At 39.7% G+C, this 136892-nt stretch overlaps 1 protein-coding gene and 1 pseudogene across 2 annotated transcripts; both read right to left on the reverse strand.

The window, feature by feature from the left end:
- Positions 1-30660: 30660 nt before the first annotated feature.
- LOC122105717 lies at positions 30661-30756 on the reverse strand (annotated as a pseudogene).
- Positions 30757-48610: 17854 nt separating this feature from the next.
- Map3k7cl (MAP3K7 C-terminal like) lies at positions 48611-120717 on the reverse strand. 2 transcript variants are annotated; one of them, XM_042676949.1, is made up of 5 exons: positions 120610-120717; positions 87941-88049; positions 73245-73306; positions 60087-60202; positions 48611-49649 (listed from the first exon to the last, which is right to left on the reverse strand). In XM_042676949.1, exons 2-5 carry the CDS (start codon positions 88008-88010, stop codon positions 49469-49471), a joined length of 429 nt encoding a protein of 142 aa, XP_042532883.1. In that variant the 5' UTR covers positions 88011-88049; positions 120610-120717; the 3' UTR covers positions 48611-49468. The 2 variants fall into 2 exon arrangements, with proteins under 2 accessions (XP_042532883.1, XP_042532882.1); XM_042676948.1 differs by lacking the exon at positions 120610-120717 and adding an exon at positions 89988-90130.
- Positions 120718-136892: the final 16175 nt, after the last annotated feature.

Below are 136892 nucleotides of genomic sequence, written 5' to 3' on the forward strand. Positions count from 1 at the left end.
TAGGGTTTGAATTCTTCACTGTGTGGGAGACTTGTCTCTTTGTGTCTATGCTGCTCCCTTCCAAAACAAATAAGCTTCAGTAGAGTCTCACGTTCAAGTCAGCAGATACAGGAGATGTGACTCCAAGAAGAGCTTGAGATCTGAAACACTGACAACCCATCAACTTAACAGGGGTAGGAGAGACTGCTGTCTTGACATTATCCATATGTGAGAGAAGAATCAACCAGAGACCCCCGGAACAATAAAATCAGTCCAAGTTTATATTAGAAACTTTCATTGTCACAATGGAGGATCCTCCCTCAGAACAACCGTGAGTAAAATACATCACCCTCCTGATGGTGCTGAGGGGAGGGGAGGCAGAGGAGAGTGGGAGGGGCCAAAGAGGAAGGAAGATGAGGGAAGTACTGAGCAAGAACACTTGCTGGCAAATAATGAAAACGAAGAACTTGGGGGAAGTGGGAGCCTGGAAATTAAGTTTTCACAGGAGGAAGAGGCTAACAGCCTTAAAAAAAAAAAAAACTCAGTAGTAGGCTGACAGATGTTTTTTAAATACTGTATTGACATAAAGATCTTAGCAACGTATGGAAAATAGAAATATCTAAGGCTCTCCTGCATCTCCCTTGAGATGCTTTCATTTCCTCTCTTCTCTCTGGTGCGAAGTGTCCATTCAGCAGAATGCCGCACAGGGGCTCATAAACACACATCTCCACCCATCAGAAAAGCAACTTCACTTCATGATTACCAAATGAAGCTGCGGGCCTTCTCTCCTTCTCTGCTTGGTTGTTTTTCAGCTTCTTGAAAGGAATCCTTTAGGAGGGATTGGCTCCTTTGCACTGACTGGAGAAAGCATTTCTGCTGCCTGCCTGTCTTTGAGTACCTGTCCCTACTCCATGGGAAGGGGATAGTGAGTCTCTCTTTGGTTTGTTTGTTTACATTTAATTAATTAATTCTGTGAGTTTCTCCTTGTAACCACAGAATAACCATGACCTCAGAATAGTCTTCAAGGCTTACTGCCTGTGATGAGCACTGAGTGTGAGCTGAAGAGTTTCAAGCATCCAAACCCTTCTGAAAGCAGCCCAGGCCTCTGACCAGCTCAGGGAAAATAGAACAAATTTGAACATTAAGAGAAAAATATGTTAAGCAGAGTCAGCTGGACCTAGAAAAGCAAAAGGCCCATGTTTTCTCTCATGTGTAAATCTTAGACCCCAAAATACAGCTTTCCATGTAAAAATGTTCAGGGGTATATGCTTATATACATGATTAAGTTGACTAAAATAGAGTATAGGCAGAGAAAACTTCATGGAGTAACTCCTTTGAACAATTAGTAGACAGGATGACAAAATGAATATCAGGAAGCTGAAACAAGGGGCCATGGGTGGATGAATGGGACAAACACAGCCAGAACACTCAATATACATATGTGACAAAGGAAGTATGAGACTTGACTAAGTCTACAGTGAAGGGGTGAATAGGATAGGAGAGAATGATGGAAAGATGATTCTAATCAAGAAGCACCGGACACACGAATGGAGATGTTAAATTATAACTTGCTTGGACAACCACTTAAAGCTTAGAAAAAAATAGATGATATGCAGATCCTATAAAACCTTATACATATTCTCTCTCTATATCCTATATATGTAATAGGTTACATATATTGCACATATTCTACAATTCCTTTACATATATTTATATTATATAGAATATCAGAATAGATGTAGAACACATAGAGTATATATCTAGAGAGAATACATTCTTATATATGAGAGATGGGAGAGGAAAGGAGACTGGGCAATGTTTCTATGGACCTCTAGCTCTTCAGTAGCTCCAGACCAAGCAGACACAAGGAGAAACTTGACCTCATACTAACTTTAGAAGCAAATCTTTTTTTTTGTCGGTGGTAGGGCTTGAATTCTGGGCCTGGACACTGTCCCTCAGCTCTTTAGCTCAAGGTGAGCACTCTACCACTTGAGCCACAGCACCACTTCTGGTTTTCTGGTGGTTTATTGGAGATAAGAGTCTCACGGACTTTCCTGCCCAGGCAGGCTTTAAACCATTATCCTCAGATCTCAGCCTCCTGAGTAGCTAGGATTACAGGCGTGAGCCACTGGCACCTGGCTAGATGCAAATACTTTTTAAACTCTTTCCACTATCCCACTACTCATCATGAAGACCCCTCTCCACACTGAACATGACCCTCAAAGGAATGAAAACACTTCTACAAAACTGAAAATATTAAGCCAGTTGATTTAAAACTTCATACAAAATAGTGCACAACACTGATGTACAGGTTGATCTGAGAACAGAAGCACTTTTTTTTTTCGAGAATAGTGAAGTAGTAGTGATTTTTTTTTTGGGGGGGGGGTCAGTCGTGGGGCCTGAACTCTGGGCTTGGGCTGTCCCTCAGCTCTTCAGCTCAAGGCTAGTGCTCTACCACTTGATCCACAGCGCCACTTCCGGCTTTTTTTCTTTTTGCTTATGTGGTGCTGAAGAATTGAACCCAGGGCCTCATGTATGCAAGGCAAGTGCTCTACCAGTGTGCCACCTTCCCAGTCCCCTTATAACCAACTTTTGATCACATGCAAGAAAAGCATCACAAAAGGTCAGTACAGGTCCCCCAAGCCAAGAGTTCCTTCTATCATTCCAAATCTCCTTGGATGATCAGAGCTGGTATGAAAAAACAAAAAACAAAAAACAAAAAACAAAAAAACCTTTAGCCAGTTTGACTTTTAATTCCCTCAACGACGAATCGCTACAAACAGTGCTTTAGAGGATACTCAGATTCCCCCAGGTTCTTTTAGATTGCTTCATGGGAAATGAAAAGAACAGACAAAGGGAAAACTACTAGTTTGAGGATATATTTTAAAGACGTCTAGTCAGTCAGTATGTGTTATGGGCTGGACTCTATTCTCAGACACTTCCCCATGCCTATATATGGAAGCTCCAACCCTCCACAGTCTAGTACCGCAGAACTGCTTCACAGATAAGGCCTATAAGGACATAATTAAAACCAAATGAGGTCATTAGAGTGGGCTCGCATCCAATCTGACATGGCTTACGAAAAGTAGTTAGCATGTCAATAAATACTGAAAGAAAGCATCCATCCCCAAGCCAGGGAAGGCCTCCATCCATAAGCCAAGACACCTCAGGAAAAAAGAATCAATCTTGCTAACACCTGAACCTTAGGCTTCAATACTTTTCTTGGTACCACTGCTACATCAGTTCGCCCTCTGTAGACTGCAAGACTTCAGAGCTGGGAAGCCATCCAGTTTGTGACAGCCCTGCAGACTAATACTGCACATCACCTTCTCATAATTTAAGTACATCCTGCAGAGTATAATTAGTGAATTAATAGTTCACCACTGTTCATCGCTGACACTAAGTGTGTTTAAGAGTTTTATAACTCAGAAGTATAGCCTCACCTATCCAAGACCCTTGGTTCAAGTCCCAGGACTTGGAAAAGAAACTGGAGCATCATGAAAAACTAAGTATAATCTTTCTCTCACATTTAATTCTTTGTAACTGTCCAATTCCAACAAAAGCATCCTTCTAGTCAGCCTGGCTGTCATCAGAATGTAGTGTTGTAGCCAATTCTGTCATTTCCACTTCACAAATGTGAAAAAGGAGGCCTAGCCACGTGCTGGTGGCTCATGCCTGTAATCCTAGCTACTCAGGAGGCTGAGATATGAGGATCACAGTTCAAAGCCAGCCCAGGCAGGAAAGTCCATGAGACTCTTATCTCCAATAAAACACCAAAAAACTGGAAATGGCATTGTGGTTCAACTGGTAGAGCACTAGCCTTGAGCTGAAGAGCTCAGGGATAGACAAAAAAATAAATAAATAAAAGAGGCCTAAAGAGGCCCTGAATTCAAGGTGCACAACTGGGAAGGACTCAGATAATGGGACAGATTATGGGCAAAAGGTTGTATGAGTGTGGAAGTCCTTATCCTTTTAGAAAACACTTGTGTTAGAGGCAGACATAAAAGGGATCCAAATAGGGAAAGATGAAGTAAAACTCTCCCTCTTTGCAGATGACATGATCTTGTATTTAAAGAATACCATGGACTCCCCTCCCAAGTTACTCAAGCTGATTCAAAACTTTGGCAAAGTAGCAGGGTATAAAATTAACCCTCAAAAACCAACGGCTTTTCTGTATGCCAACAAAGAAGTGAAGGACCTCTATGGTGAAAACTTTAAAAACCTGAAAAAGGAAATCAAAACAGAACTTAGAAAGTGACAAAACCTCCCATGCTCCTGGATTGGAAGGATGAACACCGTGAAAATGGCAATACTTCCGAAGGCTATCTACAAATTCAATGCCTATCAATATTCTATCAACACCTATCAATATTCTAGCCTCATTCTTCAAGGAAATAGAAGAGGCAATCCAAAAATTCATGTGGAACAATATAAAAGACCCCAAATAGCAAAAACGATCCTTAACTAAAAGAACAGTGCTGGAGGAATATCAATACCAAATTTCAAACTCTACTACAAAGCTATAGTATCAAAACAGCTTGGTACTGGCACAAGAACGGACCTCAGGACCAATGGAATAGAATTGAAAACCCAGAAATGAACCCAAGACCTATAGTCATCTAATCTTCAATAAGGGAGCTAAAAAAATAGAATGTAAGAAAGACAGCCTCTTCAGTAAATGGTGCTGGCAAAATTGGTTAACTACTTGTAGAAAACTAAAGCTAGATCCTTATATATCACCCTGCACCAGGATCAACTCCAAATGGATCAAAGACCTCGGAGTCAAAGCAGACATTCTGAAAACATTACAGGATGGAATAGGAGAAACCCTAGGTCTCCTTGGCACAGGCTGAAAATTTCTAATAGAGACCCAGAAACACAACAAATCAAAGAAAGGTTGGACAAATGGGATTGCATGAAATTGCAGAGCTTCTGCATGGCAAAGGACATAGCTAGCAAGATCAATAGAAAGCCCATGGATTGGGAGAAGATCTTTACTAGCCATACAATGGACAAGGGTCTTATATCTAAAATATACCTGGAACTTAAAAAATTTAATCCCCCAATAACAAATCCTCAAAGAAACAACTGCCCAATAAATAAGTGGGCTAAAGACTTAAAGAGAAACTTCTCTGAAGCGGAAAGAAGGATTGCCAATAGACACATGAAGAAATGCTCAACCTCCCTAGCCATAAAAGAAATGCAAATCAAAACAACATTGAGATACCACCTCACCCCAGTTAGAATGGCTATAATCAAGAAATGTAATAACAACAGATGCTGGAGGAGATGTGGACAGAAGGGAACCTTACTGCATTGTTGGTGGGAATGTAAACTTGTTCAACCACTTTGGAAAGTAGTATGGAGGTTCCTCAAAAGACTCCACATAGAGCTCCCCTATGACCCAGCAACCTCACTTTTGGGCATTTACCCAAATGATCACAAACAAGACCATACTAAAGCTACCAGTACAAGTATGTTTATTGCAGCATTATTTACCATAGCTAAGCTATGGAACCAACCCAGATGCCCCTCAGTAGATGAATGGATCAAGAAAATGTGGTATATATACACAATGGAATTCTATGCCTCCATCATAAAGAATGACATTGCCCCATTTGTTAGGATATGGAAAGACTTGGAAAAAAAATTATATTAAGTGAAGTAAGCCAGGCCCAAAGAAACATAGGTCTATGGTTTCCCTTATTTGCAATAACTAGTATATGTCTGAATCAAGCAGAAAAGGTCAGATAAGTTGATGTTAGGCGAAATGAACTGCAAGATAAGGATTCAAATGTTTTTTTTTCTTTCATGCGATTGTTTCTAACACATTTATAAGACGATTTCTTTGTTGCTTTGTGTGTCCCTCCCCCACAGTATAACCCCTGCTTTCACTGTATTTGATGTTGGTATAATTTGTGGAGGGGAAGGGAAAAAACAAATCGTTTAAATAGGGATACAGGTGGACCCATTGCAACAATGAGATGTACAAGTCGTTATGGCGAAAAACGAACTTTACAACTTTGGTGGGAGAAGGGAGGGGGGTTCACGGGGGAGGGGAAGGGATGGGAAGGGGAAACAAAGGAGGAAGCAACAATGCTTGATAAGAAATGTACTCATTACCTTGCCCATGTAATTGTAACCCCTCTGAATGGTATTTTCACAATAAAAAAGTAAAAAAAAAAAATGTAAAAAGAAAACACTTGTGTTTCTAGGAAATGTGGTCCCACTTCCCTGGTAATTCTGTGGGATCATTTAGCATGTATGAGGCAAGCTGCCTTCCTAAGTCTCGGGATGGTCCACATATGTCATTGTTACAGAGGAAGATGACTCTTGCCTGGATTGTAGTAAGGGAAACTTTCATGGGATTTTACTAAGAGCTAATAATTTCTTTTTATAGAAAGTTTATGTCCTGGACTTGAACAGAGGTCCTAGGCCACTGTCTCTGAGCTTTTTCTGCTGAAGGCTTAGCTCTCTACCACTTGAGCCATAGCTTCCTACCAGGATCCTCAGATCTCAGCCTGCTGAGTAGCTAGGATTAAAGGTGTGAGCTATCAGCATTCAGTGAAGACCCACTTTTAATACCAGTACATGAATGGTTAGAATTTCAGCATATGTAATTTAGTTCATGAACGCAAATAGACAGTAGGTCTGACTTTGAGAGAGAAGAGAATAACACGTGAATTGGAAACGATACCAAAAATTTGCCAGAGATCACAAGTTCATTGAAAATTACGACAAAATTTTATTTACAGAACTTCACCAAAACAGGCAGCAGACCAAACTTCGCCTGTAAGGTGGTTAAGAAGTGTCAGAAAATAAAATCCATGGCTTCATTGGTACTTCTCAAACTATACTATATAAACTGAAAGTAATTGGGCTTTTGTCTGGTTTTATGAGATAAAAAATCTTTTTGCAGGGCTGGGAAGGTGGCTCAGTTGTAGAGTGTTTGCCTTGCATGCATGAGACCCTGGATTCGATTCCTTAGCACCTCATAAGCAGAAAAAGCCGGAAGTGCAGCTGTGGCTCAAGTGGTAGAGTGCTAGCCTTGAGCTGAAGAGCTGAGGGACAGCGCCCAGGCCCAGAGTTCAGGCCCCCACAACAGGAAAAACAAAAATAAAAACATCTTTTTACAGTTCAGGCTGACCTGGAACTAATAATCCTTGTAACTCCACTTCTCAGGCAATAGGAATTACAGGTGTGTGCTGCCATACTTGCAAAACTACATTATTTTTCAAAATACATAAAAGCCACTTTAAATTTTGCTTAATGTATTTTTCTTTAATATTAAAGAAGACTTTTTATTAAAAATTTTCTGGGATTTAAAATCTCTAGTCAGACAGTTATGTCTTCAGTTGTCTATAAGTTAAATTGTATATCAGTCATATTCAAATCACATTTGAAAAGGGGATTTTTCCCCCCAGGGTAAGTGGTATTGGAATTTGAACTCAGAACCTTGTGCTTATTAAGAGGGTGCCTCTAGTCCAAAAGTTGCTGAGCCATACCTCTGGTCCAAAAAGTTCTTTCACATAACAAAATTGCTGATAATTTTCTATACGTCTGTATGAAAACTATTCATAGTCATATTCACATAACCAAAAAAATGATAGTATTTCTGTTTTTGATTTTTTGTTTTTTTTTAGGTCAGCCATGGGGCTTAAACTCAAGGTCTGGGCACTACCCCTGAGCTTCTCTGCTCAAGGTTAGTGATCTACCACTTTGAGCCACAGCACCACTTGTGGTTTTCTGGTGATTATTTCCTGCCCAGGCTAGCTTTGAACTGAGAACCTCACATCTCAGCTTTCTAAGCAGCTAGGATTACAGGCGTGAGCCACGGTACCAGGCTGAAAAATGTTCTTATTCATTGAAATTCCATATGAAAGAGAAAAATGGGTATACACAGTCACTTAGGATCTGCCAGGCTACTCTCAACCTCCATATCTGATGCCATCCATACCTATCTCATTAGCTGCTTATTAAAATAAGCTGCTGTTTTTGTGTTCTCAGCTTAGGCTCTTGGTCTACTCAGGTTCCCTCTCAAGTCACCTGACCTACAAGATTTATCCCTTCAAGGTCAAAGAACAGGTTCTTCCTTCCAACTCATCTTGCTGGGTCTTCAGCTCAGTGACTAACCAGTATGGCCTAGAGAACAGCCGGATCCTGCTGTACGCTTCACCATTTCTGCTCTGTTTGTTCTCCCATAATTAGAGAAAGGATTGTCCATTCTCTGCAAGTGGACTCCTATGCACAGAACACATCCAAACTCAAAAGGGACTTCCCAGCTCGCCCAGAAACTCATCAACCTAGACCTATATAAGGAAGTACTAGTAACTCATAAATGACTCAGACGTCTTCCACGAGGAAGATTAATTTCTAAGATAATAAATCTGTTAGCTGACACTGGCTCAAACATGCTCTCCAACCTTCCAAGTCATTTCTCAAATGTGTTTAGCATACTTTCTTTTTAAAATATTTAATGTATTTTATTGGCTTTTTGTTTGTTTGTTTTTGTTGGTCGTGGAGCCTGAACTCTGAGCCTGGGCGCTGTCCCTCAGCTCTTCAGCTCAAGGCTAGTGCCATACCACTTGAGCCACAGCACCACTTCCAGCCTTTTCTGCTTAAGTAGTGCTGAGGAATCGAACCCAGGGCCTCATGCATGCAAGGCAAGCACTCTACCACTGAGCCACCTTCCCAGCCCTAATGTATTTTACTATAATCCTACAAACAAAACATAGTGAAGCTGTCAAATATCAACCAAATAATTTGATTATGATAAGATTGTTTTGTTGGGTTTTTTTTGGCCAGTCCTGGGGCTTGAACTCAAGGCCTGGGCAGTGTCCCTGAGTTCCTTATGCTCAAGGTTAGCACTCTACCACTTGTGCCACAGCACCACTTCTGTCTTTTTCTGTGTATGTGGTACTGAGGAATCAAACCCAGGGCTTCATAATGCAAGGCAAGCACTCTACCATTAAGCCATATTCATAGCCCAATTATGATAGTTTTAGTAATTTCTAACATGTATTTGAACATTGGTCTAAATAAATATAAGGACATAGATATAAAACATTAAAACCATCTTTTTCACTTGAATAATCTATATTAATTCCTCAAAAAAGTAAACTTATCTCAATAACCATCCACTTTCTGAAATGAACACAGCCAGTTTCTTATTTTTAAAAAAAGGAAAGGAAAAGAAAATTGAAATCCCTGGCATTCTACCAACTATATCCATTCCCTTTGGATGTCATGGCTCTTAGGCTGTCTTCTTGGTGTTGGATGAACTTTTTGTTTTTTAGTCATAGATTCATCTTACTCAAAATCCATGGAGATGTTTAAAAATAAATTTGTCTGGAAGAGAAAAGCCTATTGTGGTTTGGAGATTGGTGAACCCTGAAGCTCCGTTTAACTAGTAAGGTGTGCCATCAAACCCCACGTGCCAAGCACCCCAGGCCCCTCCTGAAATAGTCATTTTGTTTCTTCAGCTGCCCATAGCCCCACAGATCCCCCCCAACCCCCAACCCCCCCACTTGGTATACACCCCCCCACCCCCCCCACTTGGTATAGTTAGTAACTGCTCACGTTGCTTATCTTTCTTCAGCAGATTTTAAAATCATCCTAAGTACAGAACAGAACTTCCCTAAGTACAGAATAGCACTTCTGCACCTCAACAAGTGTATTCCATTTTGCTTCTCAGTCAATGAACCTTACTTGAGATTCTTTCACTCATGCACAAGGACACCATGAGAACGCCTCCCTTTTCTGCTGGAGAGTTTAGGTAAGAGCTGAGCTGAGCTTATACTAGTCATGCAGGAATCTCTGGGCATGGACGACCTCTACCAGAGCACCATTGACATTGGGGAACCAATCAAAGGACTGGAAAGGCATAACATGTTCCATCACTCCAGTGTCTCCCTTCTTACTTATCAGTGAATGAGGAGGAGGCAGAGAACCATGAGACATGGTGTCACATTGCCTAAAATCCTGATAGGTGCTTTCTGAATACCAAACAAAAGGGATGTACTAAGAAACACCTTCAACTCAAGCCTCAGTCTAGATTTCCAAGAAGACAAGGAGCAGGTCCTTGTATTTGTTCTTTTTCTTACTATGAAAGAGGAAGGAAAACAAAGCGTGGCAGGTGTTTAAACGGTGGCAACTGAAATTTAGACGCTGCAAAGATCTGATAGACGTATCAGTTAAATATGAAGATGTTTTACTGGATGAAATTGTTATTTTCCCACATGGCTAGTTTTGAAAAGGAGCTAGGATAAATCATTGGGAAAACAACACTTAACTTTGGCTTTTAAAAAGACTTGCTTTACAAACAAAAGTCATAGACTCAGAAAGAACCTTACCTTTGTTTCCTTTATTAGTACCGAGAGACTAGCTAATAGGATGACCATAAGTCAGGACTCAAAACCCAGCTCTGTTTTATATGAATTTGATCAAGCTAGTCAACCTTCTGTTGACCCAATTTCTTCATTTATAGAAGGGATATTCACGGTATCCACCTCAAAGATCCTTATAAAAATTAAATAGGTTGGTTTAATGTACCTGGCACACATGAGTGCTACAGTAGATTCCTGTTATTGTCCGTACAGAGCACACTTGACTAAGCAGAATGAAATAGGACAAATAGAGCGAGACGATTTGACTACCTTAATTCTTTATTGGTACATAATGTGATGGAAGCATGCCATAAAGACAGAGATGGTGGAACTAGGAAAAACTATTATTCCTTGATTGTTCTGCACTCTTGATGGGTTCATTGAGTAATTCATTCATTATTTGATATTTACTGGACACCTTTTATGGAACCTGAAAAGCAGACTCTCCAAGCACACGACAAAGCAGAAGCTCCAGGGAGAAACAGAGAGCCATAGACACAATATAAGCATGTCAAGGTGGCAGGTCTCTTGGATGAAGAATGAGAAGTATTCAGTGAAGGAATCAGGGAAAAATCAGAGACAAAAATTCTAATGGGGAAAAGTTAGGAAAAAGTCTACTGAGGAGGAGAGGCTTGAGCTGAGTCCTAAAAGGTCTCTAAGTCTCCCCTGAGACCCAGGCTGTTTTCAAAGGTGCTGCATCACATGTAAAAGAGGGCAGGATCGTGACTACAGCTAGTGGGTGGATTTTCTCATGGAAAATAAAACAGCATAAGGAAAGATGGTCTAGCTGGAAAGAACAGAAAGAAAACTGACACAGAAGTTCAAGAAATGAAGAGGATCCAAGCGCTGGTGCCTCACGCCTATAATCCTTGCTGCTCAGGCGGCTGGGATCTGGGGATCGTGGTTCGAAGCCAGCTCAGGCAGGAAAACATGAGACTTTTCCATTAACCACCAAAAAAATAAAATAAAAAATAAAAGCTGGAAGTGGAGCAGAGCTGTGGCTCAAGTGGTAGGCCACTAGCCTTGGACGAAAAAAAAGCTCAAGGACAGTGTGCAGTCCCTGAGTTCAAGCCCCAGGACCAGCACACACACACACACACACACACACACACACACACACACACACACACACACACACACACACACACACACACACACACCTAGCAGCAGCAGCAAGAAGGCAAGGTAGAGGGAAAATAAACACAGTGTAGTAGACACAACGAATCCAACAGCTTCCCAAGAGGTGGGAATGGGACTGAGTTCTCATCCAGGTTGGAAGAGGACCAGGAAACTGGTGCAGGGGGAGAAAGAGGGGAGCTATGATTACATCCATATTCGACCAGACCCATCTGGGAAAAGGGAACCAGAAATGCCCCACCCACCAGCCCCCAGAAGTAGCCGGGAAGTTTGCCTTGTGTCCGGGAATAGGATGAACAAGAAAAGTTAAAAACCCCAAACCCAGGGGCTGGGAAGGTGGCTCAGTGGTAGAGCGCTTGCCTTGCATGCATGAGGCCCTGGGTTCGATTCCTCAGCACCACATAAGCAGAAAAAAAAAAGCTGGAAGTGGCACTGTGGCTCAAGTGGTAGAGCGCTAGCCTTGAGCTGAAGAGCTGAGGGACAGCACCCAGGCCCAGAGTTCAGGCCCCACAACCGGACCCAAAAACCCCAAACCTAAAACACACATGCATTTAATTTCTATTATCCCCTGGTACTAAAATACCAAGGTAAGACATATTAACAGAAAGTTTGTCTTAAACCCATAAAGTCAGGAAGAAACCAGTGAAATTGGCACTTCCACAATTTAGGACATGATGCTCACAATAATTTTACAATAAAATAAGAACATAAAAATACAATTCAAGCTGGGCTCGGTGCCTCATACCTGTAACTTTAGTTACTCAGGAGGGTGAGATCTGAGGATTGAGGTTCAAAGCCAGCCCAGGCAGGAAAGTCTGTGAGACTCTTATCTCCAATAAACCACCAGAAAACGAGAAGTGACTCTTTGTCTCTCTGTGGCTCAAGTGGTAGAGCACTTGCCTTAAGCTGAAGGACATCACCCAGGCCCAGAGTTCAAGCCCCATGACCAACAAAAATTATAAAATAAAATAAAATTCACCTACGCACACTAGTAAACAGCCTACCACCCTGATAAAGAATCAGTAGATGTAATAAGTGAAGAACTGGATTCAGCCCAGCACTGGTGGCTCACACCTATAATCCTAGCTACTCAGGAGGCTGTGATCTGAAGATCCAGGTCAGAAAACAGCAGAGGTACAAAAGTCCATGAGACTCATCTCAAATTAATACCATAAAAAGAGCCAGAAGTGGAGGTGTGATTCTAGTGGTAGAGTGACAGCCTTGAGCAAAAGAAGCTAAGGAACAGCTCCCAGGTCCTAAGTTCAAACTCAGTACACATGCGTGCACACGTATGTGTGTGTGTGTATGCATGCATGCACACACATACACAGGAAGATGGTAGCCAATTTCTATAGTATACTATGTTTTTAGTACAAACATAAACTATCAAGCTTTCAAAACATGCAAGTAAATTCAGTAGAGTTCCGGACTTCGATTTTCCTGGGGCAACCTACTCTCAACTTTCCATGGAACATGAATGCTGTCATATATTACATGGAGACACATGAGCTCTGTGTTTTCTGTCCCTCGAGTGCCCATTATCTAGCAGGTGAGCCGGACAGGTACATATTCATTACATAGTGTGATATGTGTAAGAAGAAAGTTATGAGTAGAACACAGGGGAAAAGTGGGCAGTTGAGTTTTTAATAATGACGTTACACAAAAGAGAACATTTGAACTGAACCTTGGGCTGGGAAGGTGGCTCAGTGGTAGAGCGCTTGCCTTGCATGCATAAGGCCCTGGGTTCGATTCCTCAGCACCACATATGCAAAAAGAAAAAGCTGGAAGTGTCGCTGTGGCTCAAGTGGTAGAGCGCTAGCCTTGAGCTAACAAGCTGAGGGACAGTGCCCAGGCCCAGAGTTCAGGACCCACGACCGGAACCAAAAAAAAAAAAAAAAGAACTGAACCTTGAAGGAAGAGTGGGAGGAATTTTGTAAGTGCAAAGATGAATGGATGTGATGTCAGTGTGCTGTAATTTCAGGAAAGTCTCCCTATAAACTTCGTATCTTGATGATACTGTCATGAGTCATCAGATGATGTAAGAATAAAACTCAGTTCTCAGGGAGTTTTGGTTTTATGAGGTCTTTCTCTTTTCTTTCTTTCTTTCTTTCTTTCTTTCTTTCTTTCTTTCTTTCTTTCTTTCTTTCTTTCTTTCTTTCTTTCTTTCTTTCTTTCTTTCTTTCTTTCTTTCTTTCTTTCTTTCTCTGTCCTCTTTCTTTCAGCCCTTTTTCCCTCTTCGTCCCTCCTTCCCTCCCTCCCTCCCTCCCTCCCTCCCTTCCTTCCTTCCTTGCTTGCTTTCTTCCTTCCTTCTTTCCTTTTTTCCTTCCTTTTTTGTTCAAGTTCTAGAGTGTGAACTCCAGGCCTCCTGACTCTCACTAAGCCTTCTTTGCTCACATCTGGAGATCCACCATTTGAGTTGCACCTCTACTTTCAGCCTTTTGCCTGTTAATTGTCTCTTGGATTTGTCTGCATAGGCTGGCTTTGGACCACAGTCCTCAGATCTCAACCTCCTGAGTAGCTAAGATCACAGGCATGAGCTACCATTGCTTTAGTCATGAGGACATTTTTAGCATATTAATAACTCCTGATTTTGGTGAAGTTCATGATAATAATAATATATAAACATTATAAAATTTATATGCTTTCTGTTCTTTTATCCCTACAGTAATTCTGTAGGGTTTGTGATATTCTACCTATTTTGAGATAATGAAATTTATTAATAAAAAATAGTTTAAAACAAGAGTACCTCATGAATGATAACAAACTTTTGAGCCCAAGCAGGGTAGATAGTGGTTGGGGGTGGGAGGTGGGGAGGAGTGCCTGTGTCAGTTTTTCTGTCTCACAGAGAAAAATCTCAACTGCAGGCTGGGAAGGTGGCTCAGTGGTAGAGTGCTTGCCTCGCATGTATGAGGCGCTGGATTTGATTCCTCAGCACCAATAAACAGAAAAGGCCAGAACTGGCACTATGCTCAAGTAGTAGAGCGCTAGCCTTGAGCTGAAGAGCTGAGAGACAGCACCCAGGCCCTACTACTGACCAAAAAAGAAAAAGAAAAAAGAAAATCCAATTGCTAGACGAGGACACTGCTTTCCTTGTCTACCTCCTGTCATGACTAAGTAACCAGCAATCTCACCCGCTACTCAGAAGACAAGCAATGGTTCAGTACTCATGGCTGGTGATTGGTCCATACATAGGTAGGGAGCTCCTACGGGTGAGTTGATGCTGATCCTTTCTGCTTCTGCATAGAGAGCTCTGCTGCCTCCAAACCTTCCTCTCAGGTTCTAGTCACCCTCTGCCATCTCCTCCTGCTGGCCTCAGCCTTAGACTTACATAGTCTTTATAAGCCAGCATTTGAGAAGGCCTAGGCTGGTGCTGACTAGAGTCTAGGAGTCTCTCTGGGTTCCTGTAAAGGTGAGACACAGAAGGAAATGGAAACACACAGAAATCAGCTTCATATGAAGGTAATTCCATCCTATGCATTGTTGCCTCAAAGAACAATTGGAGGTCAGAGAAGGAACAGTGAATTCTAACCTACAAAAATGCTCCCAGGACAAACTGGGATGGGTGGGATGCAAGAGCTACACTGGGAAGGAGGGAAAAGCTTGTAAAATTGACATCTTGTGATCTTTCCTCCCGCCACCCCCACATCCTGGTGGAAAGAATCTCATACATAAAGAGCCAGGTTAGACTATAGGAGACTTATTCAGAGACTGGACTGCCAGAAAATTGCATTACTGTTAAGGAATGGCAGGAAAACAGGCACTGACTCAGGAGAACTCAGACAAATATGAATCTAGGAATAATGAGTATTTTCTTGACACTCAAGAACAGTGTTACAATTTTATTAAGCACATAATTTCTGTGCACTAAATGATGCATTCTCTTGTTGACCTACAAGGAGATGCAGGAGAAACAGATTGTTCATCCAAGAAAGTACTATTTCGTCATGTGTACTTTACGTGTGAAGTACGTGTGAAGTTCATGTGTAATCCCAGCATTCACAAGGTTGGGTAGAAGGATTGGGAGTTTGAGGTACTTTCTCTCACTAAGAAAGGTACTTCATGGTGGTAAATGACTTACCTTTGACTCAACAGAAAGTCTTTCGGCCACTAGGAAACAATAGAAACGATTCTGTTGCAGCATAATATATTATCATTCAAATACAGAAAACACTTTTGAGTTCTGCCACATACAAATAAAGCTAGGGGTGGAATTAGGTCAAGTCCATAAACCTCTCTCGGCTTTGCTTAGGAACTGGCAACCACAGTTCTAGGATCAAATCTGTATTCCATCTGTTTTTGTGAATGGTGTTTTATGAGAACACAACTGAGCACACCCAGTTATTTGCATATTGTCAGCGGCTGCCTTCCCATGGGGACAGCAGCATCCAGAGGTTGCTACAGACAGACAACAAAGCACAAAAGATGTACTCTCAAGCCCTTTACTGGCCATTCCTGGTTAGTTTTAGTTCTCTTATATGAAAAATGGGATTTGGTGATATATCTCCAGCTTACCAATTATTGACATTTACTGAGCACCTACCATGCGGCAGGCACTAACATAGGAGTTTTGGAGAGGGGTACATAGATGAATAAAATGTGATTCCTTCCAAGAATACTATAAGGGATGAGAAAGAGCTATCATGGATTAAGTGGTTATATATGTTATACATTGGATAAGACTATACTTGACTCTGTAAAGGCTAGACTTTTATTATGATTTTAATGTGTCTCCCCCAAATACCAGGATGTTAAAGATTTGATTGCCAGCTATAGTACTATTGCAAGCCAACAAAATCTTTGAAGGGTGGTGTCTAGCAGAAGAAAGTAAGGTCATTAGGGGCGTGTCCTTAAAGGAGATATTAGAGACCTTGGCCTCTTTTCCTGCTCTCCTCCAGCCTCTCCCTCTCCATCTCTCTTCTCTTCCCTCCCTTCCCTCTCGTTATTCTCCCCTCTTCTCTTCTCCCCTTTGCTCTCGTTCCCTTACCCTCTCCTCTCTTCTCTCTCCTTTGTTCCTCTTTCCTTCCCCTCTCTTTTTTCCTCCTTTCCCTTTCTCCCCTCCACTTCTTCTTCTCTCCCCATCCTCTCTACCATGAGGTAAACAGATCTCCTCCATGAAGTACTCCCTCCATGATACACTGTTCTACCACAGGCCCAAAGCAGCCACAAACCCCAGCAACTGTGGGCTGAAAGGTCTGAAGCCATGCTGCACAATCAACTCTTCATGCTCCAAGCTGACTCTCTTAGGCATTTTGTCATAACAGCAGAAAGTTAACTAGCACACTTTTCAAACCTGAAGATAGATGCTGAAAGACAAATGTAAACCACAGGCAAGAAAGGGAGATCTGACAGGCCTTTGAAAGGATAAGATAGTTTTCTATTTTGCAGCCTAATGAAGCTCATCCCATTCAAAAACGGGTACGACAACTAAAACAGTTGTTATCAGTGAAACTGGTTTCCTCGTGTGGTTTATAAACCAATCCTAAGAAAACATAACCTGAGGAAAAATGACTATGTTTTAGGAAACATCCTTGAGATGAGGAAAGAGCTCTTTGGAGGCTGCTGGAGAGATGAACTCATTGTCTCGAGGGTTTGCCTGTGGTGTGCTGGAAAGGAAAGCAATGCACACCTCAAAAAAAATGGATCACCTTTAGTTGTGTTTCAACTCCTAGACATTAATAAGATAAAGGTAAAGTATATAATCCTTCAATGAATTGCAGATCATTCAGAAGAAATATAAAGCACAGTAGAAGGAAACAGAAGATGGCAGACCTCTGGTGGCAACAATGACTTCATCTCCTTGCCTACGTTCATGCTTTTCCTCAATGCCAGTTAAAGCCTTCTCCGTAGATGACATGTATGAAGGTCCTTTGGACTTTGTATTAAGTATTTCCATGACTGACACACCACCATCAAATGGACCACATGTTTATAACTCCAAGAAAACATCTCTAAATAATAGCACTAAAAAGTAAATAAACAAAATTTGTTTTCATCTGGGGTATAAAAGATTTTTTTGCATGCATACACTAAAAGTAACAATGAAATAAAAATAGTATGTTGGCAATGGAACGTTATAACTAATGCTGCAATAAAAGTATGACAAAAGTTATTTTTATTCCAGGTGCTAGCGGCTCCTGTCTGTAATCCTAGCTGCTCAGGAGGCTGAGATCTGAGGTATGGGTTCAAGGCCATATATACCAAAATAGCTGAAGTGGAGCTGTAGCTCAAGTGGTAGAGTGCTAACCTAGAGTCAAAAAGCTCAGGGATAGGGCTGGGAAGGTGGCTCAGTGGTAGAGCGCTTGCCTTGCATGCCTGAGGCCCTGGGTTCAATTCCTCAGCACCACATAAGCAGATAGAAAAAAGCCAAAGTGGCGCTGTGGCTCAAGTAGTAGAGCACTAGCCTTGAGCTGAAGAGCTGAGGGACAGCACCCAGGCCCAGAGTTCAGGCCCCATGACTGAACCCCCCCCCTCAAAAAAAAAAACAGCTCAGGGATAGCACTCAGGCTCTGAGTTAAAGTTGTATCACAGACATGTGCCCCCACATACGCACTCCATTTCCCAACCCACAAATGATTCTTAGATATGAAAATAGAGCTTCTATATTTGTAGGGCAGGAAGGATAATACCATGGAAAGAAAACATTATTTATTTTTCATTGTACATCATTGTAACCACTGCCCACAGGTAGCTATTTACACTTAAAGCAAACTTTAAAAAATTACTCATTTAGAAGCGGCCATTGTATCATACAGTAGATTCACAGAACATTATAAGAGAAAGTTCTAGTGGACATCATTCTACTGTATCAGACAAAGCCAATTGTTTTCAAAGCTGAGAATGCAACTCCCATTTCTTTTGCATGAATAGTTCTTACTATTTTCTTCCTCAGAGTATTTGAGATTTTGTAGAATACAAATATACATAAGATCAGAGCCTTGGGAAAGCAGGATATTAGTCTTCATTTTAGAGATAGGCAGAGATTTATTTTACTTTTAAGGCTGAATTCCCTTGATACTTCAGTTTTAAGCAACTTTTCATGGCCAAATGCCAGTCAGAAATCCAGAGTTGCAAAACTGCTTCCTAGAAGCCTGAATGTGCTTCAGAATGCTGGAAACCCATAAAAATTCAGCATGGGGGAATTTAAAATGTTAAGTTTCGTGATCTCATGCTGTTATCTTTATCTCAGAAGTTTTCTTGGGTTCTCTCCTTGAACACATCATGTCCTTCTTTGTATCACATTGTCTTCCCCTGGTCTCGGTATTCACTTCCTTTTTGCCTGACTCATATCTTAATACACTACAGCTGCATTACTTCAGGGCATGGATTGATGCTAGTGTCAGTGTGAAAGGATTATCTTCTGGAATCTTAGAGCTTGATAAAGCTAGAGAGGGCCCATCCACCATCCACATGGAACAAGAAGAATTTGGAGTTTTGAATGTGTGAGATTTCATTAAGACAACCCTTCTCTCCCATCAAAGAACAATCTAAATATATCTCTACCACAATTTAGATTTGTCTCTATTTCTTCCAGAAAGATAATAGAGGGTTAGATAATCAAAAACTACTTGTAACATAGTCTCATAAAGATTTATTCAAGTCTCAGAAGTTTGAGTTAAAGTCTAGGCAGAATGTTGCTTGATACAGCGGGGGAAATCGGTATCTGACCCACAGATTCTCATAATGATTATAAAACCAAAACCAACTTGCAATGGATTATAAAGACAGTGGAAAGACAAAGTCCTTTACAGGGATGTGCTCATTAACACAAACCAAATAAAGCTTTATCCAATTCTAACCTCTGAACTTGATAAGAAAGGAAACCAGCTTGCCAGCAAATCCCGCTGCTTGAACTCAGGACTTGCACTGTCCCTGATATTCATTTTTTGCTCAAGTCTAGTGCTGTACCACTTGGGCTCCAGCTCCGCTTCTAGCTTTTGGTGATTAATTAAAATTAAGAGTCTCACAGACTTTCCTGCCTGGGCTGGCTTCAAAAAACTCAATCCCCAGATTTCAAGCCCCTGAGTAGCTGAGTGTGTGCTACTGGCACCCAGCAAAAAATATATATTTTTAACTCTTAGAAACATACCAGGGACAGGGAAGGTGTCTCAGTGGTAGAGTGCTTGCCTTGTAGGCATAAGGCCCTGAGTTCAATTCCTCAGTACCACATAAGCAGAAAAAGCCAGAAGTGGCACTTTGGCTCAAGTGATAGAGCACTCGCCTTGAGCTGAAGAACTGAGGGACAGCCCCCAGGCCCAGAGTTCAGACCCCATGACCTACAAAAAGAAAAAAAAAGAAACATTTACTAAATGGAAAAGTATCATTAGTAAAGCCCCTTCACACATGGAAGAAAGAGACACTGAATTTGGAAAACTAATGAGAGTGTTGAAGAAATTTAGAAAAAGATTTTAAGTTTCCTATGATCCTCCTAGGATTTTCCAGGCTCAATCATAATATTGATGTAAAATAAACCACATGTGCTATTCGAATTCAGAGAAAGGAAAGAGGAGGGAAGGTTTCGACTTGAAGTGAAGGTAAAGGTTTTGCATTTCTGGGAAAAGCAACACTGCAAGGAACTCCAGATGGAAGAGACAGTGAGAGAGAGAGGAGGTGACCAGAACATGACTAAGGTCTGTTGGGAAAAACAATATACCAAGTTGCATCAGTGCTCTGTGGAATTGGATGTGATAGGAATCTCACCTTGCTACAAAGCTGCCTTTGATTGAGAAAAAAAAAGTCTAGATCAGGACCTGGGACATTGCATTTCTAATAGGCTCCTAAGTAATATCACTTGTGCACTTGTGTACTTGTACACTTCCAGGAGCCGCATTTCCATTGTAATCATCAATTTCAATCATCACTGGACAACTCAGATTAATATTCAGCTCCATATCTCTGGCCCTCACATATTTTTACTTCAGCTGATCACTACATGAGTAAAACAGGATTCTGTAGAATGGCTGGTGTTATTTTATGAAGGCTACCTAATGGGTACATGCGATGTTCAGAATAGGGTTCCAAAGGCTCAGAATCATCCCACACTTGTGGTTTTCAAAGTAACTGACCTTTAATCCAAGCGCTGATGGCTCATGCCTAGCTATTCAGAAGGCTGAGATCTAGAGGATCTCAGTTCAAAGACAGCCCCAGCAGAAAAGTCCGTGAGACTACATCTCCAAACTAACTAGCCAAAACCTGCGATGGACAAATGGCTCAGAGCATTGCCACTGGGCAAGCATGAAACCTCAAGTTCAAACACTGGTACTGGCCTCCCCCACCAAATGAAATGCAATGTCTTCCTGTTTGTGAACAATGCTATGCAGAATGTTTAATATTTAAATTATTTAAGATTTAAGATACCAATTCCAGCACAAACAGCACTTCTCTGATCTTTCTTTGGACTTAGTATATTGAAATAAATACCAGATGGAAGATTTTTCCTACAGCAAACAGACACGGGGTGTGGATGGGTCATTCCCTATGATGAATTCTGACTTAGCAACTCAGGAATCCCTTCTCATACAAAAAAAGTGAGAAGACTTCTCAACACACTGATATTCCCCTTTTACACAAATGTTACACTTTCAAATTTCAGAAGGAAGTCACAAACATAACATGCTCCAACGGTAGCAGAGGGAGTCTCTCTCTAGCCAGGTTCTCTTTCCTAGGAAACAAATGATCAGAATCCTCTACAGACCTGGTTATACCACAGAGAGCTGACACCCACCCTGGAGCTCTGGTGATCATGTGGCCTCCAGCTTTTGCCTCACACGGGAGCATCTGCATCCCAGAGTATGATTTATGACTTGAGGTGCAGCGACCACGAGGCCTGGACATGATGATCTCTGTACTCTGCTCTGCCCAACTCTAGGGTTTGCAGCAAATATGGTGTCTCAAATGGTCATGTGGAGTGTTTCCCTACTTCCTCTTCCTCTCTGTTCCCTATCAAATAATTGTGAGACTCTGATAGGAGCAAGAGAGGTTACTGGGTACAAACTTTATCTTTCTAGGATAACTCTGCCTTTTATTGTCTTTGAGCTATTTTACAACTCTGTGAGCTGTTAGGATTGATAATAATGCAAATGGTTCTTATCTGAAGAAATGAAAGTGAATTGGGTGCCTGGAAATGACCATTGGACAGCAGGCATTACAAAATACCCATTTGTTTGTAAAATTCTGCCTAAGGGTGTGTATGTTTTTGTTCTTTCCCAATTTATAATTAAAGTTCTCAATTATATCATTTATAATTTAGTGAGCTCTACAATAATTAAATTATTAATACAATATGTTAAAATTTGAGGTGTGTTCATTTAATATTATACTTTTTGCATCACCATTACTTTACCTTTCTTTTTTTTAATCTAATTTCATTTTATTGTAAAAGTGATGTTTAGAGGGGTTATAGTTACATAAGAAAGATAATGAGTATATTTCTTGTTGAACAGTGTTACCACCTCCCTCATTTTCTCTCACTTTTCCTCCACCCCCACCCTTCCCACTCACATTGTAAAACTCATTTCCCTTTCCAAAAAACAACCAAAAAAAATCTTTTCTTTTTTCTTGGTGCCAGGTCCTGGGCTTGAACACAGGAACTGGACACTGTCCCTGAATTTTTGCCCTCAAGGCTAGCACCCTACCACTTGAGCCACAGCTCCATTTCTAACTGTTTTTGTGCCTAATTGGAGGTAAGAGTCTCATGGATTTTCTTGCCTACTCCGGCTTTGAACCATAATACTCAGATCTCAGCCTCCTGAGTAACTAGGATTATAGGCATAAATCACTGGCACTTGGCTAAAAAGTGATCTTTTAACATCTTAAAAGGGAGAATGTTTCTTGAATGGTAGAATAAGAATCTACAAAAATTGCTCCATGACAAAAAGAAATAGTCAAAATCTAAACCTGAACTCTAAAGAACTACAAAATTCCACGAGTGTTTTGTCAGGAAAAATGGCTGGGTGTGGTAAGAAGAGTGAGATACTTTATGGTATTTCACTTTAACATGATCTTATTCCCCTTCCCTAGCTCCATGGTGGTAGTGAAAGCCAGCTCCTGACATGTATTGTATCTGAGAGGCCTAGTGGTCTAGCAGTCACTGAAGAATAGGTTTGAATCTCCACAAAGCCCCATAATTGTTAAGATTTGGCCTATATGGCTACTTGTTGAAAAATCTGTTTCCAAGAGTTGTCTTTGTTTCAGATAACTCAATTTTTCGTGTGTGCCACTGGCCCTATACCTATATCATTTTCTCAAAAATCAGTGACAAGTAGGCACTGTGGCACATGCCTATAATCTCAGCTACTCTGGAAGTTGAGGTAAGAGGATCATTTGGGCCTACAATTCTGCACTAGCCTGAGCAAGGTACCAAGAGCCTGTCTCAAACAAACTATCAGCAGAATTTTTGCTTAACACCACAACAACCGGAGTCAGTGTTGCTGATTAAGGTGAATAGGAGACCAGCCAAAAGACAGTTGGAAAATGCATCTCTAAGGGGCTTTGGGAAGGAAAGCCCATCCTGGGAATCCAAAAGCCACTGGCATATACAAGGCTTTATGTATGCACAGAAAAGAACTGTAAAGGGCACTAATCATGCATCTCTCTGCTACCTTGCACAAGTAAGAAGAAAGGTTAAAGCAGAGCTATAAACTTACTGCGTGCTAGAATATTCAAGGTACACCCCAATGCACATGTATATCCCATCAAAAAATTCTGAGAAATTTACTGGTGTAAGGTGTTTAAAAGGAAATCTCTGTCTAATCACATGCTGGCTTTTGACACTTTAATAGCTGTACATCAAAAAATATACCGGGACATAATAAATTATTCAGGACTCTAGACATTCTCACAGTGAGACTATAGGATGATATTCTTAGGAGAGGATCACAAAGGCTCAATAGTTATGTACATATGAACATGTAAAATCATGTTTATTGAAATGAACTCCAAGAAATGGAAACAAGAGATTTTTTTGTTATTTTTCTTCTTGTTTTTTTCTTTTCTCCTTTGTTGCTATTTTTTTTTAAAATTTCTATACCTTTTTCTTGTATGTAAGTTTATCTGTTTGGGGGAGGGCTAGGGTAGGCGTAGAAATGGAGGGACAAAGAGTGAACAAATACAGCAGTGATATTATGGGTATAATGTTGAAAATGAGCTATCCAACCAAGTTTTCAGAAACAGAAACGCTTATCCTAAAACAGGTAAGGAAATATGTAGTAACCAAAATAAGAAAAAAAAATCTTGAAAAAATTAACAAAAAGAACAACTGTGCACCAGTGCTTCATGCCTGCAATCTTAGCTTCATGGGAAGTTGAGATCTGAGGATTGCAGGTTTGAATCCAGCCCAGGCAGGAAAGTCCATGAGCCTCTTATCTCCGCCAATTAGCTACCCAAAGGCCATAAGTATGGCTCAAGTAGTAGCGTGTCAGCCTTCAGCAACTCAGCTAAGGGACTGCGCTCAAGCCCTGATTTTAAGTCTCTATACCCTATAAAAAATGAGCAAAGTTGTAAGGGTTAGGCTTTTCAATTTTATTACAAAATTATAATTAAGACATATGGATCAATGAAAGATCTGAGTTTAAAAAGTCTTCCATTCCTGATCTATTAATTTTCAACAACTGTACCACAGCAATTTAGCGGGCAAACAATGGTCTTTGCAACAAATGAGGCTGGGACAGATGGAAATTTATATGCAAAAGCATACATTTGAATCTTGGTCTCATATCATATACAGAGACTAGCTCAACTTGGTCACACAATTAAATATAAGAAGTAAAGCCTGTCAGGCACTAGGGGCTCATGCCTGTGATCCCAGCTACTCAGGAGGCTGAGATCTGGGAATTGTGGTTCAAGTCAGGCCTGGCAGGAAAGTCCATGAGACTCTTATCTTCAATTAACCACCAGAAAAACATTGTAACTCAGTGATGGAGCATTAGTCTTGAACAAAGGAGCTCAGGGTTCAAGTCCCACAACTGACAAAAAGAAAAAAAAAAAGAGTAAAGTTAGGTACTAGTGGCTCACGCCTGTAATCATAGCTACTCAGATAGGTGAGATCTAAGGATCATGGTTCAAAATCAGCCCAGGTAGGAAAGTCTATGAAACTATTAAACTATCAAAAAAGCTGGAAGTGGAGCTGTGGCTCAAGTGGTAGAGCACTAGGCCTTGAGCAAAAGAAGCTCAGAGACAGTGTCTAGGCCCTGAGTACAAATGAATATTCTTTTATGCTACAGTATGTATGACTCTTAAAGAATATTTTCTAGGTGAAAAAAGCCAGATCTCAAGGGCCACATTTGTATGATTCTATTTATGTGAAATGTGTAAGAACAGGCAAAGTCATAGAAACTGAAAGGAGATTGGTGGCTGGCAGAGGCCAGGGTGGAAGGGGAGCAGGAAGTACACTTGGGTAATGGGTTTTCTTTGCAAGGTTCTGGGGGTGATAAAACTGTTCTAAAATTAAGTATTAATGGCATTCTATGTATTCTAACTATACTGAAAAAGACTGAATTGTATACTGTAAAGGGTGAATATTACAATCTAGGAAACTATATATCATAGTAGCATTTCTTTTTTAAATAATCTAAAATGATACAGCTTTCAAGTTCTTTCTATATTAAGTGAACTTGTCTTTCTGTGATGACCATTGAAAGGAAACAAAAATGCACACACACACACACACACACACACACACACACACACACACACACACATTTCACAGAATGTATTCGATAGATCTGATGTAGAATCTTGATATTGCATCAATCCAGTCACTGGGTAATTGAAAGAACCTCAACATCATTTGAATTTTGAAAGAAATTTCAAGGTCATAATCCAGATCACCACCATTATAAATTAGAAGGCTAATGAATTTCCAGGTAAAGCAAATCTCTCTCTCTCTCTCTGTCTCTCTCTGTCTCTCTGTCTCTCTGTCTCTCTCCCTCTGTCTCTCTCTTTATTTGCCAGTCCTGGGGCTTAAACTCAGGGCCTGGGCACTGTCTCTGAGCCTCTTTATGCTCAAGGCAAGAACTCCACCACTTGAGCCACAGGTCCACTGCTGGCTTTTTCTGAGTAGTGTATTGGAGATGAGTCTCATGGACTTTTTTGCCCAGGCTGGCTTTTAACCATGATCCTCAGATAGTAGCCTCCTGAGTAGCTAGGATTGCTGTGTGAGCCACCAGTGCCTAGCTCTGAATTTCTATTCAAGATTTCAGGGGTGAGCCACCAGCGCCTGGCTATGAAGAACTTTCTAAAGAAGTAAAGAAAGCCAGGCACCAATCTCAGCACCCAGAAGGCTGAGATTTGAGAACCTTGGCTCAGAGCTAGCCTTCCAAGACTCAAATTAAGTAGCAAAAAGCCACAATTGGAGGCATGACTCAAGTGATAGAGCATCAGCCATGAGAGAAAAAGTTGAAAGCATGAGGCCCCGAGTTCAAGCATAAGAACAGAAAAAATAAAATAAAATAAAATACCCATTTTCTATACTAAAGGCCCGATATAGAATTATCTCAGATCAATATTCCTTCCCCAAATCAGTCCTTACTTTCCTAGAAGATAGGACTTTAAAACATCTTCACTCATTCTTGTTCAACAAAACCCTCCTCCCCCTATTTTTACATTTCTATTTTCCCATGCCTTTTGTCCTATTTCTCCATCCCCAGTGACAGAACTGATCTTTGGGCCAAGTGTGGTCACTTCCAGGAGAAGTCCCTTGCTCACTGTCCAGCCATTTGGCTCTAGGAACATCAACCAACAGCTTTAGAACCTCAGCAACCAGTAGGAAAACATGTTCCTGAAAGCCATGCTGGACAGCTGAATTTATCTTCCCCACAGAAACAATATGCCCCCCACACTTCAGGTACCTAGGGGTAGGATAGGCCTGCTGAGGCTAGTCTCTGAGTTCTCCTAACAGCCATGAAAGATGCATAAACATGAAATGGAAATTATATTCCTACTTCCAAACAGCCAGCTTAGAAGCAGAGTCATTCTGTTATTCAAAGATGGTGTTGGTTTGTTTCTGGCCTTATTTTTCTTACTGCAGTTTTCAATCGAATGGATGCTACATTCCTACAGGAAACCTCGGAACCTATCGTTTGATTTTGGGGGACCCAAGGCCTTGGCCAGAAAGAGCCACCACAACACGAACAAGAGGAAGATGGAGCAGGGGTTTTCCTGAGGTGTGGCAATAGTGGTGACTCATGTTACTTCCTCGTTCAATCCTTTCCATTGCTGGGGCAGAGAAGGCTCAGAGATTGGAGGAAGCTGTTTGTATTTAGAGGGGGCAGTTGGGGTAGGCCTTGGTCTTTGTTTTCCTTTCATAACAATGCCAAAGAGAAATTAAAATGCATAGCTTTAGAACTGTACCTATGAGATGTTGGAGTTCACACACACACACACACACACACACACACACACACACTACTCCAAAGTATGGTATATGGCATACTAGGTCATTTGAAACAGGAGACATTGGGAGTCCCCAAGAGTTCTCTGTCCTCTTGTTCTTTCCTGAAGCAGATGGAGAAAGCATAATTCTTCTTCCTCGATTTCACTCATGGAAACCAACACCCCTTTCTTTCAAGCTAAGCCATAAAGCTTATTAACTAGTCCTCTAACCTTCCCTCACCTCTGACCATAAAGAAATTCTCTAACCTCCCTTGCCTGAGAGTAACTCATAAATTAGAAGAAGTCTTTCCTGACACCCAGAATGAAGGAATGCCACACACACGCGCTAAGAGGAATCCTAATGGAACAGCCTTGCTGAGTATCCCTACCTCTCTGTCACCCTTAGGCTCTATGTTTGTGTCCAACCCCTTTCCTGGGTAGTTGTCTGTTCTTCATCAAATCTAAGTATACAAGTAATACCTTTGCCTGGGTCTCCAGTCATAATACATCAAACCTGGATCAAGTAGTCATACTTTTTCTTTTATGAACCAGCTTATGAGTCTGTGAGTATCAGCTCTGGTTGTTACAATGCTAAGGAAGGTATCAAACATTTTAATGCCTCCAGAGACAATAGGAAAGAGTGATCTGTGAAGAAAATGCAGTACAAACTAAAATTAATTCCCTAGCTGGACACTCGTGGCTCATTCCTGTAATCTAAGCTACTCAGGAGGCTGAGATCTGAGGATCATGATTGGAAGCCAGCCAGCTTGAGCCAGGAAAGTCTGTGAGACTCATCTCTAAGTAACTGCCAAAAAATGCTGAAAGTAGAGCTTGAATGGTAGAGCAACTGTCCATGAACCAGCACACAGGTACAGGCACGGGCATAGGCACACACACACATACATACACACATATACACACACAAACGGTCTCTTTACTGAAAAGAGAGATGAGAGTGTGGAAGGAATGAATTGTTACACCGTAAAATAGGATGATTGCACCCACTCTGTAAGAGAAGTTCAGTTGTTAAAAATTTATATCAAACACGTCGCCAAGTCTCTGGCACATGTGAAGAGAAGAGTTCAGTGAAACTATCACCATCACTTTCCTAGCTGACACAAAGCTCTCATGACTAACAGATGAACTTCCTAAGCCAACAGGCCTCTGACCTCCACCAACCTAACGCACAGAATGCTATAATAGTTGAAGTCTACACCTGACATTCCACTTAGGATAGCCTAGCTCCCTGACACTCCCACCAATGTAACCCATAAATGTATTGGCTTACGTCTTGCTTTGTTTGTAACCATAGAAACCCAGATGACCTCATCCCCCAGGGAATATGTCATTCAGAGTAATGTAAAGCCCCTATCCTGGCTGTCATCACTCATTTCCATTCCAAATAAACTATCTCCTTTCCCTCCTTCCTTCCTTCCTTCCTTCCTTCCTTCCTTCCTTCCTTCCTTCCTTCTTTCCTTCCTTCCTTCCTTCCTTCCTTCCTTCCTTCCTTCCTTCCCTTCCTTTCCTTCCTTCCCTTTCTTCCTTTTTTCCTTCTTTCCTTCTTTCATTCTCTTTTTGTGTGTGTGTGTGTATGGGGGGGAGTGGGTTTTGTTTTTGTTTTTGTTTTTGTTTTTCTGCTGGTTAGGACTTGAACTCAGGACCAGGGTTTTGTCCCTGAGCCTTTTCTGCTGAAGGCTAGTACTCTACCACTTCAGCCACTGCTCTACTTCCAGCTTTTTGTGTTTAATTAGAGATAAGAGTTTCACAGATTTCCCTGCCAGGGCTGGCTTTAAACCACAATTCTCAGATCTCAGCCTCCTGAGTAATTCAGATTATAAGCATGAGCTACAAGCACCCAGCCCATTTTCTTTCTTTAAAAGCAAATGTATTTTAAGTTAGTACATTTAAAGATAATAGGATTGCTATTCCAGTTTTTTCATCAAATTGTAAGTGGTTAATACCATGCCCTAAAAGGCATATGCATAGTTATGTTATTGTTCAAAATGAATTTTTCCAATTTTTTGAATGTGTTTTTGCACGGTAGGAATTTTTTTTTTTTAACTTAGTCATGGGGATTGAAGTCAAGGCCTGAGTGTTGTCCCTCAGCTCTTCAGCTCAAGGCTGCAGAGCTCTCTCTTACGCACCACTTCCGGTTTTCTGGTGGTTAATTGGAGATAAGAGTCTCACAGACTTTCCTGCCTGGGCTGGCTTTGAACTATGATCCTCAGATCTCCTGAGTAGCTAGGATTAAAAGTCTGAGCCACCTGCACCTGGCTACAGAAATTCTTGAATGAAAATGTCTTTACCTATAGAAGAACCAAATATGCCACCTCCAGATATATCTGTTTGGAATAAATATTATTTTGAGAAATTATCAATATAAAAGTAAGTTATCCTTTTTCAAAGAAAATTAACATATCTAATGGAAACAAAATTTAAGTGCAGGGCCTGGTGCATGCTAGGTAAGTGTCTGTCTTCAGCACACTATTTTTTAAAATATATTTTTAAGAATGTCTCTATACCAGAGAGAGGACAAAATCACTAGAAAGACAGAGTAATGAGGAAGGTACCAATTTAAATCATATCCAACCTTCCCTACCTTCTATCTTTGTTTCAGTGAAGATAACATTGAAGCGTGAGTTCGGAGCCCCTCTGCTATTTTCCATCTCAAACCACCTCTTGGAGTATTTCTTATGTGTGCATAAATTATTAAATTTCTGTTTGCTTTCTCCTTGTTATTGGGATCTGTTCCAGGTAAGAACTATGAGAAGTAGGAAAAAGTAGGCTTTGAAAAAAATCTAATATACATAACAACTAATTTATTCACTAATTTTCTGTTTCTTGACTCATTTACCATTGCAAGGTTGTCAGATGCATGAAAAAATTCTATAAAGAATACCTAAAAGTGAGAAAGAATTTGAATATATTATTGGATACTCTGTCTAGCTTATTCATATGAGTTTACCTATGCTTGTGTTTGACTTTAGACTAGGCTATATTACCACCCTTTAAACAAAGAAATAAATGCAAATTGGCCACAATGGCTATTGACCAGTTTGGTAAATGCACTGTACATCTTGTCTCACTACAAATGTTTCTTCTCTTCTGAGATGGTTGTGATCCCCATCCTTAATTCCTGAACTAACTAAATTATATAATATACATTCATTTTATCTCGTATGAGAGCTATACTTTTGCTATTTTTATTAGAATAAATCATTTGTGCAAAAGAGTTTCATGGTGATAATTATAATATGCAGATCATATAATTTGATTGAATTCATTCCATCTATACTACTATTTCTTCCAGAAATATTTATTCATTTACTTTTGAGGCCGTGCTTGATTGGCTTCCTCGCTCATGGCTGTTGCTCTACCACTGCAGCCATACCTCCAGTTATGGATTTTGGGTATTTTGATTAGCAGTAATCATCTCACAGATTTTTCTGCCTGGACCAACTTTAAACTACAACCCTCAGATCTCAACCTCCTGAATAGTTAGTATTTCAGGTATGAGCCACCAGTGCTTAATGTATATTGCTCTTTCTTAATCCTTCTCCTTTCCTCCTTTTTAACAGTTCTTGGTGGGTTTCATGTTATTTTCATGCAGATATGTGCACACACATACAAGTATATTTAACATATTATAATATTCACCCACAGTGACGCTAAATTCTATCCTTACTTAAATTTTCTTAAGTTTTAGCATCTACTTTGGGATAACGGGATAGTAGAGATTTATGTAGGATTTACTTTTAGTATGACAGTATAGAGAGAAATAGAAAAAAAGGTAGGAAAATAGTGAGATTTCAAGAATTTGTGTGTCATACTTGCGTAAAGGTCCTGCTCATCTCTGTATCCTTCCAATATTAGTGCATGTGCTTCCCACAGGTATAAAGTGTATCCTTTAATGAGAATACTATCACCTCCTTCACATATATCTGGAGGACTGCCTTTGCTTTCTTTGGAGGCTTTCTCAGGTCCTTCTGTTTACTCACTGTGGGAAGAGCAGGCAGAGAGGACTGTCTACACTCACTGAGTAAGGAGATACACCTTGAGTAACTAGCTCTAGCTAAGAAAACCTGCAGGGCTTCTAAGGAAACAGACAGGTAAATTGCTGGGAGAAAAGCAGGGAAACATTAACCAAAAAAGAGAGGGGACTTCTACAAAGAGTTCTTGAAGCCAGTTTGATTTAAAACAGGACAATAATCAGTTCATCTTACAAGAGTTTATTCTTTGGGTGTTTTTAAAATTAAAATAGTGTTCATCATTTTGATGAAAAGATCACAAAAGATTTTGTGTTCACCTTTTATAATTGTGGTTGTAATTTTTAAATTATAGAACCATTTGGCAGCTTTGCTTTAGGGGATAGCATGGCTTAAGTTTCAGGTCTTTGTTTCTACTGACTCTAATTACAGATTTGAATATTTTATAGCAAACCCCACTCCAGTAATGTAAGTAACATTTTCTGCAATTGAAATAATTATATGGGAAGTATTTTATCAACCTAACCATGCATGTAGGTTACAGAATTATAAAGATATTTAAAAGATATTTTGGTATGAATGTATAGTATTTCTAACAAAATGGCACCAAAGTTTAATCTTACAAAGAGCTGAAAATTATAGATAATGATTATTAAGTGAATATGACTAATACTATCTGTGGGTGTTTAGTAAAAAGGGGAATTTGAGGATTTATTGCTTCAATGTGGAACATTTAACAAAAGATTACAGTATTTTTTTTTTTTTTTGTCAGTAGTGGGCTTGAACTGTGGGCCTGGGCACGGTCTCTCAGCTCTTCAGCTCAAGGCTAGCGCTCTACCACTTGAGCCACAGTGCCACTTCGGCTTTTTTTTTCTTTTTGCTTATGTGGTGCTGAGGAATCAAACCCAGGGCCTCAGGCATGTAAGGCAAGTGCTCTACCACTGAGCCACCTTCCCAGCCCCAATATTTGTACTTTTTTGTTCCCATAACCTATCTAACAAAGGCTTCAGTAATTGATTGTTACCTGTGAATACCTGTTTAGACATGGGGCACTACAATATAGATACTAGAGGCAAAGCAGATTTGCAATCTAAAATAAGAAATAGCTTGTTGAGTGATCAAAGATGGGAAAATAATAATTGTGAGAGTCAGCAAGAGGTGCACCAAAATTGTTAAAATATTATTATATGAACATACATATATGTTAGTATTAATATCAAATAATATCTAATTTCTAATAGTATCTAATCTCTAATATAATAATATATAATACATATATTATACTAGATGTCATATCATTACATATAATATATGATATAATATATAATATATTCTATATCATATTATATATTAAACATTTATTACTACTAATATATTATGCAATATATCTAATATGTATTAATACCCAATTATATACAACATATTATATAATACATTAACATATTAATAAAATGACATAATATACTAATGTATTATCATATAATATACATATAATAAAATATATCATATATGATATAACATCTCATATTATATTATATATAATTAATTATATATTTATACTATATATATATTAAAGTCAAGGAAAATAACGTATGTCGCTATCTGGCATATGGTAAAAGCTCAATAAAGATTATAGAAGAGTATCTCTACCTTTTTCTTAGGTCATCAATAAGCTCTTTGTTTCTGCTTTATTATCTATTTCTATATAACCAAATTCTGTAATTGAAAATAAAGATTAAAATTAAAATCCTTAGTCATTACTATTTTTCATATACCACTTCTTGTTTTGGTAAGTCTTCCCTAGTGTGCATTTTCCCCTTAGGTTTTCTGGAGATGCTGTTTTAAGAACAGTGTTGGAAATTTGAGTAATTTTTTTTTTTAAATCATGGAGCCTGAACTCTGGGCCTGGGCACTGTTCCTCAACTCTTTAGCTCAAGGCTAGCACTCTACCACTTGAGCCACAGCGCCACTCCTGGCTTTTTCTGCTTATGTGGTGCTGAGGAATCGAATGCAGGGCCTCATGCATGCAAGGCAAACAGTCTACCACTGAGCCACCTTTCCAGCCAATATTGAGTAATTTATGGTCATTTCATAATGTTCCTGGTCATTCTTCCTATTTACAAGGAGAGAATCATATCTAAGCTTAATAAGTGAGGTGAATGAAGTATTTGCAGGGAAGATAGCCACAGTTCTACCTGTTTGCACAGTGTTGTCCTAGTGCAGGGAGTACATGCCCAAAACACTGAGGCTTTGGGACATGGTCCATAACTGGGCCCTGCCCAAACACCTGGCTGGTTTTCCTGCTCTCTCACACTGACCACACCAGACCTCATCATCTCCAAATACATCACTATCTTATCGTGTCACCTAAAGCTTCTTTTTACCAGAACTACATTCCCTCACATTTTTGTCTTGCAAAACTCTATTGAAACATTTTATTATTATTATTATTATTATTTTGGTCGGTTTGTCAGTTGGTTGTGGAGCTTGAACTCAGAGCCTGGGCTCTATCCCTGAGCTTTTTTACTCAAGCTGAGTGCTCTATCATGTTGAGCCACAGCACCACCTCCAGTTTTCTGGTGATTAATTGGAGACAATAGTCGCATGGTCTTGCGTGCCCAGGCTGGCTTCAAACCAAGATCCTCAGATTTCAGTGTCTTGAGTAGCTAGGATTACAGGTGTGAGCCACGGGTTCCCTGGCTTCAATCACTTCTCTTACTTTCACTATCCTCATTCCATCCCTGAAATAAACAAATGCAGTCTCACACCCAAGTTCTTATCTTGAGGGCTGATAAATATAAACGATCCAGTCAAATTTGAATGTTTTGCATGAGTAATTCTCAAGTATTGCTCCCCTGAAACAAATTCAACTTAGCACCCTGTAATTTTATTTGTTAAATGTGGACATCTTACTCTTCTCTCATATGCTACCACTGCATTAGGTCACTGGCCTTCTATGCTGTCATCATTCACAAGTGTTACCAGATTCCAAATTCTTTGAGGTCAGGAGAGCATCCAATTCCTGTGTTTCATTGCTTCCTCTACCTGGCCCTTCCTGATGTTCCTCCACCAGACACAGAACAATGGCTTCAATGTCATCGAGACAACAGGATTGGAATCCTCCATTTGTTCTTTCCGTTGGCACATAGTTATTAAATTCCTGCCTGGTAACTGACACAGAAGTAGGTTCTAGAGACATGAAAGTATAAACAAGACCCAGCCATCATCCACAAGGAGTTTCTGTGAATATGGATGTGTCAGGATACAAGTTCCGTCACTATGAGGAATTCCAACATAGGATGAATTAGAGAACACAGAGGAAAGACACCAAACCTAGTCTTGCTGGAGGAAATAACTGTAAAGCTGAGACCCAGTCATGAAGGGGAATTCAGCATGTGGTGACAAAGAGAGTAATCTTCCACACGGGGAGCTTTATGAACAAAGACTCAAAGAGAGAATGTGATATTAATATTTAATTATTAATCCAGTCTTCCTGTAAACGCCATCTTTTTATGAACCACAGACACAACTGTCTTCATTGTCTTTTTCTTTAAATGTACTAAGGATTAAACTTGGCCTCAAGTTTGCTGAGCCATTGCTCTATCACATGAGTCATGGCCCCAGCTCTGTAAGCTGAAGTTTGTTTTGATAGGGTCTCACACTTTTGCCCAGTCTAAACTCAAGACATGCTGCCTCCTTAGTAGCTAGGATTACAGATGTATACCACCATGCCCAGCCCAAAACCTCTGTCTTTGACAACTCAAGACTTTCATTTTTTTTCCTCAAGGAGTTCAAATTCTAGTTATTTTTTCATCTTTACCATGTTTGCCTTCTCTGATCTCTAGTCTGTTTGAGATTTCTCTTGGGAGAGTCTTAGCACCTTCTGTTAGAAGGTAGAGGTGCACAGTAAGACTAAAAGAAGATATTCTTTTTTTTCTTAATATATATTTTTATTGTAAAAATCCTGTACAGAGGGGTTACAGTTACATGAGTAAGGTAATGAGTCCATTTCCTATCGAGCATTGTCACCCCCTCCTTTGTTTTTCCCCTACCATCCCTTTTCTCCCCACCTCCCAACTCCTCCCTCCCCCCCTGCAAAGTTGTAAAGTTCATTTGCAATATACTATCTTGTACATCTCATTGTTACAATGGGTCATCCTGTATCCTAATTTCAGCATTTTGTTATTTCCCTTCCCCTCCCCAAATTAGAAAAATGTATATACAAGATACAGGACATTGGAATCAAATATAGTGACAACAGGGATAGTACCATGGGGGAAGAACATACAAAGAAACCAAAAACATCACATAGCACATTATAAGTAGATTGAAAAGAACAGCAACAGAGATGAAACCTCTTGTGTCCCTATCTTAGGGTTCATTTCACTTAGCATCAGGTTATCTGGTCATATGTACATAGCTTTTGACCTCTTCTGCTTGTCCTAGACATAGACTAGTTATTGCAGATAAGGGAAACCATGGGACCTATGTTCAAAAGAAGATATTCTTAGGGGAGGAACACAAAGGAGCAAAGTCTATGTGCCTCTGGTCACATGCAGTGGAAGCAAGAGCTGTTTTCTTTGTTGCCGTTTTCTTTTCTTTTCTTTTTGTCTTGTGTATCTGTCTTTGGGAGCATAAGGAGGGACACAGAAATGAAGGGATAAAGGGTGAACAAATATAGCAGAGGTTCTCACTAGACATTATGTTGAAAATGAACTCTACAACTTGTGGGTGGGGAAAGGAGGGAAAAGCTGATTTGGAAAAAAAGAAGAGGAAGAAGGTGGTAGGGGTGAATGCGATCAGCCATCTCCGTCCATCTCACCTTTCCCCTTACCTTTCTCTCTGTCTCATCAAGGCTCCTCCCTGTTTCTCCCTCCAGCTACTGTTGCCTCACCGAGGCTGACACCTATGACCATGAATGACTCACTTTGAGTGCTTTTTTACCACCTCTCATTCTGCATTTCTTATGTTAGTCAGCTTTTCATTTCTATGACAACATACCTGAGACAAACAAGTTATTAGAAGTCAGAGTTTATACTGGCTCATGGTTTGAGAGGTTACTGTCCGTGGTTGCTCGGCCCAGTTGCTTCAGGCCTGTGCCAAGGCAGCACATCAGACAAAAGACCATGGCAGAGGAAAGCTGCTTGCTTCATGGCAGCCAGGAAGCAGAGAGTGAGAGAGGAAGAGGCCAGCATTCCAATGTGCAATTCCAAGGGAATGTTCCCTCCTCCTTCCAGCTTCCTTCTTACCTCTAAGTCCTAACGCGAGGCTAATTGCACCGTCAGCTGATAACCAAGCTTCAACTTAAGAGTTTTGAGGATTATATGTAAAATCTAACCATATCACTATCCACACCATATTCTATACAGAAGTGACAATTGTAGGGCTCCAACACAAGTGCAATGATGTGGGAGAATAAACAACATCTTTGATGAGGGGGACAAAGAGTAAAGGGAGAACTCTCATGGGAGTCCATTAACTCAGGCTTCTTCTAAACCATTGTCCTTGTATTAATCAAGTCTTCTTAGCTTTTGCAGCCCGACCTGCTCAGCACAAAACAAGTACCCAGCAATCTGCTGACGTAAGAATGTATGTGCAATTAAATCTTCAGATCCAGTTGTATGAATCTTTTTACTAATTTAACCTCAGTGATAACCAGGTATGAGAATTATACCAGTGATGAAGAGTACTTAACTTTCTCTACTATATCTGAGTTTAAGTTTTTGTCAGAAGCCATGGATTTGGATGGAGTACTTGCATGGCACACAACACAGTGAACGCACACAGTTTCAATGCAGCAAGCGAACTTTTTTGATTTCAGGGAGGCCCCACTAATTACCTAATTAGGCTGTAAATAATTAATTTGTTGAGTTGTAAGCAATTGCCAGGTTGGTTGATTAAGCTGTAGCCAATTAAGTTGTTTTCTATGACGCACTTGTATTTTTCTATGAATGTTGTCAGATCACCTTGTGGCCAGGGTTCTCAGAACCTCCCCTGATTCTGGGAGCTGTCCAGTTTGTGAATCAGCTTCATTTTGGTTTACTACATTTAATTGGTCTGAGGAATTGTCCTTGCAACATGTAAAACCAGACAGTTAAAGTGCTGTCTAGAGTTTGCGATGACTGGCTCTCTGCGATGGCTAATTTCATGGGTCAACTTAGGTAGAGTCTGAGTCTCTAGATACTTTGTCAAACATGAATCTCAGTATTGCTGGGGATATCCTGGCATGACATTAACACTGAAATGGGTAGATTCGGAAAGGCAGGCTGCCTTCTCTAGGCTGTGCCCTAATTAGGGAGAATTCTTTCTTTGTGGCCTTCATGGGGAATCATCAATTCTTCCTGAGTCTTGTGCTTCCTGGTCTTTGAGCAGGAACTAGATCATCTATTCTCCTGGGTCTCCATCTGGCCAATTCACATTGTAGGACTTTTCTACCTGCAGCTAATTCCTATAGATAACCTTTTGTTGTTGTTGTTGTTGGTAGTGGTGGTATCATGATGGGGCTTGAACTCAGGGCCTGGGTGCCATCCCTGAGTTCTTTCACTCAAGGCTAGTGCTCTACCACTTTGAGCCACAGGGACACTTCTAGTTTTCTAGTAGCTAATTGGAGATGAAAATCTTACAGATTTTCAGGCTGGCTTTGAACTGAGATCCTCAGATCTCAGCCTCCTAAATAGCTAGAAATACAGGTGTGAGTCACCAGTACCCAGCAAGGAAATTTTTAATATATATATATATATATATATATATGTATATATATATATATATATATATATATACACACCATATTGGTTTTATTTCAAAGAGTACCACAGGAGGAAAAAAGGCAAGTAGAAGCTACTTTGATTAGAATGCATGCCCTAATTTGCCTTATAAATCTTTCATGATCTAGGTACCTCCCACCTCCCTTGCTAATTAGGTTACCTGCTATATGTGGGTGATTTAATTCTTATGGGTTATTTTTTTCCATGTTCAATGTCAAGGACTTTTGAAGGAATATTTGTAATTAATTCAGTAGTAATCAGTCACCTATAAACAGCCCAACAAATGTGATGAAGCTAGCTAAGATGCTGCTATATAAGAGAAAGTCAAAAGAGAGACAAAGGCCTGTGACCTCTGATAATCAGAAAGAAAAAAAGATCTACTTAAGGCACTCTCCTCGGACCCTTTCATGTGCCAGGTATTGTGCAAAAGGAAAAAAAAATCGGATGAAATAGAAAAATTGGAGACTTGGTGGAGAGAGGATGAAGTGAGAGTTTTGTAAGGACTTCAATAACAGGACTGGGAAGGTGGCTCAATGGTAGAGTGCTTGCTTCACATGCATGAAGCATGGGTTTGATTCCTCAGCACCACATAAACAGAAAAAGGCAGAAGTGGTGCTGTGGCTCAAATGGTAGAGTGCTAGCCTAGATCAAAAGCAGCTCAGCAACAGTGCTCAGACCCTGAGTTCCAGCCCCAGAACTGGCAAAAATAAAAATGAGAAGAAGTCTTACTCAGAGCGCAGTGAGGTGGTGCAAATTTGTAATCCCAGCTACTTTCGAAGTAGCGGTAGGAAGATCCTGACCTAGAGTAGCCAGGACAAATAATGAGACTGGGGCTGGGAAGGTGGCTCAGTGGTAGAGCGCTTGCCTTCCATGCATGAGGCCCTGGGTTCGATTTCTCAGCACCACATAAGCAAAAAAGAAAAAAGCCGGAAGTGGCGCTGTAGCTCAAGTGGTAGAGCGCTAGCCTTGAACTGAAGAGCTGAGGGACAGCGCCCAGGCCCAGAGTTCAGGCCCCACGACTGGACCAAAAAAAAAAAGTGAGACTGGACCTAAAAAAACAAAGTAAATGCAAAAGGACTGGGAGTGTAGCTCAAATGTCTGCCTAGCAAGCACAAGGCCATAGTCAAGCTCTATTACACACACATACACAGAGAAAAGAAGAGAGGAAAGGAGGGTTAGGGAGGGGAGAGGAAGGGGAAGAGAGAGGGGAGGGGATAGGGGAAGAGGAGAGGGGAGGGAAGGGAGGGGAGGAGAGGGGATAGGAAGGAAGGGAAAAAGCAAAGAAAATCAGCATTATAGATGTGTTTTTGAAGAGCTATACAGAGCCTTGCATTCAGATGGTTGATCTTACCGTTAAAGAAAGCTTTTTTAAACCTAGAAACCAACAGTAAGTCAGTTTCGTATTTATTCATGGGCCTTGGGACTGACCTCGTTTGAGCATACCAAACTGAGTTCTTACCCCAGCGCTCCCCAGGGCTTGAAAGAAGAGCCAGACAGAAGTGTGTGAGCAACATCCCGCAGGAGCCCTGCTCATTCGGCCCTTGCATAGAATCTGAGAAGAGAAACAAAGTTCATATTTGCAATTCTGCAAGAGCTGAGATGCTGCTATGAAAATCCAGGACTTCATCTCTAACCCTGTGGTGACTTGTGCTTCTAGCCAGTGAGGTATCTTCAAAATACCCAGACTGGGAAGCAAGTAAGGTGATTGGGAACTGCTGTCCAGACTTTCTTTGGTGAGGAGGGAAGAGGTGGGGCGGGGAGGGGTGGGTGAGAATGTTGAAAGCGGTGACATTGATCAAGATATGTTTTATTCATAAACTGCTTTGTTAATGGCAACTCCTTTGTACAGCTACTTAAATATGATTTTTTTTTGATTCTCTTTAAAAAACAAAACTTCCTAGCCAAGCGCCACTGGCTGAGGAGGCTGAGCTCTGGGATGGCGGCTTGAAGTCAGTCCTGGCAGAAAGTCTGAGACTCTTACTTCCAATTAAACAGCAAAAAGGCTGGAAATGGAGCCAAGCACTAGCCTTGAGTTCAACCCCAGGACAGGCACAAAAACAAACAAAATCTTCTTTTGGCATCTTCATAAAAAATGTCTATAGTTTGGGAGTTTATTATTCATTTTTTCTTCCTTTTTTTTTTTTTTTGGTCAGTCCTGGGTCTTGAACTCTGGGCCTGGGCACTGTCCCTGCGCTCTTCAGCTCAAGGGGAGCACTCTACCGCTTGAGCCACAGCACCACTTCTGGTTTTCTAGTGGTTTATTGGAGATCAGAGTCTCACGGACTTTCCTGCCCAGGCTGGCTTTGAACCACGATCCTCAGATCTCAGCCTCCTAAGTAGTTAGGATTACAGGCATGAGCCACTGGTGTCCGGCTATTTGTTAAATAAAAGGAATCACCTTTATTTCCATTTGTGTTACATACACACATACACACACCACAATATAAATGTATATGTTGATCAATGGATAAAATGATGAAGTTCTAGCTTTATACCCATATTTGTATTTCCAATACTCCAAAAAGACTGTGAAAGTGAAGGAATCTGTTTCTGATTGAGATTTTTGTTTCAATGAATTCTGATCTCCCCAGTGGGAGACAGGTCCTATGTGGCAGAAAGTGTGGAATTCTTCCTTCACCATTTCCTTCTGTGAATGACTGCATCAGAGACACACACACCAGACACACAGCCCTCAGTGACACACCAGCATCTGAATATCTGTGAGACACTCACCAACACCCTGAAGGCATGAGCTCTGCTCCTGCAATGCTCTCCTAACTCCACCCACACACATTCCACCCCGCATCATCACTCTCCCCTTCCATACAAAGTTCCAGGCAATACGGTTGTATTAGTCAGGGTTCTCCAGAAACAGAACCCATAAGGGATGATAGAATGGATAGATCATCAATAGACCAACAGAGAAACAGATTGTTTATTATGAGGAACTGGCTCATGAAATTATGGAGGTCAAGGAGTCTCAAGAGCTGGAATCAGCAAGCTAGAGACACAGGAGAGAAGTGCAGTTCAGCAGGTTCAAGCCCAGGAAGAGCCATTCAGCATGACAGCAGTAAGAAATTGCCCCCGATCCTGGCAATCAGGCAGGAGCCTCTCTTACTCAAAAGTCAGCCCTTTTGTTCTAATGAAGTTGATTGGGTGAGCCGTAGCCATGTGAGGGTAGGCAACACTTGGTCTATTTTCACAGACATGTCTAGAAGACTCTTCAATTAAATACCTGCATACCTTGTAGCTGTCCAATTGACACATAAAATGAACCATCAGAAAGTCACAACAGAGCCTGGCTCATACCCATAATCTTAGCTACTTTGGAGGGTAAAAATGAGTCGATCAAGTCTGAGCCTGGGCAGGAAAGTTCACTAGACTCCCTTCTCAAGTTATAGCTTGATGCAGTGCCTACACACCTATCACCCTATGCTGAGATGGAGAAGATCGTGGCATTGGGCCAGCTTGGGCAAAAAAGTCCTTAGATTTTTTTTTTGTCATGGTCCCAGTGGCCTATGCCTTAGATCCAAGTCATGATCAGAAGCCTAGAAGAGGGCTGATCACAAATCCTGAGGGCTGATCACAAATCCTGAGGGGGAATCATGGTGATCTCAGGAATAACCAGTAACAAACAGGGTTGGCTGGCAATGGTATTGCTCCAGCCTAGCAAATTTGAGACACTGAATGCGAGACCCCAGAGCCACTATCAAATTACTAATAAAGTCATACTTGGAAATACCTTGGGGCAGCTTCCAAGGCAGCCAATGTACTCTTCCTTCCCCTGGTGTTTCCTCCTCTTGCTGCTGGAAAACATGGATGCTGCCATTTTGATCTCTGAGAGTGAGAGCCAGATGTCAATAATGACAGAGAAATTTCAGTCTCTGAAGACATTCTGTAACAGAGCCCTCCTATCTGCCTAGAACTACACATACCCATCTTTGATGCAAAAACAAAGAAATGTTAAAATCACTCTACCCAGTTATGATATGATCTTTCTTAACTGACCATGCCATTTTCACTCACCTGGTCACAAAAAGAGAATTACAGGTCAGCAAACAAATGAAAAAATACAGAGAGGAAAAAGTAAGATTTGTGCAGCCCACTGATACTACAGTGTAGCACGGTCATGTTTGTGTGGCCTCACAACATGACTTCATAACTCTCCAAAAATAACTGTGAGAAACAGAGACAGAGGGTTTTAGTTTTTTTTTTAAAAAATCTCTTTGAATAATCTAGAATTGTCCCTAGTTAGATGATAATTTGTTTTTAATTGATTTTTTATAATAAGCTAGGCAAAACTATTCCAGTAAAACTGGAAATCAAATACTTACTAAATAGAATGTTATCACTCTGCAAATATTTATGGAGCGCTTTAAAACATGCTTACCAGTATAAATGTAGCCTGAAGGCGAGATTATGAGATAATGATCAAATTCATCTAGAGCTTGTTGACTGGGGTAAATTTAAACTGCATTTCAATGGAGATCTATAGACAGAGTAGAACAAAGAGATACTGGGCTTATTTATTGGTTGTGATGCTATTTTTGTAAAGTGTGTGTGTGTGTGTGTGTGTGTGTATGGCATGCGTATGTGCTTACTGAGCGCCAGTGGCTCATGTCTTTCATCCTGGCTATGCAGGAGGCTGGGCACTGAGGGTTGAGATTCAATACCAGCCTGAGAAGGATAACTGGAAATATGGATGCTGCCATCTCCAACTCTGAGAGTGAGAAGCAGATCTCAATAATTATAATCCATGAGACTCTTATTTCCAACTAGCCAGCAAAAAGCCAGAACTGGACAGGCACTGGTGGCTCACGCCTGTAATCCTAACTACTTAGGAGGCTGAGATCTGAGGATCACAATTCGAAGCAAGCCCAAGCAGGAAAGTCCCTGTGAGACTCTTATTTCCAATTAACCACTCAAAAAACCTGAAGTGATGCTGTGGCTCAAGTGGTAGATGCTAGCCTTCAGCACAAAGAAGCTGAAGGACAATGCCCAAGCCCTGAGTTTGAGCCCTAGAACCGACAAAAACAAAAGCCAGAACTGGAAGCATGACTCAAGTGGTAACAGTCCAGTTGAGAGTGAAAAAAAAAAAAAAAAACAAGTAAGCATAAGGAGAGTTACTAAGACTCAAACCCAGGGCACTGTACATGCTAGGCAAGCACTCCAACCCACGCTGCTGGTTTTTAAATAAAGCAACAAAAGATATTGGTATGGGTGCAGTGGTACAAGGCAGTATTAATTGTCAAGAGAAGGCTCCCTTTATCGCTTTTCTTTTTCCTTACATCTTTGTTTCTTTCTCTTTCCTTCTCTTTTTTAAGAAATATGTCTTGATATTTTATTTATTCTTCTTGAAGTATTGGAGCTTGAAGTCAGGGCCTCGTGCTTGCTAAGGAAGCATTCTATCATTTGAGCCAGCAATAAACACTGGTGTTGAAAGAGACCATTGTTTCAGTTTCTCATCAAACATATCATAGTAAAGAATGTCTTGGGAAGGATTTCCAATTACATGGATAAACGTGAAGAACATCCTTTACAAAGCCCCTGGTGAGGGCTGTGCACGTGCACACACACACACATATATGGAGACTAACAAAGATGCATTTTGGTGAACAGCACTTCACTCTCCAAACCTTAACCCTAAATCTCACACTCAATCTTCCCAAGAAGTTTTACACTGGGGGGGCGGGGAGGTTATCCCTTGCTAAAAATAAAGAGATCCTTTGCTTCCCATTTCTGAGTCAGCTAGACATCAATGAATGTCATCAAATAGTTTTAATATCAACTATCATTGTTACTGTTATCATCAGTATGCTAAATTTCTGCATTTACATTGAAATTCTGGGGACACAGTTTGGAGGTGAGGGCCAGCAGCTTGCAAGTCCTGTCAACACCTATCTGTCTCTAAAGACAAGCACTTGATAAAAGCCAGCCGAGATTTTCCCACAGTGCATAGGGACTTGCTGTTTGTCTTGCTGCTTGCCTGGGATTTGAGGTCTGATCACCATGTTGTGTGTCCTGTAAGGATTCCAATGACGTCAAGGTACAAGAGTCAGCTTCAGAGCTGGGTGTGGTGGGACCTACATTTCCAGCTACTCGGGAAGTAGAGATAGGAGGATTCTTGTCCTACTCCACATACTTAACGTCCACAAGCCACCTCTCCATTTTCCCCATGCTTCAAGTCCACAACACACCAAAGGCAGAGACTCCACCGGAAATGAAAAGCCCTGAGGAACTCCTTGGCAAGCTAGGTGTTTTCAGATACTTAGACACAATCCCACTGAAATGAGTAGCCAAAACAAAACAAACCAAAGAAACCACTTGAAATTACCCATGATCAGTTTCTCTCCTTTTCTCCTTCCTCCCATCGATCTTTAAGTAATCAATGCATCAACAGTGCCCATGGCATTGCGGCTTGTCTGGTTCTGCATTTACTCCAGTTAGGAGAAGCTAGCAGGCAACTAAGGAGCTGGAGAGAAATTCTGCTACACAAAATTTCACCCCAGAGAACAGCCACTGCCCAGACTTGTTCTGTGACTGATAAAATAGGCTGCAATCCTTTGTAACTGTCAATTCTTCCTTTGGCTGTGGACAAACTTGGTTCCTCATTTATATACATGAACTCAAGTTTGTGACCCTCACAAGGCTACTCTAACACTCCATAACAAGCCAGGTAAACATTGTTTGGTTTTTAAAAAGCCTAATTCCTTAGGGAAAAACTATTTTCTGGCTTGTGAAACTCAGGATGTCACCTTCTGTTTATTATCATTTCACTGGCAATCTACCCTCATAAAAGTCATTCTTTTATCTGTCTGACTTCACAGCTACCCAAGAAGTGTGTGTGTGTGTGTGTGGGGGTGTGTGTGTGTGTGTGTGTGTGTGTTGCGTGAAAGCCAGGTACCAACTGAACCATCTATTTATCTTCGGACCATCCATCTAAATATGTATTATAGAACCCTTTACACCACTCTAAGAGCAACTTCAAGCAAGACATCTTACAAGAGGAAGCTCCGAAGACATGTCATCCTAGCAGAGAATATGTCACACCTGTAAAATGCTTGAAATCCTTTAATAGCGTCTCATTGCTTTTCAGATGAAGGCTAAAATTCCTGAGGTAACAACTCTCAACTGTTGCCTGTTGTCTGCAGCTTCAGACATCAGCTTCTTCCTGCTCAGCCACACCAGCCTGACGTCAAGGCGGTGCTACAAACGTCGCCCATCGTTTCGCTCTGTCTAGATTCCTTTCATCTGCTGCCTACTTTTCCTCCGTAACTCTTATTCACCCATCACATCTTCTCTCCTCAGTCACTATGGAGTCAGGAGAGACTCCTCAGCTCAGTCAGATTCATTTTTGCCTTAAGTTCATAAAGGAGCTATCTTTTCTTCCCTGTTGGCACTTATCCCATTTATTTGTCATATTTGTCATCTATTGTTGATTAGCCAATCACCTCAAAACTCAGCGGCTTAAAACAAACTTGTGTCCAAGTCCCTGAGAATTGAAAGCCTGGAGGAGTTTAGGAGAGTTGGCTCTGGCTTAGAGTTTCATGAGATGACCCCCTAGATGTCAGCCAGCCACCCCCCAGCCTTCTGTAGCCCTTGGGCTGCTGTCAACGGTCGCAACTCCTTACCTGAGGGCCTGTCCCTTGCCCTGCTTCAGTCCTTCCCCAACATGGGTGCCGGCTCCCTCCACAGCAATCACTCCAAGAGAGAACAGTTGAGAAGGAAGCTTGAATGCTTCCCGTGTCCTACTCTTACCAGTTCCATGCTTCTCTCCCCCTTGACTTAGAAATACATCTTTAACTCAGACTCAGCACGAAAGGGGCGAGGGGAGAATGCATGGATGAATAAATGAATGAATGAATGAAATTTCGCATCCCAGGTAAAATAGAGAATGTTGTACAAATTGTGTAACCTCAATTTCTGGTTTGGAGGAATGAGAGTGATTATAGCCACTTGGCAGGTCGTTATAAGAATTAAGCAACACACTCTATGCATAGCACCTGGAATAATGTGACAGACAGAACCCATTAAGCGTTATTTTTCTTCATCTCCTGTGTTTAAATCACTCATGCAATCCATTCCCATGCATCCTGCTCCTCTTAGGAATTCTCTAGCCTTCCTGTCTGTGAGCTCATTTCAGTTGCCACCACTCCAGGTCTCTTACACTTTCCTTTCCATGAGCCTTTAACAATTCCCTGGACCCCCACTTTCTATTTAGTACAATCCATTCCACGCACTGCAATGAGATTAATCATCTTTACAGCGATGTGTCTTTCACTTCTGCAACCTCTATTGCTGCTGCCCTGTCTGCTCTTGGCAGTGTGTAATAAATCTTAAGCAGCTTGGATTTGATTTCCAGGACCCTCTCAGTTCCTTGTTTATACTGAATTAAAATAGTACATTGAAATCCAGGATGACTTGGAGAAATGTGTTCAGCCAATTGCAAGCTAGAGAGTTGACTGCCAGCCACATATGAGTACAATCTCATCACTATACAAGCTAAGTGACTCACAAGAAGAGATGCTCCAACAGAACAATCACACAAGGGGCTGGGAAGGTGGCTCAGTGGTAGAGCACTTGCCTTGCATGCATGAGGCCCTGGGTTTGATTCCTCAGCACCCCATAAGCAGAAAAAGCCAGAAGTGGTACTGTGGCTCAAATGGTAGAGTGCTAGCCTTGAGCTGAAGAGCTGAGGGACAGTGCCCAGGCCCAGAGTTCAGGCCCCACAACTGAAGAACAATCACAGACTGTAATATGAGCTACATTTGCTTGTTTTCTAGCTTGAAAGCAAACACCTTCATACTAATACCAGAAGGATATCTGTGCTTTTCTTCTGTATAGCCTTACATTATTGGTAATAGTGGGAATTTTATAAATACATTTAAAGATGGAAAATTCATGTGTGTGTGCATGTGTGTGTGCCCACACGCATGTGCACATGCATGTGTGTGTCCCATTGGGGATCAAACCCAGTGTCTCGTGCAAGTTAGGCAAGTACTATACCACTGAACTATACTCTTGGCCCTGAAGATAATAAATTCTCAATGATGTGTGTTGTAGAGACCATGTGTAGTGGTAAATACAATTAGGAAAAATGTTGAACTAATAAGGCAAAAAAAATCTACCCATCATTTTCTCTGACTTACCATAAATCACATGCTATTTGTATGTTTTGGTGAATAAAATTCTGCTTAAAAATACTTGTATTCAGGGAAATGCTTGCTTTCGAGTGAGGAATGTGAATATTTTGAAAACAGAAAAATTCAGGATGAGTAAAGATATGAAAATTATTCACTCAGTGATTCTGTGGCATAGTACCACGCTGTTGAAACATTTTCATCTGTTCAGCTATTTTCATTTTGCCCAAAGATTTCAGAGCTCTGTTCCTGTCCCCAAGTTCTATAAAGGGCCATGAGTACTTAAATCCTAGAAATACAAGCAACCCTCTTTGAATGTGCAGTAACCAAAGCTGAATTTTTTTACTTAAAGGTTAGTAAGTCACTCTTTTCCCTGCTTTTCCATTAACTCTGGAATTGTATACATTATTGAGCAACATCTCCTTTATATTAGTATTTATAAGCTTCAGAGTAACTGGGGGAAAAGGTTCAGCCAGCTTCCCAGGGATTTTTTTACTTTTGGCCAAACATGAAACCTCTTTAATACGTTTTCCCAACACTGAAATTTTGGGATTTTCAGAAAACTTCATTTCTACAAATGGGAAACAAAGACTCGAGATGCCTGAAGAACCTCACCAACTCTGCCATAGCAAGAAGCCCATGACTCTGCGATGTGTTTCCGTGGTAAGCCTTCACTTCCCAGTGATGGGTCTACCCCAGGGAGCATCCAACTTCAAGCCACTGAACTGCTGGGCCGTTAGGGGAGACTGTCCTTTGCCTTGTAGGATGTGAGCCACACTCTCAGTATGTATCCTCCAGATGCCAGTAGCATCTCTCACCCTCATCCTGGCCTGGTGACAACCAAAGACATTGCCCTCTGGGGACAAGAGCACTCTCAGTTGAGACCCATTAATCTCTTTTAGATCTTCCTTCTCCTCCTCCTCCTCTTCTTCCTTCTTCTTCCCCTTCCCCTTCTTCCCCTTCTCCTTCTCCTTCTCCTTCTCCTTCTCCTTCTCCTTCTCCTTCTCCTTCTTCTTCTTCTTCTTCTTCTTCTTCTTCTTCTTCTTCTTCTTCTTCTTCTTCTCCTCTTCCTCCTGCTCCTCCTCCTCCTCTTCTTCTTCCTCCTCTTCTTCCTCCTCCTCCTTCTCCTCCTCCTCGTCCTCCTGGGGCTTGAACTCAGGGCTTGGGCACTGTTCCTAAGTTTCCTTTGCTCAAGGCTAGCACTCTACCACCTGAGCCACATTGCCACTTCTGGTTTTTTCTGAGCAGTTTATTGGAGGTAAGAATCTCTGTGAGGGATGGCCTTAGATCTCAGCCTCCTGGTAGCTAGGATTATAAGTGTGAGCCACCAGCGCCTAACCATCCTATTATTTTAACGAACTATTTTTTATGCTTGTAGACAAATAGCTCAAGGTACAAATATATCATAAACCATATTACAGCTCCATATGAGAAGCCATACATTTTGGGTTTTGAGTTTTGGGTTTGTTGTTGTTGTTGTGTCTGTGTGTGTGAAAGAGTTCTGGGGTTAGAATTCAGGGCCTGGGCACTGTCTCTGAGCTTTTTTGCTCAAAACCAGCACTTTACCACTTGAGTCACAGCTCTACTTCCAGCTTTTTAGTGGTTAACTGGAGATGAGAGTCTCATGAACTTTCCTGCCCTTGCTGGTTCTGAGCTGTGATCCTCAGATCTCAGCTTCCTGATTAGGAGGCTAGAATTACAGGTATGAGCCACTGCACCCAGCTCATACCCTTGCCAAGAAAAGGGGCTTTTTAAAATTTATTTAGCATATACAGCAAACAAACCCTAAACAAGGGTAGGCAGTCCCAACTTCCACCATCGTAAGGGTTAAAAAGGAGCAAGTTACAAATAGGCAGTTTTGATCCATGTTTAATGAAAAAGAAGTTACATGAATAGAAATGGACATATAACAAAGAAACCAATTTGGATGAGAGACCAAATGGTGGTGATAACTAGAACGAGGATATATATATATATATATATATATATGTTTGTTCTGAATTTACTCTTATTAGATTCCTGATCCAACATCCTTAAATCCAATACAAAGTAATCTTCTAATTTCACTTCTGTTTGCACGGGAACTCACCAAATAATGTCAAACACTATACCCTTCCATTTTCCCCATATCCCAAATACACACAGGACAAAGCTTGAGATGTTCACCATGTGTTAACATGGAGTAAAGAAACTGCAGAGTTTTCTGTGTCTTTATTGCAACAGAAAGTCAGCACGGGAGAATGGAATTTTGGCACAAGTATGATTTCTTGCTAATATTTTCATGAGAAAGCTTTTATAGTCTTCAACCATTTATTCTTAGGACAATCAATCATGGAAGGCTTACATATGACTCTAGTGAACATAAATACATGCAGAGAAATAGCAACGGTTTATATTTGTGCAGACTTGAAATGTCAAAGGCATGAAGTTTGTCCGTGCACAGATGTGCAGCTCCAATGAGAATCTTACTGGTTTGTTTCATGGCTCATGATTCTTAGAGAGGGTCAGTCGATACTTTATTTTTATCATTCTCCACCCTAATGTATATTGTGATCACATGTTCCTAAAGAAGATTACACATATTCTAGACATTTGCTATGTGGGTAATAAAGAGAAACAATAGGTTTTACTGGCCATCCCTTTAAAATAAATTCTTTCAGCCAGTATATAGCAATCACCACTGTCTCACACTTACATTTAATCATTTCAAGTTAGGATGAGCCCTGCCTCTTCTGATACTGTATTCTAAGTTTTTCCAGTTGTTCCACACATTGTGACTGGGCCAACTTCAGTGTCCGGTTCTCCTCCGTCAGAGCCTCAAACTCCTGAACCAGTTGGGCAGCATCCACCTTCTCTCTTTCTGCCTGGTCCAGCTTGGCGATGAGCTCCTTTCTGAAAATGCAGGAAAAGGCACAGAATTCAACTCGAGTGAATCAGATGATCCCATAATAGCACAATAGAAATGGAATATTTCATTTTGCTTTCTTTAAAAATGTTTTTACCCATTCCATGTTCTACCTACCAATGGCATGCTTTTATTTCTCCAACTTCACAAGTGTTTAGGTCCCTTTACTTTCTTACTGCATTCCCTAAACACTAAACATACACAGAATATCCTATAACTCCCAAACAGGAGTATAGCAAGTACTTAAAAGTTATAAATCATTTCAAAAACAAGAATACACAGTTTAGGATAGTGAATGAGTTATGTCATTATATTGTCTTGTAGGAAAAATAATTAGTTCACCTGTTACTGAATTACCTTCCTTTGATTCCTCTGAGTCGGATACATCTGAGCTCAGGGAAGTCCATTTGCACTTTAAAAAAATCTTCTCTTGAAGATATTGTTTATTTATCCTGCCTGTACACAATCGCCCTTGATATCCATCAGGGATTTGTTGTAGAATCTCCACATCCAACCCCAATACTTATCTGCATATAACCACACACATCTTGCCTACATTAAGTCATCTCCAAAGCACTTCCAATGCTGAATACTAAGTATTTGCTATGTAAATAGCTGCTGTACTGTGTAGTTTAGAAAATGATCAAAAACTGAGAGCACACCCTAAATGTAAGCATGGGGCCCATGGTTGGTTGAATGCATGGATGCAGGCTCAGGGAGGGGAAGGGCCTCTGTCATGCAGCTCTAGTTAACAAGGTGGTGCACTTACACTGGGTGCCAAATGCAGTGTAGTATTAGGAAAGAAGACTGAGGGGACTTAAACTCAGTTCTCAGCAATCTTTGTGAATGAGTCATTGATGCAGCCTTCTATAAGCCTAACAAGGAGCAAACATAGTCCATGAACCTGATAACCCAAAGAACACCAGGTTATTCTAGGTGCAGAATGACCTAAATTAATTCTTTATTTCACATTTCTTTCTTCTCCATGAGGCAAAGCCCAGTGCTTAGATATATAGTTTTCTGCATGTGTTTCTTTGCTTTATTCTTTGAAACCAGGGCTTGAACTCAAGGCTTCAGGGTTGCTAGGCAAGTGCTCTACCACTTGAGCCACGCTTCCTTCCACATTAACTTTTAGTCTTATTTATGCTTCAGATATGTTTTCTCATACTTTTGCTTGATCGGGCCATGGATCACAATCTTCCTACTTATGCCTCCTGTTTGGCAAGGATTATGAGTAAGGCACCACACTCAACTTATTTGTTGAAGGTGGCCAGCCTTCTACATGAATTTCCTAAAGGAAAAGCTCTGTAATGCTGATGTTCACATTGGAAAATTGTACTAGTTCCTAAAAAAAATTCATTTAAGTCACACCAATGCATCAAATCCACAATTTCAAAATCTTACACCATAGAGGATGTTAATTTTTATTATCTTTAAGTAGTTGTACAAATGAATTAACATTCAATCTATGTCTATAAGTACAATGTATCTCAATCAATTGATATTACCCCTTTCATCATTATCCTCTAGTCTCCCCAGCAGAGAACACCAATTTTTAAAGAAAATGTCTATGCATAGCTAACTTAGTGAAAAGACCTGGATAATCAGTAGTGCAGACACAGCATGTTGTATGGAAGCTGTATTCAAAGCCTGGGGCATACTAATGCCAATTTCAGACCCAAGCCTCAGTCAGCTTGACTCCTCTGTTCCATCCTCAAAAGCCCTTGAGGTTCTGTGAGTGTATTCTCAGGGAATAGGGATAAAGACTTGTTTAAAGCACTAACAACCTAGCCTCCCTTGTAAGACATGCAACTATTGTCTTCATTATAATCATTCATCACTACTGTTGACCTCATGTCTAAATACTTTTCTTCTTCTATCTCTTGATCTAATCAGATACTGACCTGATATTACTTAAGATAAAGAAAAGAACAAGCCGAATGTCACTGGGTGATGCCTGTAATCTTAGCTACTCAGTAGGCTGAGATCTGAGGACTGCGTTCCAAGCCAACCTGGACAGAAAAGTCCATGAGTCTCTTAGCTCCAATTAACCACCAGAAAACTAGAAGTGGCGCTGTGACTCAAAGTGGTAGAATAGTAGCCTTCAGTAAGTAAGCTAAGGGACAGTGCTCAGGCCCTAAGCTCAAGCCCGATACAGACCAAAAATAAAAGAAAGAAAAGCACTATAGTAGTATTCAGGAAGATGATCAGGGTTTCTAGGAGCAAGGGAGAATCCTAACTACATACCCAATTGAACTATGCCAGTATGGGTTGGTACTGAATAGAAAAAGAGTATTCATTAAAAAAAAAAAACAAACTTTAAACACAAACCTAAACCATTTCCACATATACATATTCACTTGTAAATAATATTGGTCTTATATACACTATAAGGCATACATAAATATTGAAAAAAGGGAAGACCAGATTCGCAAACTAGTAGTTAAAAGTCTGATGAGAAGTTAACTGTATTCTCGGAAATTCCTCATTAATTGCAAAAAATGTAAAAGCATGGACAGGGCTGGGGGCAGTAGTTCATGTTTTTAATCCCAGCTAGATGGAAAACAGACAAAGCAGGTCACATTTTAAGGACAGCCTGGGAAAAAAGAGAGACCAGTCCCAACTAATGAGCTGGAGCATGGTAGTATGCCCTGTTATCTCAGGGACCCAGGAGCCTGGAGGAGCCCTTAGGCCAAAATCCCAGACCCTTCCTAACTAAAGCAAAGAAAGGGATGGAAGCATGGCTCAAGTGGTAGAGCACTGCTTAGCAAGTATAAGGCTCTAACGTCAAACCCCAGTACTAGCAAAGAAGAGAACCTAGAAAGTCTAACTAGAGAGTGTCTCTACTGTTGCAACAGACAGACATTGTGTGCACTGTGAAGGACTTCTGTATGGTTTCTGCATAACTCACATCTAAGTCACAACCAACACCATGCTGTCAGAATTGAGAGAGGCTCTACATCTGCTGTCTTCAACAAATGTTAAGAAATGTTCCATACATAAAAAAACCAAAGAGACACGTAGGTACAATGTGTAATTCTGGACTGAAAAAAATATACCTTTGAAGGACCTTAGTAGAAAATTGATACAATCTGAATATGAATTATGATCTAGACAATGGTAGATTTGGACCTAACTTCCTCAATTTTAATTTTTTTAACTTTCTTGATCTTAATGATAGAACATCCTTGTTCTTAGCAAACATTCGCTAAAGCATTTAGGAAATGATATTAAATTATATTTTTAAAAAGCATTTAGGGCACAGGTCATGATGGTGTGTGCATATTCATGTCTATACATGTATTTCCATCATCTATCTACATATGTGTGTTTGTGTGTGCCAAACAAAATAAACCTCAGCAGTTATTTTTGTTTGTTTGGTTTTTTGTTTGTTTGTTTTCTGTCTATCATGGGGCTTGAACTCTGGGCCTGGGCACTGTCCCTCAGCTCTTTAGCTCAAGGCTAGCACTCTACTACTTGAGCCACAATGCCACTTCTGATTTTTTGAGTGGTTTACTGGAGATAAGAGTCTCACGGCCCTTTCTGCCTGGGCTGGCTTTGAATCACGATCCTCAGATCTCAGCCTCCTGAGTAACTAGGATTAAAGGCGTGAGCTACTGGCACCCCAGCAGTTTTTTGAGGAAGAATGAAACACAAGTAGAGAAGTGTTAAGTAATTAATAAATCGTGGAAGGACCTATGAGATTATAATACTACTTCAGCAACTTTTCTATAAGTTTGAAACCATCAGAATAAAGATATCAGAAAGAGGATGAAAAACTAAGTCAGAATAGTATTTTTAATGTTCCTATACTCAACAGATAGCTCTGTGCACCCACCATGGAGTCCACTGGAGAAAAACAGGCCTTGGAAAGAAAGTTGCCAATTGGGGACAGCTAAGAACAATCTGGGTCATAGACCAACAAACACATGATGCTCTTTGGGCCCTGTTCGTTCTTCAGTCTTCTGTAGTGTTTAGAATAAAATATTTTCCCCATAAATGCATTTTCCAAATGAAGAATGGAAGAAATTGGTACTTCAGAGAAAGCTTACATTTTTAAAAGGAGAAAATAAAACTCAAAATGCTCCATTAAATTAAAAATGTTATGCAGCAAATAAGAAAAAAGGTATCTATCAAAGCCCATCTTGCTGATTAAATGGTTAGTGCTCTAGGCCCTGGAGCATAGTTTAAAGCAAAAAATGTTGATAATCAAATATAATAGGCTGGGTCCTGATGGCCCACACAGGTATCTTAGTTACTCCAGAGGATGAGATCTGAGAATCATGGATCAAAGCAGCCTGGACAGGAAAGTCCAGGAGACTCTTATTTCCAATTAACCACCAGAAAAACAGAAGTGGAGCTAGGTTGAAAGTGATAGAGTGTTAGCCTTGAGTGATAGAGCTCAGAGACCAGGCCCTAAGTTCAAGCCCCATGCCTATAAAAAACAAACAAATAAATAAACATAATGTCACAAAACATTAATTTTGTAACTACAAAGAATGGTCCAGATTGTCTAATCATCCTGCATTAGAGAAAGTAACTAATAATTTCTTTTTTACTAGACTCATGAAGATGCAACAGTTTCATGTTCTTGATAAGCAATTGTACAGATATTCAATAAAAACTGCCAAAATGTCTGTTGTCTCCTGTCTAGGACCTATTTATATAGACATATTTATGTTCATTCATTAGTGGTTTATAATTAAACTATGGCATATCAAGCTTCAGAAATATCTTGCAGAGAGATGATATGAAGACCAAATCAATACTTGTAATTAGATAGGATGTGGTCTTATCTTTGATTTCCTGGTTAGCATTTCTATTACTCTCTTCAATATCATGTAATATGGGGAAGAGAACTACAATTACAGTAATCTTATGGTGAAGTTGAGAATCTGCAAAATTGTTTTCTGCATAATATACGCTGGTAATCCTAGCTACTCAGGAGGCTCAGATCTAAAGATCACAGCTTGAAGCCATCCCAGGCAAGAAAGTCTCTGAGACTCTTATGTCCAATTAACTACCAAAAAAAAAAAAAAAAATCAAGAAGAAGAAGCCAGAAGTAAAGCTGTACCTCAAGTGGTAGAGTTTTACCCTTGAGCACAAAAGCTTAGGGACGTAGGGCTGGGAAGGTGGCTCAGTGGTGGAGCGCTTGCCTTGCATGCATGAAACCCTGGGTTCGATTCCTCAGCACCACATAAGCAGAAAAAAAAAGCTGGAAGTGGCACTGTGGCTCAAGTGGTAGAGTGCTAGTCTTGAGCTGAAGAGCTGAGGGACAGCGCCCAGGCCCAGAGTTCAGACCGGACCTCCTCCCCCCCCACCCCCCAAAAAAAGCTTAGGGACGTAGACCAGGCCCTAAGTTCAAGTCCCTAGACTTGAACACACACACACACACACACACACACACACACCTTGGCATTTATTGTCTAGCATTTCTACTTCCAGATACAGGCACAGGGAATTGAAAACATCCCCATAACTATTTTATAAGCACTTTATTCAAAATGGGCCAAAAGTCAAACAACCCAAATGCCCATTGGCTGTTAAAAGGTTAAATCAAATGTGTATCTATGCAAAGGGACAATTTCAGTCAAAGGAAATGAAGTGCTGGTGCATGGTAAAATATAAATGAACCTTGAAAACATTACGCTAAGGGAGGATGATAATCACAAAAGACTACCTAGATAAAATCAGGAGCTAATCCATAAAGCCAGAAGATAGGTGGGTGTTTACCAATAGCCAGAAATAGAGGGACTGCCTGGCATGTAGCTCAGTGGTAGAGTGCTTGCCTTGTATGCATGAAGCCCTGGGTTCGGTTCCTCAGTTCCCCACACACAGAAAAGGCTGGAAGTAGCACTGTGGCTCAAGTGGTAGGGTGCTAGTCTTGAGCCAAAGAAGCGCAGGGACAGTACCCAGGCTCTGAGTTCAAGCCCCAGGACTGGTGTGAGTGAAAAAATAGGGAGGGACTGTATAGGGGTACATGCTGCTTTTGGGAGGTGGTAAAATGGTTTAAATTTGTGGTGACAGTTGGTTGCACAACTTGGTGGAATATTGAAAAACACTGAGGTTAAACCCCCAAATATATCTTTTTTTTTTTTTTTGTCGATTGTGGGGCTTGAACTCTGGGTCTGAACGCTGTCCCTCAGCTCTTCAGCTCAAGGTGAGCGCTCTACCCCTTGAGCTACAGCACCACTTCCAGTTTTCTAGTGGTTTATTGGAGATAGGAGCCTCACAGTCTTTCCTGCCCAGGCTGGCTTCGAATCATGATCCTAGATCTCAGCCTCCTAAGTAGCTAGGATTACAGGCGTGAGCCACTGGCGCCAGGCACCTAACTTTTTTAAAGTCTCTTTTTACTGATAATTGAAGTCAATAGTATAAGCACCAGAGCACTGATGAACTTTATACATAGATCACATGAGCAGGTTGCCCCCTTCTGGCTGAGACAAAATAATTGCAATAAAGGAAACTGATTGTAATTTGATCACATTCTTTTATTTTCTGACAAGCACATTAATAGATTTTAAATTCCATAAGATCTCTCTATCGCATTTCTGTGAATCTCTATTATATACACAAAAAGCTTATGAACTGTGTCTAAAGGTTTATAATGTTTATGTTTTAAAAGCATGCTGCAAAGGAGTGACACTGTCCATGAAGAAATGTACTCATTACCTGACTTATGTAACTGTAACCCCTCTGTACATCACTTTTTTTGGGGGGATGGGGTCCAGTTGTGGAGCCTGAACTCTGGGCCTGGGCGCTGTCCCTCAGCTCTTCAGCTCAAGGCTAGCGCTCTACCACTTGAGCCACAGCGCCACTTCCGGCTTTTTTCTTTTTTTTTTTTTTGCTTATGTGGTGCTGAGGAATCGAACCCAGGGCCTCATGCATGCAAGGCAAGCATTCTACCACTGAGCCACCTTCCCAGCCCTGTACATTACTTTTATAATAACAATTGTAAAACACTTAAGCATTTTGCAATATATGCAGTTTTGTGAAAATACATTCTCGCATAGAAAAAGACCTAGGAAAAATGATAGCAGAAGCTTGCTTGTTTTGTTTTGGCAATACTGGCATTTGAATTCAGGGTCTCATGCTTCTCAGGAGTTCTTTAAAGATATCAGAATCCTTGGTAACATTTAAAATAGTTCAGTAAAATTCTTTCTTTCTCTCTCTCACCTTCCCTTCCTCCTCCCTCTCCTTCTCTCTCCTTCCTGTTTTCCTCTTCCCTTACCTCTCCATTTCCTTCTCCCTCCCCCTCTCCTTCTTCCTCTCTTCCCCTCTCTCTCTTACACTATAAAGACAAAAAAAGTTTTGATAAAAGTAGGAACAATATTTCTCTGCATCATTGGTCAAAAACTAGAAATTAATCTTTACATAGTATTTATCTCATAGTGAGCTCATAATCTAGAAAATATCTATTACTTTATCCATCCAATCGACTTGATGACAATCATACCAACTCTTCTAATCTCACCTCTGCAAATTCTCTCAAACTTGAGCCAGAGAGACCTCCTCTGGAGATGTAAGAAAAGTTCAGTCTAGAATCTGAATTTTAGACTATGCTTGAACAACTCCAATAAAGAAGTCTCTTTTAAAACACTTTACTTAGCATCTTTCTTAGAATGTAGCATAGTTATGCCAGCCAACCACCAGGGGCAACACAATCAGCCACACTTTATAAAACGATGGGAATAAATTTTCACCAGAATCATCAAAAAATGGAGAGCTAATTACTTGGGTCAAATCCATCTGGCCCAATTTATCTTGCTTGAAAACAAAAGCTGTTCAAGAAAAGTTTTGTTGCAAAATTAATTTCTGCTTCAATAAAGTGTTAGTGGCAACAATTAAGACATTAACTCTTATGATGTAAATTTTTATCTTTATAGCATCTCTTTAGTATGAATATTGACTATTTTAAATATAGACCATATAAATTATAAATAACATGTACACACAGGATATACTATAACCCACAATTGCCTAATCATCCTCATTCATATTTAACCCTATTTATAGCTTCACAATAAATGATCAGGATCTAAAGATATGCTAAAATCCTGTGTTTGCAGGAACAATACAGTCATAAAGGCAGGAAATAAACATAACTATTGACAATGCTAACCTACAAAAAGTACCCTCAAAAATGTTTTGTTGCCGGGTGCCCGTGGCTCACGCCTGTAATCCTAGCTACTCAGGAGGCTGAGATCTGGGGATCATGGTTCAAAGCCAGCAAGGGCAGAAAAGTCTGTGAGACTCCTATCTCCAATAAACCACTAGAAAACCAGAAGTGGAGCTGTGGTTTAAGAGATAGAGCTCTCGCCTTGAGCTGAAGAGCGCAGGGACAGTGCCCAGGCCCAGAGTTCAAGCCCCACGGCCAACAAAAAAAATAAATAAATAAAATGTTTTGTTGAAGAAAAGTACTGAATCCTTGGGATCATGGCTATGGACTAAGCCTTCCTTAAGTAAGACTGAGTCTGGGTAGGCATAAAGGAAAAAGGCTATTTTGTAGTGGAATGTATTGTGAGCAAAGCTCAGATGAAGGATATACCTATACCACCTGCCATGAGAAAGCAGAACAGGCCAGAACAACTGAAGGTAGTAAAGAAATCAGAAGTTTTATGGAGTTGCATGGTCATTCTATGGTAGATCTTGGAAGCTATGCCAGGATAAGAAGCCAGACAGAGGGCTGGGGTTGTGGAGTAGTGGTAAAACCCTGTCTGTCATGTACGTAGGATCTATTCCTAGAACTGCATGAACACAGAGTTAAAGCAGTATGTCCCAAATGGAAGAACTGAGAATGGACAAAAAGGAAGTTGGAAAATCCTTATGTAAAAGAAAGAATAAACAATAATAAAAGAGTTTGGCCTTCCAGACATGGTGACACATTTCTATAATCCCAGCATGAGGCTGAAAGTGTCAGAAGGAACAAGAGCTCAAGACAAGCATGGGTTACATATTGTGTTTCGGGTCATCATAAGCTACAAAGCCAGACCTTGTCTCAAAACGAAACAAAACCATAATCAGAATTTACCTTTTGCCCCATAGCTAGCCAAATGTTTAGAAAAAGAGTTCACGTAAATTGAAGAGGAAATAGCTGAGTTCTGCAGGCACACACGAGTAGATGAGTACCTCGGTAGAGGCTGGTCCAATTCTTCATGGTCCTGGAAGGCTGTGTGAAGTACCTCAGCTAGTCTGCTATCCACTTTCTATTTACTCTGACTTTAATATTGTGGTATACCCATAAGTTATCATTTTCTTAACATAAGCAGAAAATACAAGTTTCAAAGACCACATAATAGACAGGTGCTATTATGGCTCATTCATGCCTGTAATCCCAGCTACTCAGGGAGCTAAGATCTGAGAATCCACCCAGAGCAGGAAAGTCTGTGAGGCTCTTATCTCTAGTTAACTAGCAGAAAACCAAAAGCATAGGTGTAACTCAAGTGGTACAGTGCTAGCTGTGAGGGGAAAAAGCTAAGGCCCTGAATTCAAATCTCAGTATTGGCATACACACACACACACACACACACACACACACACACACACACACACACACACACACACACATACACACATTCTGTCTCTGTTTCTTTCTGTTTCTCTGTCTCTCTCTTTCTCTCTCTGTCTCTCTCTTTCTCTGTCTCTGTCTCTCTGTGTCTCTCTCTGTCTCTGTCTCTCTGTCTCTCTCTGCCCCTCTCTCTCTCTCTCTCTCTCCATAATGGACAAGACCTCAGATTCAGTGGGGCAGGGTGGGGGGGTACACTTGACCTAACATGTTTTTAGTGGCAAATGCTACCTACCAAGAGGTATAAACATTCATCAACAGATTTCACTAATAAAGATGTAAGTAAAAACTGGCAAGATATCTATCTGATGTTTTAGAAAAATAAAAAATTAAGGAGTCACTGGGGTAGATGTCAACAGAAGCTAGTACAATTAAAAATGAGGATTCTGAAACAGAAAGTTATGAGTGAATAAAATTAGACCACTAATTAATAGAACTGTATATAATTCCCCAAAGCAAAACTATAAGAGCAATAAAGGGTATCAAGATAAAAACTCAAGACTATAAAATGCAGTTAGTCAGCCAATACGTTTACATGTTTCCAAAAAAAATCTATCCCAGTGGCTCTCCATATAATATGGGAACTCTACCATTTAAGCATTAATTAAAATCCACCCAGAGCCAAAAATGCTCTGATGTCCCTGGGTACATTCATAGAGAACACAGGAAACCCTAACAAAACCCTCTTATTATTTTTTAAAAAACCATTTTGAGTAGAAAGCACACCTGCTGTTCTTGTTTATAGTCTACAAAAGTAAAAAACAATCGCTAGCAGAGCCATTTGGATTCTTCCCATAATTCTCTCTCCTCCCGCTTCCCCCAGATTTTGCCAGAAGGGGCTCAGAGGGAAAGCACTTACTTCCTTTCCTCCAGGAGGGCAATTTCTTTCTTGACTTCATGGTACTCCTCTGCGATTTGGCAGTGCTGCTTGAACACCTGCATGGATTCCACGGAGTCATGACAGGGCGGTAGCGGCTTCACAAACAACAGAAAGAACGAATCAGTTTGTGTCCCTGTATCAGAATTCATGACCAACATAGCATTCTTCTTGTGTTCTTTAGGGGAAGATACTGTATTCTGCACAATCACAGCATGGTCACTCAACATGTGTGTAGCGTCTGGCTGATTCCATTTGACTGAAGATTGAGAGGTGAACTGATCACCCCTACATTCATCTTCTAGTGACATCCACGGGTATCTCAGAATGGAGTCAGAATTCTGAAACCATTACACATCAGTTACCTGTCATTTGTTGGAAGAAAAATGAGTCTGCCATTCTCCTCATAAATTTCACCCTGCCCTGGGGAAGGGCAGTAGTGGGGAAGGATTTTAGCTGCCTGCTTCAATTACCTCTTGCTTTCTAGCCCACTGGCCCAAAGTAAAATCTCATCTTGCAGAATAGAAAGAACCATGTGAGAAAGGCTCTCTTCTGAGACAAGAATCTAACCCCAAGAGATGCTGCCGCCAAGAACATAGAAACTCATATGAAAGGACAGAACTCTGTCCGAAACCGTGAGGCTGAAGAGAGAGCAGGTCTACATTTTTCCTTTTCTCAGAAGACAACATGGCAAAACTTTTATGTCTAGAATAGATTTTAAGAATTCAGTTTAAAAATGGTGATATTTATAGATGGAGAGAAGTTGCATGATTTTTTATGATCCTTTATGTTCTTTTAACAGTTGCACAAAGCACTTTCAACATGGCAATGCATGGGTGCACTGCATCTTGAGCACTGTCACCATTCTGCCATTCTTCCCCTGCCCCGTATATCCTGAGCCCGCCATGCTCCCCTCAAGTTTCCTAGCTCTGCTTTCATGGATGCACATTGAATATTATGACTGTATTCTCCCCTTGATTCTCTCTTCATTCTATCCTCCTCCCCTCCCTAAAACCTCCTATTAAAAAAAAAAAATTCAGCCAAATGGCACGTGTGTTCTCTCCTATGCGAAAACTAGATCTAAAACATAGTGGGACATGATAAATTATACAAGACTGTAGGCACTCACACACAGTGAGACGGAAGGAAGACACACTTAGGGGATGAACACAAAAACACAATGCCTCTATGCCTCTGATCATAGAAAGTAATATTTATCAAAATGAACTCCAGGACATTGAAACAAGAGGATTTTTTTGTTGATCTTTTTGTTTTCACTTCATCTTGTTTATTTATCTGTCTTTAGGAGGATAATGGGGGGAGGGGGTACAGAAATGGAGGGACAAAGGGTGAACAAATGCAGCATAGATACTATGTTGAAAATGAACTGTACAATTTGTGTGTGGGAATTGGGAGAGAGCGAGGGAAGGGGTGACACTGTCCAAAAAGAAATGCACTCTTTACCTGACTTATATAACTATAACTTCTCTGTAGATCACCTCTATAATGACAATAAAAAATACAAAAAGAATGTTTAAAATTTTAAAAATTAAATTCAGTTTAGAATTTAAGGGAGTTTAGAATTCTAATTTCTACATTAGCAATTGCAACTAAAAATCACTATTATATGAACACTAGTTAATTACCTTTTCCTTTCTTTCCTTTTTTTTTTTTTTTTTAAAAATAAGGTGTCACTAAATAGCCCAGGCTGGCATAAAACGTGATATTTCTGCCTCTGCCTCTGTGTGTTGAGACTACAGCCAGGCACCATCTTACCCAGCAAAGTTAATCATCTTTTAAATAGTTTTTCAACCACCTTTTTCAATTACTTATGGAAAAATATGTATGATCTGAGAAATATGAATTCAGTCTTAAATAGATTCATTCCACTCCTTCATTAATAGTCTGTGTGTGTAAGCTATGTATCTCACTAGGTCTTACTGTCACTGATTTTGTTTCAGCAAATTGAAAACGAATGAATTTCTTAGTATTTGTAGCTCTTATATTCTTCGAGGACACAGATTTCTGTGGGTGTCATATTTCACAATACCGCTCGGGATATAATAAAAAGTAAGTTTTACTATCTGAGTGATCAAGAACATGATATTTGCATTTATCACAGGTCATCTATGTAAAGATCTTCTAAAAGAAATCAAACTCTAAATAGCTGTGCACACATACTGAAATGCTACTAATATGTACAATGAACTTATATTAAAGATAAAATTTCAGGAGGTAAAAAATTCTAAGTAGGTTAGGACCGAATTTGCCTTTATGTGAAATATGTTATGACCTACTTTGTGTAAAAATCTAATAATCATAACATCTTCCCTACTACTCATAAGCACAGTCACAGTATAAACTCAGCTGATTGAGACCATTATCCCTGTTCATACAGAAACAACTTGAAAAGTAGTGTACAGCAGTACCACAGTATAACTCATCCCATGAGATGAAGCTGTTGCCAAAGGAATTCAGACTTCTGGCACCCATTGTCTGTGCCCGAGAAATCACCACCCATTCACCAATTTTCACCTGTTATACTGGCAAATTGCCAGGTATCACAGTCAAGGGAATGAAAGCAATGTACCCAGCCAAGCTGTTAAATCATCTGTGCCGTGCTAAAGGATTTGCCTACTGGCAGCCATAAGCTTACACATCCTAGCCTGTCCTTTAGAACACCACAGAGGCCATACTCAGTCAAAACAAGAGTTCAGTATGGGACTTGCCACCTGAGTCAGTCTGAGCCATACATATTCAGCACAGTTAGATAGCAACTGGAGAACGAAGCCATTGCCCAAAGAATCTGAAACTTGGTGTCAAGAATTCGCATGCTAAAAAGAATATAGATGAGAAACGTCATGTAAAAGGCAGAAATGTCCTTTGATGCTGTAATTTAATTTTAAAAAGTAAAAATTAACAAAAATTTTAAGGAGAATATTTTTCTCCTCCCTCTCCTTCTCACTTTTCAGTCCTTTTTTTTTTAATGCCAGTACAGGAGGTTTGAACTCAGGACCTCTCCAACTCACTTAGCTGGGCTTCTTGTTACCTTCCTTCTACCACATTATCAGATTTATCTGCCCACACTCCCTTTGAATTTGGATCCTCAGATCTCAGCCTTTCGAGTAGCTAGAATTAGAGATGTGAGAACCAGCACCTGACTCTGTCCTTATTATTAAGGGAGAGGTTTTTTTTCCGTTCATTTTTTAGCTGAATAGTCTTAGTTGAAGGGAACTTAGGCTATTATATGTAAATAATGTGATCATTCTTCTAAGGATGAATGAGAATTGACTGATAGTTTTTTTAGAAGCTTTTTAATATCTCTTATCAAGCTCTTATCAAGATGATTGTGCAACTTACACCTACATAGTATTATTTCCAAGATTTCCCACAAATAAGGAAGTAGGAGTTTTAAAAGAACAAGCCAAAAAAATATATACATTCTCAATGTTTCAGAGACTGACAACACACCAGGTATCATTTTAGGCTCTGGCTCCTACAAACTTTGTCTTTGCCTGAACTTGGCATACAACATGGTCCCAGTTCAGAGCCCCTCAATCTGCATGAGAACATGAAAGAGTAAGCAAAGAAAAGAGTTCCCATTGTACCACCCACTTTAACATTGTAAAATTATCTCATAAGTTGACAGAGACTGCAGGGTAGGGGGTGATAAGTCGTGTGTGTGTGTGTGTGTGTGTGTGTGTGTGTGTGTGTGTGTGTTGCCAGTCCTGAGACTAGAACTCAGGGCCTGGGCACTGTCCCTGAACTTCTTTTGCTCAAGATTAGCACTCTACCACTTGAGCCACAGTACCATTTCTGTCTTTTTCTGTTTATGTGGTACTGAAGAATTAAATCCAGGGCTTCAGGCATGCTAGGCAAGCACTCTACCACTGAGCAACATTCCCAGCCCTGATAAGTTGTTTTCTGGAGACTAAGTTTCAATTTAGCAAGAGTATGAAGAAGTTTTAGGGACTGAACATGATATAATTAATGTGAATACAATGTGCCTAATGTGAATATATATAAAACTTAATGTATGTATATAATATATGCAATATGACTATTCTCAACTATATATACTTAGACAATTTTAAGTTAGTAAATTTTACCTTGTATGTTTTTGGCTCTAGTAAAGAGTGTTAATGTATAAATGATTTTCTCATCAGACTTTTCTATAAAGCCAACCCAACCTCTGAGGCATTGCTACCAGGACTCCCAATCCAAGGCTTACCCCCTTGCTACCCAACCTCTCCTAAATGTTACTCTTCAAACCTTTCACCCTTTTCAAATCCCAATCTTTTCACTGCTAACCCCAGATGTTGCTGGGGAACTCAAAACTGTCCACAGGTCAGGAGGATTTGTCCTTAAAAGAAAGAGGACACCAGAAGACCCACACCTAGGAAACTTGGCAAGTAAACTTGTGTGTGAATATAGGGTTCTCATCCCAATAGGTATGCTTGAGAACAAAAATATGAAGAAATTTTGGTTTTATACTTATTATTTAAAAAAACAGTACAGAGTAATGAATTGTGTTGGATAAACATTCCAAATACTCCCATTGCTCTATAACATTCTGTGTGTGTATGTGTGTGTGTATGTGAGAGAGAGAGAGAGAGAGGGAGAGAGAGAGAGAGAGAGAGAGAGAGAGAGAGCGCACATTAGGTCCTTGCTGACTTATTGATGGTGGTTCTCTTGTACATTCCTATGACCTCACCAAATAAGAGGCCATCTGTGACCAGCATGTTCACTGAATAAAAGTTTGAGTACTCCAAGAAGTTCACTCTTTTTTTTTTCTTTTTTCTTTTGGTTAGTTGTGGGGCTTGAACTCTGGGCCTGGGCACTGTCCGTCAGATCTTCAGCTCATGGCAAGCACTTTACCACTTGAGCCACAGTGCCACTTCTGGTTTTCTGGTGGTTAATTGGAGATAAGAGTCTCATGGACTTTCCTGCCCGAGCTGGCTTTGAACCGCTATCCTCAGATCTCAGCCTCCTGAGTAGCTAGGATGACAAGTGTGAGCCACCAGCTAGTAGTTCACTCTCTATTATGGAGTTTATAGGATTAAGTAGTGTGACATTTACAACACTGCCACTTGAGACCCTGTGTAACTCATGTTCTGATGAAAACTTAAAGAAATACTTAAAAGATTACATGCTGTAACTAGCTGGAAAATGTCTATTAACCTTTTAATTTCTCTTTTTGGGTAGGGGGGCCTATTACTAGTTTATAGTGAGCAGTTGCATCTGATACTTCTGAACATGGGTCAGTATACTGTGATCATATCCCTCTTTCTGGATATATTATAGTGCCATCTTATCCACCCACTCTATTACTCTTTCTGGAATAAAAGTGACACTATTAATTTCCATTGCTTGATTTTTTGACAATTCTTGTCAGAGAGATGTTCAGTTAATAATCGCATGAAAGGTATGGGTGAGCAATGAATTAAGTGTTTTTTTTTAAATCATTTCTTTTTACATCAGGGGAAAAAACTTCCTTCTTACCCTCTCCAGAACTGTGCTATATTTCCCACACTTCGGGACATAGCTACTCCAGCTACTCGTTTAAAGAAGGAAATGTGGCATTCCAAAGAGAGGAATCCATGGTTGAACAACATGAAAGCAAAGATATTCCTAAGGATGGAGAACAGGATCCCCTGGGATCGTAGAAACCGCTCTGCAGAGACAATTGATGTAATGGCATCCTGTCTATTCTACACCCCGATTTAAGGAAATTATGCTAAAACATTCTCCTAACAGCACCTGAATCCAGCTTGGAAACCTGGATGATGAGGGTCAGAGCCTTGGGGGGGGGGGTCATTTCTCCCTTCACCTCGTTTCCTCCACCCCAGCTTCTTCCCGTGGCTGCCTGAGGATGGAGCTCCAAAGGCTTTAAATTACAGGGCAGTGCCAGCGAGCTGCCACTATCTCTGGTATCCAGCCCAAACCACGAGGGCAGATTTAACTAGGATGAAGTAAGAGAGAAACCGCAGGGTCGTCTTCCAAGAATGCAGCCTGAGCCATGCCACACAGCTGAGCCACCGGTTCACAGTGGACTCGGGCTGAAGAGAGGGCCGGGGTGGGAAGGGAAGCTGCCAACCAGCTCCCAGCACGGGGCAAAGCCGGCTTAAGCATTTCCGTTTTCTACTTGGCTCCTTCCAAACACTCCTGGCCTCATCCACTTAAAAAAAAAAAGTAAGAATTTAATTTTCCTCTCCCAGCTTCCCACACAGATGATATATTTAGGAAGCTGCACATTCTACAGTGGCTGAGCAGACTGGGTATTTATTCCTTGATTCCCAGGGTGATCTGTTGGGCCGGGGAGAAGGGAGTGATGTTCCATTTCAAGGCCTCTCAAAATTAACAAACATATGTCTCTTAACACTTAGAAAAAAAAATACCATAGTCCAGGCTACTTCTTATCAATAAAAACCTGACGATCTTAGAATTTTAAGTATTTTAGGAACTAATTTGTAGAGTGTCTACACTGTAGTACTTGTATTTACTATTACTTACATTGCATAACTTACACATTGTATTACCTTGAAGTGAGACAGATTTACGCGTCTTTTCTGTTGATGTAAGCAACTTAAAAGGTAACTCAAAAAAAGTCTCACACTTTTACAACAATGTATGCCCTAATGACCCCTGACTTGAGTTCTCGAAAAAAAAAAAATTAAAGGTACTATTTCAAAGCTCCAAGGTAGCTATATACGTTTTCTGAGCAGTCACAGGAATAGTGACAGTTATGACAAATGTAACATACATTTCAACATGTGCATGAGAGGGAAAATGCCAACCCTTTCCAGTCCCACCCATGAGCCTTTTCTAGTCATGGTTCTAAATAGGTGTTAAAAACTATTGCAGCAGAACCATGGAATGCTGGGGTTTCTTCCTCTTCTACCATTTGATTTCCCAGATATCAAGTGATGGGTTGATGCCAGTCCCAAGAGAAGTTTCTGGAGAGGCTGTTTGGATAACCAGATATTTAAGTGAAGTTCTGAAATTGTTTATTCATGGAGGTGACATCAGTTTCTGGACTTATCAGTCTGTCTGAGAAAAGGCAAGTTCAGTGTGTACCACAGAGACACCTGCCACTGTCATCTCTGACCAGATGGAAGGACTTTAAGAGGGTTTAGAGCTATTGCTCAATTTAGTTTAAAAAAAAAAATCAAGCTGGTGTCCAAATACCTTGGCCTGATGGAAAGACTAGGGCATCGGAAGCTCAGTATCCCTAACTCAAAACTCAAAAATTCTTCTTTTACTTCATGTCACACATCCAAATGATTGGATCTTAAATATTTCATTCAATGAATAATTTCATGAAGGAAGGAAATTTACATGAATGATTATTGTGAAATTTACATGAACAGATTATTTATAAAAGTAATTTTATGCCAAGCACTCTGCCTGACCTTCTCATTTAATCTCACAATGCAAGACAGATATTGTTACTTCTACTCTGTAATTGAGAAAAGTAAAGATTAAACAGAACAAACAACATGCCTCAATTCACAAAACTACTGTAGAACTAAGATCTACACCCAGACCAGTCTGTGCCAATGCCCATGCTCCAGAACTAGGATTCCTGTGAGGAGGTTTATCATGAGTCACTTATCATCTGGTCTCTGAACTGTATCTGTTTTCAAGTTTAACTCACAACTTACTTATTATCATGTCCTCTGCCTGATTTTAAAACCAAACTTCTCATTTCAAAACAATGAAGAATACATTATAGCATCACTTCAAGTCATAAATAGGCCAGACCACAGTTGACAAATTATAGCAATACCGTGAATCTGTAAGCAGATCCTAGTTTTGACCCAAATCCTGGAAATATGAAAATTCTCCACCTTCCTTCAGAACAGAGAAAGAGAAAGGACAGTCATTGCAAACAGCAGGAAACTGAGATCTGAAGAAAAGTTAATGGATTTTTATTCACCCTTGCGGTGGGTCTCCTCTCTTCTCATATCTTCTAAACAAGTTTTACCCAAATACTGTCCCTGATGGACATGGTGAATTTAGAAACCTAGTCCCACAAAAGGAACCTGTGCAGAGTAGAATCTATCTTCCACTTGCCCTTGATCAAAGTGAAAGCCTACTTCTGAACCTGGTAAGAGATGGTTCCTGTAACACCTACGTTACCCTGAGGTCTCTCACCAAACATTTTGCACTGATAGAGACATCAAGAGTAATGTTTGTCACTGCTATTCTTGCCCAAGGCTTTTTCTGGCTTCTGCTAAAATAGAAGCACCACAAATTACATGCTCCAACATGTTCACATTCTTGGCAAAGCAACTGAAAAATCTTGGGGGTCAAAGTGGTGATAGAGTATCCACCAAATAGATATTTTATACCTTCACTTTATAAATTACCAAAGAATGTGCAACTAGGCTCAGAAAGTCTGAACAAGTTTTGCAAGGTGGTTTTGAACATTTGCGCATGAGAAACAAAAAAACCACTACTTATTGAAGGAATTTAGATAGCTCATATATTCGACAAAAAGAGTTAAGGAAACTATAGGAAGAAAGAAAATTCATGGAGATTAAACTTTGACTTCAAGTTTCTCATTTGGAAAGTAGAGATCTAATAGTTAACATATCGTTGTTGTAAAGAACAAATAAGATTATATATAGAAAAACATCTCATGCCTAACAGGTATTCTATACTAAGAGGTACTCTGTAAGCCTTGGTGGAATCTGAAGGTTTGCAAAGACTGACAATAACCACCTGGTACTGGTTTTTTTTCCCTAAGCCAGTTTTTATAGCTCCAATAGAGGTAATCAAGAAACAACCAGTGGGCTGGGAAGGTGGCTCAGTGGTAGAGCGCTTGCCTTGCATGCCTGATGCCATGGGTTCGATTCCTCAATACCACATAAGCAGAAAAAAAAAGCCGGAAGTGGCGCTGTGGCTCAAGTGGTAGAGTGCTAGCCTTGAGCTGAAGAGCTGAGGGACAACACACAGGCCCAGAGTTCAGGCCCCACAACCAGACCCCCCCCCCAAAAAAAAGAAACAACCAGTCCTCCTCAAATAGTGACAGGCACAGACTCTTTGCTTTGTAGACGAGTTATTCTCCCGTAGTGGACTGGGATTGAGATAGTTGGTTAAAAACCTCTAAGAACCAATATGTGCAACAAAGGCCCTGAATCTGCCTATTAGGAAGGTGCATTCTGTAAATGGATGGTTCACATAAAGCATTTTCTTTGCTTTTGAGACAGATTTACTGTTGTAGAATTGTTTTATAAAAAAAAAAAAAAAAACTATTCTGTGCTAAGCATGGAGACAAGGATATGCTTTTAGATGCTGTTCTCTCTTCTTGATCCTTACTGTCCTTCATCAATCCTTCATACCCTGGGTGTACACTAAAGCTTACAGGCATCAACTACAAACAGGGGTAGCACTCAGCAATAAATGTTCATAGCAAATTCAATCATGCTCTTCATACAATAAACAAGCACTTTTTAAAACATGTTTAAATGCAATTCTGATAACATTCTCTATGTTGGAAAGAGGCAAAGTAATATATTTGAAGAGGGAAACATCAAAACCCTTGAGCCAGAAACTACTCTTTCAAATGCCTACCTCATTAAAGATTAAAGAAGATGAACTGGTCTCACTGGAGTAAAATAATTAAATAGATCTAATTCCTAATACATGTCAAGTAGAATTAAAGCTATAAAATTTAAATGGACCTAGTGATGTTTTCACAGAAAAATCATCTAAGTAACTGTCAGGGGTCCTATGAATTTTGTGCAGAATGGTCCACAAGCCTGGGAAGACCAGTAAAGCTCCTAATTTTAAAAGTGGGGTTTTTCCAATACAAAAGAAAGAGTAAAATGTATTATTCATAATTTGAGGGGGGAACAAGAACCAGCATATATTTTCTGTTTTGTTTTCAAACATGTTCACTCCTTGTTTTCACCTGACTATGAGAGTAAAATTGCTTTGAGGGGTAACAACACAAAAAAGAGGAAAATGGTTACAGGAGGGGAAATGGTTATCGTAGGTTTTGCGTGCGTGCGTGGTGCGTGCGTGCGTGTGTGTGTATGTGTGTGTGTGTGCTGGTCCTAGGGCTTAAACTCAAGGCCTGGGTGCTGTCCCTGAGCTTCTTTTTCTCAAGGCTAGCATTCTACCAGTTTGAGCAACAGTGCCAGCAGCTGTTTCTAAGTCGTTTATTGGAGATAAGAGTCTCACATACAAAATAAAAAAAAAAAAAAATAGAGTCTCACATACCTTCCTGCCCATCTTTGAACCACAATCCTCAGATCTCAGCCTCCTGAGTAGCTAGGATTACAGATGTGAGCCACCAGCACGTGGCTAGTTATTATTTTATATCCCAGTCACATCAGTAACAGGACATGACAATATGGCAACTCCCTGCATCCACACCGTCTCCTCCCCTCCCCCCACCCAGCTGTAAGGACAGAGCCAAAGCAAGGAATATGGCAAACGGTGAGTATATCAAAAGAGGAGGCAGAAAGAGAGGTGGCTTTTTCAGATGTCAGGAATCAGCAGAGCTGGGTGGAAGACTCTACCTAGAGAATATGGGAAGAGGGAAATACAGTGACTGACTGCTGGAGAGGAAATTGTTGGGGATTACAAAACTGTCTTTTGACAGTTGAGTGGTAATCGCATAACCCTCTCACCTTTGGTGCACCTTCCATAATACCTGCACAACTGAGAGTGCTCTGTTGAGTTAGCTTCCTGTTGGAAAAGCTCACAACTGCCCCAGAAATGAGAGCGCTACCAAGAGTCCAGGTCACACTTGGGTTGCTCTGGGTTGGTTTTAAAGGGTCACTCCAGCAATGGAGCACCAGCTCTTCCAACTTCTCCTTATTGCTACCAGGTTATTTCATTTCATTTCACTGGCAGCACTGGGCTTTGAACTCAGACTCGTGCTTCCGAGGCAGGCACCCTACCACTTGAACCATGCCCTAAGTCCTTCTTTGCTTTGGTTATTTTTCAGATAGAGTCTTGCACATTTGCCCAGGGCTGCCTTTTAACCTTGATACTCCTACCTAAGCATCCCCTGTGACTGGGAGTACCACACTTGACTTGTTTTGTTGAGATGGGGGTCACATTAACTTTTTTTTCTGGTCTAGCATCAAACTTTGATCATCCAGATCTCTACCTTCTGGGTAGCTAGAATTGCTTCTAGACTTTTAACCCAGAGGATGTAAGAGCAAAAGCAACCAGAAAGGAGCATACTCAAAACCAGAAAGGGCTACTAGGTATAGGATACAGTGAGAACAGCCCCAACCTGAACAGACAAATTCCAAAATGCTCCAAAACTTTTTGAGTGCTGATATATCGCAATGAAAGATTTTTTTCCACAAAACGCTAGGATGGCTCCCAGTCAAAACACAGGTGCAATTAAAAAAAAAATTTAACCTTCAGGCTGTGTGCTTAAAACTAGATGAAACATAGTTTATGTTTAGAAAGAGGTCTCATCCTTGAGCCATCTCATTATGTATAAGCAAATAGTCCAAATCCAAAAACATCTTGAGATCTACACATTTAGGATAAGGGTTATTTTTGGTAAAGGGTTTTGGTTATTTTGGATAAAGAGATTGCTCACCTCTCCTAAAGGCTTTCAAAATCAGCATTTGGAGAGAATGATGTGGTGATCAAGCAAAATAAATGAGTAAAGGACTCAAGATCACTATGAAACTTGTCAAACTGGACTGTAAAGTTACGTGAATAACTCAAGTGAGGAGTGGCTCAGTTGGGAGAGCAGCAGCCAATGAGCAAAGTTCAAGTTCCAGTCTCAGACAAAAAAAAGAAGAAGAAAAAAATAAAGAACTCAAGTAAATGGCTGACCCAAGATCAGCCTCCAGGTACTTTAGGCAGAATTATTTTCTTTGCCTAGAATTACCATATGTCCCCTACAGCAAATTAAAATGGCAGAAATTAGCCCTTTTCTGAAAAAGTAACAATAATTGGTGTGTTCAACTGAGCTATCATTGCTAGATCATCTACAACTATGTATACAGCTATTTTTCTCACAGGTCAACCCAACCATTTAATGCACAATAATTATCTGTAATTAAAATCTGTTAGATGACAAGAGGCAGACAGGCAGTGGAGATCAGAGGATGATTCCCAAGTCTTGGAAAAAAAACACAAGAAATTCTCTCTGTGGAATTTATTGTTAAATCATTAATCCAATCAAAGCCAAAATTCCAGAAGGCTTGGAGGCAGCCACAGCCTTTTCCCAGCAGTCCTTTTCCCAGGCTCTAGAACTCCTTAAAAAGAGGAGCTGTTGGGGAGGGGTTAATTTATTGAGTTCTAAGTATATTTTAGATATGAAAGCCTTGTCTGTTGTATGGCTAGTGAAGATCTTCTCCCAATCTGTGGGCTTTCTACTGATCTTGCTAGCTACATCCTTTGCCATACAGAAGCTCTGCAGTTTCATGCAATCCCATTTGTCCAACCTTTCTTTAATATGTTGTATTTCTGGGTCTTTATTAAGAAAATTTCAGCCTTTGCCAAGGAGCCCTAGAGTTTCAAGGACTTGGAAAAAAATGATATTAAGTAAAGTAAGCCAGACCCAAAGAACATAGGTCCCATGGCTTCCCTTATTTGTAATATTTAATATGCATCTAGGATAATCTTAGCAGATGAGCAGAATAGCTCAATAGCTATGTACATATGACCATATAAGATGATGCTGAGTGAAATGAGCTCCGAGACATGCACACAAGATGTTTTTGCTTGTTGTTGTTATTCTCAATGTACTACATGATTTTTTTCTTTCTTTTCTTTTCCCCCTATGGTTCATTCCCTGTTGTCACTGTATTTGATTTTGTACCCTGGGCATTGTGTATACGTTGATCTGAACTAGGGAAGGGAAGGGGAACAACAAAATGATGAGACAAAGGACAAAGGAACCTATGCAACAGCAATGCTCACAACACAGTAAGAGAAATGGGGAAAAACAAAAAATAGGAGCCGTGCTACACTAGAAGGTTTGGAAGTCCTGGCGACACAGCCAGATAACCAGAAGAACCCATGAGGACTTCAGCCTGACTCTAAAGTTCTAGAAGTACACAATGTACCCCACTCGGCATCCAGCTCAGTCTCCCCTCTTTGGCAACTCTCTGAGATAATATGGAGGAAATCAACCTTGCACGCCCTCCTTACCTGCAGCTGCTGGTCTAATTCTGGAAAGACCAAAGGAATGGAGTCTTCAGGAGGTGGATCATCTAAAACAAGAACATAATAAAAGTTGGCTTTTTCGTTTGTTTGTTTTTGTCTTATAAGAGCCTCTTTGCAGGGACCAGGTTTGTACCAATGCGGTTAAGCGATCAGTATCTGGTGCTGAAGTCATTTTCATTACTTCATTTGGGGAAAGACAGAATGTAGAAGAAAATTTGACTTGTTTTCTATATTCACAAAGATATGGGTTACATAGCCTGACCAAACTTAGGGCAAAATTTATATGTATATTTTATGTGTATGTATACTGGAATCTTCACATGTCCAATCTACTAAATCTCCAATTAAAAGCTACTTAATATACTCACATTGACCAAAACCAAAAATTATGACACACAGTATAATGCTTTAAACAAGGTGTTAGTCAGGTAGCCAGAACAAGTTCAATGGAGCAGAAGAACACAGTAGTGAACACAAGCATTCCGCTCTGAATGCCTGCAAGTGCTGAAGTGTTAATGCTCTTGCTGTCTGCTCTTACCACAACAAACCAATAACAGGCAATAGACCAGGAACTCATTCTGGGTTCCACTGGGTAGCAGGAAACAACTCAAACAGGGTATTTCTTCCTGGTATACCAGGCAGCAGTTCCAACCTGCAGCAGAACCTGTCTCTGTTGAAGGAGACCCTGAGCCCCAATAGCTGTGGCAGATCTGAGTGTCCACAGATCCGAGTGTGGTTCTCAACAGGTACTTAACTCTCTCTAAATCAAAAGATACATCCTTGGAAACAGAGGCCTACTCAAGTGGTAGAGCACCAGCCTTGAGCATAAAAAGCCAAGCAAGAGTATGAGACCTTATATTAAGTCCAAGTACCAATGCATACATATGCACGCACGTGAGCACGCGCGCCGCACACACACACACAAACACAATGCATTCTCGGTAGCATCTGAGGAAACTTGACAAAAAATTGGCTTGAAATATCCAAGCCACCTCCAGCTCTCTTCAGTATAGTTTGTTGACATATAGATTGTTCACTCGGCCCTGAAGCCAACGAGCAGATGGGCAGAACCTCTGTCTCTCCAGGATAACTGGCTCTGAGGGACCTTTGTCTATTTATTTCCAATTCCTACCCCAATACATGACTATAAGAATACAACATAACCCATACTCCGAGAATAATTTAAAAACAAAAGCCATTTTAGGGACTGGGAAGGTGGCTCAGTGGTAGAGTGCTTGCCTTGCATGCTTGAAGCCCTGAGTTCGATTCCTCAGTACCACTTGAGCGCTGGCCAAAAAAAAAAAAAGCCACTTTAAATTGTAATTAAGCAAGGAAAGGTCATTGCTTTTATAGTATCATGAACATAATTGAATTTACTGATAAAATGGACTGATGTTCTTTTTTAACTACAGGAAATGATTCAGGCTGTACACAGTGAAGAAACAAGTAGAGTCATTTTTCCCATCCGAGGAGGCTTGGTTCTAGGACTCCTCCACCAAAATCTGAGGATACTCAGTTCCTTATGTAAAATGAAGTATTTGCATGTAACGTAATCGCAGCCGCCCCTCCCCCCCCCATATGACTTAAAATCACCTCTAAGTTACTTCCAACACCTACCCAATGAAATTGCTGATGTAAGCTGTTGTACTGTATACTTTAGGAGGAAAATGAAAAGAAAACCTGCTCAAGTTCAATACAGACACAGTTGCTTTTTTAAAAATGTCTTTCATATGGATGAATCTGAAGATGCAGAACTCACAAATATGGAGGGCCAACTGTATTCACTCTTATCTTACTGACAGCACAGTTGAAAATAAAATGTGGTACCCAAGGCATTCTGGTCTTCTAAGGAATTACATCTCTTTGAAGATAATCACCAGAGAGATTTAACAACACAAGGATGGTATTAACCTCTGCCAAACACCTCAAGGGGATTGTCAGTTAATAGCATTTGGTATATTTTAGTCCAGCACATATAATAATACTCTCATCTAAAAGTGGCTTAAAATAACGGCAATAGGTCACAAAGCTGAATCCATTCTGGACCTGCACCTGTGCTTCTCAATGGATACCCATGGGCTTGCTGACATTGCTTAACTGAACTTCACAGAAGGTTCATTTCAGGCTCTTTGAATGCTCTTTTCTTACTCAGAAGCAAAGAAAAAGAAATCTAGCCAATGACTGTGACTCTTCAAAACCACTCCATCACTTGCAAAGAACTGAACAAAAGACAGAAATATCCACTGTCAGTACCAGGCCCATTACACAGTATGCCTTCATTGTTGAGATTTATTACTGTACTTTGTAAAACTGGTGCATTTCGTTTACTTCGGTACAATTTCAAAAACCTAGACACCATGATTATTTTAGGCTCTTCAGGCCAAGGCCAAAGGAATTTGGCACAGGTAAAGAGGAACATATTATAGTTTGGCATCCCAACCCTAGTAATCATAGACGAGTAAGCACTTGTTGGAAGGCCAAACCACTTCCGTAAAATGCCTCACAGACAGGGTGTTCTAGAATTCAACAAGATACTCAGGAATGGAGCTCAATGCTTCCTGACACTTAATCCACCAGATCCTCTATGATGTTGTTTGCCCATTGACTTTCCTATAGTAATGTAAATAGCAAATCCCTAGTATGTCCCAGAATTAATGGGTTCAGCATAGTAATCTCCATCATTACTTATAGTTACAATGTTGATAGATATACCATGCATAGATATATATGCATCTATCTATCTATCTATCTATCTATCTATCTATCTATCTATCTATCTGTCTGTCTGTCTGTCTGTCTCTCTCTCTCTCTCTCTCTCTCTCTCTATATATATATATATATATATATATATATGGGATCATAATGATACTTTTACAGATAAATGAAGGCTTAACTACATTGGACTATCAGAAATAACAGTTGAATGTAAGAGTTGAAATGAAAGTTGAATTGATTGACATAAAAATAAGCACATAATGAATCTTTTCTAGACAAGCAAAATGAAAGCAAGACTGTTAAAGAATGGATTAAATTGGATTAACCAAAACAGGAAATGGTCGTGAAAACAAGAAAACCAAAGGCAGATGTAAGGAGACTGAGTCTGAGAGCCAGCCCTGCAACTCCCTGCTTGCTGCCTGCCATCTGGTTTAGCTGGCAGACCTGCCTGCCAGAAATTTCAAGGCTTGCAAAGCTGCTCACAAATCTGCCCCACACTGACGTGTGGGGTGTTTGCTTTTAAATAGTACTGCCTTCTTTGACTGGTGTTAAAAATAGGCAAATATTCTAAAAGCAGAATGATGAATCACAGGATTGGGCTACAAGGAAAGAAAGAAAATGATTCAGGCAGACTAGTAGCACAGCTGCTCTAACAACATTTGGCCAAATTGTAAAATATTTTGATGGTGATCCTGGAGTAGAGTCTCTGAGAGTAGTTTGGTTTGTTTTGACAATTGCAGAAACATAAAGAAGACAAAACCTAGTACCTAGTATCTTTATCAAAAGCCCCTGGGCATATTTACCTTTCTTATCTTGGGGGGGGGGGGGGGAGAGAGAGAGAGAGAGAGAGAGAGAGAGAGAGAGAGAGAGAGAGAGAGAGAGAGAGATCCATCCCAATGCAAGTACATTTTTAGCAAAATTTACTGACCACATACTATTGTATGTATGTGTACTGGTACTGGGGTTTGAATTTGGGGCTTAGGCGCTGTCTCTTAGATTTTTCACTGAAGGCTAGCACTGTGGCCAGTTGAGCCACAGCTCCACTTCTGGCTTTTTGTTCATTAGTTGGAAATAAGAATCTCACAGACTTCCAGCCTAAACTGGCTTTGAACTACAGTACAATCCTCAGATCTTTTGGCCTCCTAATTAGCTAGGATTATAGGCATGAGTACCCAGCTCCCACTACATACTTTTGAATGTTTATCATATGCAAAAGAGGGACTCAGAGATAAGATGTTAGCAAAATGAACCCCAAGATAAGGACACAAGTGGTTTTTTCTTTCTTGCTATTGTTTCTAACGTATTTATAAGGTATCATGTGATTTTTTTGATCTTTGCATGTCCCTCCCCTATGGTATAACCCCTGTTTTCACTGTATTTGATGTTGGTATAATTTGGGGAGGGAAAGGGAAAAAATTGTTTAAATAGGGATACATTGCAAAAATGAGACACTATGTCAAAAAAGGAACTTTACAATTTAGGTGGGGGGGGGGGGGGTGGGAGGGAGTGTAGTTGTGGAGATTGGAGGGAAGGGATGGTAGGGGAAAACAAAGGAGGAGGCAACAATGCTTGATAAGAAATGTACTCATTACCTTGCTCATGTATTGTAACCCCTACAGTATTTTCACAATAAAAAACTTATTTAAAAAAAAAAGAAAGAGGGACTCAGGGTTGTATGCTAAGTTGGAAAACCATTTTATCACAATATAATGTATTAAGGCATTAATTTGTAAGGCCTCCTCCCTTCCAAACTGGCACTATGGAATTAATGGGCCAAACAAGATATAACCCAAAGGAATTTCTCAAGGGATAAAATATAAAGGAAATGTTAAAGAGGAATTTTATTTGGAGTAAGCAGATGTTCACTGCCTGTTTGGCAAACACAATGTCAGTAAGCCAATGGTCCTTAAGATAGAACTCTCTTGTTGGTATCCCAACCATTATGACATACCATAGTACATTCTCTCATGGGCTCATCTCAGCATCTACTGAGCAGCTGTTGGGTTGCTTTTGTGACTATTCTGTTTTCAGATTCCCTTAAACTGTCTCCTCTGGTTTTCCACGAAGTTGACAATGTGTGACACATTGGTCTGTAATCCAAAACCTCTCTCAATGAGGTTTGCGATCTCAGTTACTAGAAAACTTAAAATTATTAGTAGCTGAAGATACAAGGAGCTGAGTGGACATTGAGTCCCCTCGAAGAACAAGGCCCCAAGAAAAGGAGCCCCCAACACTTCAAGAGCATCCATGTGAAACTGAAGTGTCTGACCGCTCCTGGGACCCCCTCCATCATACCTCTCTGACCTTCCTTACCTTTTGGCCCTTGGGCTCTCCACATGTATGTTTTAAACCTACTCAAGTTTTCCTAAAATATTTGGGAACTACGCCTTAGCATAGTTTAGCTTGTGAAGGTGATTCAGAAACATTTCTCTTTATAACAGAGAGGCCATTTTCACACCAAAATCATATGAAATTTAGAATAAAGGGGTACTGGCTAGGTATGGTAGAGCATACTTGTAATCCCAGTGGTAAGGAGGCTGAAATGGGAAAATCTGGAGTTTGAGTCCAATCTGGGCTCTAACAGTATGAGTATGAGGCCCGCCTAGTCTACATACAGGAACTCCATCTTGAAAAAAGGGAAGTCTATTACCTTAGATAAATTTATCTTTATAGACTAAAGCAAACACATCCCTAAACAACTTTATTGTACTACCTTTATTTTCTTTCATTCTTCTTCCTCCTCCTCCTGCTCTTCCTCCTCTTCCTCCTGTTCCTCCTCCTCCTCCTCCTCTTCCTGTTCCTCCTCCTCCTCCTCCTCCTTCTTCTCCTTTCTTTTTTTGTGTGCTGGTGCTGAGGCATAAACTCAGAACCTAATGCTCTTGCCTCTGGTTTTTTTGTTTGTTTGTTTGTTTTGTTTTGCCCGCTAATCATTGATAAGTTTCTGGGTTTGAACCAAGATCCTCAGATCTCAGTCTCCTGAGTACCCAGAATCGCAGGCATGAGCTACTAGCATCTGGCTCTTATTTTTTTTCTTTTTATATAAGAAAAGTGAAATTTTTATCAAAGCTACTCTACAGAGCAGCACTTGAGAACCACTACACTATCTTGATGGGACTAGGAAGGTATCTCCCCTTCCCATTACATTCACCATCATTGGGAAATTCTTGCTTAGAACAGGTTTAGTTCTTCTCACAGAGGAACAGACCCCAGGAGAAGGAGAAGTCACACTCAGACTTCCCAAGCCAATTCCCACCCAGCCAGGAAATAAGTTACAACCCTGGCCTGGACCCTCTGAACATACCTCTACCTCGTCTAGTCAGAGCTGGCTGCGTGCACGTGTGACCTGCACCGTTGCACAGTCCCCTGCCCAGCTGAGCCCCAAGCTTGCGCTAATGTCTTCCATATGTCTTGAATCGTCTTAATGGTTGACTAAGGAACTCTCTGCATGTTCATCTTTTGCCATGCTCCAGAATGCATGCAGCAGATCTTGCCGCAGTATGAGTCCTCTGGGTGCTGCTGTGCCAGACACTGTCCAGCAGGCCACCGAGGACAAACTGACTCTAGAGGCAAGGAAGTTTGGTCAGTGATTTCAGTGGTGAAGCTCCTATAAAATCTTTCTTGGGAATCATTTTCCTAAGACAGCTCCTAATCGCTTAAGATACACCCAACAGAATCAATGCCCAGGAGGACAGACCTGTGGGTGAATTTTAATTTGACCGTTTTTTAAAAATTGATCAATGTGAACTACCACTGTAATTTCTCTGAGACTCAATTTTATCCCCTGCAAAATGGGCAGAGTTTAATTTGCCTCGGAAATTTACTATTGATAAAGGCATACATATGCCAATTGCTGAGCCTGAAGCCTGGTACTTAGGTCATAACCAGTGACAATAATAAATGTTTAATATGAGTGAGTTTATTTTCCATTTGCTATAAACCCAGCCAAAGGTGGATGGATATATATTGGATATATATATATATATATATATATATATATATATATATATATATATTAACTTCGGTGTTAATGGTTTTACTTTCTTCATTTAAACTTAAATTTAATTTTTTTCCTTTATATCCTCGTCAAGGCATTTTCTGGAATAGTATTTTTGGAACTTAAACAAATATAACTTAAACAACTTAAACTTAACATAAAAAGTATATGTGTAGTTTCATTTTAGAGCTACATGAGATTCATTTTTTATTTTTAGATATACAGTGATAGCTGCCGACACAAATTTCTAATACATTAAAAAAAACTTTTAAAAACATATTTCCAAATATTTACATTCTTATTAGAGTATCACATAGTTTTGAGTCACATTAAAAACTTTTTAAAACTTTGCTTCCTGTCATTAAAAATTAAAGATGTGGATTCATATAATAATGCACTGGATTTTTCAGAGCCACAACCTAAAAGTGAAGGTACAAGGGTGGTACGAACATGAATACAGATAGAGATGATGACAGAGATTCGTGATGATGCTTAACAGACTTTAATTCTTTGTAATTGACTAAATATTAGGTAGCCTTAAGCAGGGCCTAAAATTACCAAGCAAACAATACTATATATTAATACACTGATTAATGTTTTTCTACAAAGAGAGATAATTTGGTTTAAGGGGAGATTTTTTTTTTATATCTCTTAGAAGCACTCACGTATTCATTACTTCTGTGGTTAGCATTTTGTGAATCATACCTGTTTATCTTATGGTCAGAATATTTTTTACTTACTTGGCTTATTAACACATAGGATCCTCTAAAATATCTGCTTCAAGCAAACAGTTAACCCTCCATTTTCATAGATTCCACATCAATTCAACCAATCACTGATTTAACGTATATCAAAGAAAAAGTTATATCTGTACTGAACATGTAGGGGATATTTTTCTTTCATCCCTTAAAAAAATACAGTATGGTAATATTTGCAATGCATTAACATTGTATTAGTCATTATAAGCTACCAGAGATAATTTAAAATGTAAGACAGCTGTATATAGCTTATTGTATATAAAGGGCTAGAAAATTTGGAGATTTTTGTATCTGAGATCAAGTTCCTCGGAAACCTAGTGATAATTGTGCGTGTAATGCCTAGTCAGCCACCAAATACATTTTCCCCTTTCCTTTTCCTTCTTTCCTCTAGCAGCATACCAGAAGCAACCTTTCATATCTCCCATGATCACTGGAAAGCTATTTGTTGTCAGGAACATTCATGCTTTTCTCCTATTACAAGAGCCCTCTGTCTAAGTGAGTAATGAAGTAAAACAGCACTGGACCTGGCTTTAAAATTCTCCTACTATTTATTACTGCTGGATATGAGGAAGGTTACTTAATCTCGCTTAGCCAAGATTTCCCTATTTATAAAAGTGGACGTGATGCCGTCTTCCTGTGGAGTTGTTGTAGGTATTAAATTGAGGAAGCGATAAAAGTACTCACCTGTACAACAAACACTTACTTCCTCTACAGTTGTAGACAAGAGATTCTATCCAGAAAATCCCACTGCATCTCAAAGAACCTTCATTGATAATAATGAACTCTCAGTGGCTGAAGGTATTGTCTGATTGTTCTTATAGGTATTTAGCAGAGAAGGTGACTTGGGAGAGTTCAAAATTACTGCCATAACCTCTGGTGCCTTTACTAACCTGTCTAGTACTCAAGATTCAGCTGCGAACTTTATCTTTTGACTTTCTATTGAATGAATACATCAAATATTTAAGCAACCAACATAGCAAACTAAACAGATTAAAAAGGTAAACGTCAATGTTCTTGTATAGTTCAGGTGTGGATGAGGTTTTCCAGACTTTCCAAAGAATAGGAATCTGGAGATTCAGAGGAGAAAATTTGACTGATATTACTGAAAGTAGGAAAGTTGAAGGAAGGGGAGAATGACAAGAAATATTTCACTGTATCAGTTTTGTTAAGAGCCAGTTTTTTATGTGACCACAAAGACATGCAGATCAAACTTGGCTTGTTAAATGCGATTCAAGGGTGGCTATTTCAAATATTTCACAGAATTTTCACCATCACACAAAATACCATATTAATTGCAGAGCAAATAAAAGAGAAACCAATGGAATAGTTCCTGGCTTTTTTAAAACTAAATATCATATGATTAGCTTCTAATAGTTTGAAATATTTTTTTACCAATAAGATGTGAAAAGCCAACAGCCTAGGCTGACGACTCTAAATTAAAACGGAAAGTTTGAAAGAAAGGAAAAAGCCAAAGAAGGGATGGGAAGAGGAAAGGGAAGGGGGAGAGGGAGAAAAGGAGGAAGGGAAGGGAAAGGAAGAGAAGGGAAGGAAGGAGGGAAGGAAGGAAGGAAGGAAGGAAGGAAGGAAGGAAGGAAGGAAGGAAGAAGGGAGGGAGGGAGGGAGGGAAGAAGGAGGGAGGGAGGAAGGGAGGACTGAAATCTAAATTTACATGAAATTGCTGAAGTTTAGCTTAGCTGGGGATTTTTTTTAATTCAAGTAATTAATAGTGAAATCTTGCCAGGCCCCAGTGGCTCATGCCTGTAATCCTAGCTACTCAGGAGGCTGAGATTTGAGGATTGCAGTTCAAAGCCAGCTCAGGCAGGAAATACATGAGAGACTTATCTATAATAAACCACTCAGAAAAAAACTGGAAGTGGTGCTGTGGCTCAAGTGGTAGAGCGCTAGCCTTGAGGCTCAGGGACAGTTCCCAGGCCCTGAGTTCAAGCCCCTTGGACCGGCATAAAAACAAAAGATTAATGAAATCTTAATGTCCACTAGAAAAGAAGGGCCAGTGATTCCCAAATAACTCAAAGGGTAGAATCCATATTTGTGTTCTGTGTATTTGTTATTGGGAAGCTAACCCAAAGAAGGACCAAGTCTGGAAGTAATACTGATTATGCTGAACTCAACCATAGCTGTCTCTGAGCAATACAAGTAGCTAAATATACGATGTATATAAAGCTTCTTATGATTAGATAGGAAACAAGTTTATATCTTAAGTAATTATACATACTTTTCTCCAAATGTTGCTTCTTTTATTTGAGTCCAATGGAATCCTTAGTTTATTTGAAGTCTTGGAGCTCTTTCTTTTTCAGTGCACAATGACTAACACATTAGTGAGCAAGGCCAAACTATTTCTTTCCACATTCCTTTCAAATTATATTCTGGAAGTTAGGTATGGTAGTGTATCCCTATATATAGTTCCAGCACTCAAAAAATGGAGGCTAGAGGATGGTGAATACAGGTATCATTACTCGTATCTGTATTCAATCATTCTACTCTTTGGGTGATATAGATTCTGCTGTAGCTTCTACTTTCTGAATGCTAGGATTACAGGCATGTACTATCATGTCTGGCTCATTCCATTCTCCAATCTAGGCCCTTCATCACTTTGTTTCTGTGGCATTATAAAAAGTCTTCCCCACTAAGTACAGTGGCATATACCCATAATCCCAGCACTCAGGAGGCTAATATAGGAGAATGGAGAGGTTGAGGCCAGTCTGGGATATTTAAGGAGACTCTCACTTAAGGATTTTTGAAACTCTACTTCTTCTGATCAAGTATAGATTCTTTTGGTTGATTTTTAAGATCAGTAAGACTGATCTGCTGCTACCAAAACAGGCATTCTACACAACGTGCCAGAGCAATGCCTGGCTCAAGGCATGATATTATTATAGCAGTTCAGCCTTGTGCTCCAATGACTATGGTGTTGTGTGACTACACCATACTCTTTCTCAGACCGGTTTTATTCATGTGTTCTGTTTGGAGAGAACAGGAAGAAAATAATGAAAAGGTATGTGGTTTCTTTCTTTTGTAACTAGTACTCCAAAATGACACCTTTCTATAACCTAATTACATTTAAACCCATTTGATTGTTATCTCTTCCAAGAAGCTGTTGCCAATTTCTTCTCTGGGTGACACAGATTTTAGACTTGAAGCCAAATCTCTTGTAAATCTTGTGGGAGGAAGCTTCTTCTACACATCCATTGCCTTTGAGAAAGTGATGGAAACATAGAAACTAAATAATAATAATGGAGCTGAGTGCTGTGGCTCACTCATGTAATCCTAGCTACTCGGGAGGCTGAGATCTGAGGATCATGGCTGAAAGCCTTCCCAGAGAGGAAAGTTCATGAAACTCTTATCTCCAATTAGCCACCAGAAAATTGGAAGTGGTATTGTGGTTGAAAGTAGTAGAGCTCTAATCTTGAGCAAAAATGCAAAGGGAGAGAGCCCAGGCCTTGAGTTCAAGCCCTACTACTGACAAAAACAAACCAAACAAAAAATAACGGTCAATTAATGGAGAGAGCCCAGGCCTTGAGTTCAAGCCCCACCGCTGACAAAAACCAAATAAACAAAAAAGAATGGAGCAAGACACTCAAAGTCTAATAACTGCATACCTAACACCTAAATAACTAGTTAAACTATAAAATCCACCTTTGTACCATGTAGAAGTTATGAAATGTAGGTAGCGCACACAACTGCTCAGCTGCTTACATTTACCATAATGCTCCATAATCAGTTATCATTACAAGGAAAAGCCGAATGCTTGGTTTGTACCAAAGCACTTTGTTAAATATTTCCCCTTTAAGGTGGCATTTCATTCTTATAAAGAACTATGTGAACTAATATTATACACATCTTTTAATGAACTGATTTCCAATAAGGTTAAATAACTTGCTCATGATCATACCTAATAATGGATATGAGTATAAAAATCATGTTTCTGTGACTCTAAAGCCCTGTATCTTAAATTATTTCCAGATTATATATCCGCCCCCCGCCAAAATAGTCCTAAAATTGCTGGAGAAAATATGTACTCTCTTATGCTCCTAAGAAATAAATATGCCAACTGGGAGAGAGCCAGGAAAGGAGTAATTTTACCTGACTTACGTAACTGCAACCCCTTTGTACATTACCTTTATAATAACAATAAAAAAGTTTTAAAGTCAGCCATTGGATGTTCATGCCTGTAATCCTAGCTACTAAGGAGGCTGAAGATTCCAGTTCAAAGCCAGCCTGGGAATGAAAGTCTGTGAGACTCATCCCCAATTAAACTACCAGAAAACTGGAAGTGGAGCTGTGGCTCAAAGTGGTAGAGTGTTAGCCTTGAAGAAAAAAAAAAGTTCAGGGACAGTGCCCAGGCCCTGAGTTCAAACCCCACAAAATAAATAAGTAAGTGTGTCAATATTCGCAAGCAGAGATGTCTTCTTTTCTCCTGGACTATATATATATATTTAACAACAGTAAACCCAATAGCATGGAATTACTTCCCAAAAGCCCATCTTAGTTTTGCCATTTTCTATGGAGGTCTAGGATGCTTTGCTTTATTTTTCCCGTGAATATGTGACCTGCAGGCCACATGCACTGGAATTCAAAAGGCATGCATGGCTTGTGGGATGGCAAATGTTACTCTGTGTGATATTCCACATGCTCCTTATTCAAGAATTCAAAGGGAGTGTCCCCAAAGATCTGCAAAGCATCTTTTTGTGAAGTAGAAATGTCACATGAACAATAATGTTCAGAATCAGAGGCCCTAACTAGCTCTTGAAACATTGCATTTCTGATATCATAAACACACTTTCCAAACCAGACATAAAGAATGAAACCTTGGAACACATGTTCTCGATGGGTGTTCTCTGTGGTTATTTTAACCAAGCAAGGTTGAAAACAGAAATCTAGCTTCTGCTTTAGATTCTCTAGGTAAGGGTCAGTTCTAGAAAACTGGAGACACATTGATCACAACATTAAAATATTAGTGTTGATAGATTTTTTAATGTGCATATGGCTTCATAAGACTTATTCTCTTTTTGAAGGTATCTATTAAGAAAGATGAATTTCAAAAGTAAGCATTCAGGAAAAAGGTAAGCATTCTTAAGGCATTTGAAAGAAAAGAGGGAAAGATTGGAGCAAGTAAGTCCAAATTCTCTAATAAGACATACAAAAGTTTTAAACTCAGGAACCAAGAAAGTTCAAAACTTATATTTTAAGAAAGTGTTTATTCATGAAGCCCCAACATCAAGACTCACATCTCTAGAGCTCTTTTCTGGTATAATTAAGTTATTTATCTGGTCCAAAATTATGTCATAGTATTGCTTTATGTACTGACTTTTATTCATAAGTTCATAACAGAACTTGTTCTGATCATATGAAGGGAAAGGAAAGTCTACACTTTATTCCTGGGTTTACATGTGACTTGAGAGCTAGCCACTTGTTTACTGACTATTCCTTGAATTCTTAGATTTACAAAAGGCATTTAAAACTCCTTTGGAGTATCTGAGAGAGTGTGGATTTCCCAGGACTGGAGTTTAGAGCAAATTTCCATTACTTCCTAACATTATATTCTCTCAGCTTCAGTCTTTCTTTTTATAAATAGGGGGTTCTCAATGCATGGTTGTTTCAATAACCAGAAGTAATATAGGTGAATTACTAATGCAAAATATGAGTGGAAATAATGGTATCTGTCATTTCTATGTTGGGGATGAATTAATTTGCCTATTAGGAGGATTTTTGCAGCTCCAAGAGAGCTGGAAAAATAGGTCATAAAGGTCATCAAAAATAGATCATGGATAGATACTACATACCTAACACCTAAATAATTATTTATACTATAAAATCCACCTTTGTACCAAATAGACTTGAAATGCTAGTTACTCAGGAGAATAAGAGCTGTGACTCAAGTTGTAGAGTACTAATTGTGAGGGGGGAAAAAAAGCTCAGGGACAGTGCCCTGAGTGCAAGCCTCAGGACTGAAACAAAAATTAAAAATCATATTTTTGGAAAAATAGATCATAAGGAGTTAAGATTTCACCTCTTCCTACTCTAGAATATACTCTCCATGGTCCAGGAAATCCCAGGGTAGCTATGTCACTGACTACCTCACATAAACTCCAAGCTTCCTCTGGCTGTCCCACATCAGAATTCACAGAGCCCAGCTTTTCAATTCACATGATTATTTAAAAAAGAAAAAAAGATCCTGTCTCTTTTAAAGCAAAAATGTGTGTGTGTGTGTGTGCTGGTTCTTGCCTTGAACTCAGGGTCTGGGAACTCACCCTGAGCTTTTCTGCTCACTGCTAGCACTCTACAACTTGAGTTACAGCTCTCAGCCTCCTGAGTAGCTAGCATTACAAGTGCAAGCCACCAGTGGCTTTTTGGTAGGAGAGAAGAGCCTACAGGCTGATTTCAAATGCCACCCTCAGATTTCAGCCTCCTGAGTAGCTAGAACTACAGGCATGAGCCACAGATGGCCAGCTTAATGATTAATTTTTAAAGCATTACTCCTCTGTGGACACTGTAGGTGGAGAGAGGGAAAAGAGAGAGAGAGGAGATGGAACTAGACAAAGAGAAGACCTGGGGTTAAATAGTAGTGTTTGAGCATGTGATTTTAACAGATGACATTAAACTAAGCAATGGCCCATGGAAGAGAGCCAGGGCTTCCTTTCCCAGCCAGTGTGACCTCCCACCACATGAGGTCCCTTGTTCAAAGGTGGTGCAATCCAATATGTGTGTTAAGAGGTCATTGCGGGGAGCCATGACCAAGGGCTCTAAGTATGGCAGCCTCACCTCAGATCTTACTATTTTCAGAGGCCCCGCCTCACCTGCCCCATTCATCACTCTGGCTGAAGTCTGTTTCCGGTGAGAAGCCAGCATCATGAACTGAGGCTTTAACAAATGTGGCTGGAAGTGAGACAGTGATATTTTTATATCACCTAACCATCTGCCAGCTCGTCATAAACATTTCCTCATGTCATTTTAACAATGACACACTCTGCTATCCTTAGAAATTGCTATAGCTCTAATGAAGTAAGCTAAAATAACCAAATTAAGGTGGGGGAAGGCATTGCCGGAGGCATTTCTGGAAGCCACAATCTAACAACACGTAATGAAATATCATACACTTGACCACCAGGCCTATCCAACTTTAAAACTTGATGAAATTAGAGAAGACAGTGAAGGAGAGCAGGAAGGAGCTGGCCCAATCCCCCATCAGATCATACCTGAGGAGTCATTGAGGCTGAAGGCGATGCGGACTGGCTTATCTGCAGGTACCCTGGCTGTGCTAATCATGTGGGCACCTGAGGCCCGGTCTTCTCCTGGGTCTTCCAGCTACAAGGAGAAGACAAAGACCTTGTCACTGAACCTAATATAATGACTCCAAATACTCGGACACTCTTAGAAATTAAAAGGGAAAGTTAGCAATCTCCTTTCCTCTATAACAAGACTATCCACCTGCTCATTTTCTCTCTGGATTATAAAAAATACTTTAGCAATGTACATCTAGAATGGATGAAATATGACAAGTATCTACCTATGTCTCTGATATAATGTCTCCTCATACCAATTTAATCATGGCTTTCACAGTCACATAGTGTTTTATTTTTAATTGGGGGAAAATAAAAGATAGTCTTAATAAGTTATCAAGTGGTTTCTGATAAGATACTTTTTCATACTCAAAAGTCTAAATTAAATTTGAAGTTTTGAATCAGAAGTGGTAAAGAGTAAGTATAATGGAATTAATTTAAAAGAATATCAAAACCATGTAAAAATAACAGTTCTATTATAAATATTGTACATGTTCAAAACCAGATTACTTATAAATCTATGAAAGATTTCTAGCCTATAGTTTCATCCCTAATTAGCATATGATGCAAGCAAAAGCCAAAACTGATAACAACCTTTGGGTGTTTCGCTCCATATATTAAATTACCATTTAATTAATAAACTTGGAATGAATGGGAAAACATCTTACATATCAGATGGAAAGGGGAACGTACATGAATATTTCTGTGTCATGAGAGGATTTAGCCCAAACACACTTTAATCAACATATTTGATAACCTGTTATCCATTGGGACTAGAAGTAGATAATATCATATGATATTTTTGTTATTTCATACATATATTTAACTTTTCTATTTTTGGTCCTACTTCCCCTAAACCATCTACATGCTGTCTCATGTAGACAGCAGACCAAAAAACCAGAGTGATATTTTAAGAAAAATTTCTCTAAAAATGGCAAAATATAATCTCTTTAGCCATCCTTAGCAAGATTCTGTGGACGGCTATAGCAGGATATTTTCTCATAGCAAGGTTTCTGACTCTTTCCCATGGCTTTTCTGGCTCTATAAATAGCATCTAGGACACTGAATTTTGATTTTATCTTTATTTATACAGCCAAATTCAATGCATATATACATACGTACATGTGTATTTAGCTGGCCATACATTTAGAACCATCTTACTCTGTATGTAAAAGGAAAATGCATTCATATTAAGCACTTAATGCAACCTAAAGAAGAACAAAAACCCAGCAACTATTTACAATCCAGTTAGGATTCTATGGAACCCATTCATTTAACACTACAGATAGTAAGGAAGCATTAAGTAAGCACTCTCCCATGTCCAGTACTCCTACATTACAAAGAAATGGTATCCTGAAACATTTAAGAAAAAGAACTTCATAAACTTGCAAATACTTAGCACGGGATCGGTTTTTAGCTAACTCAGACATACTTCAGTGTGTTTCTTCTGCTTGGAATTGAGAGTTTTGTTAGACACTTGTTCCTGGAGGAAATGGTCTCAAAATTAACAGAACAAAAAAGCAAAATCCTCAAAATTCTGGCATCATGCACTCCACAATCAATCTTACCACAACATCTACCCATGAGAAGTTCCCTTGTCTTTGGTGAAATCTCCCAGCACATCTCTGCACCAAGAAAGAAAATGCAAGAGGTAGAAATGTGCCTCCTCCGTATCTCTAGTTTCCAGCCACTGGAGATAGAACTGAGGACTAACAGCAAATTACCACCCCTCTTCTGGGCACCACTGAGAGCATCCATCTGCCTCAGAAAGGATGGTGTTGAGGTTGGGTCGATTTTGTGTTCTACACAGCATCGACCCCAGGATCCCCTGAAACAACTTGCCTTTTCATCAAGACCGCCTCGGGAAACGGGCCACTGATTCCTTGTCTTGCTGGCTGGAGGCTGTAACAGAGCTTTGGTTAAGTTGCAGGAGCTGCGAGCGTTTTCACACCTGCTGCCTTACCTCACTTAGTTGAGTGTCTGCACTTGTGTAATCCAGGGCCAGCCACTGCCTTGGCTAGTTGTTGCCTTTGTGGAGTAAAGACTCAGTGAGAGACCAGGCTGCACCTGCTGCATAGCAGCTCCTGACACTGAGGGGCAGGGACAGCTGTCAGAGCTGCACACTGCTACCTGCTCTGCCCCCAGACCCCCGCGTCCCGCGGGACCTGAGTTCCGCTTCCCTCCACAACCCTCTCTTTCCTTTCCTTGCCTCTCCAACAGCCAGGATGTTGTCATGTTTCTAGAAAAAGCAAGAGCAAAAGAAAACCCTCCTCCTGTCAGGGGCATTGATAAACAGCAAGTTATGGAGAGTCCAAATGTTTTAATTCATTAGTCCTGGCAAACTTAAAATACAAACAGACTTGCTTCACAAGACAGGAATGTCTTCAGCGTGATCCAATCCGTGTCTGTGTCTATTCCAGCAAACTGGCAAAGATAGCATGACTCTAGTCAGCAAAAATGTCGGCCACTCCGATCAGCTCAGACAGACCCAGCCAGCTTGGACTGGCCACAAACCGACTCTCAGATGATAGCAGTGATGATCCCTGTTAAGGAGGAAAGGTTTGAGGTTGAGCCTTCGTTGGGTTTGATCCCTTCTACAAATACAGACAACCTCAAAAAGAGTCAAAGGGTAAATAGGAATGAACTGTTAGGATTTCTCATCCCCTTTAACAACTGTAAACTTGGATGTCATGAGTATTTAAAACTAGCCAGAGCATTATGTTAAGGTTAAATAATGAAAAACAAACAATAGTAACAGAATGTAAAGACAAGCCTAGAAGAAAATCATTACAAAACACAAATCAGATAAAGGACTGGCATCTAAAATATACAAAAAAAAAAAAAGCTAAAACTCAACAATAGGAAAACGACATAAAAAATAGGCAAAAGATCTGAACAGACACTTCACCAAAGATTAGAGAAATACAAACCTATAAAAAATGATGATCAGTTTCTCGTGCATTAAGGAATTGCACATTAAAACAATAGCAAATTATATATTAAAGTGACCAAACTTTAGTACAATGTCAAATTGTAATTGGAAAGTATATAGAAAACAGAGTTCTTAATTATTACTAATAGGAATGCAAAAATAGTACAACTACTCTAGAATACAATTTGATTTTTTTTTACAAAACTGACTACATACCATTTGATCCAGCAATTACCCTTCTAAGTATTTACCCAAATAAAATGAAAATTTAGGTCCAATAAAAATCTAACAATGTTAATAGCAACTGTATTCATAATTGCTCAAACTTGGAAGCAATCAATATACCCTTCGATTGGTGAATGAATACACAAACTATAGTGTATTCAGATAACTGTTATATATATATATATATATATATATTACTGTAAGAATACTGTACAGAGGGGTTACAGTTACATGAGTAAGGTAATGAGTAATTTCCTATTGAGCATTGTTACCTCCTATTGTGTTTTTCCCCTACCATCCCTTTCCTCCCCAACTTCTTCCTCCCCCTCCCAAGTTGTAAAGTTCGTTTGCAGCATACAGTCTTGTACCACAGATAACTTTTACTTGGGGATTTTAAAAAGAAAGAACTATCAAACTATAAGACATGGAAAAATCACAGTACATATTACTAAGTGACAGAGCTAATCTGTAAGGGAAGATACTGTCATTATGGCTACATAGCATCTCCCACTTGTCAAAACACAGAATGCACAACACAGAGTGAACCTTAACAAACTATGGCATTTAGTTAATAATAATGCATCAACACTTGTCCTCTAGTGCAAAATGTTAATAGAATAAAAGAGGAGTGAGAAGAATGAGGAAATACATGAGGACCCTAAATTTTTCATTCCTTTTTCTCTGTACAACTAATACTCAAAAACATTAAATAAGTAATATAACAGCAATTTCCTGACCAAATGAATGGAAATATAATTCATTATGAGATACACAGCAAGAAAGTTATAAAGATTTAATTACAATATACATATCAAAAGGTAATCCTTGTGAGAATATCTGTAACTATTTTAATGTTACTTTGTGATTAACATGACCTTACATAATGCATTGTAATTTATCACATGCATTTCTTGTCTATGATGTCATTTCCATCTTCCAGAGAATCTGTAGAACAGTCATCTCTGACAGATATATTGAGAAAATTTAAGTAATATGCTCAAAGGAAATGGTCATTATTGAATAAAGGATTTAGATAGAATTCAGTTTCTTTAACTTTTACCTCAGGCTATTTCAGGGTACTATGTCAGGGTACAATCTATATTAAAGATCAACTGAGTTTTTAAACTAAGAGTAGGTCTGAGTTTCAGCAGGTACCTGGATATAACCAAGGATATAACTTTGTTCAGTAACCCAGCATCCAGGATCATCTGTGATCAGCCATCTATATCATGACACCTAAGTTAATTCCATGGGTGCCAAAGTTGTGTATATGTACAGGATAAGGAAGTGGCTAACTGCTATGCTTTGGACTTGAAATTTTTCTCAAAGGCCCTTGTGTAGAAGGCTCAGTGCCAACCCTGGCACTGATGTGAGGTGGGAGAACCTTTAGTAGAAGGGGTTAACAGGAGGAAGTTAGAAGACTGGTATCACATCCTTGAAGGAGATAGTGGGACCTTGGTTCCTCCTCTTCTCTGTCTTTGCTTCCTCAACAACTGGAGGGGAGCAATTCCCTGTCTCACATACTTCCTCATGAAGCCCCGCCTCACAATAGCCAGGAAGACAATAGGGCCAATTGACCTTGAACTGAAACCTCTGAAAGCATAAGCCAAGATAAAACTTTCTGCCTCCTTGACTTCCTTAAGTACTTTCTCACAGCGATGGAAAACTAGCACAATACCACGTCTTCACACACTTCCACATAAACCACCTGGGGCTACCTTCATAAAAATCGGATGGTGCAGGGTGCCAGGGGCTCATGCCTGTAATCCTAGCTACTCAGAGGCTGAGACCTGAGGATCACAGTTCAAAGCCAGCCCAGGCAGGTAAGTCCATGAGACTCTTATCTCCAATAAACCATCAGAAAAGTGGTGCTGTGGCTCAAGTGGTAGAGCTCTTGCCTTGAGCTGAAGCGCTCAGGAACAACACCCAGACCCAGAGTTCAAGCCCCATTACCGACCAAAAAAAAAAGAAAAAAAATCTGCTGATGACTTGATGTTATCAAGGCAATCAGTATACAGAAACAGCTGGATTCCAGTGAAATTGACGGTTCAGAATGAAAAGACCCAGAATAAGCGAGCAAGTTCCTCTTCTAAGATTGTTTATCAGAGCTTCCAGGGACCATTTGGATCATGAATGAACATCTAGAGACAAAGATGGTTGCACATTAAACATAATGGAAAGATCTCCTACAACAGTTTTATCCCAAAGAAATGACCAGAATCCTCAAAGTGATCCTAGGAACTCCTACTGAGGAGGGCGACATTATTGTTGGATGAAATCTCCATGATATCAAGAGAGGTATGAAGGGTACAACAAAGGAAAAGATTTTAAAAGAGATCATTTGATTAGAAAGGAACAGAAAAGACCTAAAGAATTGATGATGTCACCTGGTACTAGTGGCTCACACTTGTAATCCTAACAACTCAGGAGGCTGAAATCTGAGGATTGAGGTTCAGTGCCAGCCAGGGCAGGAAAGTTTGTGAGACTCGTATCTCTAATAAACCAGCAAAGAGCTATGGCTCAAGTGGCAGAACACTAGCCTGGAATGAAAACACTCAAGGTCAGCACCTGGGCTCTTAGTGCAAGCCGTAGGACTGGCACAAAAGGGGAAAAAAAGAATTGGTCGAGTGTCTGAACCTGAAAATATAAATTGAAAGTGTCACAACCAACTCTTCTGTTCCCTTAAGAGCAATGGTACACTCCTTGACTCTTCTCCAAATACTTTTAAGACAACAACAATACCCAAGTGAAATCTCTTCCCACAACCAAAACCCCAAATAGCTACCTAGTATTTTAAGAATGCAATAGAATTAGACTAATTCATTCCAAGTGTGCAAAAGACAAGTGTGTGCATCAAAACAGATTTATAGTATGTTTAAATCTGGGTGGTACCCATATGTTTAATTTTTATTTTATTCTTTCCAGCAATAAGTATTTCTACTGATCATGTTAGTTTTCATATGTACAACAATATACTTGACATAAATCAGTTTAAAGGAGGAAGGATTCAGAGATTTCAGTCCATGGTAACTTGGCCCTGTTGCTTTTGGCTTGTGGTAGCATAACGCAACCCAGTAGGAGACTGCAAAGTAGGAGCAAAGATAGAAAGAAGAAGGGAGTAGGGTCCCAATATCTTCAAGGGTATAGTCACAATGACTTGACTTCTGTCCAGTAGGCCCTACCTAATAAAGGCTCCCTCACCACACAAGAGGGCCACAAGTTTAAGATCAAGCCTTCTAACGTATGGTCCTTTGGGGGAACATTCCAAGATCACTGTTTCATGGAAAATTAATTTTAGTATTTTAGTAAGAACTTTTCACAAAATGAGTATTCACTTATTATATGAAATACTCCTGATTTACAATAATAAACGACTGTGACAATTCTGAGGTGGAAATTCCTCAGTCCAATTCAACAAACATTACGTTAAGATGGGGTATTTTTCAGGTTAGTATTCCAGAATTTTCCTGATTACTAGGTTCATGTCTTAAAAAGAAAACAAAAAACAAAAGAAAAAAATCTATTTCCATGCCAGGAATCCATCAATGGCCTTGATTTATAATTCTATCCTTAAGACCTGTGCAAGTGTTAACCAGACATTTCATACCTCCAGGCTTTACTTTGTTCATGTAAGTAAATCAGACTTTTTGTGGAAAGTATTACAGGATAAAGAAATTAGAATTTGCAAACTATACAATCTCAGGAGTAATTAACTACCATCTACTGTTCTAGGTTGAAAGCAGCCAGAGATGACATATAAAATTGATGAATGAACTCCGGTAAAATTTTTATTTTCAAAAACTAATTGAAGTATACAGCGATATTCTAGTAAAACTGTATTTATGGAATTCCAAATAAGAGTCCACATAATTTCCAAAGGTCACTAAATATTTGCTTTCCTTTTGATATTTCTTCAACTATTTAAAATTACAAAAAATTTAGCCAGGTGGCTCACCTCCTGTAATCCTAGCTACTCAAGAGGCTGAGAGATGAGGATAACAGTTTAAAGCCAGCTGAGGACAGAAAGTCTATGAGAATCTTATCTCCAATAAACTATTTTTAAAAAGATAGAGGTAGAGCTGTGGCTCAAGGTATACAGTGCTAGCCTTGAGCAAAAGACATTCAGGGACAGCACCCAAGCCCAGAGCTCAAATCCCATCAAATTGGAGCCATATAGCTGATTCTTATAAAAATGTTAACATTCATGACTATATAAGAAAATCATATTTATCTAATACTTGAGCACTTACATGTTTCTCAAGATAATAACTTAGAAAAAGCAATAAAACCAAGTTTTTTCTTGTCATTACATTTCCAGACACCAGTGGCTCACACCTGTAATCCTATCTATAGACTCAGGAGGCTCAGATCCAAGGGTCATCATTTGAACCCAGCCAAGGCAGGAAAATCTGTGAGATTCTCTCTCCAGTTAACTACCAAAAAGCTGGAAGCTGCTATCCTGGAGCACAAAAGCTCAGGGACAGAGCCCAGGCCCTGAGTGCAAGCCCCAGGATTGGCACACACACATACACACACACACACACACACACACACACACACACACACAAATATATAATTCAGATAGATTTACTTCCTTTTCTTAAAGGAAATATGAATTTCTCACTATCAGTAAATATTCATCTTCTCACACTTCAAATTGTTTTCTCAGTTCATCCTTTATTCTTAAAGTCCAAATATATAGTAGGTTCATGTGCTTTTCACCTTTTTAAATATCTGTACTCACCCCAAACTGCTTCTTTTCTTCCTCTTCTTCCATCCTCCTCCTCCTCCATCGTCCCCTTCCATCCACTCCTCCTTCTCTTCCTTCTCCTCCTCCTCATCCTCCTTCTTCTGTAATCACAATTACTCAGGAGGCAGAGATAAGATGATCATGGTCAAAGCTTTTTAAATCAATGGAAAGGGAAGTCTTTTTCTTCACTATTTCTGGGTAATCAATAGCCAAGATCAAGGACCATTTTCCTTACTATGGATAATGTGTGGAGCATTTGACCACATGAGGCTTATGCCATGGGACCACCCATTAAGTCTGATAGGAAAATAATTATTCCTTCAATTGCCAAGTTAATAGTGTTGGGGGGAAGCAGAGAAAAAGAAAAAGGGAAGGGAAAAGATAGGAAAGAGGATGGGAAGGAGGGAGAAGAGAAAGGAAGGGAGGAAGGGCGGAAAGAAGGAAGGAAGGAAGGAAAGAGAAAGAAAGAAAAAGAAAGAAAGAGAGGAAAGAAAGAAAGAAAGGAGAGAAAGAAAGAAAGGAGAGAAAGAGAAGAAGAAAGGAAAGGTAAAGCAAGAGGAAGGGAAAGGGAAAAAAAAACTTAGGTGTATATCTTCACGAACAGAATATGTCAGTCTTGTGAAAATTCTGGTTTGAAGGAGAGTGAGAAATAACCTGTATGACGCAAATATTATGTCCTAGCTCCTTGGCTAAGCTCTAGTAATGAGCATGATACTTAATGCAAACCATCTCCCCTTTTAATATAGCTACTTTCATTCCTGTTTAATTGAGGAAGAGAGCATGAGAAACTTTCAATGGCTTGCCCAAATTCCCAAAGCTCATAAATTAGATTCAACGTGTTGCCAAAGTTAAATCTCTTCAACAACACACCGAAATTGTGCTCAAGGCTAAAAAATGCCTTTGAAGAAATTGCCCTGTCCTACCATCAGGGGAGAGTCTCACGAAGATATTTCTTTATGAAGGGGAAAAAAATACAAAATTTCAACAGCCTAATGACAATAGACACAAATTTGACTGCTTCATTCAGTGAGTAAAATCACAAGCTATTCTTCACGCAAGGACCTACTATTGAGTACATTAAAATATCAGTTAGAAAAATATGGACTTTTGTAATAAAATTGAATTTTCATCTAACTTCTTGAAGAAACCATCCAGGAAAAGTTACACCCTGGGAAACAAACAGGAATAGAATGAGCACTAAATATCTACATTTTGAAACTAACTTTCAGCAATGTCACTTCCCTCACTAACTTTAATGTGCTTAGATGTACAAATATATCACCAAACTGTACTTTTTCTTTTCTTTATTTTATTTGCTATTATTTATTTATTTATATATTTATTTGCTGGACCTGGGGCTTGAACTCAGGGCCTAGGTGTTATCCTTGAGCCTCTTTGTGCTCAAATCTAGAGCTCTCCCACTTGAGCTACAGCACCACTTTCGGCTTTTTTTTTTTTTTTTTTTTTTTTAGTAGTATATAGGACATAAGACTCAGGGACACTTTTCTGCCTGGGTTAGCTTCAAACTGTGATCCTCAGACCTCAGCCTCCTAAGTAGAATGTATTATAGGTGGCCAAACACTACTTTTTAAAAGCAGAATGGTTCTGAGAAGGTAAGTATTGTGGCATTTAAATCTCAAGAAGATGAGTTTCTCATTTCATTGATCATTTTCACATAGAACTTGTTCACCTTACTTCATTGTAGAATTGCCAATCAAATCCCATCAATAGTTCCTCCAAACACCTTCAGTATACTCCTGTAGTGACATGTTTCCTCATTTGCTTCCCTTTTGTGTTGGTAGATGGAATATCTAAGGGAATTTCTACAATTTGACCACAGGGAAGTTGAGTTTAGATACCTTTATTATCCACATATTGATGTAACTCTCTGTCTCAGTACAGAATACAGAGTATGTTGTTGCTGGCTCTTTCTGTAGAAACAGTTTTCAGGATTATCCCTCATTGCCCATTGACCCAATTCACCAGTATAAAGATTCAGGACCATCAATCATCTTGTGAAATTAACATGTCCTAGAGGGTATTCATAATATTGTAGCTTTTATCTCTTACAGTATTTTATGAGTTTCAGGCTTTAAAAACCAAGATCCATACTCCTAACCCTAAAATGATTTTCAAGTAAAAGTAGAAACTTAAACTTTTTCTATAATAAAGTAAAAACAATTTTGTTGTTTTGTTTTATTTATGTAGTCTTTATTGGTGTTTTTTAACTTGCTTTTTCCACAAAGATAAAGAGAATGGGAAAAGAGACAATATGAACAAAATTTTGCAAGCAGAAAATTAAGTGAAGAGTAGTGGGATATGATTTAGTAGACCAGAGATAGATGAATCAAATTTAAAGCAGGTTAAAGCTGGGAATCAATCAAAATAGATTACACTACAAAATAGATTACTCTCTAAAGTTCAGGAATTGACAGCTTCAAATGACTCTAAAAGTCAAGGTAAAGGAAGTAAAATTGAAATTTTGTTCAAAAAGCAATCAAATGCAAATGAAGACCACATAGGATACTAGCTCACATACACCAGAATATAAACAACAAAAAGACTGGCCTTCCTCAGTACTGTGTCACGAATGTTAAACACCTGGAACTCTCACACATTACTGAGAAGAGTGGGTGACAGCTACAACTACGTTGGAAAAATACCTTGACAGATTCTTATGAAGCTAAATATATACTCATCTAATATCGTAACCTAGCAATTCTACTCTTCGGTTTTTAACCAAGGATACAAAGCATATTGTTAAAAAGACAAGGAAAGAAAGAGGGATGCTCAAAACATTTGTTGTAGGTTTATTTGTAGTAGTTCCAAAATGAAAATATCTCAGTAAGAAAATTGCTATATACATATATATATATATATATATATATATATATATATTCAATAAGAAGGAACAAACTCCTGATACATGTAAAAGATGGGTGAATCTTTTGTGAAACTTCACAAGAAAGTATATTCCATATCATTTCATTTATATGAATTCTAAAACTAATTAATAGTGGAGGAAAATCCAACACAGATGCTTTTGGAGTAGAGTGAGGATTGACTGGGAAAAGACCTCTAGGGTGCTTTCTCATGTAATGGCAAAGTTGTGCACCATCACAGGTGCTTGAGGGTACAGATATATGTACTTGTTAAACTCATAGAGTGTATATAGGAGTAATATCAGCACATTGAAATACATATAAATTTTTTATCAAATGAAAAAAGTCTTAGTTGGGCACTAGTGGCTCACACTTATAGCTACTAAGGAGGCTGACTTAATTTTAGGATCAAGATAATAAACAATAAAACAATTTACACTCCATCTAGTATTTTCTTCTGTCTTTTGGAAAACCATTGAGGAAAACCAGGGAAGAGGAAGCCTGGAAACCATAAAGCAGCTCTAATACAGAGAGGGTAAAATGACTCACCAGAATGACAGTGAAGGGAATGCAGAGTGATCTAGTCCCCAGGGTCCACAGAAGAGCTGGTCTAAAGGCCACGAGAATGGCTCCATTAGGAAAAGGAAATGGCTAGCCCACTTGACAGGTACTACTCTGAGAAAATAGCTTAAAAATTGGCCAGGCTTTAACTGATACATGGAAGAAAGAAGCGGATGAACAACAACAAAAGGACTGGTCTGACAGCGTATAAAGTTATAATGCAAAAGTAACTGTAGTTCACTTCGCCTTAGCTCTGAGTAGCATTTGCATAAATAATCATAGAGATATTAAATATTTACCTAACTAAAATTATATTACTGTATTGAAAGGAATGAGCTTAGGAAATTTGCTTTTACATATGATATCTCTTGAGTATAGGGAAAAGACTGCCAAATCTTCATCCACTGTAGTGGAAAGCCAGCAGACAAAGACCCAGACTGAAAAAGGCCAGAAACAGTCATGTAAGTACATCTTATAGAAGGTTAGAACTGAGCTGGGAAGGTGGCTCAGTGGTAGAGTGCTTGCCTTGCATGCATGAGGCCCTGGGTTCGATTCCTTAGCACCACATAAGCAGAAAAACCTGGAAGTGGCACTGTGACTCAAGTGGTAGAGTGCTAGCCTTAAGTTGAAGAGCTGAGGGACAGCATTCAGGCCCCATGACCAACCAGAAAAAGTTAGAAGTGAAGTCAGGAAGGCAACAGAGACACAGTGAAAGCATAATTTGACTAAGTAATTTTCATTTTGTTGCTTGATAAAATGGAATAAACTAAAACCAAAAAGGAGGAGGAGGACAAAGAAGAGGAGGAAAAGGATGAGTCAACATGATTGCCTGAATAGTAGTAACCTCCGTAATTCAGGAGAAAGAATGGAAGAGAGCTGAGACCTACTGGATTTTGGTAGGAAATCTTGATGAAGTGTTTTACTCTTTAACAGATTTGCATCTAAAATTTTCAGATCAAACATTAAGATGGTCAAAGATCCATTAGTTGATTCAGTTTCCTATAGGATAAGGGAATAATAATAGTTTTTGGTTTAGCATCAAAGCCTTTCAAAATTGTTTCCTTCTCCTCCAGGCTCATCTTCAGCCCCTAGAATAAAGATGTACTTTACCAGAGTAAGGACATACTGCACTTCTCAGTGTCCTCAAATATAAAAGCACTGGTTGACTCTGCCTTTGTAGATAAAGTCTCTCCTTCTATCATCTTCTCTGTGGGTCCATTCTAACTTCTGTCTACATGCTGAAGCACATAGTTCAGTGTCATACATGTGGCATCCATCTCTTACAGATTTCACACCACATGTTAAACTGCAGCTAAACTACTAAAAGATACACATGCAATGCCTGGTCCAAAGCAAAGACTGAATAGATGTATTTCAGAAACTAATTTGAGCCTGGAATCTAAGTAACTTATAGTGAAGACAGCATCAAATCGAGGGACACAAGGAGAAAAGCTAAGATGTAGCAGTTTACTAATAATTTTGTCCTGGAATTGCACTTCTACCTTTTAACTTTAGACCCATTTTTATGAAAAATCACCCCCCCACACTCCAAACAACGTATTTGAACAAATGAATTGAGATACGCCTGACCCCCAAAAGATATGTTCATTTCTCACCGTAGGATTTTGTTTTGTAAAGGGTCCTAGGTTCTTTGGGCTGAAACTGAGTGGCTACAGAAAACAAAAAGAAAAGAAAAGAAAAAAAGGAGGAAACGATTTTACAACCTGTGTGAAATGAAGAAAAGAAATGGGATTAAGGAAAGAGAAGAAGAGAGTTATTATAGCCCCAAAAAGATGACCAAAAGGACTAAGTGTTCTTATACCCTATGTAATGAAATCACCCTCCCATGTCTCTGTAATACAACCAATAAAATATACATTATTCACCAAGGCTTCTGTAAAGAAATAGTAAGTCTAAAGTCAAAGTTGGTTGTCAAGTGACAATAAACTCAAAAGCTGTAATCACTTTTGTGAATGATAGCATTACTGAATTGTATGACAAAGGTCAATGATCGAGTTAAAGAACCCAATCAAATGAGAAGCTGGGGTTGGAATGTGGGTTAGGGTAGAGTGCTTGCCTAGCATACATAAAACCCTGGTTTGATTTCTCAGTACCAGATAAACAGAAAAAGCCAGAAGTGGTGCTATGGCTCCAGTGGTAGAATGCTAGAGTGCTAGCCTTGAACAAAAGCTCAGGGATAGTGCCCAGGTCCTGAGCTCAAGCCCAGGCACGGCAAAAGAGAAAGAAAGAGAGGGAGAGAAAAAAGGCCGGGGGGAGAAACTGGTGGTGGGAAAACATTTTTGTTTTTGAAAGTAGTGATAACTTATCTTTTTAAAAAATTATCTTATTATTTTTTGTGTATGTGGTACTAAGGAATTGAACCCAGGGCCTCATGCACACTAGGCAAGCACTCTACCACTAAACCACATCCCTAGCCCCATAGTGGTAATTTCTTAATGTAGTCAAAATCAACTTTTTCCATTTGATTACCAATTTAAATGTATTTTTTTCTCAGAAATAAGACCAAAAGAAAATTACATTAAGGTATAATGGGGAATTGGGAACATTTTAAGAATTTTCCATTGAGTACAAAAGTCTTGAACACAAAGATTAAAGAAAGAAGAAAGTTTGGTGCTAGTTTCTCATGCCTATAATCCTAACTACTCAGGAGGCTAAGATCTGAGGATCGAGGTTTGCAGCAGCCCAGGAAGGAAAGTCTGTGAGACTTTTATCTCCAATTAACTACAAGATAGAGCTGTAAGTCACACTGTGCCTCAAATGGTAGAGTGCTAGCTTCAAGCAAAAAGAGCTCAGAGACAGTACCCAGGCCAGAGTTCAAGCCTCGGGACTGGCAAAAAAAAAAGAAAGCTCTCATTTCTTAAGTGGCACCAAACTGTTCTTGTATCCTTCCAGCTTTGTTGTCTTTCCAACTCATTTAGCTGTTCTGGGATTGCCACCTCATCTCTGCGGGCTTCAATGTCCTCTTCTGAAAGAAAGAAGGTTAAAACTGATGCTTTCTACAGTTGCTTGTCATCCTGAAGTCTTTAATTTTAGGAGGTGAAGCCAGCTCCTAAATGGAAAAAAAAATTATCACAGAATTCTCTCCCCAGTTTTAATTCATTAAAGAGTTGACAGGCCAAAAAAAAAAAAAAAAAACCAGGTCTGTAATACACCAAAAATACATTTTACAGCAATCATCAAGAAAAGAACAGAATGAAGATAATCCCTGTTCTTTTTCCTGCTGAAGGCAGTTACCAACACAACCTTCAATTTTACTGCCAAGCCCAGTTAGTCATCGGATATTTGGTACCCAAGCAAAATCCATTCAGTCCCTGATTATACTGTGAAACTCAAGGATGCCCAGAAAAGTGACGAGGAAGAGATCATGTTTTGTTCATCAAAACACTTTCAAATTAAGCCATCACGTCCTAAAATAGTGGATTAGAATCACGCATCAGGACTCCTTCTTGATAGCCCACAAATGCCCAATTCTTGTTTAGAAGTGGGGTGTTCAATTACTGTGCAGATACAAAAATGACAAATAGCTAAAGGCTAATAAGACACCTGTCAATTTCTCTTTTTTTAGCTTAGCTACTTTCAATTTATGGGAGTTGTCTGACAAAAACAGCGTTTTGCTGACAGTTTCTGTGTGCTTCAGCAGCATTCAATGGAGTTTCAGATATTTCTTTCCAGAGAAGTGGTACTGTGGTGCAAAGTGACAGAGCACTCGCCTTGAGCAAAAGAGCTCAGAGACAGCTCCCAGACTGAGTTCAAGCCCATGACTGAAAAAGAGCTCAGAGATAGCTCCCAAACTGAGTTCAAGCCCCATGACTGAAAAAAAGCTCAGAGATAGCTCCCAGACTGAGTTCAAGCCCATGACTGAAAAAAAATCATAAAAAAGAAGAATATGCAGGTCTTTCTAGCCAATTCTTAAGAATACTTTTAAAGAATTACAGTAGTATTAACCACAAATGAATGGCCGCCCCACCTCTCGAATGAGCTACAAAAATAGCATTGTTAAGTCCATCAAGAAGGAACACATTCCCATTCCTGCTCCAGTAAATGAAAATGAAGATTTCCTAGAAGAGTCTATAAATAGAAAATGACACTCTCCTAGAATAGAAAATCTCACTGAAGGACTAGAGATGATCTTTGAGATTTTAGAACCTCAAGCCTTAATTATGTCATATTAAATAGAAGAAACAGATCAATAGCCAGGACAGATTCTGCATCACTTTTGTGTTTGAGATAAGAGTAGGCATTAAACTGGAAAAGGCCATACTCAAGGTGACCATGTCCACAATAATAATCAAAGTGATACTCCACAGAGTACCAAATTAATCTAAACAATTTAAAGAAGTTGATACTGTTCTTTAACATCTGCATTCCATGGAAAAGGGAGTTAATTATATATCAGGAAATCATTCCTGAACAGATCAAAAATGCATAGCTTTAAAAAGCCATCCGAACTAACTATAGCTAATTCATACCTACATGGAAAATGTATGTGTTCGAAATCTGTAAAGAGCTCTCTGCACAGCCTAATTAGTATGCGTTTAGAAACCTCTTTCCAAATTTAGGTTCTGAAATTCACAATGAACAAGAATGACATTCCCTTTTTAACAAGGAAACGTAAATGAAGATGTATCAAAATTCTGTCTAGAATGGTAATTTTGTACTCCCTTTGGGTTTTTGAGAATGCAGATTGTAAGAAATTTTTATCAGTCATTGATCTGAGGTATTTTTAATAATTTTCCTTAAAGGAAAATAAGAACCAAAAATCAGTCATTTTTAATTAGGTCTGTCCACTTATATTTACATGGGTAGTAGGAAAGAATTGAGGCATATAAGATTATATCACTAATACTGAAGCTAGAAGACGTCTTTTAAATTATCTAAATCATCCCTGATTTAACATATAAGAAAACTCATCTGCCATTTATATTTTTAGATACATTGATCTTTTAAAAATACTCATGCTCGTAAATTTTTTTCATTCTTTGACGCCAATGTCCCAATGTTGACTCTTCTAAATAGAGCAAGCATGCTATTAAAAATTACAAATAAAAAATCACCAAATACATATAAAACACTCCACTGTTGTCCATGGCATACAAAAAAAATTCAGAAATGATGATTGACTGTAGCAAAGTTAAAACATAATGGAAGAATAGGATGGGCATTGGTGGCTCAAGCCTGTAATCCTAGCTACTGAGGATCTCCGTTTGAAGCTAGCCCAGGAAGGAAAGTCTATGAGACTCTTATCTCCAATTAAGCACTCAAAAACCAGAGTGGTGCTGTGGCTCAACATGGTAGAGTGCTAGCCTTGAGCAAAAAAGCTCAGAGACAGTGGCCAGGCCCTGAGTCCAAGCCCCAGTGCCAACAAAAAAAAAGTAAGAGGTTGAAGGAGAGGAATAAGATGTGCTACCACTACTTTAATAGGTACAGCTTGATGGGTAGTATAATGAGATCTCCTTCTTAGAAAGATTCCTTGTTGGTCAAATACTCTCACTGCCATCTTGAAATTTGAGCAAGGGGGCTGGGAAGGTGGCTCAGTGGTAGAGCGCTTGCCTTGCATGCCTGAGGCGCTGGGTTCGATTCCTCAGCACCACATAAGCAAAAAGAAAAAAGCCGGAAGTGGGCTCTGTGGCTCAAGTGGTTGAGCGCTAGCCTTGAGCTGAAGAGCTGAGGGTCAGCACCCAGGCCCAGAGTTCGGGCCCCACGACCGGACCCCCCCCCCAAAAAAAAAAAAGAAATTTGAGCAAGGGATCCCAAATTTTCATTTCACTGAGGTATGAATAGAAAACTGCAAATTAGGTAGCCAGTTCTGTTGATAACATATGAACCATTAACATCCCCATCTTACAGATGGACAAACTATGGCAAAGAGAAGTTAAATTCCTTGTCAAAAAGTCTGTCTATTATGGGACTCCCAGGCTGCACACACAGGCCACAACTGTGACTTTTGCATTTAGGAGAGGCATTAGATGTCATTAATGCTAAATTCCCTAGCTGTCCTGCAATTCCAACTAAGGTCTTTGACTAAAGGAAATGTTGATTTCACTCTTTTCTCCTTCCATCAATGCTTTTTATAGGTGCTGAATTTCAGTGGATAAAGAAAAAGAGATAGTCAAACAAGCCAAATTTGAAAAAAGAACTGCTTAGCTCAATGAAAGGTGAGAGGACTTTAAATGGTCATGGCAGGGGCTTAGCTATTTAAATGACAAGCTAAACAGGATACTTTTTGGACTATTTCAGACTCAGATACCCAAATTAGAGCTTTTAGGAGAGGGATCCAGAGCCCTACATGGGAAGACCAAGATAGCCAGGAATGGAAGGCCACAGCAGAGGCGGAGTACATCAAAGGAAGCACTCTACACTGCCTTTTATAGATATGAAAACAACCCAACTGTTGTCCAATGGACAAACACAAATAAAAGACTTGCATCAGCTGAGGATCAAATACTAAAACGAGGAGCCTAAGTCAAAGGTGAAGACCCCTGTGAAGAGAAACATCTGGCCTCCTGTGGCTCTCAGTGTCTGGTCTAAAACCTTCTACCTAAGGTAACCTTGGATATTTATCTGTGAGGAAAATCTATCAGCTCAGGGGGCTGGAATATGGATCTAATATGGATCTTCCATTAATTCAAAGCCCAATCTATACCATACAGATTATGAAAGTTATTACTACCATTAGTAGGACTCTCTTTTATCAATTAGGTTTACATCTCCACTATGCTTATTGTTATTTAGAGTGAAATTAACTTCCAAATCTAGACCAATGAAAATGTCTACATCTGGTACAAAAGCATATCTCCAAAGAGAACTATGAAAGCTACTATTCTAAACCAAGCAAACTCTTCATTGTTAAATGCCCTCGCTCACGGCAGACCAGACCCACATGAATCATGCTCAACAGATGCAATAATTGATAGGGTAGTGTATGAAAATGGATTAGTTTAGAGAAACTTAAGAGTTCTCGGATAAAATGAGTTCTCTGATTGAATTAAGTAAAGCTAATGGGATCCCATGATATTTGGGCTATTGTTAGGTCTGCCAGGGAAAGGTAGCCCCTTCTCTTTGTTTTCTCTCCAAGAGAAACTGAAAGTAGACCTCCTCCCCCTTTGTTCTCCAAGCATGCCTGTGACCCTCCCTAAAAGTCCCTGCCCAGCACCTGTGACCCAGGTATGGGCACACCTAAGGGCAGTGAGAGGCCCTCCCCCCACCCCAGGTCACTTCCTCATTCACCCTGGTCATACCTCCTTCCGACAGTGAGAGGTTCCCCAGGCTCTGAGGCCACTCCTCATCCACTTCAGTTACATCTTCTCCTTGCTCTCCACCATAAATTCTCTCTGTGTACACTTGCATCTGGTGCTGGCTGGTGGTTGAGCTCTCCTGATACACCTTCTTCTGCCTGAACCTCATGGAGGTCTCCTTTCTCCAACCCTTACAGCTATTATGATTTTCTGTTTGATCAATAAGGCCGTCCGTGTCCTTCCAATCTGGCCTGGAATTCCTTTCAATGACATCATTGTTCTTTATGTAACCAGAAGTTAGAAAACACTAACCCTAAAAGAACAAAGTGGAAAATGATGATTTGGAGACCACAGTTGGTGTGAGGGAGACTAGAAAAATGTCACTTCACTGGTCCTCTCTGAACCCTGAAGCCATCCACAGCCACACAGTTCTCAGTGTATATTAGCATCACTTTATTATTCTAGGATGCTCTTGATCAGAAATACATTATATACATAACTTGTGTGTTTCAGGAAATTATCATAATATATTTATTCAAACACAAACTACTGACTACTAGTTAGAAGGAGACGGTGGGAAAAAATTTAAAAACAAAAACACATTCTCAGAACAACAGATACCTGAAGCAGATTTATCAAGCAATTGTGCATACCTCATGACTGGTTTCACAAATGCCACTATGTCCCCAATTGTGCTCCATCAGATAACAAGCTTTTCCCAACCCCATCCAACCCTCATCAAAATGAAAGACATGCATTAAACCCATAAGTATGACACCTTTTCTTCCAGACTCCAACTTCCATAAGACACTACCTTATCAGTATTTTTGAAGTTTAAGGACTCAGTCCAGAGAATCAGCAGTGAAGATGCCCTTCCCTTCCACTACCCACTCCAAACTCTGTCCCCTCCAGTCACCCAATTGCCAAGCAACTAGCAACAAGAGGTGAGGAACATTTGGGGATCTATAGACACTTCAGAGAAAACCACAGCAGGCTTTTTCCTCAATTCATTTGGAGACAATGGGACACTCTTGAGAGAGTTTAAAAAGAACCCAACTTTGTTGGAAGGAATCTTTAGAGTGTGTGAATGCTTGAAAGCCCTCCCCTGAAGAGGACGAGGAAGAGATTCTGCACTTGGCAGGGAGGGGACAATCCGATTATTGAACGCACTCCAACAGAAATAAAGACGGAGGAGAATGCCTAGGGGAAAACAACGAAGTTCAAATTCAAGTCCAAAAATACAATTTTCCAACTAACATTGAATAAAATGAGGTGGGGGGAAAAAAGACTGCATTGAGATCCAAAATAGCAGTGGAAAATATGTACTGGAATAAATACTTTAAAGCACAAAATAAAAAGTAATCGAATCATAGATGTGAGACTAGGGAGTGGTAGAACGAAGATTGAAACCCAGGCAATCAAAGTTTTTAAACAATATTTCCAGGATATGCTCAAAAAGAGACTCTCAAAAACCTAAACATATAGCAAGGAGAAATCAAGAATCAACTACTTCACCAAGGTGTTGGAATTGACGCGTGAAATAGTGGGATTGCGAGGATGAAGAGTGAAGTCCTGAGGTCTCATTTGCTGGGCAAAAGAGCAAAAGGATTAAGTATACCCTGTAAGGATGAACCAGTCAAGACAGGAGGGAAGCATGCTGAAGCAGTAAAGGCATTTGGATTCAGAAACTTATTGAAATCTTCTTTGCAAAAATGGCAGGTTAATGCATATATAATCATGAGGACAACAAGGAAGGTTAGAAGGGAAATGTATAATAATTATCAAGATAAAAGGAATGACCGTAATATCACCAAACTTACCAAAGGAAAATGAAAAAAAATGAATAAATAAAAAATAAATATACATAAGATTAAGTATAAGGAATGAAGTCTGATAAATGAATCAGTAAACTATAAAAGAGATTTCTAACTAAGTTAAAAGCTACATTATAGTTATACATAGCCTTCCCACCTCCCCAGTCTGCCCCACACTTTCTGTGATGGACATAGTCAAAGACCCAAAGTTGTGAAGCCAGGACTCCTAGGTAGTATTGAACTTTATATGGTATGAAAATACCATACAGAGGGGTTACAATTACATGGGCAAGGTAATGAGTACATTTCTTATCAAGCATTGTTGCCTCCTCCTTTGTTTCCCCTTCCCATCCCTCCCCGCCCTTCCCTGCCAAAGTTGTTAAGTTCGTTTTTCGATATAAGGACTTGTACATCTCATTGTTGCACCATTTTACTTCTGTCCCTACTCTGAGCCCTTCAGCTTGCAAGTACCTTGGACTTCAAGAAGGACAGGCCTAACTGATATAACAGCTTTACAGTGAGGGAAGGAGAAAATTGCCCTCAAGAAAAGGAATGGCAACTGAGTGCCCATAGCTCATGCCTGAAATCCTAGCTACTCAGAACACTGAGATCTGAGGATCTCGGTTCAAAACCAGCCTGAGCAGGAAAGTCTGTGAAGCTCTTATCACCAATAAACCACTCTGAAAATCAGAAGTGGTACTGTGGCTCAAGTGGTAGAGCACTAGTCTTGAGCTGAAGAGCTGAGTGACAGCACCTAGGCCCAGAGTTCAAGCTCCATGACTGACAAATAAAAAAAAAGGGAATGGCAAAACCTCCACAAAACAGACCACCCATCAGACTTGCTTGATTTCCTGACCAAACTGCTCCCCTCAAGTGATGATAGCAGTAATGTCTCCAGAATCTTAGATAATGGTCAACTAGGCCATACTCTGACAAGGGCTATTTAATAATTGTGCATACATTTCCATCCTCTGCCTCACAGTCTTTCTCCATTTAAGCCTTAAGCTCATCTGTGTATCCAGACGATGAGTTGAAGTGCTTCCTTTGCTTCTTCCCATATTGTTGTGCCAATGCCACATAATGAACCTCCTTTCTCTGCCTTTCATCGTAACTCATCTCTTCATCTGGGATGTTGGGCTGAGTACCTGGACCTAACCCCTGGAGTTGGGCCCAAGGCTTAAAATTTTGTTTCACTGTGATACTATTTAATTTAAAATAAGAGATTAACAGCAATAGAAGAGTTTGTTCAGATGCCACTAGCTTACATTTGTAATGCCAGCTGCTTGGGAAGCTAAGATCTGGAGGATTGAAGTTCAAAGCCAACCCTGGCAGAAAAGTCTAAGAGACTCCATCTCCAATTAGCCAGCAAAAACCCCAACTGGAGGTATGGCTCATATGATAGAGTGATAGCCGACCAAGTACAAGGTCCTAAGTTCAAACTCTAGAACCAACAATCAATCAACCAATCAGTAAGTCAACCAATAAGAATAGTTTTAAGAATATCATAAAGTAAAAGCTATATAAATGTAGTTCCTATCCCTCGCTCTCAGAATATCTTATATTTTGCCTCATTCTTGTGCTGATGTGAAATGCTAAGTTGAAATGAGATGAATAATATACACAGAATTGCATGTCTTTTAAATTTTATTTTATCTTCAAGTGGTTGTTCAGAGTAGATCCAATTAAATTTTATGTTATTAATTTTAGAATTTTTCTTCAGTATTTTCAGACCATCGTGGGCTGCGGATAATTTAAACTAAAGAAAAGAGTCATGCATGACAATTACTATTTCACTAAAAGTGAATGGCAAGAAACACATCTAAAGATAGAGAAATTCTTGCCCTATACAGACAGAGTGATATAGCTCATTTCAATCCTTGCAAAAGATACAATATAAGATTTTGTAATTAAAGGACAAAGAGCCTTAAGGACATGTAGAACTGGAGACAAGGCAAGACAGAGTTGGGTTTGGAAAGCAGATGTAAAAACAACAGACGGCTTAGCAGATTGGAGGGTTTAAACTAACAGTGGGTGAGGCCAAGAGCCACCTTGATTTGCAAGGCAGAATCCTGCAAAAGTTTAGTAATTTAGGGTACCAGGTAACACTGAAGGTGGACACAAAGGGAAAACTAAACTAAAGATGAATTGAAATCTGTTTAAAACACAATCAATTCCTTCCATCCCTTTCTACCTCATACTTCTTTCCTCATCCCAGATGATGGGTGGTTTACTCTCTGAAGAAGAAAGAAGAGAGGCTATTTGCCTTTATCAACCTTGAAATAAGGAAGATGAAAGTGCACTATTTTCCTGTCCTTCTCAATATCCAAAGTGCTACTAATTAAGCCTCCACTTTCTAGGCAAGACACTGAAGTATCTTCTTAGGGAAATCTGAGATGTAAACACATTGATATGGAGTGAAAACGGAGGATGTGAAGAGGTACTGTGTGGTTTGAATGTGTCCCCAAAGTTAATGTGCTTCAAACTTATATCTCCAGCACCATAGAGTAGAGAGGTTGGATCTGTAAGAGGTGATTAGGCCATGAGGGTTTTGTTTTCATGAATGGATTAATGCCATTTCTGTAGAAGTAGGTTCATTATCACAAATGATATTCTATACAAGGTAAGTTTGTTAGAGGGGGTCAGGAGGAAAAAACTGGGAGAAAATGAGTGAAGAGATGACACTATTTAAAAAGAAATGTATTCATTACCTGACTTATATAACTGTAACTCCTCTCTACATCACCTTTACAATAACAATTAAAAATAATAAAATAATAAAATTGAATTAAAAATTTTAAAAGTTCATAAGAAGTACTTACTGCTTTTGCTGAAAAACATGACTTTTCACTTGAAAATAAACATGACGGCAAGAAACAGCAAGAATTACCAACAAAGACAAGAAGTACAGAGATTTTTTTTAAAATGGTGCAATGGGAAGATTTTAAAAAATAAAACTAGTGGGCTGGGAAGGTGGCTCAGTGGTAGAGCACTTGCCTTGCATGCCTGAAGCCCTAGGTTCCGTTCCTCAGCACCACATAGCAGGAAAAAAAGCCGGAAGTGGCGCTGTGGCTCAAGTAGTAGAGTGCTAGCCTTGAGCTGAAGAGCTGAGGGACAGCGCCCAGGCCCAGAGTTCAGGCCCCACGACCGGACCCAAAAAACAAACAAACAAACAAACAAAAAAAACTAGTAACCTAATATCTGAGTAAAAGAGATATAGAAAGTAAAAAAGGTTAATCACTTATTTGGAATTAATATAGGTGATTTGAAATAGATAATGGCAAAAGATAGGAGTCTATACTAGCATAATAGATGTAGTTATTTTTATTATAAAAAATAAATAGAGGGACTGGGATGGTGGTTCAGTGGTAGAGAGCTTGCCTTGTGTGCTTGAGACCTTGGCTTCAATTCTACAGCACCACATAAGCAGAAAAAGCTGGAAGTGGTGTTCTTGCTCAAGTGGTAGAGTTTTAGCCTTGAGCTGAAGAGCTGAGGGACAGCGCCCAGGCCCAGAGTTCAGGCCCCACAACCACAATAAATAAATAAATAAATAAATGGATTCAATGTTTACTGTAAAATATGTGTTTGTTCTTGTATATAATGGAAGACTAAAATAAGTTGAATAACCACAATTGTAAAAGATTTACTAAAATTCAAGACAATACAAATTAAGTACAAAATATCACTTTACATATCATTTGCACTGATAACCTTTTAAAAATGTATAGCATATCTAGTTGGCAGGGTTGCAAAAGAAACAAATGACACGTTGATATATTGGAATCTCTTAGGAGAACAATCTGAGAGTACCAATTAAAATAGAAATTCTAAACTGGGAGCCGGTGGTTCAGGCCTGTAATCCTAGCTACTCAAGAGGCTATAAGGATCAGTGTTCAAAGCCAGCCTGGGCAGGAAAGTCCATGAGATTCTTATCTCCAATTAACCATCAGAAAACTGGAAGTGAAGCTGTGGCTCAAAGTAGTAGCATGCTAGTCTTCAGCAAAAGAATTCAGGGGCCAGTGCCCAGACCCTGAGTTCAAGCCCTTTCCTGTTGAAGGAAAGGAAAAGAAAGGAAGGAAGGAAGGAAGGAAGGAAGGGAGGAAAGAAAGAGAGAGAGAGAGAGAAAAAGGAAGGAAGGAAAGAAAGAGAGAGAGAGAGACGAAGGAAGGAAGAATGGAAGGAAGGAAGGAAGGAAGAAAAAAGGAATGAAGAAAGGAAGGAAGGAAGGGAGGAAGAAAAGAAATTCCACATACTGTTGACTTAGAAATTGCATTCTTGAGAAGTTTGTATTACAATAAATTAAAATAGTGGCACATAGTCTATATGTATAAAATGGTTTACTGGACTTTTGTCATTCTGCTTAGAACCAGTTGATATATGAATATTTATGTGGTTTGCAATTTATCAAGAAAGAGGGAGCAGTATCACTTATAGTCATAGATCATTATTATATTACTCTGTGCCAGGGAGAAAATATTATACTTAAAGATGTGGTTTATAAATCAAGAAATGGATTTCAGTAGAATAAAATACTTATGTAACTGCCAGTCAAAATCCAATTGTGTACCCCTCTGTACAGTATCTTTACAATAAAATTTTTTAATGTGAAAAAAAGGAAAAAAAACCCAATTGTATGTCTGTGTCAACAAATATTGATGAAGAGAACAATTAAATGGCAAGATGGGTTTTGCTGGATAGATCTCAATGTATAAAATTCTTAAAAGCTCCTCAGCAAGCATTTTTTAAACTCGCCCTGATTTCAGTGAAAATAGACTTAGTCTATTACTAATGAGAATTAAATTAATTCTATAGGTAATAGTACTAATGGTGTAGAATGACCATAAAATAAGCACTACACAAATTAGTTCTGTCTAATCCCACAAGGGGATTCCTTCTTCCTTAAAACTCTAGATACTATTATTTATCTTCTTCCCTATGTCCACTGCTAGGAGCTTTTAGTAGGCGAAGACCGGAGGGAAGGGGTGCTGAGGGAGAAGAGGAAATAAGCATGTTCACAGAGGTGCAGCAGATAATTTTGGAATGGGATGAAGAATGTAGCTTCTGTGATAGGATCTAGGAAGGTTAAGAATGTAATCTCTGTAGAAAATACCAAGTTGTCGGGCACTGGTGGCTCATGCCTGTAATCTTAGCTACTCAGGAGGCTGAGATCTAAGGATCAAGATTCAAAGCCAGCCTGGGCAGGAAAGTCTGTGAGACTATTTTTTTTTTGTAATAAGTTTTTTATTGTGAGAATATTATACAGAAGAGGGTTACAATTACATGAGCAAGGTAATGAGTACATTTCTTATCAAGCATTGTTGCCTCCTCCTTTGTTTTTCCCCTACCATCCCTTTCCTCCCACCTCCACGACTACACCTCCCCACCCCCGCCTTAATTGTAAAATTCGTTGTTCGAATTTTACATAGCGTTTTGTACATCTCATTGTTGCAATGGGCCCACCTGTATCCCTATTTAAACAATTTGTTTTTTCACTTCCCCTCCCCAAATTATACCAACATCAAATACAGTGAAAACAGGGGTTCTGTGAGACTCTTATCCAGTAAACCACCAGAAAACCGAAAGTGGCACTGTGGCTCAAGTGGAAGAGCCCTTGCCTTGAGCCGAAGAGCTGAGGGACAGTGCCCAGGCCCAAAGTTCAAGCCCCACACAGATAAAAACAAAACAAAAAAAACAAGTAGCTTCTTAGGAATATACTTCTGCTATAAAGAAAGGAAAACCATGAAATGCTTGGAGCCACTTCCCTAGAATCAGAAAATTGTCTGGGCCTGGCTGGAACTGAATTTAGGCTCAAGATGCACTCCAGGGTCTTAACCCAAGCATTCAGTTTTTTTTTTCATTTTGTTTTTTTTGTTGTTGTTGTTGTTGTTTTTGGGTCCGGTCGTGGGGCCTGAACTCTGGACCTGGGCGCTGTCCATCAGCTCTTCAGCTCAAGGCTAGCACTCTACCACTTGAGCCACAGCGCCACTTCTGGCTTTTTTCTTTTTGCTTATATGGTGCTGAGGAATCAAACCCAGGGCCTCAGGCATGCAAGGCAAGCGCTCTACCGCTGAGCCACCTTCCCAGCCCCTTTTTTTTCATTTTGACTAATTTTCATACCACTTGAGTTGACTGAAGACTGTCAAGACCATTTCCAACTGCTTCTTTTTTTAACCTCTTAAACAACCTGTAAGGTGTTCTACTGAAATAACAGGATGTATAACACTAGCACTCACATTTATTGTACAGTTGGCAAAATGTTGTCTTATATTTTTAGTACCAATCATCTGTATGAGGACAATCACTTGCCACATGAATACTGGGACTCAGGAAGCAAGAATGTATGTCTAAGTATACTCTGATGCTGAAAGGTAGACTGGAAGTTAGTTCTTCTGAGGTCAACATTCAATATTAGTATAAGCACAGGGAAGGAAATGTGTGGATTTTTATATGCTACTGATGGGAATGATAGTTGGTAAGTCTGGAGCAGTATTGAAACCTTAAAATAAGTGTTTTAGTCAGCACAGGCTGCTATTGTAGAATAAGGTGCTCAAATGACTATGTTTTACTTCTCATGGTTCTGGCCTGGGAAGTCCAAGTCAAGGCACTGGCTGTTTCGGTTCTTGGTGAGGATTGTCTCCCTGGCTAGAGGAAGGCACCTTCCTGCAGCATCCTCCCACGAGCTGCTTCTTCTGTGCATAGACCAATTCTGACTCCCAGACTCCCAGTCTCTTCCGATAAGGCACTAATCCTGTTTGGATGGGCCCTCCTTTAAGCCACATTTAATTACTTCCTTAAAGGTTCTATCTCCAAATACGGTCACATTGAGGAATTTTAGACTATATTCAGACTATAACTATATGCATCCCCTTTGAGCTAGGATTTCCTCGACTAGCAAATTAAGTCAAGAAAGTTAAACCCACTTACCAAAATACATATGCAAGGATGTTTCTTGCAGTGCTATGGGGAAAAACATTTACATTTCTGAACTTCATTTCAGTTTACTAATATGCAAAAAGAGGTAATAGTAATATACCATGCAGCAAGTTATGAACATTATGAAAATCTAGCAGTGTCTGATAAGATATTTTCATTAAATATGAATAGAATACTTCCACAGAAAATAAATATTTGTCTTTTTTTCTTTTGTTTTTGTTTTGTTTTTTGGGGTTCAGTCATGGGGCCTGAACTCTGGGCCTGCGCCCTGTCCCTCAGCTCTTCAAGGCAAGTGCTCTACCACTTGAGCCACAGCGCCACTTCCGGCTTTTTTCTTTTTGCTTATGTGGTGCTGAGGAATCAAACCCAGGGCCTCATGCATGCAAGGCAAGCGCTCTACCACTGAGCCACCTTCCCAGCCCCATATTTGTCTTTTTATATAGCAAGAATTCAATCACTATTGTTTCCAGAACTTCATTTCCCCATAGTCTCAAAATGACTACAAACTGACTTTCCACAACTTCCTGTGTTTGTATGTCTATGTGTAATGTATAGTTTCATTGTCTGCAATCTCCTTCTGCAAACCTGCTTCTCCTAAGGTAAATTAAATGTGTCATCCACAAGATCCCCAAGCCTTGAATATCCTTCTGAAGGATCTTAGTTTACAGGGACAGCTCAAGAATGAAGTGGGGAAAACCATCTTAACCATGGATCTGGGCCTCATCATTTCAGATTTCAGCTCAGAGCATGAAGAACTCAATGAAGCGTGGTAGGAGAAACAAAGGACAGAATCTGATCTGTTGAAGGATAATTTTGAGTATGGCATGGGTTCTGGAAGTAGATACTGTTATATAGGAATTTAATCAGAGAGATATAGAGAAGCCACACCTTGAGAGGTTGGGAGTCTTTATTACAAAGCCAGTGACAGCTAGCTGACTCATGTCCCCTAAGAACTTGCAGACCCAAATGCAGTTAATACAAAGCTTAGAAAGACAAAAATCACGTGATTGGTATGAGGAATTAAATCTATCAAAATCATGTTTACAGAAGCAAAGGAAACTAGGTAGAACAATCAGGGACTTAGAGCAACAATTCCCTGGAGCAAGACTCTCCTAAAGCCAAACTACAAGACATATCTGTAATTCAGTGTGACCTATTTCACCTCTAGAGTATTTGGAACTAGGTGAAAAGTCCCCATCATCTATTGAGACACTGAGATGGCAGTGCAGACAAGATGGTATTCCTTAGACCCCATATTGCAGTATGAGAGAGGAACATTTGTAAGAGAAAGATCAGAGGTGGTGAAGTTCTCCTTCCCGTGTTAGGACTTCAGAAGGTGAAAAGATCAGGACTGTCCCAGAGACTGATCAGGTATGGAATCCCAAAGGAGTTGGATAGATGAGTGGAAATCAAATGGCTCCTGCTGTAACTAAAGATACATAAGGCATCATATTTCCTTATTAAAAAGCCTGGACGTGTGTGTGTGTGTGTGTGTGTGTGCATATGTGTGCACTTGTCCTGGGACATGAACTAAAGGCCTGGGTGCTGTCCCTGAGCTTCTTTGGTAAGATGGACATTTTACACAATGATTAGGTATAGCTCCTCAACCTCTTGTGCAGGGCTCTTCCGTGGTACCCAGAGTTTCAAAGAGAAGAGCTATTCACAAGTTACTATTAAATGTATCTATGCCAAGGGTGTGTGAGGGGATCACAACCTAAGTCCTTCTGCCTCAGAGTGAGTTAGTAAGACATGCAAAGACTACAGGAAGGATGCTGTTTGGGAAAAAAAAAAAAAAAAGGCACATTGAGAATTCTCATGTGGTTAAGGGGGATTGGTTGGAGCATGCTCTGTGAGTCCTAGCAATGGCACCTCAGAGTGGTGCTTCCTAGGATGCTGTAATTAGAGATCCTTTGCACACATTCTGCCCTTAAGCAGACCAACAAATTCTCAGACCTTTCTTATATGTGACTCCAAATACTCTAAGCATAAGACAGTGTCAAGTTTCTACATGGGACTTTTCTAATCCAAACAAGTTTTCTCTTCTTTGGGCAAAGGAAGTTCTGAAATTCACAGTTGGGGGTTAGGTTGCTGGAAAGAGCAAAGCTGGATGGTTTACTTATTATTCTGCCCACCCTAAATGAAAGAAATGAATGACAATTGTTGCTTATCACTAATAAAGACTACCCATAATGGGATGGAAAGAAGTCATCGCATCTACAACTGTGGAATGAGATCCTTCTGCTGAGCTGAAACATTTTGTGTAAACCACAGCTTCTTTTAATTTTTAAATTTTATTGTAAAAGTGAGGTACAGAGGGGTTAGTTACATAAGTCAGGTGATGAAGACATTTCCTTTTGAACAGTGTCACTCCCTCCCTCCTTCTCTCCCAGTTTTTCCTCTCCTGACTTCCCTTCTCCCTGCCCCCAGGTTCTATAGTTCATTTCCAAAATAGTGTCTAGTAAGTCGCACTGCTGAATTGGATCACCCTTTGTCCAATCATTTCAAACCATAGCTCTTGCTAAGAAGAGAAATGGAGATAATTCTAAAAGAACAGAAAGAATTTAAAGGGGAAAAAAAATCTGCTTTCTTTAAACTCTTCTGAGGCATGCTGATGATATAGCGCAAGGACCATTATTTGAGTTAGTAGGACTTGGAGAACCACATGCCTGAGATTGATTTGCAGGAACATGTGTATCAGAAAGAAAAAAGAAGAAGAACAGGGCCAGGGATGTGGATTAGTGGTAGAGTGCTTACCTAGCATGCATGAAGCCGTGGGTTCAATTCCTCAGTACCACATAAATAAAAAAGGCCAGAAATGGCTCTGTGGTTCAAGTGGTAGGGTGCCAGCCTTGAGCAAAAAAGAAGCTCAAGGATAGCACCCAGGCCCCAAGTTCAAACCCCAGGACTAGCGCAAGCAAGGAAGAAAGAAAGAAAGAAAGAAAGAAAGAAAGAAAGAAAGAAAGAAAGAAAGAAAGAAAGAAAGAAAGAAAGAAAGGAAGAAAGAAAGAGAAAGAAAGAAAGAAAGAAAGAGAAAGAGAGAGAGAGGGAGGAAGGGAGGGAGAGAGCAAGAGAAAGAGAGAGAGAGGGAGAGAGGGAGGAAGGAAGGAAGGAAGGAAGGAAGGAAGAAAGGAAGGAAGGAACGAAGAAAGGAAGGACAAATGGTAAGAAGTATCATGACAAGTTCATGTTGACAAAAGCTACCAACATGAAATAAAAGCAGAAGCAAAGCTACAAAGATTGAAAAAGGGAAGGTCCTTTTGTTATACAGAAATAGGTAGCTAATACAGTGAATCTGACAAAGGTTACTAAAATACATAGTACCCCTGTACCTTAATTTTTTTCTACCTACCTATGACCCTCTAGATCTCAGAGTCAGTTTCCAGGCATTCCTCATGCAAGAGAAAAGAATCACTGAGTTGTTTGGTGTCAAAAGCTGACCCAAGTAACAAAGAGAGAGAAGTACACAGTAAATGTCCAAACCCTTCCTAGTCAATGCCAGCCCAAAGGTGGGAGTGACCAGAAGCAACAGGAGGTTTACATTATTTTATTATTTGGGAGTTCGATCCTGAGATACCGAGAAGCCACCCTTTCTCAAAAGGTGGCTTCTTGGTATCTCAGGATCGAATGTTAGAAGACACATGTTACCGTAAAACTTGCAGCCTCAAATCACTTAATACTGTTAGGAAACTGAGCCATGAGGGTAGTAAAGGGAGAGCAGAAACAAAAACATTCTCAACAAACCAGATCAACTCTAATGGACAGCTGAAGAGAGAAGCCATGGTGACCTGAGTAGTCAGGAGACAGGAAGCATAGCACAAAATGGCGGCGGAGGTGGTAGTGGGGCCTAAATAGGGTCATGGTCAAAGGGCAGGGTCACAGGGAGCTCCAGCATTCAAAGATTCTCATTTTTTCATGGTACAGGTCTGGCAGGTCCAATAACCTATAGTCCAAGGCCCCGCTCCTGCCCCTAGGAATTCAGGCATGCCCATCACCTGGAGGTAGGACTCTATCTCCAACCGTTTTTGGAAATTCCCTGTCATCCACCATGTTATTAAGGGATGGCACCAGTTAGACCCAGTATCCTTACTTTACTATGCTCTTCAGATCTCTCACTGTTGAAAGTGGGACAGGCTTCAAGGTCATCATGAAAACATTGAACACAACACAACCAAGTATGTTCTTGGGACTCTTTCCTCCTAGGTTTCAAATTGGTTGTGATTGGTCTTAAAAGGCACTAGGAGCCCAACACAGCCTAATCTACCTGTTACCCAGTCACCTGTGGAGACTGGCACACAGGTAAGGAATGGTCTGAGGTGGAGATGGTGTGAAGTTTTGCCACAAAGCCCCAGGGGCACATTCCCTAACTGTGACAAATCAGTATTTTTTTTTTTTTGGAGGAGAGTTTAGCTTCTCTGTTTGCAGAGCTAGTTTGTTCAAGGAGAAAGTTGTTTAAAATTTGTATAACTAACACAATATTAGTTGTATAATCAACACAATGGAAGGAGTAAACCTAAAATAGGGAGATCATAGTCCAGGTGTGTATGCAGACAGGAAGAGAAACCATCACCAAAAAATAATTAACACAAACATATGGCTCTGATTTCAAAGAAAGAGGAGGAGGCCGAGGAGGAGTAAGAGGAGGAAGAAGTAAAGGGAAGAAGGCTTTTTAAAGTGCCAGCTGAGCAAGCACAAGACCCTTGGTATTGGGGGGGGAGAGAGAGAGAGAAAGAGAGAGAGAGAGAGAGAGAGAGTGTAGGTTTATATCCAAATCAGAAAAGTTAAAAAAAAAAAAGTATAATTAAAGAAATTCAGGAATAGTCTTTCTCCTTCAAACCATATCCCCTGACAGAGAAAGTGAAATCAGAATCCGAAGACATTAGCTGAAATGAAAGAGGAGAGAGAAGAGGTGTGCCCAGAGCTACAGCCCCTACTCTGACCCAGGCCCCTGCAAAATGAAGTGCCGCCCAACTACTCCAAAAGAAGAGTGTGTAAAACGCCTTCAATGTCCATGACTCTCAGAAAGTGGCCGGGGTCTCATTTGGAGGTGAGCTGGGGATTTCCACAGGCACAGTAATAGACTTTGGCCTCTGGGTATCCAATCACCAGTAGCCAACTCACTGACCTTTGGACGGTCCTCCAACATGGCCAAACTTGTTGCAGAACATAAAACTGAAATGCTAAATAAAGATCAAGGCCAAATCAAAGTCATGATGAGACAAATGACCCCACACAAACCTTTTGATCTCAGTTCTTTTTTACCCACAGAAGAATTTGAAGCCTATTTCTTTCTCTTTAGAGAGGGTTGTTAATGGTCCTACAAATTGGAGTTTAAATCTGGAAACATTCCTACCAAAGAAAAGATCACTAGGCTTTGAGTCAGAAGCTTGGGTTCTAGTCCTGGATATTAAACAGACCTTCTCTTGGCCTCAGGCAAGGATCCACTTTCCTCAACAGAGATATGATTTCAGGATCAAGGAATCCAACGATTCCTGTAACTCATATAATTCTAGTCTTTATTAACATCTCTAAGTTTTGACTCTATGATGCACACTACTTGAAAGATGCTCTACATAGTATTATAGAAACTGGGATTCAAGCCCAGCTTGAGATCTTAGCTCTGAAATATTCTAGATGGGTTTTATAAGACAGGCTTTTATTTTATCCTTCTTCACGTCTGTTTCTTCATCCTTACACTCAACACAAGAGATAGAAACAGAGCCCTTCTCAAAGTGATGTTGTGAATATTGGGTAAAATTATGTGGATCAATAATTACTCAGACACATCCTCGGGCATGTCAGAAGTACTCAACAGATGGTAATTATTATGCACTTGCAAATGTACACTTGCAGAATACAAGGGAGGGGGGTTTATTAAAATGTACACCTTTTATTGTGACAGAGAAAAAGAGAGTCACTAAGAAACTGACTACCTAGAAAATATTATTTCCACTTTTTGAAAAATATCTTGGGCCTGCAGACAGCCTATTCATCATGTTTTCCACATGATCCAAATTGATGGATAGATATATCTAAGGCTTTCTAGATACATAGCACCAATTTCTGCATTGGTTAGGAATGGGCAATGTGAATGAAAGAAGGAAAGAATAGAGATGAACTATCCCACACAGTAGCTATTGGTACCATGTGACTATGGAAGCAATTGATACATTACCAATTCGATCTGTGATGTGCTACGTGTGGTATATTTATCAGCTACCAAAGACATAAAACCTAAAATATAAACTTTATTAATATTTTATGGATTATATGTTAAAATGAATAAATTGGAATGCATTAAATATATGTGTAACCCAGGGTATATGTTTCTCTTTTACTCTTTAATGTATCAACTTAAATGTTTTTATTTAAGTATGTAACTTGCAGTATATTTCAACTGGACAATGCCAGTATAGGAAGTGGCACAAGAATCTAATCAGAGAGCTAGAATGTGGCTTAGTGGTAGAGTGCTTGCCTAGCATGCATGAAGCCCTGAGTTTGATTCCTCTGTACCACATAAAGAGAAAAGCTGGAAGTGGTGTTCTGGCTCAAGTGGTAGAACACTAGCCTTGAGCTTTTAAAAGAAACTCAGAGGCAGTGCCCAGCCCTTGAATTCAAGCCTCAAGAAGCAAAAAAGAAAAAAAGAGAAAAAGAATCTAATTAGAGAGAGAAAGACAGAGACAGAGACACAGAGAGAGAGAGAAACAAGGTAAAAAGGAAATCCCAGTGATATAGCAAGTTAGAACAACAAAATATCAGATCATGTGAAGATACAACCTGGATCCAATCTCAAAATGAAAAGAATTAACTAGAATTGATTATTTTCTTTAGCAAAAAAAAAAATTAAAGAAACTGAATTCTCCATGCCTTTCACGTGTCATTCTGTAACATTTAACAGAATAAAGAGAAGCTAGATGTTCTTCAACTCTTCATTCTACAATGGACAATTATTTTTAATTTTTATTTATTTATTTAGTCAGCTGTGTGGCTTGAACTCAGGACCTAGACAATGTCCCTAAGCTCTTTTGCTCAAGCCAAGCTCTCTACCACTTTGAGCCATAGCACCCTCTGGTTTTCTGGTGGTTAACTGGAGATAAGAGTCTCATAGGGACTTTCCTTCCAGGGCTGGCTTCAAATCATAATCCTCAAATCTCAGCCTCCTGAGTAGCTAGAATTACAGCCATGAGCCACTGGTATTTTGTAAAATATCTCTTTCACTTTGTGATTAGGAAGATGGAAAAATAAGGAAACTGTGCCCTCTGCAGGCTACTTAATAATACTTCAGAAAACAGGCAAGTTTTTTTTTAATGTTGTTTATTGTTATTATGAAGGTCATATACAAAGTGGTTACTATTACATAAGTAAACAGTACATTTCTTTTTGGACAATGTCACTCCTTCCCTTGCTCTCTGTTTTTCCCTCCCATCCCTAACCACAAGTTGTATAGTTCATTTTCAACATAGTGATCAGTGAGTTCCATTGCTACATCTGATTACCTTTTTTATCCCTCCATTACTGTGCCTCCCCTTACTCTCCCAAAGAACACCAAAGAACAAAGAAAACAAAAACAGCAACAAAGAAAAAACTTCTTGTTTCCATTTCCTGGAGTTGATTTCAATCAATATTATTTTGTATGATCAGATTCCATATACATCATGTCTTTCTGTTCCTCTCCTATGAGTATCCTCCTTTGGTCTCACGGTATGTGAATGCCAGAAACCTATATAATTTATTATGTTCTAGTATTTTAGATCTAGCTTCTGCATATGAGAGAAAACATGCCATTTGTCTCTCTGAGCTTGGCTTACTCAATATGATTTGTTCTAGGTACTTCCATTTTCCTGTAACTGACATAATATTCTTTTTAATAGCTATGTAAAATTCCATTGTGTATAGGTACCACATACTTGGAACCACTCATTGTGGGGCATCTGGGCTGTGTCTACAGCCGGCTATTGTGAATAGTGCAGCAATGAACATGGATATTCAAGTGCCTTTATTGTATCTTGCTTCTAATGTGAAAATGAATGTGTTACCTTTCACATTACTGTATTTACTTTTCTTACCATTGACTCAGTAATGGTGTAAATAAAGGCCAGGAAACAGGCTTGACAGCATGGAGAGTGTTATTAGATCTTTTCAATCCTGCCCTTTTTCCTCTTTCCCTTCCCTTTCCCTTCTTCCATTCTTTTTCTTTCAGTCTTCAAATATCTCAGGCATCTTTTTTGTAAAGCCTCTGTGAAAACAGAAGGCGTAAGATGGAACTTGGGTCTGCTAGTTTTATGTTGGTTACTTCTACCGCTTCTTATTATACACTTCACTTATGTTTCTATGCCTGAACTGGGTGACAAGATAAAGTTATATAACAAGGCCACAATCATTCCCCAGTCTCAAACTCAGTGGTGTAAATGTGCTTGTAAGCAGTCTCCTGCTAAAGAACAAGTTGTCTTGGGGCTGGGAAGGTGGCTCAGTGGTAGAGCGCTTGCCTTGCATGCCTGAGGCCCTGAGTTTGATTCCTCAACACCACATAAGCAAAAAGAAAAAAAGCCAGAAGTGGCGCTGTGGCTCAAGTGGTAGAGTGCTAGCCTTGAGCTGAAGAGCTGAGGGACAACACCCAGGCCCAGAGTTCAAGCCCCACGACCAGACCCCCCCCCCCCAAAAAAAAGAACAGGTTATCTTTCCAAAGATATTTTACCTGGCTGTTTAGAATTGGAGATGTTTTGCTCATGTTTACTGAGATAGTTTACAATTACACAAATACATATTATTCTATAATGAATCTGAAATAGACTGTACTTCTAAACTAATAAAGGGCAACATTTTTATGTTAAAAGACAAATGTAAGAGATACTATGGGCTCTCAGGAGGCCATCCTTATTTCTCCACATAGAATTAGCAGCCTCTCTGACCCCAGCTTTTTTATTTAGATGAGCCATACCTTTGGGAGAACCACTCAGGGGTTCAGTACTTTGTTATCTCCATGTGTACCAGTAAAGGATGCAGACTTGCTGCAGTAGTCATGCTCACCTGCAAGCTGAGGAGCAAAGGACAGTTCATTTTATCACAGGATCAGAGAAAAGTATGACCACAAAATGTGGCTTCTTCCTGCCTTCAATTTATTTCATAAATTGGTCAATGTAGGCTAGGACTGCCTATAATGATAATAACTGGGCTTAAGTGGCTCCAAAAACTACAGCAATGGTGGTATTGAATTTATTTCCTATTAGCATTTATATTATCCACAGCATAATTTGTTTTTAAAACCAATATAATCCCTGAACTTGTTAAATAAAACTAGAGCATCCCTGAATTAAACTTCTCAATATATAAAAATCTTGCTAGAAGCATGGCTCAAGTAGAAATAAATAAATCAAACTAATACAAGGTCCCAAAGCTTAACCCCAGTACTGCACAAATGAAAGCTGCAGGCCATTGACTTCCACCTGTAACCAAAGCTACTCAGGAGACTAAGACCTCAACGATCATCGTTCAAAGATAGCCTAGGAAGAAACTCTGTGAGATTCCATCTCCAAAACAGCCTGCAAAAGGCAGGGTTGGTGATGTGACTGGAGTGGTAGAGCCCCAGCTGAGAAACAGACTCAGAAAGTATAAGACCATGAGTTCAAATCCCAGTATCACACACACACACACACACACATACACAAATACTCCTAAAAGAAGTTTCTATCAGACAAAAAGTTTGAAAGAACCCAGGAACTGTATTTTTTTTTGGCCAGTCCAATCTTTGGGCTTGAACTCAAGGCCTGGGGATTGTCCCTGAGCTTCTTTGGCTCAAGGCTAGCACTCTATCACTTAAGTCACAGGGCTATTTCTGACCTTTTCTGTTTATGCTGTACAGAGGAATCAAACCCAGGGCTTCATGCATGCTAGGCAAGCACTCTACCACTAAGTCATATTCCCAGGCACCAGGAACTGTATTTATTCCTTATATAAACTTAAAATATGATGATAGTATAATGCTAACCTGTAAATGTGTGTTAACTATGGTTTACATACTGAAGTAGGAAATGACACTTGTAGGAAATGACAACAAAAATAGGTGTTTGTGGCTCATGCCTATAATCCTAGCTACTCAAGAAGCTGAGACCTGAGGATTGTGGTCCAAAGCTGGCCCAGACAGAAAAATCCATGAGACCCTGATCACCAATTAACTACCAGAAAACTGGAAGTGGTGTGGTGGCTTAAAGTGTTAGACTGCTTAAAAAAAAAAAAACCTCAGCAACAATGCCCAGGCCCTGAGTTCAAGTCCAATGACCTCCCCACCCCCCAAATAGCTTTTTTGGGGGCTTTTTCTTATTCATATATTGAAATTTTTAATCAAAAATTCTTTCAACAATCAAAATTGTGTTTTAATTTTCTAGTTAAGTTTCACTTTTTAGTATGTAATCATTGAAAACAATAAAAGCATCTGTCTGGTCACTTTTGAGAAATACACCCACTAATACATAATGCTTCAGGAAAGAAGCCCTTAAACATTCACTTGATGTGACAGATTAAAACACATCCAAAGCCAAGCACAGTGGTACATATTTATAGTCTCAGCATTCAGGAAGCTGAGGCAGGAAGATTATGATTTTGAGGCCTGCATGGAGTCTATAAAGCAAGACTCTATCTCAGAAGAAAAAGGCAGGAAGGCAGGAAGGCAGGCAGGCAGAAGGCAGGAAGGCAGGAAAGGAGAAAGAAGGGAGAGAGGGAGGAAGAAAGTAAAGAAGAGGAAGGAAGGAAGGAAGGGAAGGAAAGGGAAGGAAGGAAGGGAAGGAGGGAGGGAGGAGGGAAGGAAGGAAGTCCAATCAGAATTTTTCTCTTGGAAATCTAAATTTTATTTTCACTTACAATCTTTCGGTGATCCCAAGTATGGTGTATAGATAGATCTCTCTTAACCAGGGTTTTATATCCTGGTGGTTAAGAAAATGAATTTTTGGCTGGGTGTCGATGGCTAGTGCTTGTAATCCTAGCTACTGAGGAGGCTGAGAGGATCATGGCTGGAAACCAGCCCACACAGGGAAGTCCATGAGACTCTTATCTCCAATAAACTACTCAGAAAGCTGGAAATGGTGCTGTGGCTCAAGTGGTAGAGTGCTAGCTAGCCTTGAGCAAAATCAGCTCAGGCCCTGAGATCTGCAAGATCCTGCAGGATCTGCACACACACACACACACACACACACACACACACACACAAATCAATACTGCTTAGGCCATTTAAGACATGTATAGCCTGGGACGGATAATGAATAATAATAGATTTTTCTGTACTTGAGATTGTTTACCCAAAATTTGGCTATAAAACCCCTTTACAGATGCTCAGAATTAGGAGTTTATTAGTTTATTAAGTATCTACGATGTGTCAAACACTATTCTAAAAGCTGGAAACATAATGAAGAACAGGTTTAGCCCAAACTGTCAGTACGATTCCACTCCAATTGATAGTGATAGTTTTAAAATTAATTAGCAAGAATATTTATAGGCATTACAGCTGTCCTTCCATTTTTGTAGGTTTCCTGTCCCTAGAATAAACCAATCACAGACGGACAATTTTTTTAAACTTGAAGCTACACTCAACATGAAACAGGAAATGTTTTCTTGTCACTATCCCCTAAACAATACAGTGCAAACACTATTTAAATAGCATTGACATTGTATTATTTGTCAAAAGCAATCAAGAGATAATATACATTACACAGGAGGATGTTGTGAAGATTATAGCAAATATTTTGCCCTTTTATTGAGCTTCCGTGAATTTTGCATCCTCAAGGGTCCTAGAAGCAACAAACCCATGCAGATGCTGAGGAATACCTGTATTAGGTTACAGAATGAAAATAGAACAAGACGATGTGAAAGAGATAATGAGGACATTCTTTAGGTCAATTTTCAAAGAAATGCTCTCTGGAGATGTGAGATTTAACTTGGACCTGGGTGATAAGGATCATCTGTGTTGGGCTGGGAAGGTGACTCCGTGGTAGAGTGCTTGCCTTGCATGCATGAGACCCTGGGTTCCTCAGCACCACATAAGCAGAAAAAGCCAGAAGTGGCACTGTGGCTCAAGTGGTAGAGCACTAACCTTGAGCAAATGAAGTTCATTGACAGCACCCAGACCCCGAGTTCAAGCCCCAGAACTGGCAAAACAAACAAACAAAAACCAAAAAACAGTGACAAAGCGCTACATAGGAATGGAGTGAACTTGGTGTGTTCTGAGAACAGAGTGGCAGAGGTAAGGCTGTGGCAGAATAAGTGGAAAATCCACTGAACAGGAAGTATTAAGGGGCCAGAGCATGCTGGGACTTAGAGGTTCCTGTATTGAGTTCAGTTTTAAAGTACAATGCAAATGCATTAGAGGGTTTTTATCAGTGTGGATGTCAAGATTAAATAAAATAGGAAGCACAAAGCAAAATACTGTGTTAATAAACACTTGGCAAAAAGTTATTTCACCATCATCATAAGACAAATGTTGGATATATAATACTGCAAAGTCCCAAAATATTTTTTAAATTTTTTTTTTTTTTTGGTCCGGTTGTGGGGCCTGAACTCTGAGCCTGGGCGCTGTCCCTCAGCTCTTCAGCTCAAGGCTAGCGCTCTACCACTTGAGCCACAGCGCCACTTCTGGCTTTTTTTCTTTTTGCTTATATGGTGCTGAGAAATCGAACCCAGGGCCTCAGGCTTGCAAGGCAAGCGCTCTACCACTGAGCCATCTTCCCAGCCCCTATTTTTAAAATTTTAATGTAGTTTATTCATTCATATATTTCTCTGTTTTTTCCAGTCCTGGGGCTTGAACTTAGGGCTTGGGCACTGTCCCAGAACTTCTTTTTCCTCAAGGCTAGCACTCTACCACTTGAGCCACAGCGCCACTCCTGGCTTTTTCTGTGTATGTGGTACTGAGGAATAGAACCCAGGGCTTCATGCATGCTGGCAAGCACTCTACCACTGAACCACATTCCCAACCCCTTCTCTATGCTCTTTTTAAAAATATTTTTATGGTGGGGGGAGGATTGGGTGGGGGAACAGGGGGAGGATGGGAGGGATAGGAAGGAGAAACAAAGGAGGAGGCTACAATGCTTGATAAGAAATATACTCATTATCTTGCCCATGTAATTGTAATCCCTCTGTACAGTATTTTCACAATAAAAAAATTAAAATATTTTTATTATCTTTAAGTAGTTTTTCAAAGAAGTTGCCATTCACCAAAGCAGTTTATGAATACAGTGCTGTCATCCCTTTCAACATTCTCAACCACCCTTCTCAAACCACTCCCTGTTTACTTAATTTTAGTTTACGTATTGAATTTTTTGTCATTTAACCAGTTTATGTGCATAATTCATCACTTCAACATCTTCACCAGCTTTTGACCCACCCCATCCCTGATATTTCTCAATATGTGGTACATACAATGAATTCTTGACTGTATTCTCCTCCCTTCCCCTCTTCATTCTTCTACCTCTTTCCTCTTAGCCCAACCCTATGCTCTTGCAAGTATCCATTTCCTAGTACTTATTTTTGTTGGGCTTTGACTTAGGCTTTTTAAAGAATTACACTATTTGTGCTCTCCAGAGAGTCTAGTATACTTCAGTTAATTCATTCATAATCCCTTGCTTACCACCCCGTGTGTTTATGGGAGATTTATTGGCACATTTTACCTACCAAAAATGAGGGAAAACATGCAACCTCTGTTTCTCAGGGTCTGGCTTACTTAATATTGTTTGTCAAGTCTCCTCTTTTTCTTACAAATGCTGGAAGAGTAGAATTCCATCGTATATATAAATACCACATTTTCTTGATCAATTTTCCATTGAGGAGCATTTGGACTGGTTTCATATCTTGGCTATGGTAAATAATGCTGCAATGAACTTGGTTGGGCTGATAGCTTTAGTGTGGCCTTGTTTGTGCTCTAGTCATAGAGAAGCACTTAGGTTTTTTTGTTTGTTTTGATGAACCTCTATATTACTTTCTAAAGTGGTTGAACAAGCTTAACCTCCATATTGCTTTCCAGGGTGGTTGAATAAGCTTACATTCCCACCAACAGTGGGAATGCTACTGCCTTCTCTTCTGGCCACATCCATGCCTGCATTTGGTACTGTTAGTTTTCTTGATATTGGCATTCTAACTGGGATGAGGTAGAATTTCAATGTTGTTTTGACCTGCATTTCCTTTATAGCTAAAGAAAACTTAAACTAGGTCCTTATATATTACCTTGCATCAGAATCAATTCAAATGGATCAAAGACCTCAATGGAAGGCTAGAAACAGAAAACATTAGGGGTAGGTAGGGGAAAGATAGGGCTCCTAGGCATAGGTTGAAACTTTCTAAGTAAATATCCACAATCACAACAAATCAAAATAAGACTGGAACAATGTCATTTCACCAAACTTGAAAGTTTCTGCATGGCAAAGGACACAGCCAATAAGCTACATAGAAAGTTTATTTTGTGGGAGAAGATTTTTACCAGCTATACATCAGACAAAGAACTAATATCCAAATATATAGAGAATTCAAAATATACAGTTCAAAAAATTAAACCCCCAAACAATAAACACTCAAAGAAACAACATCCCAATTAATAAATGGGCTAATAACTTAAAGAGACTTTTCAGAAGAAGTAAAAATGGTCAATAGACTTAAAGTATTTATTCTTATAAAATGCAGTGTCAAGTTATTGCAAGACCAATGATGTAAGAACAGAGCTAGACCAGAGTCAATTGCTAATCATCTTATGTCCAAATCCTCATTACTGTGGGCATACTTCATTATGATTCTAATCATCATGATTGTTTTCATTGTCAATGTTACCATCAATGAAACACAAGTCAAGGAAGTGAAAAAGCTTAAGTGGCAGAGAGTTAGTCTTGAGTGAAAGAGCCAAGGGGGGAGTGTGAGACCCTGAGTTCAAGCTTCAGAACTGGCCAAAAAAAAAGATAGAGGAGAGGAAAGGGGAGGGAGGGGGAGAAGCTGAACCCAAACCTTAGGCCAGCCTAAGGTTCATCATTTAAGCAAAATGGTAACCAGCCTATGGCAAAATTAAGAACAACCTAAAAGATAAGTGCATTCCCTTTGCATTATTGGTAAATGGACTATTTTCCAAGCATGACTAGGATACTGCCATCAATCTTCCAGAGCTGGTGGGCAGCAACCACTTACTGGACTGTGAACATCAAGAAGTCCATTTGAAGCTGAACTTATGTGGGTGTGCCAAAGATTTTTCCTGGCCATACTTAATCTTCTGTGCTTCCCTCTGCATAAGAACACCATATAAAGTTGTCCTTACCCCATGGATTATTTAGTTTACTAAATCATAGTTTATTTTTTCCTCAGGATATCACATGCTATTTTAAAGTCAGTTCTCAAAAGGTCTTAAATGACTTGGCTCAAAATTGGTTTGTATTATGGGAAAGAACCGGTGTCCTAGAGTTTCAATCAGCACCTTAACAAATACGCTATGACCTCCCACGATCACCCAGAGATTGCCAACAATGGTTAGCTGAAACATTTCTATGGTTCATATTGTCCTGTTTCTTTTCTTTTCTTTTTTTTTTGTCGGTCATGGGGCTTGAACTCTGGGCCTGGGCGCTGTCCCTCAGCTCTTCAGCTCAAGGCGAGTGCTCTACTACTTGAGCTACAGCGCCACTTCCGGTTTTTCTGGTGGTTTATTGGAGATAGGAGTCTCATGGTCTTTCCTGCCCAGGCTGGCTTTGAACCGCGATCCTCAGATCTCAGCCTCCTGAGTAACTAGGATTACAGGCGTGAGCCACCTGCTTCTTTTCTATACTTCTGTTCACTGAAAACAAGATTAGAGTTGATGATCTTATGGGAAGGGGCTGAAGGACAGTAGATGCTTTGATGGTAGTGCCAAATTATCTTTGAAGAGTAGAATGAAGATCTATAGTAGTGTATGAAAACCACTTCAATAATCAAATACTAGCATGTTATTAGCCTTCCATTAATTTTAAATATGATCATATTTCCTTCATATGTACTACACAAGGGAATAAAATTTTCTACATTATTGAATTTTCCATATAAACAAAATTCACCAAATCAGAACAAATGTTTTACATTTTCAATAATTTTAATAGAATTTAAGGATATTTTACATGTTCAATTACTGCTTAAGCAAAGTATTTTATTTATAGCTAATGATTACCTTACGTGCAATGTCCTGAGAGATACAACGGCTTCACTAAATAGTTTCAAATAAGTTTCTCTATTTTTTCAAATTTTCTTCATGTATATAACAGGCCTTTGGCTGGCTGGCTATTAGTACCTATTTTTTGCTATTATCAATAAGTCTAACTGCTCTTAGATGTATTCTCATAGCTGTTCCATACCGGTTTTTATTTGCTGTGCATGAGAAATAATACTATAAAATGTAGGAATTAAGGTATTGTTTTATAACAGTTCTCAGTTTGGAGAAGAAGGGTGGGAGAATGCAGTCAGGGGTGGGTGTGTTTAGAAGAAATGGGAGAACATGGTGAAAGGGTGACAAGGATCAAGATGCTCTGCCTAACAACTGACACATCGAACTGAAATCCCTTTGGATGACTACTTCCATTATCTTAAATAGGAAGAAAGTATGGAGGCTTAGAAAAGACATTTTCCTTACTAACATTTTTTTCTTGTGATTTTTTATTTTACAAAGTTTGAAATAACCGTTCTTACCTCAGAAAGTTAATTTTAGTTGTTGTTCCATTTCATTTGCAAAGTAACTGTACGCTGATATGAGGATGAAAGACTTTTGGAAGGGATTTTTGGATAGTCATTACCTTCCTTTTGCATGGAGATTCTTGATATGACTTAACCTTCACCTCAGTGGTATAGTTAGACATAGTCAGAAGAGTGAACATCTGTTAAGGAACAGGAAATGGTCCATCACATAGCAATGAGAAAATGTAATTGCTCTAGCAGACTATTATATAAATAGACACATGGATCCTTTCCTAATTTTACTTCCTTGAGACTAATGACTGACCCTAATGAAAACTCTAGCAGAAATCACTGTAATAAAAATAGCCAAAACATTAAGAATAGGACAAGTGAGAATGACGATGGCTACTAAGCATTTGAATCACCAAACATCCTTACTAATCCGGCCACAGAAATAAGTACTTGCTCACTGACTAAGAACTGAAAAGAAACCATGGACCATCTAAGATGAATCAATTGGTGGGTGGGTCATAAAGAAAAAAAATGTGAAAATCCTCTTAGGTTTGCTTATTATTTTAATGGAATCGGTAACACAAGACTTCTAAATCTTGTTTTAAACTTTGGTACTGTATTACTTATGCTGTGAATCTATTTAAGAAACAAGTTGTGGGGGCTGGGAAGGTGGCTCAGTGGTAGAGAGCTTGCCTCGCATGCACGAGGCCCTGGGTTCAATTCCTCAGCACCACAAAAGCAGAAAAAGCTGGAAGTGGTGCTGTGGCTCAAGTGTAGAGTGCTAGCCTTGAGCTGAAGAGCTCAGGGACAGTGCCTAGGCCCAGAGTTCAGGCCCCACGACCACAAAAAAAAAAGTTGTGAATTCTTCCCCCTAAATTATTATATATGAAACAATTACCTTATTTAATCATGCCCAAATCATCTGTAAATTCATACACTAGCAATTAAAATATAGTAATATCCCATTTGATTTTTTAAAGGATTTGATATATATTATTTAAAAAACAATAAAATACAGAACTTGAGAGGCGGTTCAGGAAGGGAAAAATTGGGAGAAAATGAGGGAGGAGGTAACACTATACAAAAAGAAATGTACTCATTACCTGACTTATGTAACTATAACCCCTCTGGTCATCACTTTTACAATAAAATTTTCTAAAAAGACGAATAAAACCAATAAGGATTGCCGGGCACCGGTGGCTCACGCCTGTAATCCTAGCTACTCATGAGGCTGAGATCTGAGGATCGTGGTTCAAAGCCAGCCTGGGCAGGAAACTCCGTGAGACTCTTATCTGCAATAAACCCCTAGAAAACCAGAAGTGCACTGTGGCTCAAGTGGTAGAGCACTCACCTTGAGCTGAGCTCAAGCCTCACAATCCACAAAAAACAACAACAAAAAACCCAGTAACAATAAGAATTAAAAATAGTCTGGGGATTGATTGTTGGTGGGAGTGTAAACTTGTTCAACCACTTTGGAAAGTAGTATGGAGGTTCCTGAAAAGACTCCACATAGAGCTCCCCTATGACCCAGCAATCCACTTTTAGGCATTTACCCAAATGTTTACAAACAAGACCACACTAAAGCTACCAGCATAACTATGTTTATTGCAGCCTTATTTACCATAGCTAAGATATGGAACCAACCCAGATGCCCCTCAGTAGATGAAAGGATCAAGAAAATGTGGTATATATACACAATGGAATTCTATGCCTGCATCATAAAGAATGACATTGCCCCATTTGTTAGGAAATGGAAAGACTTGGAAAAAATTATATTAAGTGAAGTAAGCCAGGCCCAAAGAAACATAGGTCCCATGGTTTCCCTTATTTGCAATAACTAGTCTATGCCTGAGTCAAGCAGAAAAGGTTAGATAAGTTGATGTTAGGGAAATGAACCCTAAGATATGTATTCAAATGTTTTATTCTTTCATGAGATTGTTTCTAACACATTTATAAAATTATTTCTTTGTTGCTTTGTAGTCCCTCCCCCACGGTAAAAACCCCTGCTTTCACTGTATTTGATGTTATTATAATTTGTGGAGTGGAAGGGAAAAAAATAGGGATACAGGTGGACCCATTGCAACAATGAGACGTACAAGTCGTTATGTCGAAAACGAACTTTACAACTTTGGGGGGGGAGGGTTGGGTGTGGGAGGAGGGGGAGGATGGGATAGGAAGGGGAAACAAAGGAGGAGGCTACAATGCTTGATAAGAAATGTACTCATTACCTTGCCCATGTAATTGTAACCCCTCTGTACAGTATTTTCACAATAAAATAAAAAAATTAAAAAAGAATTAAAAAAAAAGTCTGGACAAAAGAGAGAACAAGCAGGAAATATGTAAGAGCAGTATGCACCATTTATGTAAGTGGAATAAAAGTTTTATGAATGGACTTTTCAAAAAAAAAAGAAATGTTGCATCAGAGCTCTATAAAATTAGTAAACTTTGGTTATACAATTAGCTCTAAAAAAAAAGATGTAAGATTCCTAGAAACAATACAATAAAAACAAAGGTTGAATGAAGTACTTTTTTCCCTTCAGAGTATAAAGGATACCAAAAAATTAAATGTAAAGACAATCAGTCCTTTATTTTTCCTTTATTCCTCTTAGTTTTCCTTGTGATAAGACAATGTCATGCTACTGAAATGTAATTGCATCCATACCTCAGATAGGAAAAAAGGCCCAGTTCTTTGGAGAACACAGGGTTGTGTTCGAAAGCCAGCCCAAACCTAACAGTCTGTAAGACTCTTTATCTCCAATTAACTACCAGAAGCACTAGTCTTGAGCAAACAAACTCAGGAATAGCACCCAGGCCCCAAATGTAAGCCCCAGGACCAGGATAGGCACACACACAAAATAGACCTCCAAGAATAAATCTCAGATGTTATCTAACTGGTCTTCCTTACTTTGTGAGTGATGAGAAAAGGAGGAAATGTGGAATCAACACCTCAAAATTGGGAGCACATCAGCAAACAAGAATGAGACAGGCAAAAAGATCACAGGTACAAGGTAAGTCTCAGCAAATTTAGTCAGGCTTCGTCTCAAAAACAAAATGGCTAGGGGTATTGCTCACGTGGTAGAGAACTTCCTTACCATTGATTCAATCCCTAGTACTAAAAAAAAAATAACCACCAAATCACCATCTCTGTCACCCAGAGATCAAGAAAAAAAGGATGAAGAGGTTGTTACTATTCTCATGGCTGCCATTCCACAGCTGAAAGGCTGGAGTTTAATTACCAGGACAATGATTCCAAAAATACATCATCCATGACTCTGTTGCCTACAGAAAAGCCAAAGAATCATGAAAGTAGATTTTGTTTCCCCACCTTCATTCTATCCCCACATGGAAGTATCTAATTAGTGGACACATATTTTTATCCAAACCATAACTACATGGGTTTCTGAGAAACAGTGTCAGCTTTCAGATACCACAGAGTACACGTCTATACGGATGTCAACCTGTTGTGTCCATGTAATTCCAACATTCACTAATTTTTTTACTGTTTTTTTCCCATTGTTTTTTCAAGAGTCCATTCAGAAAAGCTCAAGGGCAACTTTTCTCTTAAGTTATCTGATATAGAGATTTCCCCACCTCCAGATAGCTAAAATATCACTAATAGAAATGCAATATTCTCACTCCACCTAGAACAGATTATCTTCAAATGAAGCAATTTAGCCATGTACACACAGAAAAGATTCATGGGATTTCCACCAGTTCATTCTCCTGCAGAGTTCCTAGAATAAAGACCAAAGATGTCAGAAATGTGGCCCAATATCCAAGCAGTGCATGTTCTGATATCAGTAATATGGACACCAAGGAAAATCTTATCAGAGTATCAAGGAAATTAATACATACCAAAACTATAAAATTAAAAAATCCTATGAGAACAACAACAAAAAAATTACACTGAAGTTCTAATCCACAGTATAACCACATATGGTGATTAAGGCTTAAAGAAGGAAGCTAGGCCAAATGAAGGTAAGAAAGTTGAGGTCGGGGCTGGGAAGGTGGCTCAGTGGTAGAGCGCTTGCCTTGCATGCCTGAGGCCCTGGGTTCGATTCCTCAGCACCACATAAGCAAAAAGAAAAAAGCCGGAAGGGGCGCTGTGGCTCTTGGGGCAATTGGTAGAGTGCTAGCCTTGAGCTGAAGAGCTGAGGGACAGTACCCAGGCCCAGAGTTCAGGCCCCACAACCAGAACCCCCCTCCAAAAAAAAAAAGAAAGTTGAGGTCCTTATACCAAAGGATTCGTGTCCTCACAAAAGAGGCCTCTGAGAGCTTGCCCGATATCTCTCCCTATGCACAAAGAAGAAGTCATGCTAGTAAACAATGAGATGATGACAGCCTACAAGCTAAAGGTGGCTCAGGCAGACACCTTGACTTTGTATGTCCTAACCTGCAAAGCTGAGAGAAAATAAATTTCGCTGGTTTAAGCAGTCTAGATATTGTGTTTTGGCAGTCTGAGCTAACTCAGCATCATCTTCCTTCCTCTACAAAATGTATGTGTGTGTGTGTGCACACGCGCATGTGCATGTACATGCATGTTGGGGGGGGGGAAGGGGAGAGTATAATTAAACCATTCTTATCCTTATAAAAGATGTCCCCAAGCTGGGCGCCCGTGGCTCACACCTGTAAATCCTAGCTACTCAGGAGGCTGAGATTTGAGGATCATGGTTCAAAGCCAGCCCGGGCAGGAAAGTCCGTGAGACTCTTATCTCCAATAAAACACTAGAAAACCGGAAGTGGCAATGTGGCTCAAGCGGTAGAGTGCTGGCCCTGAGCTGAAGAGCGCAGGGACAGCGTCCAAGCCCAGAGTTCAAGACCCACGACCAACCAAAAAAACAAACAAAAAAAAGATTTCC

The sequence above is a fragment of the Dipodomys spectabilis genome, unplaced genomic scaffold (genome assembly GCF_019054845.1).
Source record: "Dipodomys spectabilis isolate Male_0828 unplaced genomic scaffold, ASM1905484v1 ptg000032l, whole genome shotgun sequence".
Taxonomy (NCBI): Eukaryota; Metazoa; Chordata; class Mammalia; order Rodentia; family Heteromyidae; genus Dipodomys; species Dipodomys spectabilis.

Coding starts and splice junctions, on each gene's coding strand:
- Map3k7cl (XM_042676949.1), bottom strand. CDS start 88,010: ATGATTAGCACAGCCAGGGTACCTGCAGATAAGCCAGTCCGCATCGCC. Junction 60,203..73,244: donor AATTAGACCAGCAGCTGCAG/GTAAGGAGGGCG, acceptor TTGTTTGTGAAG/CCGCTACCGCCCTGTCATGA. Junction 49,650..60,086: donor GCCCTCCTGGAGGAAAGGAA/GTAAGTGCTTTC, acceptor CTGCATTTTCAG/AAAGGAGCTCATCGCCAAGC.